The following is a 144,179-nucleotide window of genomic DNA, read 5'->3' on the forward strand; positions in this document are numbered from 1 at the left end:
CGTGTTCAGCTCTTCATGGTTTTTGGAGGAATTTGTATTTGAATCCCATTTTCCAAGGGACCCCCCCACTGTTGTCTGCTCTTTGAGAAAGAAGGGATGAGGTGGCAGAACAGGGGACATCAGGGAAGGTTGGCTGGCTGGAGAGCATCACAACCAGGTCCACAGAGCCATGTGGTTACAGTGACACTTCCTCTGTCCTGGTGTTGGATTCTGTAATTCCCATTTTTCCTATTCTGCACTTTCAGCACCTTCTGCTAATCCACCATTGGCTAAGGGCCACTGAAGTTTGCAAAGGACTCCTGAGTACCTTCAAATTGTGCATCCTGCACAGGAAGGAAAATGAACTCCCTGCTGTACTGGTGTTGGATAATAGAGCCCTGCTTGATTGTGACCTGATTGATCACAGTGATCTCTAACCTAGTGCAGCAGGCTGGGCTTTGGATATGCACTCATGGTAATTGTATAGGTGAATAAATTAAATTTATATATAAAAGATATATAATAGAGTGATTTAAAATTGTATTGTGAAGATGTATATGTAGACTTACAGTTTTCAACCTATTTTAGGTATTTGGGAATATTCCCATAAAATCATTTTGGTTGGAAAAGTACTCTATGGTCGTCCACTCCAAGTGCTGGTAGCCTTTGATTTGGCTTCCTAATGATTTGTCTCTGTTACTGGAGTTATCCAGAGGCTTTTTGCCATGAGCAGTTCAGGGCTGGGTGATGGTCCTGGCAGTGAACATCTGCTGGTGATGCAGGAGGGTGGCTGGGATTGTTCTTTCAGCCTTGATGAGGAGCAGTCTGGGCTGTTTAAGGATGAGTGAGGGTGGAATGACTTTCCACCGACTGGGAAGAACATCTCCAGAACAATGTTCTTGTCCAACATGCATTGGAATTGATGCCCACCATCAGCTGCAATGAAATGGCCTCTCATTAACACTAATTGCACTTGCCTCTTGCTTTCATCTTAGATAATGAACATAGTTAAGTAGTGGAATGCCTGCTCTCCCTTTTTCTGCTGTGACAGCTTTAGATTGTTGTGATTTATACTCTTCATATAGGTAGTAATATGATTATTCAGTTAATCTATTATTCATTTCACTCATGATCTATTCTTTTCACATTCTTATTCTGTGAGTCAATTTCTCTCTCTGCTATTTTAATAGAGTAGCATTTTAAATTGTGAGAACACTGCATTAAACATGTATAAGATTTAATCAAATTTAAAATGCTTTCTTCTAGCAGGATATGCCTAATAAGCATAAAACTAATAATGTTGAAAATGCTATGGCATATTAACATGGCACATTGTGGGTTGCATTTTTCAAATAAAGCTAAGCACTAATTAATGAATATCTAAACCACTTTCTAACTCCTTATCCTGAAGCTGTGTGATTGACATGGAAAAAGATCTTTTGACAGAGTAGCATTGTATACAAGCTGCCTTGAAGTTTACAAATATTTTTTCTTGCTGTCTAATGTGATATCTTTACAGTAACACAAAACCAGTGATATCTCACAATATTGATGTTATATGGACACTGAAATGCTTGGGAATCATTGATCTGCACTTGACTTGTGCTGGATGTATGTTTGTGACCCACTGGATGAAATGGATTTTATGTTTCCTCTCTGCATCTTTCTGCAGAGATCATGAGCCTGCATGGCACAGGCTGGTTGTTGCACTCTATGCTTGTAGTTTTAGAGACTTTTGTAAGAGTTTAATAATCTGGGCAATAATTATTTTTGCTTCAAATTTGTTTTACAGAAAAATAAAGTTTTGAGTTGAGTGTAGACTTGTTTGAAGCAAATCCAGTCTTCTATCTGCTTCTGCTGCCTAAGAACTGAGTAATTTTATTTTTTGTTAAATATTTTTGTTTCCTGTTTTGAAACCAGGCTTCCTCTTACAAGTTAGGTCAATGTACTCTTGTGAAAATAAAAAAACTCCCCGGATGCAAAATAATACATTTAGTATAAATTGGACAGATACTTATTCTAACTAAAATAGAATTATTTATTTGTTTCACTGTTTTCATGACCCTGTTTCATACTCAGGTTTTGCCCATGTGAGAGAAAACAGTAAACACCTGATCCCACAGAAAAACAGTGGTCAAACTTTGGGTTTATTTTGTCTGCACTGGCTCACTGTAACCTGTTTTTCTTTCTGGGCCAAGCACAGCAGAGGGCAGGGAGGCAGCAGAGCCTGTCCCACACCATGACACTGGATTTTGGCCAGGAGCCCCCACTGTGCAGATTTGGAACCCTCCTCTGCCATCTCTGCTGATTTCAACAGAGCCAGTGGAAACTCCTTTATGGGAAAACTCATACAGTTAAGCACATCTTTATTCTCTGCAGCTCCTGGATCTGCTTTGTGAATCTCCTGTTGGTTGTCACTGTCTCCAGTTTAATTGCAGGTTTTCAGCAGAGGCTGGCGTGCAGCAGGGCTCTCCCAGCAGGTGACAGCAGCACATATGGTGACACTGGCCAGTGCTGGCACTGCCACCTTCCCCCACATGCCACCAGGGTGAGGCTGGGGTGATGCAAGAGGAGGCTTGGACAGGCAGGTGATGGTCATGCAGACAGCTCACTGCAAGCTCTGCCTCCAATGATGGAGAGAAATGAATAATGCTGCAAGTTCCAGAATACAAACTCCAGAGCTATCAGGAGTGCTAAAAAAAAAAAAAAAAAAAAAAAAAAAAAATTCTGACAAAAAGAGGATATTGACATCAGAGGATGTCTGAGCATGGCTTGGATTCAGCAGTGTTTTTCCTTAAGCATGTTTAAGTTATTGTAAGGTCAGAGCTTTGCTGAAAATTTCTATTCTTTATTTGTGTTTTGCTAGTTGCTATGTACTGCAGCTGTAGTAAAGGATCTGTTGTGCTGGTGCTCCTTGTTGTGCTCCTTGAAAAAGGAAAAATGAGAGTATATTTGAGGAATGTATTAGGAGTGTACTTAAGCCTCCATTATCTCTGCCCTGGAACTTGCTCAAAGTAAACTTTTATGGGAAATTAACTGAGCTTTACAAAGCTATTATTTGAATGTATTTATGGTATTTCTTAAAATATTTATGGTATTTCTTAGAGGTAGAACTCCCCTCTGTAATTCTTTGTCCCAGGAGACAGAGAAACTGAGTTTGTGATGCTTCCTGGTATGCTGGAGGGATTGATGGGGAAACTGTGGCTGTTCTTGCAGACACACAAAGTTAAAAAAATCACCACTTTAAAATTGGGAAGGGATTTTTCCTGTGTATTCCCCAAATGCTGAAGGGTGCTGCAGATCCTAACGCTGCCCACCCCACTGTTTCTCTGACTCTGCAATCCCAGTGAATTTAGGGAAAAAAACCAGTGGGTAGATTATTCAACTTTCTGTGTCTGACGGCAAAATGGCATAACTTGATGTCTCTGCAGCACTGGAAACATGGTCAGCAGCAGATCTTCTCTGCCTTTGATCTTTGCACCATCCCCAAACCTCCCCAGAACCTCCCAGCAGTGATAAATGCTATTACAGCATTGCTTGTTTTCACAGGATGCTGCCCCATGGGTGACACCCTCCAGACAATAATAGAGTTGACTTTGGCACACAAAACTCTTCCTATTTGGGATCCTGGATGCCTGGGCACCAACTCATCTCAGGCTGACAATCAGTGTTAATGACTATTTGAGTAACTTAGGCCTTGGGTACACAAAGATGCAGCACTTTTGTTTTCATGTCTACTTCTCCTCACATCTATTCACTTTAACAGTGATGGTATTTCTGGCCTTCATTGTTTTGTTTCTGCTTCCAGCAAATAACAGAAGAGAAAGGTCTGTGACAATTTTAGGAAGCTTTATAGGAGGAGGTTATTGATGGCTGCTACTTCTTCCACGGGCACTTGGAGAAATCCTTGAAATGATGTTTGCTGGCATTGTGAAACGAATTATTACTATGGTAACAGCTGCTGAAATGTTACAGGAAAGTTTAGCTCTACTTTTCCTCTTTTTTGTTTGTGTGCTGACATGAAATCTTGTAGCTTTATTGCCAAGATGGTGGCATAATCGTTATGCAGCTCAAAAAAAGGGAAAGCAGCAAGCTTGTCAAAATCTTTGTATTCAGGATCTGAGCCACAGCAGAAATAAACACCCTTCTACCTAAATAAATTAGGAGTTAGGGAAGAAGGATCTATGTGCATTGACTGGAGGAATCTTGCTTTAAATACTAGTGATTTTTTAAAATTAAAGTATTATTTCATACGGGATTGATATCCCAGTTCTACAGTTATAACTGTGCTTGAGCTAAAAAATAAATTGCCTTTACAGTATAATTTTAATCCTTTTCCCAGCAGGGCCAAATCTGCTGTTTGGTCTGTGGGTAAGCAGCAGAGAAAGGGCTGAATGCTCTGCCTGCACACCCTGGTGTTGATTTGGCACAAAGTGTCCTTGCTGGACATAAATGGCCCTAAATTATCAGAGATGTAAATGTCTGCATGACCACACAAAGGGCAAGAAGGTGAGCTCTGGGTCTGAGTGTGGAAATCTCAGTTTAGTATCAGGGTAGACACTAAAGGACATGTGAAGTATTGAAGTTCAAAACAAAAGTTAATAAAAGTTGATTGCAGCCTTTCTTAAGCAGGAAGAAAGGTTTCCTTGTTCAGTTCTGGCATGTAAAAGGTGAGGACATTGAGGAGTCACCAGGGGTTGACAGTGGAGGTGCACACAAAGGAGTAAATGGGCTGTCACCAACATCCAGATGTGTTCATCATGGACAGACCCCAATCCTGGCAACTCATCCTGTTGTAGGGGTGAAAGGAACTTTGCCAAGCCAGTTCACTGATCTGCTGTGAACAGAGTCTGCACTTGTGTGCATCCTGAATGGAAATTCAGCACTGACTCAGCTATGAAAGCAGCTTGAGAAATATGGGGCTGTTTTTCCTTATGAGATTGGAGAAGCTTTGTAATGAAAAAATGTACCCACTGTGCTGGGTAGGATGCAAGCTCTGCACAGTGAATTTCACTGCTCCTGCTGAAAGAGAAGTGGAATCCAAATCAAGGGCAGGAGCTCTTTTTAGCACAGAGCTTTCTGGTGCTGGTGCTCATGACCAAAAGAAGATGCCAGTCTCTTAGGTTTTCTCCAGGACACTTGACTTATTGTATATTGTGTTGCAGGAAACAAATTCATGCATCTGAACAAGGTTAAATATCACAATCTCTGGGTTTTAAAACTCAAAGGTAAGGCCAGTCCCAGTGTTCCAGGTGATACCAACACAGGAGACAGTTCAACTTTGCTTTCCTTATTTTTTTTTACTAGTATTTTTGGATTAGAACAATGTCAGAAAGATGTTACTGAAGACACAACAATCTCATGAGAACTGAGGGCAGCTCTGACTGTAATCAGTGTGAGCACAGTCCTGCTGTTTAACCATGGGTGTGGGGAAAGCCCTGCAAAGGCACATGTTTAAGGACCCTAAAGCCAGGTTTGAGACAGAGACTTATCATGGCAATGGGGAGAAAAACTGGAGTCTGCTCCTGGAGTGTTTCTGGGAGTGTTTGAGCAAGCTGATGTACAATTGTGAGGCCCAGCCCTGGTTCAGTGGCCTGACCCTGATATATTTAAAAGTTATTGAGGTGGTTTATCATTTAACTTCTCTCTGAAATTCCAGCCAGATTTACTGTATATGCAAGTACCAGACAGGTAGAAGCCTTCATCTCGAGGAATGACTTCTGCTCTGTCCTTTCCAAAATCCCATCTTTAGTGTGCTTTTTGAAGTTAAACCTTTTCTGATGGTTAAGGTGATGGGCTTTGTCCTAAACCACAATCACTTAGAAATATTTGACTGTATATGACCCTAGCAAACTTTAGGAAATTACTGGCAGCTTTACTCCATTCTTAGGGGTCCTAGTCCTCCTGCAGCAGCTCAGCACTTCAAGTAATTTTGTTTCCTGTATCAAAGGCTGCTCAGAGCTGTCTGGCTACTGATAATTTAAGCAATGGATTGAGGAACTTTGTGCTTGGAAAATGAAAATCTACAAGTGGATCAAACAGTGGGAGGAAAAGTGGGTTTGTGTTTGCAAACACCCACTCAGCCCCAAAGCACTGACACCAGAGAAGTTTTTTGGCAAATCCTGAATCTTATCCTCTATAAATCTGTGGCAATTAGGAGTAACTCCAGTGAATTGAATGGGATTATTCATGTAAATAGAGATGAGATCATATTTATGCTTCTCTGCAACTAGTCTTAGCAGGGAGAGGTTCCTGAACACAGCTAAAAGATTCAGGTTTCAAAGCATTTTAACTATCCTTCCCATCACTCCTGCCCCTTTAAATCCAAAATAAAATATTGCATGGAGTGCTTTCATAAATAATTTACTTTCTGCCTGACACCAGTCAGGGAGGCATAAAGCTTTCTGTGTGTGCATGCTGCTTCCAGAGCTCTGCAGTAACTAGATCTGAATTTAAAACAAAAAAATCTGAAGACTTTTGTTTTTCTATGAGGATGGAAGAAGTTCAGGGACTTTGAAAGAGTCAATTCAGGCCCCACCACATCAAACACTGTCTGTTGTGGTTGAAAAAGCCCTGTTCATTCACCCTGACCCCCCCAGATGGAGGAGGGATGATGTGAGGAGAGCTGCCCTTGTGGTTGAGGGGCTGGGTGGAACTCCTGGGATTTTGGCTCAAGCTCTGCTCTGGTCTAGGTGATGCTGGCCAGACACAAGGCACTCCTGTGCTGAGATTTCCAGGCTGCTCCCAAACAAGCTGGGAAGCAGAATAGCTGCATTGATATGCTGTGCTCAGGAAAGATACCTGCTGCCCACTGGGGCTTGGCTAACACAACAGGTGTGTCTTGTTTTCCCAACTGGCCTTGAAAAATTGCTAAATTTCCACTTTTCAGAGGGAGTGTAATTACTGGGCAAGTTGTGGAGTTGAGAGGTGTTTTTTCAGAAGGCTTTTATGACCTTGGGCAAAGCACTTGGGCAGAAATTTAGTGAAGTATTAAAGCATTTCTGTCCTATTGAGGGCTTATCTTTGGTTCATTTCAGTGGGATTTAAGGTTCCACTTTCTACTCAAGTACCTAAATCTTTTTGTGATCCATAAAAATCTTAAAGTTTCCCTTTGGAAGAAAAAATTGGAATAATAAAATGTCTCATAGGAGTATTTGGAGAAGAAATTAAAGATTGTGAAAAAAAAAAAAGACTATGAGGCTATGTAGATGTGATAGAGAGAATGATCATGTATTCCCTAAAACAAATCCTGGAATAGATGCTTGGCATGAATGTTGTACAAGTGTTTCCATGCTGGCAAGAGCACCCAGCCCACAGTGCACAGAGCTCATTCTATAATTTACAGCAAACCTCTGGAAAAATATTTCTTTCACTTAAAAAACCCCAAAAAACTCTGCCTGTGGCATGGCATCTGGAACATGCTTAGCAAGCAGCAGGAGCTCTTTATAATTCATCAAAAAGGCCACACAGATAATGAGACAAGGTTCCTCTCTATAGCTAAATGTTTCTTCCCAGTGCTGCTCAAAACAGAGAGTGCCAGGGTGGTGGGTGTGGGGAGCTCCATCCCAGGATCTGGTGTGTGCCAGGCAGGAGCAGTGCCCAGAGCTGTCCTTGTGTCTGGGGGCACCATCTGTCCCCCCCACTCCAGGGATGCTCCAGCACAAAGCACCAAACCATAAACCTCTCCTGCCCAGCTCTGGCACAGCATTTGGGCTAAAGTGCCCAAGCTGAGGCTAAAGGAGCTTCAAAAAGCTGCCAGAGCTGTCCTGGGAGCTCTGCTGCCTCTGCCACCACCATGCTTTCAGCTGGGCTGGGGTGGGAGAGTTTTCTGGCTCCAGGCAGACCCAGAAAATATTGTTGGAAGAGAGGGCAAGCTGGGTTTGGGCTTGCTTTGTTTCTGGATGACACTATGGACAGGGCTGAGCTGAGCCTGTGGCTCTGGGGAAGGAAAATGTCTGTGGGAAATGATGCTTTCACTTGGCACCGTTTCCAGTGGGAATCAGCAAGGATTTCAAAGATGTTCCCCCTGATGTGCTAAAGCTTAGCTTAAAAAACAGAGAGATGAAAGGGCAGGCTCCTCTGGCACACGCTGAGATGTGACAGGAGAGCTGCTGCTGTAATGAGCTCTGTAAGGGGACTCAGAGGAGTCAGTGAGTAGGAATGGCTGTGTGCAGGGTGGTGCCAGCCCTGCCTGCTGCCCTCAGTCCCTGCTCTTGGTGTGGCTCTGTGATTCCACAGGCTTGGGGCACCTCTGAGGTGTCTGGGGACAGAGAGAGTGAGGATTGCTGTGCCATGTACGCTTGCTCTGCATTTTGGCCACTTTTCCTCACTGTGGTGGTTTGTTTTATTTCTTTGTCTTTAAATGTAAACTGCAGAGGCTTTGATAGTGTAACAGAAGAGGAAAGTGAGGCTCCTGTACTCTCTGAAAAGCTGTGAGGTTATTCCCTATAATGCAGTCATAGGGAATTGTCCATCATGTTGTGTGAATCTGGGAGGGCTGTGGGGCTCTGTAATTCTGCAAACTTTTAGAAGCACAATCTCTTTGTGGGGTTCTGTGTCTCTGTTTTCCCACCTGTATTGTGGCATTCTTGTGGGTGTAGTGTGTATTTATATCAAGGAATCCACGTGTTCCTTCTTCCTTTTCTCCTGTTCAGTTTAATGAATCTGTTAGAAATTAGTGAGAAAGGCAGGAAAATGCCCCCTCCCTCTGTCTGTGGGACACAATGTCAAATGGAAGAGAGCACTGAAGGAGGAAACAGAGGAGGGGATGGAAGTGCTTCCACCTGCTCTCCTCCCCTGCATAAGCTCTGCATCCAATTGCAAACTAAGAATGGGAGAAGCAACATTGGAGGATGTGTGTGAATGATTTGCTAACAGTTGCAAGCAGAGGTTTGCCTCTCTCCTCCCTCAGTTTGGAGCATGTCTTATGTCTCAGTAACACTGAGAGATGTGCACTCCTGCCTTGGGGTGATTAAAGGCTCTCAGTGGAATGGGACTACCTTCATCTCTGGGGTAAGCAGCCAAGCTGACTCTGCACACAGTGGGGATGTAGGAGTTATGGTGGCAATAACCTGTTGAGTCACTGCTTTTTATTGCACAATTATTTGTGTTCAGGTCTGATGCCTAAATAATGTGCAATACTGAAACCTTGCAAAAAAAAAAAAAAAAAAAAAAAAGGAAATTAATGCAGAGAGCATTGCTCCACAGGGCAAAATGTCCCTGCTGAATAAAATCTATAGCTATTTCCCTAAAGCTCTGGTTAATAAGGTTCAAAAAATGATGTCTGGACTCCTCAGGGGCTGACATCTGAGTGCAGTTCAGAGGAGCAGCCTGAAGTTCAGGCACTTCTCTGAAGCCTCTCTCATCCATTTGAATGTCATAGGATATTCAAAATTGGGCTGAAGGGCACATTTCTCAGGTACCCCCCTGGAGCACAGAAGTGCAAAGGCATGCAGAACTTAATGCCATTACAAGCCTGAAAACAGAAGTTTGTGGTGTATTGGTAATAGGCAGAAATTTAGGGTGGAGGAGCATCTTAATGACTGGTTCCAAACAATGGAAAATCTCACCTTTGAAGTATGGAGTGAGCAAGGCTTTGTAAGAACAAATGAGGGAGGGCTTTGCAACCTGTCCCTATTCACTCCTTGTTCATCTGGCTTATTACATATCCTGCCTAGTGTAAGATTGGTTATCATACCCCAGTCCAGTGTCAGCACCCTAACACAAAGACAAAACACACTCCCATGTGTGAACTTCTGAGGTTTCTCTAGGAGCTCAAATAGCACAGACACATCCTTTGGCACACAGACTGAGAAACAGGCAGGGCCCTTCTCCAGGGCACCAACCCCACACCCCTGGATGTGGTGCACACATGCCTGCAGGATGTGACCTGGTCACATACAGATCTAGGCTGTGGCTTTCCACAAGCCAAGGAGGCATGACAGGTTTCTATAACACATCCAGTTTCAGTAGAAACCTTCTATTCTGAAGAGAAATACTCCCCCCACTTTTTTTTTTTTTTTTTCAGAGCCTAGCAGCTCTGGATTTCCTCAGCACAAGAGCTGGCAGCCTGTCAAGGATAGCCTTTAAGTATGCACATATATTTTTGCAAATTGGACACTAAGTGTCTTAGCAGAAACATGGTACAAATGGGAGATGTTTCCATTCAAAAGCCAACATGCTGCTGATCCAGCTCCTTACTGTGTCTTGCCCTTGGGGAGTAGTACCTGGCTCACATGAGATGACAGATAAAGGAAAGGGGGGTGAAAGGGGGGGCTGGGACCATTACTTGTCTCATGTGCCTCTCAAGCTGCCATGTTCCTGCACTAGCTCTGCAGCTCACTGTTCAAAATACCAGCTTTATCCTCTTTCCCAGCCCTGGTTTACCTCCAGTCTTCTGTCCTTGGAGTCCTTTGACATCAGTGTGAGTTCTGAAAAATCTTTGTCTGGAACATTATCTAGACTATTTAGAAATTATGTGACTACAATTGGGTGACTATGTGTCAGATCTGTGAATGTTGTCTGGGGTTTTGGAAAAAAAAGTATATATGAAGGAGGAAGTGTATGAAAATCCTTGACTTGGGTTTAAACAATGATGACTAAGGATTGTCTGCACAGGAGTTTTCTGTGCAGTGAGGTAGGTTTAGAAGAGAAGTGCTTTACTTGGCTGCCACTTCCATCTGCAGTGTCTGGATCTATCCCTCCCACAGCTTTCTGAGATAGGAGCATAGCTGAGTTTTCCAGGGATGAGAGAGTGGCACCTGAGATGCTTTAATAGAGACCTTGCACAAAACGTACACAAAAACTAGAAAATTATATTCTTTCTTAGAGGGCTGTATTTTTTGTGGTATTGCTGAAAAATCTATGTTTGTTAGAATGTTAGAACAGAGACTGGGAGAGTTCATCTGCAGGGCTTGTGGAGTGGTCAGAGACAGGTGGAACTTATCATATGATCCACATATAAACACATATGTGTTTACTTTATGTCTGTAGAGCTTTGTATTCTAAGAGCATCTTTGCTGCTTGCTGTGAGTTACTGGCAGATCTGCAAAGCTTCCAAATACCTGACATTGTACTGCTAGCATGGTACTGACTGACATTTTTAATGACTTGCTGTGAAAGTCCAAAATGGACAAAGAACTGCAAAAGTGATTTCAAAATAAGTGAAATTCTGCAGTTCTGGGTTGTTTATTTCATATAAAACCATCTTGATAGGCAGAAAAGTAGAAGGACAACTTTCCAAAGCAGAGGTGGGGTTGTTCCTGGCAGGACCCCTCCTGCTTTCTTGGCTTTCAGGACTGCCCATGGCTTTACCTGCTCTCTATGCTTCTGAAAATGTCCATGCACTATTGACACAACTTTGTGATAAAAGGTAAAAATGCTTTATTATGTGCATTTTCCTCTCAATCCACTGAAACAATGCCCCCTTTTTGTGTTGTTTTCTTGTTAGATTGTCTATGGGACGTTCATCTGTGATATTAAATGCTGTGTTCAGGTATCAGAGAGAGGAGGGTAATGTCAACAGCAGCTATCAGTGCTTCAGCTTTCAGAATGTTTTGAGGGTTCTCAGGCAAACTGAATTCAAGGTGTTGGAATGTGAGAGCCCTTGTTTTGCTCCCTCCCCTCGTGGTCTGTCTGACTCTTTCAGAGCACAGAGCTCATCCTCCTTGAATCCACACAGTGCAGGAGAGGAGTTGTTTCAGAGCACCTTCGTGGATCCTTGATGCACTCTTGAAGGCTCTTTGATTGCAGTCTTATTTCCTCTCAGAGCTGATGTGATTCCCTCTGTGCCACAATGAAACTTAACAATCTTTCTTCCCTTTCAAGAGAAAGGAAGCAATTTAAAAGAAATATATAGCCAGATATATCCTCAGCATTTCTAGGCTAAAAAATATATCACATTTAAACTGTTGTGGCATTGGCTCTGCAGGCTTTCTCACATCTGAACAATGCAGTGTCGTGCTCCAAAACTTCATGACTTGTAAGATTCAGTGCTGAGTTGGTAACTTTTATGTTGTATTTTTTGAAATGTTGCAGTGTTGTATATGATTGAATTGAGAAAATACTTATTTCTCCTCTGATACTGAGCACTGATTAGTAGCCATGTCATATCTGAATTAGAAATATTTCAAATCGTGGCACTCACCAGCATATATAAAGTATATTAGATTATCTTAGAAGGTTTTTATGGCTCCATGTGAGTAATTTGACAGATGGTACAAAGGCACTCAGTTATAATGTTAAAGGAATGTAAAAAATTGTCTTGTTTAAAATAAGAAAGTAAATTCTCAGAAAATTCTACAACAGTTTCACAAGTGTGCTATGTGCTGCAGAGATAAAGGAGTGAATGTGAATCCTTAATGCCATGCCTGCCTTAGAAACTCCAGTAAAATCTCATGAAAGTAGTAATGTTGTCCCACATGTACACTGAGAAAACATTTGCATTCCGTGGTTCTGTATCTGTCTTGAAGATCAATGTGCATATGCAGGTATAGGCCATGTTCAGAGAGTACTGAGTTAGGGAAACATACCCAGCTGCTGTGAAATCAGGCTGAATTTGCACCACAAATTAGGTGGAAATTTTCCAGATTTGTATTTAAAACCAGCATACTCAAGAGCTTTGGAACTAAACAAGCCCCATCTGTTTTAAAAATTATACAGCACTATGAACCAGCCACAGTATACATTAAAACCTGAGATGTTGTGTAAGAAACAGAAATTTCTAGGGTAGAAAGAAGATTTCAAAAAAATGATTTTGTATGTCTCTTCTCAGAGCAGTTGATAAAATGCCCTCATTGTGTAGAACAGTTCTTCATGTTAATTGTGAGCTATTTCCAAGTGTGATTTTCTGATGCAAGTGTTCCATCACACCTTAGGCTTAGCTGTGTTAGTTGGTGGGTCCTGCTCAGGTAGGACAGGGCTCTCTCTGGCACCAGCCAAGCCCCTGTTGGTGTTGAATGGGAATTTCCAGTGATATGTGTATTTTCCACTGTCTGCCCATCACTTAACTGTTATTTTTAGGACATATTTGTGGACACAAGGAGGAAAGTGTGGTGAGGAGCAGTCAGCACAGATTGCCTGCCTGACCTGATTGCCTCCAGTGATGAACCAAGAGCATTTGTGGGTGGGTGAGGAACCTGCCTGTCATTAACCTTGACTTCAGCAAGGCTTTCATCAGTCTCCTAGAGCATCCTCTGTGTAGTGTGGGACATTACATTCTGGATAGACTGAGAAATTCAACAGATGGACAGAGAACTCATTGATCCCAGGCACTCTCATGGGCATGAAACAAGTGCAGTACTCCAGCATCTGTCTTGGGACCTGTCCTGTTTGTGACCTTTACCAGTGACCTGGAGAAGGAGGTGTAACATGCTTTTGTCAAGTTTTCCACTTTCCAGGTGCTATCTGTCTGTAGTTTGAGGGCAGGCCAACCATTCAGAGGGATCCTGACAGGCAGAAAGGCCAGCAGGAGCCCTACAAAATTCAATAAAGATCAATACAAACCCTTCATCTGGGAAGAAAAAGTCCTGTAACAGTAAAGGTTTCAAAAGGCAGAGCCAGACTCTTCACTGAAATTGGTGGAAGGAACAGAGACAGCAGACATAAAGTGCACAAGAGAGATTCATAGTGAGTGTAAGGAGAACTGTTTTCCCCAGGATGATGCTCAAGCAGTAGAGCAGGCTGCCAGGAGGGCTGTGAAGTTTTCCTTCTTGGAAGCTTCTAGGACCTGGACAAAGCTCTGAGCCACCTGGTCTGACCTCAGGCTGGCACTGCTTTGAACAGCAGGTTGCACATGGAGATTTCCTGGGCTGCTCTCCAACCTGAATTACCCTCTGTGATCCTCTAAGTGTTGAACATTTGGGATTGAATATTTTTTTGGTCTTGCTGGTGATGTAAACCAGAGCTGACCACAGGTGAGTCAGACCTACTTATATTAGCCTGGGATTTGGTATTTCAAGTCTCCCAAAGAGTCTGGGACATAACAGGAGATGCAGCTCTGTAAAATGACAAATCTGCTGTACATTTATTGACTGAGTCTCAGCTCTGTTTTCTTTCAAGTATCACTGCTGGCTCAAACACTAGAATGTGTCACTGTAATAAACAGCAGAATAGTGGCCACTCATCTGGGGTTTGCAGGGGGACATCTGTGTGTTCATTTTATCCAGGATATGCTATTGCCTGAATTACTGATAGTAGATTTGCTGTTCTAGCAAGAGAGGGAAGAAAGCAGAAAAGTTGACTCAAAGCTCCTGTAAACGATTAGTAGCAAGTAGAGCAGGGTGTGAACTGAGAGCACATCAGCTCACACCCTGGATTCCTCTGTGTGAAGCAGCTGACTTCACCCAGAAGGTGCCTGGACAGGTGCCCCTCTGCAGGTTCAGCTGAGCAGACAGAAGATGCTACAGGTGCAGGTGTTCCTCAGTGCCAGAGGCTGCTGCCCCTTGCATGGAGGAGCAGCTACCTGCAAAACAAGAGCTGAGGAACAGCTGAGCTGTGAATTCACCCCCCTGTTGCTGTACATTGGCTTTGTGCTTCCAGAGGATGATTATCAGGTTGCTGTGTCACTGCCAGTGATCCATGGCACCCACCCACCTTTGCTGAACACTCCATGTGATGTTGTACACAGGCCTTGATTATCCTTGTCTTCCTCACTGACTCTCAAGGGTATGAATGTCTTACAGAAGAACAGATGTTACCCAGAAAATTCCAAAGTTGCAGAATTGTCTCATACTTATAATGCTTTTAGCTTCACTTTGATATTTCCCTGAAGGAATGCAATGCCTTCTTACATCTCTTTCTGGACAGAAAGTCCCTTTGTAATGTACTTATACTGCAGAATTTTGTTTCTTCTTCTTTTTTTTTTTTTAAATCTTGGTTTGGGAGTTGTTTCACCTTACATGACAGCCAGTCCCTAGGAATTATTTCATTTTCCAAAATATATGTATCTGTGTTCTGTCTGTGGTGTGAAAACAAGCAGAATGCTGGCTGTTAATAACAACTGTATATCCACTGCTATTGCCCCATGACTCTCCCCAAAGTCACTGGCATTTCATCATCTTGTAGTAACTCCCAATGAGCAGCATGCAAGGGGTGAATTCCTGATTTTTAGTGTCCTCATTGCCCCTTCTGTCCTGAAGAGTTCCACACTCCAGAGGACAGTTTCAGTCCACCTGAACTGTGACCACCTCTTCAGTGGGCATGGCAAGTATTGAACAGGGTCCATTTGGATCAAAAATAAGCTGTAAAGGTAGAATCTCTTGATGATTATTTGTGGCAGACACTTGCCTGTCCTGCAATGACATATGAGAACAGCTCCTTAAATCACAGGACTGTCAGGAGCTGCAAACATCTGTGGATGTGGGATCTGTAATCTCTCCTCTCAGACCTTGACGTTGCTGCTTAATCTCTTCTATTTGTGACTACAGTTTTTTGGTTGTTTTTTAATAGGAGACACATAAAATCCACTGCAGGAAGAAATCACTGCACATTTCTCATTTGAATGGCAGAAGATATTGCAGGAGGGCATGTATATGTCTGGATGTGTGTATCTATAGACACATACATATATATAAGTAAATAAAACCACAGGGAGCTCTCATGCAAACATTACCACATACTGTGAAGCTAAATGGAGGCCCCAGATATGGAGGCATGGGAAGGAGGTGTTGAGTTTTCAGGTGGCACAATAATGAAAAGTTGATGTGCTTTGGTGTCCTGGTGGTGACACCCAGGAGAGGCCAACACATGCCTCAAGGACAACACACCCAGAGAGGTGCAATCCCTCCCTGTTAAAGTGCTCGTTGTTCTGGAACCAAGGACTTCCTTTGCTGATCAAAGAGCTGCCTTTGATTAATCAGTTTTGAAATGAATGAATTTCTAAGTTCTTATTTTTCGCTTTTCTTAGGGGAAATATTTCAAAAGCCTTTTGATCTTCGGTGATAGGCATTTAGTAAAAGGCAGGTATGCTTTTACAAAAGGAACCCTGGAAGTCTTGTTGTAAAGGGCAACGTGTATCAGAAAACATTTAGAACATGTTCAGCAGGTTGACTGGCTTCAGCAGGTCCCTGCATACTCACAGAGCTGCTCTTGTGCTCATTCTTTAACAGGATCAACGGTTTTAAAAGGTAAAATCAGGCTGCTGGTCTGTGGAAAAAAAGGGCAAAATCTACTGCAAAGGTCAGAAAATATTAATGTGGCATCTAACACTAACAGGCAGCACAAATCTCTACAAATAGGCATCCTGCTGGTAACCAATTGAAATGTAGGAGGTAGTTAATGTCTTTCAATTGTGTCATTTGATCCCCAGGGAGACATTTAATGGATGGTATTTCCCTACTGAGACTCCTGTCTTCTCTCTGTACTTCATTAGTAATAGTTCAGGGTCTTCATGTTAATAAAAAATGTATGTACTGCTTACCTGATTTTTCACATTTCATACACTGTATTAGGAAAATTGATGTTGTTCCTACAGAATTAAATAGAATACTTTACCTTTAATTACAGGGTGTCTTCCTGTCTGCAAGCAGGTTTCGCCCACTACTTATTAACAAGCCAAAGAGAAGAAAAGAACAGGGCAGAAAAGATAACAATACCTGAATAAAATGATGTCTATTTGGAAAACAATTTGCTGTGAAAGTTTCCCCCCTCCTCATCCAAGCTGTGTGGTCTGGATTGGCCTTAGGGATCCTTCAGATTGCAGGTCCTGTCTGAGGTATTTATGAGAAATGGATGCCTCACTTCTGCTGTGGAGGTGGACCTGTGATATGAAACACTCATTTACTGAGTATGAATAATTTTAGCCATAAGTGGAGTCTTGCAATTGTTTGACAGGGTAGTAGAGCATTAATATCTTGCTGCCATTAAAGGGATAAAAAAATCACTCAAAGAACTGAAAATTCCACAAGAAGAGCTACCTGGAGTAATTTCAGATTCAAAACTCCAGCTGTTTCCCTCCATGTGCTTCCTGGTGGCTCAGGGATGCTGTACTGACCCATCTCTCTTCCCTAGAGTCAGGGACTGGCACTCATTTTCTGATACCATCTTGGGTGACTGCTGTCATGTTTTTCACAATGTTTTAACTCAAACTTACTTTCTGGAAATCTTTATGAACTCCCCAATAAGCAGATAATTCGGTAAGGAAAATACCTTACTTTAATGGTCTGATTAAATAAAAAATACCAGTCTAACATGCAAATATAGAGCCCCCCAGGAACTGTTCTGTGTTGATGGGGTCCAGTTCAGAAGTGCAGCTCTCTCTGTATTTGTGGCTACAGTGTCCTGCGTGGGGCACTTGCCTGGGATGGCAGAGAACAGGTCACACTGCCTGTCATAAACCACTCACCTGTGACCCACAAAAATACTCTGGATCTGTTTCAAGTAAATCCATTGATGGTGGAAAAAAATCTGATAGTGGCTAAAAAGTGTTTTTTTGCATGAGACAGGTGCAGGAGCTCAGTGCACATGTTCAGTGTGGCTGTGAGCACTGGGCTCTGGTGGGGAAGCAAGGACACTCACCTTTGCATCAGGCACCTTCCACCACCCCAAGGAGCTGCTCCTCTTGTCTTTGCACTTACCCACGGCTTTGAGTGCTCTGCTGGAGCAGAATCAAGTGACCAGTTTCAATATTGACTTGTTTTCGTAAAGTTGAGCATGTTGTGTTTTGTTGCATAGCTTGTGGTGGTGAGAAAAATCCATTAAACTTGAAGTTAATTAGTATGGGAAGACTGTAATTTATCGAGATTGCCTGAATGGAAGGGCATTGCTATTTAATTAGCAAGTGCATTTGGATTTGTAGATTATTTTTTCCTTTTTGATTTTATTCAAAATATTGTAAGTGCTTTGCATATAATGAAAGAAGAATAGATTAAGGACAGGCAACTGAAAAGTCATTAATAACCTATGGCATAATATTATTTTTTTTTTTGCTATGAAGTGCGTGCTTTTGATCAGATAAGAGAACTTTTATTGCTGCGGTCTATTCTCATTTTGTGTCTTAATTATGTCTGAAAAGATTCCTTAAATGACAAAGTCCTAATTTATATTACCACAAAGGACCAATCTTATAGAGTTATTAAACCAGAACGTGCCTGTTTGTTGTTCCTTCTGCTTCCCTGTTTCTGAGACCTTCCACTGGAGTCACGGGCACCTTCAGGTGATTTCCATAAATGTTTATACTCTGCTGTGGTTTATTCTTTGCTTTCCTTAATTAAGCCATTGTAGATTGAAACTTTGCTGACATCATGACTTCTTCAAATTAAAAAGTCATGGAACAAGGGGAAATGGCCTCAGGTAGCACCAAAGAAGGGTTTGATAGGATATAAGGGAATATTATTTCACCTAAATGCTGTCAAGCCCTGGAACAGGGTGCCCAGGAAGGCAATGGAATCCTCATCCCTGGAGGGCTTTACAGCACAGTGATGACCCCGAGTGTGATCTCAGCGTGATTTACCAAAATATGATTATTGACCTAATACTGATACTCAATTGGGATGGACAAAAGGCTCTCTAACAATTTAAAGTTACAAAGTGTGTGTTTATTCAGTGTGAGGTAATCCTCTAATACACACTGCAAAAGCACAGGTGATCACAGAGTTTATTTATTGGCAAAGAATTCAAACAAATACATATTCATAATAACAGTCCCTCCCATCCCCTGCTTCCTATGGTAATTAGCTTGAATAGCTATTAAGCATTGATTGACTTCTTAAATTAAGTCTGGGGTCGTTTTCATGGAGAGGGGTCTTAAAATCAGGAAGTAAGGTGAGTGTTGCTCACCCTAAACTCTTGACCTTTTCTATCAATGACAATACAAATTATTTCTGGGGATAGTCCAGTTTTCCAAAGAATGGGTTTCTGGTTGTATTGCCTATATTCCTTTGGATCTGCTCACTAGTTTTGTCTTTTCTCATTGCAAGCGCAGCTGAGCAAACATGAAACGACAGTCAATCAATTATTTAAGTTTCAGATAACTACTCCCTTCTAACTTCTAACTTTTCATCATTTTCAGAAAGAAATTTCAGAAATTTTTTAAGATTAGCGTTTTAAGTGCTGCACGGGGCATCACTGCACCCTCGCCGCTCTTTTTCGGAACGGCGGCCGCCCCTCAGTCTGTCCCTTAGTGCATCCCTCAGACCATCCCTCAGTCTGTCCCTTAATCCATCCCTCAGACTGTCCGTCAGTCTGTCCCTTAATCCATCCCTCAGACTGTCCCTTAATCCATCCCTCAGACCATCCCTCAGTCTGTCCGTCAGTCTGTCCCTTAATCCATCCCTCAGACTGTCCCTTAGTCCATCCCTCAGTCTGTCCGTCAGTCTGTCCCTTAGTCCATCCCTCAGTCTGTCCCTTAGTGCATCCCTCAGACCATCCCTCAGTCTGTCCGTCAGTCTGTCCCTTAATCCATCCCTCAGACTGTTCCTTATTCCATCCCTCAGACCATCCCTCAGTCTGTCCGGCAGTCTGTCCCTTAGTCCATCCCTCAGTCTGTCCCTTAATCCATCCCTCAGCCTGTCCCTTAGTCCATCCCTCAACCTGTCATGTCCCTCAGCCCGTCCCTCAGTCTGTCCTATCCCTCAGTCCGTCCCTCAGCCCGTACCTCGTCCTGTCCTGTCCCGTCCCGTTTTGTCCTGTCCTGTCCCTCAGCCTGTGCTGTCCCTCAGCCCGTCCCTCAGTCTGTCCTGTCCTGTCCCTCAGCCCGTTCTGTCCCTCAGCCCGTCCCTCAGTCTGTCCCGTCCCTCAGCCCGTTCCCGCCCGTTCCCGCCGCCGCCATGGCTCTGAGGCGCTGAGGCGATCCCCGCTCGGCGGGCGGCCCCTGGCGGGGATCCGTGCTCGGCCTGTGCGCGGCCTGTGCGCGGATCCGCCGGGAGCAAACCCCTCACAGCGCTTTGCAACCCTCCGGGCCGGATAAACAATCCCCGACAGCGCCCTTAGTGCCACTGCCGCTGCTCTGTGTTCCTGCTCCAGGGGGGTGTCTGTGTCAGGCGACATTTTCCGGCCTTCACACAAGATGCTGATACAAAACTTCTTGTATTTTTAGCAAACAAAGAGCTTAATGCTCACTGATTCCAAATTACACAATTCGTTCATTAATTAGTATTCTGTCCTCTCTTGGTTATGGATTTCTCACTATTCTTGCTAATTTATAGTTTTAGTCTTAGTAACTTTTTTCCTTCAACAGGGATTTTCCAATACTGAGTCTTTGTTATCTTCTTCTTTACTAGTCCATAAATGCTTCACTTCTTGTATCCAGTTTCAGCAATACATTATTATCTCCCAGGCTCTTTGAAACATATCAAAGCTAGCTTAGCAAAACTTTAGGTTTCTATAGTTTTCCCTCAAAACCTGCTCATGCTAAGAGTATACCCAGCTCTGAAAGAAGTTTTTGGAACTTCTTTGCTCCCTGCTTTAGTGGCTGCAATTTAAAAATCCACATTTGTAGAGCATAGTGTGCTGTCAAAGCTGAGATCTGCAGGATCTGAACAATTTTTTGACAGCTGCAGGATGGCATTTCAGTTTCCACGGAAACTGGCACAAAAATCAAGGTGAAGTGTTGGCTGATTATCTAATAATAAAGCTGAGCATTTAAATATGAAGTTCTTCACCTTTGTTTTGCTGAGAAAACTTCTGCTCCTACAGCACCCAGCAAATGCAATAGTGGCCTGGTGTCTTCAAAGTGTGGTCACAGCTTGGGCTGTGTAATCTCCTTCCCAGAGATGAAAGACAAAATTCAGCCTTCACCCATTCAGCCACAGAGATTTACCCTCTGCTTTTAAGATAAAAGGTTGATTTGTCCCCACAGTTACTGCACAAACCAACACCATTGTTTGTATGACAAATTACAGAGTAACAGAAGTTCTTTTGCTTTACTGTGTGTTTTTTCTACTGTGCATTTCCACAACCTTTCTGTGCTCAAATGCATTTCCTTTTAAAAAGTTCTTATTGCATACAATTTTTATCTACCCACACTCTTGCTTATCACCTGAATTTAATGGCTCTTTGGCTTTGCATTCACTGGACTGTTGTTTTGAGTCAGTGAGTTTGATGGTTTTGCTGAACATTCCTTTTTGCAGGTCATTGATTTCTAAGGTTAACAAAATGAATCCTCCTACTGATCCTTGCTACGTCCCACTAATCTCATTGCTATATCCTGAACTGCTCAATTACCTTTTGTCTTCAATTTCAGATGCATTTATCAAACCCACAGATCAGTCTTTTGTGCAGGAAACAGTTTCATATTGGATTCAAGAACATATTCATTTGAATATTTCTCATACTTATATTTCAATTTGCTAAGGCTGTTTAAATTTTCTTGCTTAATTTGCTTCTTGACATACCCTTTTAAGTGTACTTTCTCCATTGCTTTATTTTCCCCCAGAGATGTCTTTCTTTCTAACCTTTATTATTTTTTGCTCTTGAAGAAGTGTCTTCCAGTATTTGATACTGTTGTTTGATAGTGTTGCCTTTCTATTTTGCAGCACTTTATCTTTTCTACCTTCCTGAATCATTTGATTCCTTTGCCATCCTTTCTTCACTCTAGGCAGAGAGTAAGAATATTCAATATTCTTCTGAAAGATATTTGCTCTCTTTTTCTCAACAGGAAATTGGGGATTTTCTTAGGCCTGTATCTCTGACTCCATGTCCCATTTTTTGACAGGGGTTGAGAACTACTTTGCCAGGTTTGGCATGATCAGTTGTATCTTGGCTTGAACATATGGAGGAGAACACAAATACAAAAATCCAAAGCAGCAAAATTTATGGCCTAATGCCCCATGGCACCCTTTGGTATACATTCAAAAGGAGGCCAAGCATAAGTCTTACTCTGTTTCCCAAAAGATGCCAGTTTCAGGTGTCTATAACTGAGTCTGCTCTCACAGATATTGTCTTTGCTAGCAGCACAATATGGAGAAGAAAAGCCTTTTTACACATTCATTAACATGACAATGTGTTGTCTTTAAGTGCATTGCAACTGCAAGGGCCACATATCTTTCACAAATGCAATGAAAGAAGCCCAAACTAAATTCTGGCTGCAGAAACCCCTGTGCAGTCTATCCTGGGACTCTGAGCTGCATTTTGCATATCAGAGATCTCTTCTTCCCACTGCCCAAGGACCATGTAGCCATTGACAAACCCCACTGACATCCCAGAACAAGTCACTGCCTTTGGCAGTGGCTCAGAGGGCTGGGATCTCAGGAATAAACAATAAAACTGAAGTTCTCAGGCACAGTAGCTTCTTTGCTAAAGAGAGGTACATTCTTAGCAGTAACTGAATATGGCTGGAGATAAGAGTTTGATACCAGAGCACAGAGAAAGAATGCAAAGAACAACACTCTTAATCAACAGGCTTGCTTAGAAATACCATTTCTCTTTGGAATTAAAGCTGAAAGAAGTTCTCTTTGGATGGGACATTTTGACAAACACTTGGGTTTCTAGGATTTGTTATCTTACATGATCCTATTCTATTTCAAATGTATCAGGTTAATTAAAGGTCATGTAATTTCTTTTACAGGAGAACTGAAGCTCTGGGAAGCAAAGAAGTTGAACATGTGAGATGAGTACCCCAAAAACCTCATGGTAAATCCCCTCACATTCAGACAATTATCTTAGAAGTGTTTTAGAAACTGTGAAAAACCCCAATCTCACAATACCCATATGCTTTCAGCAGAGTTGGGGAGGGTGTGTCACATTTTAAAAAAGAAGTTGACACAAAGGCACTTCTGTTTAAAACCTCCAGGGCTGATGGGCAAAGCCTGGCTGAGCAGGAAGCTGATAGTAGATGATAGTCTGCAATAGGAATGAAGATTATACAACCTTGAACATTGATTAGGAATTTCAATTAAATATGTTTTGCTGAGCAGCTTTGAGCTACTGTTTGTTGCATTTTTGGAAGAGGACCTTTGATGGCTAATTGGGGAGCAATATGGGATAAAAAAGAAGCATGAATAGCCTGGGAAAAAAGCTACTTATACTGATTAGAATGCTGCTCTGTTTTAGAAAGTGGTGGATATGTGGAGGTTTCTGCAGGACCTGCTAACAGGTGAGTATGTCATCACTACTGGAGCTTGACAGAAGTCCTTTGGCTTAAAAGTCCTTTTAAGACAGGAAAAAGCACAACATAACTAGGTAATCTGGCTCATTGGAAACACCTCCTCTGTTTTCAACCTGGACACATCAGTTTCTTGATAGAAAAAAAAACATTCAACAGTATTTTGGGTGACTTCCATTTCCAGTAATATTGTTGTACATAGCAAAAGAGGTATGTTTGTCTTAGGCATTTTCTTCTTTGAAACAAACAACAGAAGGAACAGAGAAATTACAAGAGGTAGTGAATTTAGCAATCCTGCACATAAAACAATCTTTCATAAGAATAAAATGCTGCATTTACAGCTGCAAATGTACATACATGTATAAGTTAAAAATACAAAGCTACTTTTACTGTGTTTCTTGTTTTTTTTTAAGTTCAGAGAATGAAGTACTCAAGTGCTGGACTTAAAGTGGTGAACCTCATTGTATTGGCAAAACCAAACCATTCATGCAGCACCAGGCTTTTGACTTAGGCTAACTGAGAAAGTTAGACAGTCAGTGCAACCAAAGTGCAAATGTGTTCTTCACAGTGTGTACATTTTGACTGGCTTGTAAAGTGAATGTAGAAGTTCATGACCTTCCCAAGCAGCTTCTTTTGATGGTTGAAGAAAACATGATCTGCAACACACTGGGCCACAGCCAGGCTTGGAATGGTTAGACCGGTGCTCATCAGACAGTGGAGAAAAGTCAAAGTCAGCTACCTGGAAAAGGAACATCAAAAAGATCATTTTTAGTTCAGTTCCCACTGGCTCAAGTTCAGCAAGAACACACTGGGCTACAAATGGCACTTGGTCCTCAACCATTTTCACTCAGCCACTAACTTCAAATAGACTTCTGATTTATAGCTGCTGTGCACATGGCTGATAGGCAGTGTCTCTAGAGGTGTATCATTTATATTGTGGCACAGTGGAGAGGGTATTAGGTACTTTCCAAAGTACCAGGAAAGCTACTTTTGATTTAAGAACTCATGATTGTTGCAAAAGCCTTTTGTAGCAAGTGAAAGTATATTAGAGATGGAAGGGAGCTGGAGAGATGGAGGCCACATACAAGGGGTAGGTAACAATTTAGGGCTGATTTAGGTTACATTCCCCTCCATTTTTATTATCCTGTATCCTCTTGTACTGTCTCCTTTCTACTTAGAGGTAGATCCTCTGAAATGGATACTTCAATGCAAGCATCTGCTTGGGAATATTAACAAACTGCCAAATATTATTCTGGCAATTTAGAGTTCTCTGCAACAATCCAGAACATGGCTGTTTCTTCATTTGCCTACACTGCTTGGGTTTTTTGGTGGAACAGATCACATGTACCAGGGAAATTCTCCCTCCTGCTCTGTTTGTCTGGGGATTAAAGAGCCTTTTCTATCAGATACCTTTCATGGCTGAACTATCCCAGCTCAAACTAAGAGTAACTGAATACCTCCACGAGATCTTTTTGTGTGTTACTTCGAAAAGTTGTGTACAGCACCAGTACCAGCATCACTGAAACCAGAGCAGTGCAGAGCAGGACAAAGAAAGCTGGGTGGATTCCTAGGAAAAAGCACAAGGACACATTCCTGGAGTGACACAATGCTCCAGAAAAAGGCAACAGTGAGAAGGTAACAATGAAGAAATGCTTAGAAGTATTTTTAGGAAAAAGAAGGGATGTGTGTAAGAAGGAATAAACTTTTCATCCCTGCTCACTCCAGGTTTTTCTGAAATCCTAGGAGTGGGAGAGGGGTTTGTAAGGGTCTTTCCCTTTATGCCCTCTTTTCTCTTGAAGAGCCTAAAAGCCTCCACCCAGTGACATCTGCTAGCTCCTGACTCCCCAGGGTGTTTGTGGTACCCCAAGAGGACAGGAAGGACTCTCATCTCCACAGCAGCCAAGAGCCTCCAGCACAGAGGATCCAGCCCTGAGTGCACACCAGTGCCTTCTGGGGTGCTGCCCTGTCTGCACACAGCTGGCTCACATGGTGTGACCAGTCTGTGTCACAGCTGGTTGTGCCCTGTCCTCTTCACTTGGCCACCTAACCACTCTCCCAGATGCTTTAGGGACCCAAGAGTGTGACCATGCATGGGGGAGCCAGCTGGGGTCACCAGCAGGAGGGACAGAGAGTTGTAATCAAATGGAGGCCTAGAAAATTCTACCCTCAAAAATCCATAACTAAACTAAGCAAAAAGAATTGAGACAGCTTAATTAAGGTAGTGTTACTGATGCATATGTTTTCCTAGTTATCCTCACTAACTCCAAAAGCTGGACTATTAAAGTGAAAAATATTTCATTTAAGTAATACAGCCTTCCCAATGTACTTATTAGCTTCAAGACACTCTTGGGACTAAGGGTTCAGCAGAACACAAGAAGCCCAGAGCAATTACAGCAAGCACATTATAAATCCTCACTTCCCTTTTATTCCTCTCCTTTTAGGGATCTACACCACACTCTTGAAAGCTCATCTGCAGGCTGGTTAATCCACGTTTGTCCCTGTTTGGGCCTCTCCACGGTGCTCAGAGTCCCTGCCCTCACCTGCTGGCCTCACTTTGATGCCGTGGTATGTCTGCAGCATGGTCACGCCCTTCTCCACCCTGACGCTGAGGCAGTACTGCCCCGCGTCCCTGAAGGTGTGGCTGAGGTTGTAGCAGGAGCCGCTGATCTCCACCAGATGGCATTTGTCACCTTCTAGTGGAATGCACTCGGGTTTTATAATCCAGCATAATGCCAGTGGTGGGCTGGAAAGACAAGAGCAAAAAGGCAAGATTAAAAAAGGTGCTTTTTATAAGAGGATTCTACTTTTCTGTAGAGATGCAGGGTCTTTCAGACTCTTAGAGCTCATGGCATTTCAAGTCAGGAAAATGCAGTATTCAACAGTATTTTCTGTGAGGGGGCAGGTGGTTTTGGCTTTTAAAGATAATCGTTCTGTGGGGTTCAACTGACTTTTTAGGAATCACTGGGGTAAACACTTAAAGAGACAATTTTGGGGAAAATAAGTTGTGTTTGCCACTTACGTGCCATTGATATGAAGAGATAAATTCAAGTTTTCCATTACATGAGTCTCTCTGGAGCCCACTATGTTGATACTTTTAACAGCATCTGAGAAGAGATGAAAAGCCAGCATGTCACCCTCCATGCAGAAACGTGAGTCTCTCTGGTATCCCAGTGAAGGTTTGCTTCCACAGACTTGCAGATTTGAGTTTCATCAGTAGCACAAATAATACTATTTGTCTCACACCCCAAAAGGAAACCTTCCACTAGAGATGTTATAAGTTTCCTGACTTTTTGTCTGTCTGCATTTTAGTATGTATAATCAACTTTATTAGTTCTTTACATTTTAAATTCTGTGTTATTTACTCTTGAAGCTGATCAAACCAATAAGACATTCCTGATGCTTGATTTTACTAATTTATTGTTCAGGGATAGCTGGTGTAAACTAAACAAACAATTCCACCATAAGCTACCATAAGTGTTTGAATTGTATGAGAGGCTTTTAAAAAAGACAGCAAAATTGTAAGATTAAAAAGAAACGAAAGATTTTGTATTTTTCCCCCGTGTTTCTGCCCTAGAAGAGCACGAAGTCAATTCTGCAATGGAAACACTTCTGGGAATGACTTGCCCAATGTGAAACAATGTTGAAGCTGTGTTACCATGTCAAAGCTAGATTGTATCTGTACTTACCGGGTTGTGGCTGCACATACAGGGTTAGCTCTGCTTTGGAGGCTCAAGCACTTCCCACTTACCCAGGAGCTCCAGAGCTGTGGTAAAATCACCAGTTTTCTGCATGGTTTCTCTTTCGTGTATGACACTTCCAGTTTGCTCCCATTCAGCCACAGCCTTCAGATGCACTGTGCTGTTCCCCTTGGAGGAGCAGTTGCAGTACACAAAGGGTTCCTTGGTAATCTGGTACACCCTGGGTCCAACAGGAAAAGATGGAGAATCAAAATTGCCTTTTATCAAGTGCCTGTGTATTTCTGGTTTAAAAAAAAATACAAGCTCAAATATATTTTCTTTACAGACAATGTTCCAGTGGCTGTGATTTTAATTCTTCTTTATGTCCATATAAATGAGGATTTATGTCTGGGGTATTTCCTATAGAACTACAATTAGTACAAGATCCAGAGTAAATCTCTCAATTTTTAATTAATCAAGCTAAAGATAATGCTAAAAAGAATTGACAAAATTGAATAGGAATACTCAGTGAATTATGAAAATAACTTTTATAGCAGGTAGACTGCTAGCTAATAGTCTGATTTAATTGGGTTTTTTCTGAATCAGAGCAGCTGAATCAGAGCCATCTTGAATATTCATTAAAGCAAACAAAGTAACCACACCTACCCATCTCCAAAATCCCAGTTGTAGACAAATGATGCTGACTTAAAGTAATGACTTGGGTCATGAAGAGAGAAAGAAATTCGGGTCACTGTGTCCGTGGAGGAACTAGAACCATGTGTGGTAACTCTGCTGTCTTCTATCTGAGCAATGGTGAGATTCCCTGTGATAAATTCTGCAGAATGAAAAGGAGGAAGAAGAATGCCAACATATGTGACAGAAGAATGACAGCATGCTTCCACAGCACACTCTGTGCATCAAAACTTTCTTTCAGATGTGCTGGGTAAGAATTTCTGTGTCCCAGTCCAATTGGGCAAGTGTATTTTGTATCTATTACTCAGTCTTGTCATGTGTGAGAATGAGGCAGTGAAATTCAAATATTTATTTAGTGTTATACAATGGGTCATGATAAAATATCATGATAATATCATCATAAAATAGAACTAAGACAAATAATCCTGGACTGATTGAGTGCAATATAAACTTTTGCTATTGATTTGAAAATAGCTGGTATTAATTTCAAGCATCTAGATTCTGAAGCAGGCACTTAGCAACATTTGGAAATGCAGCCATGACCTCACATCCAATTTCAGCACACTCAGACAGAGCTTTAAAAGAAAAGGTAATGTTCTGCCATGCTGATGGCCTAAGATTTGCTGTGTCATGCAACAGGCAGAAACAGCAGATGGTCACTGCTGATGGTCATCCTAACTTCAGGTCTAGAAGTGCTGGGAGGCTGAAGAAGCAGCATTGCTCTAGGAGTCTGGGCACCACTGACCCATGCTGATGTGTGAGCTGCAGCTGCTGAAGCATCTGGTTTCTAGTTCAGTTTCTCTAAGTGACAGAGGCAGGAAAATACAGTCAACATCACACTTTCTTCCTGGATGTAGAGAGACTAGAGCATGGTAACAATTGCACCATGCCACTCAAATTACCTTCAGCCACAGGGCTGCAAGTCAAACTCTGTTGTCAGGAGCCATATTTACACTGGCTTTCTTCCTGATGCTGGTGAGGGCATGCACACTGAGTTCCTGGAGAGCTGCAGGTTTTAAAGGCATTTTACCCATTTTACCTGTAATCTGAAGCACGGTGATGTTTCTTGCAATCGGCCGACACAACCAACAGTTTTTGTGAGTCACCCAGACAGACACAGAGAAAGTGCCAGGAAATTCACCAGTCACATTAATTACAGAATTCAACTGCTGCTCGGATTTCTCTATCAGAATCAGAGGAGCATAAACCCAGTTGAAGTGATACAAGTTTGATGTGACATTTGTGTTCTTCATTCTTAGCCAGGCCTGAACAGTAGCTTGAGCTCCCGTTGTGATGGGACCATTGTTGGTTATTTCCAGACTATACAATTCTGTGGAAATCAGAGGGAAAGGAGTAAACCAAACCTTGTTGTATGACATTTTAAATTTCATTTATTTATTTATACATTTTAACTAGTCAGCTCTAGTTCTAAGACTCACAATGACACTCATCCCAGCAAAGATTTTGCCACCATAAATTTTTATTGTTTAAATAACAGAAACTGCTGCATGTGTATATGAGTTCAATAAATAGCAGTAAATAATATGTCAGACTGAGTCCTAGAAAATTCATAGTAGAAGACAGCTTCAGTCTAGAACATCACAAAAGCTTTGATGAGGTTTCACACCCAGAGCTGTGTGCTGGCTGTAGCTTCATAGCACTAATGATCTAACAGGATCACTTGACTTCCAGCTACTGGAAGAGGCTCAGCTCTAATCTCTGCCCTAAAAAATGTAAACTTTCAAACTCAGGTGAAATTTCATTCACCAGACTCCTTTACCAGCTCTCTTGAAAAGTTTCTCTAACTTTCCTCATAAGTAAATATAAAAAAACTCAGTTAAAGCATTTTCTGTGCTACAGTCAATCTTAAATTTCCTTTTCCAGGGGAGGACCAAAAATCCCAAGGTAAATGAAAATTGTACAATGCTCTAGTGACAGATCAGTTGCTGTCCAGAGGGACCTGGACAAGCTCAAAATGTGACCCCATGGGAACCTCATGGGGTTGAACAAGGCTGAGTGCAAGGTGCTGCATCTGGATTGGGGCAACCTGTGATATTCAGTACAGGCTGGGGGATGAAGGGATAGAGAAGGATGCAGGGGTACTGCTGGATGAAATTCTGGACTTGAGCCAACAATGTGCACCAAGAAGGATATGAGGCTGAGATAAAGATCAGCCAGCAGGCTGAGGGAGGTGATGTTTCACAATGAGGGTGGTGAAACACTGGTGGTGCGTGCCCAGTATAAACATTCAAGGTCAGGTTGCACTGGGGTCTGAGCTAAAGAAGATCCAGCTAAAATTGGATCTTCAGATCCAGTTGAAGATGTCCCTGCTCGTGGCAGGGGTTTTAACTTGATGACCTTTAAAGGTCCCTTCCAACCCAACCCGTGATTCCACAAAATATCAAGGCATATTTAGAGATGCAGGACCTGTGATACTGAACCAGCTCTGCTGCTCAGAATGACTCACCATTATCTTCTCTGCCATGTTGAACCAAATTGCTTACTTCAGTTCTTGCAAACACTGCAACAGGCAGTGTTGAGTTTTGTGGATACACTAAATTTTCCAAAAAAATAGCAGTGCAGCAGCATTAAAAGATGTGCATGTGTTAAACAACAAAATCAACTCTCAAGCCCCAAAACAACAGGAAATGCAAAATAGCCATGAATTGGGACAGAGCTGGGAACAGGATCTGGTTGCTTGCCTCTAACACAGAGCATGCTCCCTTCCCTGTGTCTGAGCTCTGCCTGGCTCTCTCTCTTCAGCAATGCTGGGCAGAGCAAAAGAGCTGGAGGTTCTAATGCAGGTGTATTTCCTTATCCTCTCTCTCAGCAGCCACCAGACTGACACAGGGACCTGAATCTTTGACCTTTAGAAACTGCATTTCTCACTCATCCATGACCTCTAATACGAAGGGAGCACTGCTGGCTTTTCTGCACCCATCAGCTTGGGATGGGATGAAAGAGACAGAGTTTGTGCCTGCATTATATTTTACAGGTTAAGGTGCTGAACAGTTCTGAAGGCAGAAGAACTGAACTGTAACACTACTGTTCTCATTCCACAGCACAAGAAACGACCCTGAGTTCAGTTTTCTGTGTTCAAAGAGAAATGCTTGTGATTTGATGAAACTTGGCAGAGGGAGGTTTCATGTCTCTAGAAGATTCAGGCTACGCTCCACTTGGTTTCAGCAGAATTCAGGAAAAAATAGCCGACTGCCTCATGCTTATCTAGCACTTCTCCTTGGAGGTTATCAGTGCTTTACAAAGCAGGGCCAAACCGGCCCAACAGCTGCAGCAGCTGGAGCTCCAGTGGCTAACTCAAGGTCACCCAGGGAGTGACCGGCACAGCAAGACTCTCCATCCAGTTCAGGGATTTCTCCTGCCTGTCCGACCTCTCTGCAGAGCGGAGCTCTGTCAGTGTCACAGAGAGGGACAGCAGCTGCCCCGGTGCCGTGTGACCCGCGGCGCGGGGTCAGCGGAGGAAGCAGAAGCGCAGCTTTTGGCTTGGAAGTGCAAAGCAGAACCGCGGCTGCCCGGGATGCCCCACCTTCACTGCAGGCACCACGATCAGCGCCTGAAAATAAACTCTGAGCCGCTTCCATCCCTCGTCACAACTATCAGGCTCGGGCAGGAAACCATCCCCACCCGTGATTCAGCTCACTCCTGAGCTCTGAGCCCTCTCCCCCGCGCCCCTCGCCCGCTCCCCGGCGGCGATGCCAGCACAGACCGGCGGCCCCTTCCTTACCTGCGGCCGGGGAGCGACCGTGGCAGAGCTGCAGCAGCAGCAGCAGCAGCAGCAGCGTGCAGCACAGCATGCTGAGCGCGGCGGGGCCGGCGCCGGCAGCGGGAGCGGGTCCGGCCGCGCTGCGGTTGCTGTGTCCGCGCCCCGGGGCCGCTCCCCCGCCTCTCCCGGGGGCAGTTCCTGCGGGGCCGCGCTGCCAGCGCCACCGGGCTGCAGAGCTGCCGCCGGCTGCAACAAATAGTCAATAAAAAACACAAACGCCTCGCGTCTGCCCCGGAGCGTTTGGGAAGGGGTTTGCGCTGCGCTTTGGTTGCGGCAAGCCCGTGTGAAGGGTTCGTGTCCCCGCCGGGGCAGCTCGGCTGCTGTTACCGGTCCCGCAGCGCTCCGAACGGCCTGTAACGGGTGCGCTGCTGCTGAGAAGCGACAGCAGAAGCGCCGGAATGTGGCTTTCTGGTGTCTTTTTTTTGTCGCTTTATTTTGCTTTTACCTATTTCTTTTTGTATATTGCGATTTTAATTCGTTCACTTTTATATCTTTTATTTTCTTGAACTCAACATCCGAAGCGCTTTCTCGCTCCCGCCCGCCGTTCTGTTTCTTGTGGCGGATCAGTCTCCCAGGGCGCTTGGCTGCCGGCGGGCCGGGCTGGGCCCTGCGCTGGCGGGAGGCACCGGCCGCTGCCCCGGTAACTCCTGGCCCGCTGTCACCGGGGCCCGCCTCAGGCGGCTCTCAGGGGCGGGCCGGGGTGGCAGGGCCGGGAAAGGAGCGGGCGGTGCCGCGGAGCTGCGCCCGCCTCCGCCCGGGGAGAGGCGCGGGAGGCGGCACCGGGAGGAGGCGGCACCGCCAGGAGGCGGCCGGAACTGGGCTCGGGCGCTTCCGTCGCGCCCATGCGCTGCCGGCGGCCTCCGGGAGCAACAAAGGAGGGAGCCGGGGGGCCGCGGGCGGGCGGTTCCGGGGGTGAGGAGCGCGGCGGCGCCGCCCGCTGCGGCCCGGGCCTGCGGGAGGCGGGGGCGGGCGGGCGGGAGCGGCCGGAGCCCCGCCGGGGGCCTGGGGCCGAGCGCGGCACCGGGAGGGCTGAGGGACGGGGGGGAAGCGGCGCTGCGGCCGCTCACGGTGCCCGTGTTCGCAGGGCGGAGATGGGCTCGGCGTGATGGCGCCCTGGCGGCGGGCGGAGAGCCGGGCGAGCAGCGCTGCGGCGGGGAAGGTGAGGGGCGCGGGGCGCGGGCCGGGAGCGAAACTGACGAGAAACCGCAGCGAGGAGGGAGGTGGCCGCTCTCCCAAGGGGGGATGCGGTTCTGGGCTGCCTGTGTTGGCAGGAGCGCTGCTGGCGGCCCCGGCGTCGCTGTGAGTTTGGGGTGTGGCGGGGCGGAGGGCAGGTGACAGGTGACAGGTGACATCCCTGAGCCCGAGCCTGCTGCTGCCAGGGGGACCGGGCAGAACTCGTGAGTGTTTGTGCTGTGAAACGCTCAATAAGTTATATCTGTTAGCACAGTCCTGTCGCGGTGAGTGCTGTACATGCTTGGTGTTGTATTTGTGAGCCTGAGCAAGTTACAGTTGTGGTTTTTGGAAAAGGTGGTCGTCTTCAGTGTGTTGGAAGAATGGGTGTAGGTGATGGGATAGCTGCTGTTAACAAGCCATGCAAACTAAAATACTTCTGTATTCTTTTGTAGGTGTGTTGATGCTGATTTTCTGTACTGAAAGCTGATCTTTCCTCCTCCAAGATGGCATTTGTTTCAGCACAAGGGCCTACGGTGGTGGACCAAACCACTTTGATGAAAAAATACCTTCAGTTTGTGGCTGCTCTTACAGATGTCAATACACGTAAGAGACTTTTCTTATTGAAAATTGAAGATCTTCAGTAGTTTGTTTCACAAGTGTTGCAGCCTTGTTCTGACATTTAATAAATGTGAGATCTGTCGAATTCACTTTGAAATTTGTTAGAGTTTTGATTTTTGAAGAAGCAAAATGATGAGAAACACTTGCATGAGCCAAAGTGAGTAAGGTGTGTGTGTGTGTGTGTGCAGTTGTGTGGTGGCTGTTTGAGAGAGCTGTGTGTCTTATAATTGGGCAGTGATAGCTAAACTGATAAGATCTGATTGCTTCTTTGATCAATGAGCCTGGTGTTTTGCTTTATCACCTAGTTTTACACTCACTTTTTTTTTTTTTGCTTGAATTTCCATTTTCAGCTGATGAAACCAAATTGAAAATGATGCAAGAAGTCAGTGAGAATTTTGAGGTAAATGAAAAAATAACGACCCCAAGCAACAAAACCCAACAAAAACCCTCTAACTTTCTGCAATAGCAGCCTTTCTTGTCCTTAGTGCATATTAATTGAATTCTGATATTATGCAGTTAAAAAATTAATAGTAGCATCCTGTGACTTGTGAGCTATATCACTACAAGTCATTGATTTTAGGTTTGTATTTAGGAATTAACCAGGCAGTTGAAGAATTGCAATTAGAGAGCTTTAATTGCCAAATCTTTATTCGTTAAGCATTTAAATAAAAGTGAAGTAAGGGATTTTTTCTTCTATTTTTTGAATGCTATTAAATGGCTGTATTTAAAGCTTTCTTTTATGTAGTTCAAATGTGTATTGTGCCCTTGTGAAACAGAGGCCCTTCTGATTGCTCTGAGTATTCCATGGTAGGAGAGAGGAGCTGTCAGATGCAGAATCTGACATCAGGAGTGGAGATGTCTCCAGTGACATCTTCTGCATGGTGGTGGAGTGATGGATCATCATTTTAGATGAGCAGCAGAGAAAATGTGAAGCACAAGTTAACCCATTCTTGTGTTAGCAGAAATTACACTTTAATTTAATACCTAGTTGTTAGTTGTGCCTGTTCTGAAGTTACAGAAAATTAAAAATCATTCCTGTGGTGTTTTTTATCTGCTTAAGCTATTTCTGAAAAAATTTTTTCTGACTAAAAGAATAGTTTTAACTGCCTAGTCTGGTGATCTGTTTAGAATCTGAAGACTTGGTTGATTTTCTTTGCTCTTCCCATCAGTAGGGAAGAACTTGTTCAGGATTTGTTTTGCTAATGTTCCCTTGGAATTTATTTGGTTCTTTGTGTGTGTCAGCAGACCCTTAGTCATGGAATCTATTCAAAATTCACTGAAAACATTTAATAGTGATTTTGAATGTAACTGAGTATAATCTCAGTATAATCTCTGTGATGTCTGTTTTATAACTGCCCATTTTTTGTTCTTGATTAGAATGTGACATCATCCCCTCAATATTCTACCTTCCTGGAGCACATCATCCCTCGCTTTCTCACCTTTCTACAGGATGGGGAAGTTCAGTTTCTGCAGGAGAAGCCAGCACAGGTAAGCTGTGTTGAGCATGTCCTGCCTTTTTGCTGTGAAATCCTTGGTTAACCTGATGAACTGATTTAAGAATTGTTAAAAATAGATCTGTCATTTGGGGTGGAAGTGAAGAAGTCCTGTTTCTAAATTAATTACTTATAAACTTTGCTAATCTGGGCTTCTGTGAAACAGGAGGAAAAGTAGGTGCAACAGATTTGGCTTTCTTACTGAAATGCTACACATTGCCACAAATTACTGACTTTACTGGAGGTTGGGAATGAAAGGCAAAAGTTGAATCTTTGTCATGAAATACTTAAAATTGCATTCCTTAAAAAAAGTCTAATTTTTCAACTGTAAATTTCTTAAATTTGCCTCATTCACATAGGTGAGTAGTAGGAAGGATTATGTCTTTGTATACAAGACTCTGTCTATATGAAATAAAATGGATTTTTTTTTCAGAATTATTAAACTAAAAAAGATGCTGCAACCAATTGTTGGGTTTTGTAGGCTTTTCAAAAAGTTCTGTCACATCACTATTTTATTTTTTTTTTTTAACAGCAACTCCGAAAGCTTGTGCTTGAAATAATTCACAGAATACCAACAAATGAACATCTTCGTCTTCATACCAAAAACATCCTGTCTGTGATGTTCAGATTTCTAGAGGTATTTTTTACTTCCTCTTTGAAATTTTCAGAAATATTTTCCTCTACTTTCTCCATCTGCAGAATTTGCTGGGGGCAGGATTTTCAATAGCTGTGCTGCTGGAGCAGAAATGGCAGGACATTCTATTTAAGCTTCACCCATGCCCTCTCTTACAAGTTTTCTCCATGTTCTCTTCTGCCCTTTGGAGAAACTTGGATTGTACAAGTGCAGGGGACTGTTCTCATGCTGGGCAAGATTTTCTGGCAGATTTTTTTATTCTTAGGAGTTTGTTTTCTGTCTTGGAATTCACAACACTGTTGTTTGAAGCTCACATGGGGGTCTGTGTTTGAGGGGCAATGGGAACAGATCTGATGGTACAGAGTGGTTGAAATGTCTGGGTTTTATTCCTCCAGGGGTGGATTTAATTTCAGCTGTACTCTTGGACTGCAGGGTATCTAAGGAAAGGCATCTTGCTCACTCAAATCTATGCTAATGGGGCATTTTAGATTGTTGGGAAAAGTATAATTGTACAGAGTTTGGATGTACACACTGAGTAGTTGAAGAATTTAGTGAAAAGTAGGCTCACTAAAATGTTTCTTTTTTTTTTTTTTCTAGACAGAGAATGAAGAAAATGTACTGATTTGCTTAAGGATAATTATTGAATTGCATAAGCAGTTCCGACCAGCAATCACTCAAGAAGTGAGTCATAACTCTTGTTACATGGTATAAAACTTGCTGCTCTTTAGATTTGCTATTTTGTTCAAGTGGGCTGATTGCTTTGTTTTGCTCTTGTTTTTTTATGTTGCCTGACCTGTTGTGGTAACTATATGTTTATTTTTTTCCTTTTTTTTTTTTTAACCTTAAACTAATTTTTAGAAGAGGATTGCATAATACTAGCACCCCTAGGGAAAAAAAACCCAAACTGTTTAAGTTTAGTTGTACTTGGTTTAAATATTTATGGACAATATGATCAATCTAAGGAATAAAATTCCCACACAAAGGAAGAGAATTGATGCCTTTTTAACCTGTAAAGGAAAATCCTGAAAAAGGAGTTTACTTTGACTTCTCCTGCCTCTCCTCTTCTCTCCTGTGACTCATCAAGGGGAATTTGGAAGTTTGCATTGTTATCCTCTTGCCTTTTGCCTTGATTTTCTCTTGGGAAGACTTAGTTGTTCCATAGTAATTATACCTAACAATATTGTATTGGAACTATGTAGAGGTGATAGGTAGATCAGATTCTAAGTGAAATTTGAATTAATACTGACAGAGCAAGAGGAGGTAGGAGAACACTTTCAAATTATTTTCAGTTATCATGAAAATGTTATCTGGTGAGTAGAGATTTTATGTATTTGTACTGTTAATACAGAGACTCCAAGACTGTGGTTTTAAAATTATTTTTTAAAAATGTCTTTATGGCAACTGATTTCTTCCTTCCTAGATTCATCATTTTTTGGACTTTGTGAAACAGATTTACAAGGAACTTCCAAAAGTAGTGGTAAGCTTTTTATTTCTTAAATTGCCTTTGCTGTACTCAGAAAACAAGTTTTTTTCCTTAATTTTACCTCTAAAAGATGCTGACATAATTGTTTTGCATCTCGTGCATTCAATACAGAGGAAATGCAGTTTGAATGAATCTATTTATCAAAACTATGTCTAAAAATGGTGACATACACGTTATGATGTGGAAAACCTTCTGTTTCAGGCACTCTGTTACTGGTAGGAGAGCATGGAGGTGAGGTGTGGTTCTGAAGCAGGGTGAGGTTGGCTGCAGTTGTTTCCATGTAGCCAAATGTGTCTGTTTTTAAGGGAAAGGTGACAGTCTAATCTTCCCTCCCTGATACAGAGTAACCTCCTGGGATGCTTTCCTTTTTCAGAAGAGCCTCCTTGGCTGGGGGGTTGCAGGAAGGGTTGCAGGGGGTGTGTGTGTGGCCCAGGCAGAGCTGCAATGCAAACATCACCTGCAGAGAGCAGAACTCTGCTCTGGGGGGAGTTACATGGAGGAGTTCTGAGCAGATGGATGTTCTTTTGGCTATTACTGACACAATGATATTTTCCTCTTGCTCTTTGCTCGCAGAATCGGTACTTTGAGAACCCTCAGGTGATTCCAGAGAACACTGTTCCCACCCCTGAGATGGTTGGCATGATTACAACCATCGTGGTGAAGGTGAACCCTGAGCGGGAGGACAGCGAAACGAGGACAGTGAGTGTCCTGGGGACTGTCTGTGCACAGCAACACACATCATGAGGCCAGGCAAAAAAACCAGACTTCTTTTTTCCTTGTTTTTCTTATCTAAACTTTTCTGTAGAAGCTGATTGAAGCTTCCCAGATATTTTGTATGCAGCTGTAATTACAGAGTTTTTATTTGATGTAATACCCAATGCTTTTGTGTGTTTTAAATGTTATAATTGTTAAATATAGTGCTACTAAAATCAGCAATTTCTGTGTTTTACATACTCTTTTGAATTAATAATTAGACTGTTTATAAAGCATGCATTATTTCTTTCAGCATTCAATAATTCCCAGAGGATCTCTGTCACTGAAGGTCTTGGCTGAGCTGCCTATTATTGTTGTTCTCATGTATCAGGTTAGTACACTTCAGTATTTTGCATGTAAATACTTCCTTACTGAATGGCTCATGTAACTTTTCTTGGCTAATATATTAGTAAAAATGAATGTGATATACTTTTGAAATTGAAATATCATCTAAAAATGACCTGGTGGGATGTCTTAGTTTTTTTCTTATAAGCTCTCCAGTAATTTGACTGCAAGTGTGACTTGTAAATTTCTATAATAATACTCTTTTTTTTTTCAGCTCTACAAACTGAACATTCATAATGTAGTAGCTGAATTTGTGCCCTTGATTATGAACACTATTATAATACAGGTTTCTGCTCAAGCAAGGTAAGAGCATTTAACAGTATTTTGATGATACTTGAGATAAACTTGTCATTTAATATTGCTCAAAATATTTTTGTCTTCTATGTAGTGATTTTTGATTCTAGTTTACTGCTTTTAATCTCAAAAGTAGCAACAATTATTTGACTAAAATTTTTAAGTATTTGATGTAATTTGGAACTTCACTGAATTTTCTGAGTGAAGGCACTAAAGGGGAGAAACAAAATTGTAATCACTGCTTGTTTTAATTTCAGACAACATAAACTCTATAACAAAGAGTTGTATGCTGATTTTATTGCTGCTCAGATTAAAACATTGTCCTTCTTGGCTTACATCATCAGAATTTACCAGGTAGGATGAATTTTTATTACTTTGGTACTTAATGCATCAAGTTTCTAGTTGCTTTATGGCAGGCAAGTGACCTGCATGGCTGCAGTACATCAGGGGTTGGAGGCAGGAGCATTTGTGTAGAATATCTGAAGGTGGAGCTGTACTTGGTTATCCTTTCAAAAATATCCTCATATGAATACAAATTTAAATATCTCCCTCCCTGGGCATTTGTGGAATTACTATGGTATTTTTGTTTTAGGATTAGATTTTGGGAGAGACACTTGTGAATTTTAGTTCACAAATGTAACACAAACCTTCGGAATAAAATGTTGTAGTAGTTGTGCTCATATTATTATAATTTTTTTTTGTAGGAGTTGGTGGCTAAATATTCTCAGCAAATGGTGAAAGGAATGTTGCAGCTGCTGTCCAACTGCCCAGCTGAAACAGCACACCTCAGGAAGGAGCTGCTGATTGCTGCTAAGCACATCCTGACAACAGACCTGAGGAGCCGTACGTAGCACTTTTTGTAAATGTACCTGTAAACTGCTATTTCTGCTTTTTCTGTCAATTTAAGAGGTATTTTACTGACTTACATTGGATATCACAGGATGCCAGGCCAAATAGAATTGTTGTGTGCAGGTTACCCAACCTGTTGTTTCAAGTAATTCATTAGTTATATACAAAAAGTTGTTCAAACTTGTAAATAACCTGAGCATTTTTTTCTCTTTGCAAATATAATTGGCTTTGATTGGGTATTGCAATATTACTCAAGGGGAAAGTGTCAGTGGAGCAGTCAGTCACAAGAAATTGTTTGAAAATTTCCTTGTAGATGGCACTGCCTTTCAAAACTTCAGGAATCAATTTGGGGATAAAATCACTTTCTAACTTTTGGTTTAAATACCTAAATTAAGTAGTTCAGTGCTTAACTATTAAGCATTATTTTGATTTTTTCCTTTGCCAATTGTTGTGTATGGCTTTTTCATTTTTCTTTTTTAATTCTAGAGTTTATTCCATGCATGGACAAGCTCTTTGATGAATCTATACTGATTGGCTCTGGATACACTGCCCGGGAGACTCTGAGGTATGAGACAGTTGACAGTAATGATCTGAGTGCCTGCCAGGGCTGCTTACTTTGAAAATTATTAATATTCACAGCAGCTTCTCTATAGTGTCCTAAATCTTTGCTTCAGATAATATTACTAGCAGCTTCTGCTGCTTAGTGGTGGCTTTTGTTTAACACTTTGATGGCACAGTATGGTAATATGAGTGTAGGACAAAATAAAAAAATGGGTATGAAGATGATTTCAGGTTTTTGAATTGTGGAAGACCACCAAAACAGAGAAACCAACACATTATCTCCCCAATATTTCATGAAACACTCTATATCTTATGTCCAGTGTGAAATCTGAATGAGATTTAGACTGTTTTGTCAATGAATACTTTAAAACTTACTTGTTTGCATTTGAAAAAGTAAATGGAGAGCATACTTAACTTTATGAATCTTCAGTGGTCTAAATTTTAGGTGAGTTTGCAGACCAAATTAGTATCTGAATTAGGAGAATGCATTCCTTTTGTTAAAGTATCAAGTGTATCTTATTGACAGCATGTATTAGATTTAGAAGATCTGCTCTGCTAGATTCTTTACCTGGTATTAAATGAAATTACTTTAACATTTATCAGTTTTCATAACTGCTTTTGAAATCACGAATCATTTATGATTCATTATGAAACAGATTACCAGCACTGCTCAAAATATGGCTAACATGCATGTTAACTGCATGTAGATAAAAATATATGGAGGGATGTTCTGCAGTGAAGAAAGATCAGAGAGGCAATACCAGAGTTGTGGGATAGATTAGTTAAAATTCCCTTGTGAACTCTGAATTTGCATATGAAAGTAGAAAATTTACACTGAGAAATCTGGGGAGTATCTCCAGGCAATAATTATTTGTTTACATAACAACATTTTTAGTTGTGCTCACTGTGTTCTTCTCATTCCTTGCTTTGCTTTAGACCCCTTGCATACAGCACTCTGGCAGACCTGGTGCATCACGTGCGGCAGCATTTGCCTCTCAATGACCTCTCCCTGGCTGTCCAGCTCTTTGCCAAGAACATTGATGATGAATCCTTGCCAAGCAGTATCCAGACCATGTCTTGCAAGCTCCTGCTAAATTTGGTAGACTGCATCCGGTCTAAAAGTGAACAGGAAAATGGAAATGGGAGAGACATCCTTATGAGAATGCTGGAGGTATTGATTTGTTTAAAGCATTTGATAATTGCTTGGATATCCTGTTTTGTAGTATGCTGTCAATCACATCTTACCTTCTCCTTTCTTCAGATATGAGAATATGTACTGTATTTCACTTTAGTGCTTCAGAGAAGGGCTCTTTAAAATGCTCTGCAGCTGGGATAATATCTCAAGTGTAGTGGAGATGCTTTAGTTCAGCTTCATTTAGTGGCCAGTTTCAAAGCAGCAAATTGAATGTCTGTTTTGAGTAGCTTAGGTTTTTCAAAATTATTTTATTCTAAATTTTAGTTACAATCTTTTCTTTCTTGAGTAAGAGTGTGCAAGAATTGTATTTTTAATGCCTTCTGGTTATGGGTGCTTTTTGTTGTTGGTTTTTTTAAAGCCTTGAAAGAGAATCTTCACACAGGTCCTTGACATGGTACAGTACAATCTGGACAATTAGAAATATCTGCTCTTTGAAGACCTAATGATCTTTTTTAAGGATGTTTATATGGAGATGGTTTTTATATTTTTGAAAATCAGGGATGCACTAGTTGTTTGAAGAAGGCAAACTAGTTTATTGATACACCTAAAAATGTTTGCTGTCATTTGAATGACTTCAAAAATAGCTGTAAGTTTGATTGCTCTCAGTATGCTGATTTGAAATATTAGTACTATTAAATTTAGGATGATTTTTGAAGAAGAAACTTATTTTCTTTCTCTTTTCCCCCCCTCCCTGCTCTTTGATCTCCTTTAGGTGTTTGTTCTGAAATTCCACACCATAGCACGCTACCAGCTCTCTGTCATTTTTAAGAAGTGCAAGCCCCAGTCTGAGCTTGGGGCAGCCGAAGCTGCTTTACCTGGAGTGCCCACAGCAGCAAATGCAGCCCCTGTTCCTGTCCCATCTCCTGCCCCAGCCACTCCTGTGGCCCCTGCACCAGTACCTGTGTTTGAGAAACAAGGGGAGAAGGAAAAAGAAGACAAGCAGACGTTTCAGGTCACGGATTGCCGCAGCTTAGTGAAAACTTTGGTCTGCGGGGTCAAGACCATCACGTGGGGCATCACCTCATGCAAAGCTCCTGGTGGTAAAACTGCACTTTTAATTGCATTTATCTCTCATAATTCTACAGAAAAAAGCCTCTCTAGGATGAAAGCAAATGGTATTTTTAATGCTTAGCTCTCTTGTTATTCTTTCAGAAGCACAATTCATTCCTAATAAGCAGTTGCAACCGAAGGAGACTCAAATCTATATAAAACTGGTAAAATATGCAATGCAAGCATTAGATATTTATCAGGTATGTAACCTGTACTTCTATTTATACAGTTACTGTATGCTTGATCTTTTAATAAGGATTTGTTTGTCAGCTAAAACACAGATTACATTTATTTTCACTAACTCTTTAATTGGGGCCACAGCTATTGAGAAATGCTCAATATGAAAAATTAATTTCAAAAGTGAATTTTAATGTACTTACTATTTGCAAGCAACAGATTATTTTTCAACAGCTGTTTTTGTCTGTTCATGCAGGCAGGTCAGGCTGGAGATAATTGTCTTTCATATGATCAGTTAAATCTTTCCTTGAAAGATAGTTTAGCTAACAGTTGAGGCATTCACATATCTGTGTTTATCTTCTGTAGATACAAAGTACTAATGAAATATAAATATGTTTGATTGGGTATTAAGTAATTTACAAATACACTGATATCTTCTACTGTTATCCTTCTCCATTTGTTACTTCCTAGTTTTAAAATCTGTTCTGAAAATGCTCAATTTTAGTATTTTTGTCATGGTTGGCTCTTGTGCCCAACTTCTAGTTGTGTGTGGCTTGCATGTAAAACCCAAAAAATCTCTGTTACTTTCAAAAGCAATTTTAACAATAATGGGGAGTAAGCTACTCAAATTCTGTAACCAGTGTGTGTTTTCTCAATTGCTATTTCTCAATTGCACATTTTTTCAATTTGTAGGTGCAAATAGCAGGAAATGGACAGACATATGTCCGAGTAGCAAACTGTCAGACAGTCAGGATGAAAGAGGAAAAGGAAGTTCTGGAGCATTTTGCTGGTGTGTTCACAATGATGAACCCTTTGACTTTTAAAGAAATCTTTCAAACTACTGTTCCTTACATGGTGGAGAGGATCTCTAAGAACTATGCTCTTCAGGTATGTTCTTGTTTACTTTTTAAATTGGTAATGAACAGCATGGGGGAAACAGCTTATGCCTTGAAGTACATATGACTGACATGGAATTATCAATAATGATATTGAAATTAGCATGTGAGATTTGAAAGAGTCTATATAAAGAATAGTCTATGAGAATAATTCAAAGATGGATTTTTAAAAACACCTTACCTAAGTGATGCAATGCAAACATCAACACTTAATTTAGAAGATATGAATGGACTTAATTCTTGAAAAGTACTGAACATTATGGATTTGTTTTGTTCAGGTTGTTGTGCTAATGTTCTACTGTTTACAGAATTCAAATCCTATAATATCCATTTAAAATTTAACCTAACACTTCAACATTAAGCTGCATACTGTTTTCCTCTGAGGACAAACAGAATCACTTGGGCAGCAGCGGAGATGGGGAAAGAAATTTGTCTTTGTTTTTTTTTATGGATAATGCATTTATCCTTTTGTTCTTTTTATTACAGCAGTAATAAGTTCTTTGTGGTTTCCTTTTATAGATTGTTGCCAATTCTTTCTTGGCAAACCCTACTACCTCTGCTCTCTTTGCAACCATTTTGGTGGAGTATCTTCTGGACCGTCTGCCAGAAATGGGCTCTAATGTGGAACTCTCCAATCTGTATCTCAAGCTGTTCAAGTTAGTCTTTGGCTCAGTTTCACTATTTGCAGCTGAAAATGAACAAATGCTGAAGGTAAAGGTCATTTGTGTTAAAAATAAGTCTGCTTTTAAAACAACACTCTTTAAGAGTTTTGCACAGTCTAATATTTGAGAGTCATTTAATGTTTGAAGCACCATTTGTGACACATCTCCCTTTTTTTCCAAATTTCAAGTACATTGTCTTGTTTATAAGAGGTGATTTCTGTGAATGTTTTCTTCATATTTGAAACTATGAAGTGATGTACTAATTCTGAGTATAAATGGCTGATAATGACTGTGTTCTGTGATTGCCATAAGCCCATGTAACTTCATGGTCAGGACATGCATAAATTCTTGCATATTTTCTCCCTTTGTTTCTGTATCAACTTAAGACTTTTGCTTGGATTGAAATCACTTTTTTGTGTGTTGGTGAATCTTGGTCACTCATGTCATATTTAGTGGCATGTGCCTTTTGAGTTATATTTTTTCTATGCTCTTGGAAAGTCTGGGTTTGAGGAATGCTATTTTTTTCTACTGACAGCATATTGTGTATTCCAAGGATCTATTTATGTTGATGAGATCATCTCATTATTCAGTGAATTTAGAAATGCTGAGCTTGTAGCAAGAGTGCACTTTCCTTATAAAAGCAGCAGCTGCCTGTATCTAGAAAAGACATTAAGAATTTAATGGAACACTAATTGTTCTCTCATCATTTCTCTTCAATTTTTCTTCCTTGTACTTTGTACCAAACAAAATTTCTGATACAGGTAACTGTGTAGAACAGAGGGGGGATTACCAATTTCCCAGAATCTTTGAAAACTAACAGTAATATGAAGCAATATTCACATAATCTTGCTTTAATTCTTGCAGTTTGTCATCAGAATCAAAGTTCATTTGGATTTTATAAGATGGAGATGAAGCTTAAAGAGTGTCATTTACTACCTTCACAGTTTCATGCTTCTGTTACTTTTTTTTTTTTCTGTAATATAATATCCAGACATGTTACTGTTTGTCTCTGGTTTAAAATGAATCTTGGAAGGTGTTTTTGCAAGATGTCTTCTGCTTTAGAAAGGCTACCAGTTCCACTGCCTTTCCAACTTGAGAGAGTTCTTTTTCAAAATAAAATTTTAACATTCCCAAAAATGAAGAACTAGCGATGCAATTAGATCAGGGATAAATTAATATTGTTAAGTGTCCTCTCTTGTCATTCTGACACCTCTGATTTCTGCTCCATCTTCCCAGGTACTTGAGAGGAAATATTTTTTTCATTGTGTCAGATTTGCAGAATCTCATGCTAAACTCTTGTACAGTACGACGATGGTAAAATTAATCTTCGAGCTTTATTTTCTTTATAGCCACATTTGCACAAGATTGTGAACAGCTCTATGGAACTTGCACAGACTGCCAAAGAGCCCTATAACTATTTCCTGCTGCTCAGAGCACTGTTCAGATCTATTGGAGGAGGCAGTCATGATCTGTTATACCAAGAATTCTTGCCGCTGTTACCAAACTTACTGCAAGGTAGAAAAATACCTTCTTTCCCCACCCCAGCTTCTGACTTTTTATGTGAATAGTAGTAATAAAGTTATGTTATGTAGTTAAAAACCTCTCAAAACTAAAGCCCTACCCCTAATAAGTAGCTTCTGATTTTGAGTTAGTGATTGATTTAAATACCTTGAATGTGCTTGTTTTCATTTACTATCAGCTGCTTCAGGCTCCATAGTTTTGGCTGCTTCACAATTTCTGCTGCTTGTTTTTCTTCTTTTCATTATGGAGCTGTTGTGGTTTTATGTTTGTTTCTTCTACTTGTTTGGTTTTTTTTAATTTTTTTTGCAGTGGGTAACTTTTTTGGCACGAAGCATTTGAGGGATGAGTGAGTAGGTGAAGTAACTTTGCCAGGCTGTTGCTGCTTTTGTGGGGAGAGCACAACAGTGAAGCCCTGGCTGTTCTGCAGTTGAGGGCATGTGTGTGCACCTGCAAGGGCATGATAAATAGAAATTCAAGTAGTGCCAGACTGCAGAAAGAACTGGAAATAACAATCAGTTTGATTAATTGGGTATTTATGCTTGCAAGAACTGTGTTCCAGGAATACTGAGGGTGAGCAAGGAAATGTGGAGAGCTACTTAAACCTAAAGACAAACTAATCAGAAGAATTGCAGGACTGTAGACTGGTTCAGATCTACAGCTGTGGGGACATTTTTATTGTAGCTAGCAAATATATGTGTTATCAATAAATCATTATGTACAACTCAGGTCAGTAGATTTACGGAATATATGAAATTTTTATGGGCAGAAGAATCAGTTGGGCAATGTGCTTAGTCTGTATGGGGCAATTAATGTACTTGAGTTCACTGAATGTTTCTTTCCAGGATTCAAAATACTTTAAAAACAGTTCTGTTTGTGTTTATTTTTTATTGTTACAAGGCTGAGGTTTGAGTCAAATTATCTTTTTCTCTTTTTTATCGGCTGTATTTAAATGTTGCCATATTGAGTCTAATATTAGACTTTAAAATATGCATAGATGCTTTTTCTTCAATATGTATGTACATAAAAAAGCATTCATTGCACAACATCCTTAGATGTAAGTTAGAATAATTAATGATGTTAATATTTTGTAAATCCAAAAACGTCAGGTTTTTCTGAATTTAGGAAACAGCAATTTTTAACATTAAACTGTAGACTTCTTCCTGTGAGTATATAACTTATCCATAATTTTCAGGACTTAATATGTTACAAAGTGGCCTTCACAAGCAGCACATGAAAGATTTGTTTGTGGAGCTGTGCCTCACTGTGCCTGTTCGTCTGAGCTCACTGCTGCCCTACCTGCCAATGCTGATGGACCCCCTGGTGTCAGCTCTCAATGGCTCCCAGACCCTGGTTAGCCAAGGCTTGAGAACTCTGGAATTGTGTGTGGATAACCTGCAGCCAGACTTTCTGTATGATCACATTCAGCCAGTTCGAGCTGAGCTCATGCAGGTGTGTTGTTTTCTGTTAGACCACAAGAGGTCATTGATTTGCTGAATATTATTAGAAATTGGTGTGAAGCTTTGGTTAAAAAAATTTGAAAAATCTGTCACAAAACCCTGCCAGTCTGATATGAGTGTAGGATAGTTGGTGTTGTGCTGTTAAGCTGAAAACTCTGAAAATTAAGGAAATTAATGAATAGTTTCTCCTATATACTTTGTTAAATTGTTATATTCTATCCACTTGATTTGCTTTTATATTTCACAACTAGCTCTGAGCTTAATTCAGTTCAGCCTTAACTGGCCTGCTTTTTTAATTAGCAACGTTTATTATTCACCATAAACATGAAACTGCATCCAGGATAGCAATGACAGCAGCCTAAATGTAAAACTGCATTGTTACAAAACACTGCTGAGAACTGAGACTGCTTATATTCACCCTTGATAAGGAACTTATGCAGGGTCCCAAATGCAAGAATAAAGTGTTTTCCTTGCCTTTTTTTTGCATTACAACTTGACAATGTTGAGGTAAGGCTGCTGCATGTCCCTTTCAACCCCAGGCTCTGTGGCGAACCCTGCGCAATCCTGCCGACAGCATCTCCCACGTGGCCTATCGTGTGCTTGGGAAGTTTGGGGGCAGTAACAGGAAAATGTTGAAGGAATCCCAGAAACTGCAATATGTGGTCACAGAAATCCAAGGGCCCAGTATTACAATTGAGTTTTCAGACTGTAAAGCATCCATTCAGCTCCCAATGGAAAAGGTAAGGGCTTAAGTTACATTCAGTGCTGAAAAAACAGCTTTAAAAATATGTCTGGAAGTTCTTTCTTGATTTATTCTATAAATTGTGTAAGATTTCACCCCCAAAATAATAGATTTAAGCATGCTGTACTGCTCTTAAGAAATGATAGGATAGGGAGCTAAACTGGCCCAGATAAATGTTTTCACAGAATGGGAAAAGTTGGAACTTCTGGTGCATTGCTTAGGTTAGGAGCAGGAATCTCACCTAAAAGTCTCTATTTGTTTTTTGAAATGTGTCAAAAATTTGCTGTAGAAATTCTTCAGTGGTGATTATTTTTCATGACTCTAGTGATTTGGTTTTGTTTGTTGTCTCTAGAAACACTTTATACTGTACTGGCTTTCATCTGGCAGTCATGGTGTATCACAAGTGCTTAGTTCTCACTAATTACAGCAATCTAATCTCTGAGAGTGAAGCTGGATTCTGAGATAATTTGGTCTGTAGAGTTTTAATACTTACCTTTTCAATTAGACTTTCATAAGTAGATATGATCTGAATGTAGTAAGCAATTTTCTTCACAGGCAGCTGGCTCTCTGGCTCCATCCAGCCAGCAGGCTTAAAAATAGCTTGGAAAAGTGATTCTTAAAATGCAGATGTACTGAAGCTGATGAACTGAAATGCATATCAAACTGTAGTTGCTGACATTTACCTGTCCTGTTAGGTTTAATTCAAACTAAGTTTTCCAAAGGATTTTGGCATCTAACATTGATATGGAGCAATCTTCAGCTACTTGGTGTTGACCAAGAAAGTATTATCTGCTCAACACTTTGTATTTATGAAAAGGAAATGTTAAAGTACAGGGAAAAAAGTAGTGAAATTGAAAACAAGAAATTCTTGTTTTCTTTTAGTGCCCTGGTAGACTTTTGTGGTCTTTCCAAAGTTAATTTTTCTTTTCATTGAGATGCAGTGATAAAAACTTGGGATGACAATTGGTTAAGTAAGTAGAGAAACCAAGGAAGGAAAATGCCTACTTTGTAGCAGGGGCTTTTTCTCCATAAACTTATTAAGCATGGATGGTTAGATTTTACTTGCAATTGGTAATTCCTTTTTTCATGCATTCCAGAACAAATTTTACTATTTTTACATGTTTTTTTTTTTTTACTTAATGCCCATCTTTTTTTATCTATTTTTGTTTGAGATAAGGATAGAAATTAGACAGCTTTTATGTATTTTTATGTCTGTGTGTTTATATATATAAACACAAAATAGAAATTCCCCAAAGAGACATATTCTTCTTAATCTTCTTATCTTAAAAAATTGATTGGAATTATTCTCAAATGTATTAAATCTTCTTGAAAAGGAGGAGTGCTATTTCCATTAAATAACTGGTGTTTAGAAGTTGCTTAGAGGGACATTTCATCACGCATGGAAAGGTAACATTTATATATGGCTGTAAATGCATTGTATACATACAGTGTAAGGGATTAGACACAGCAATTACTGCTGAAGGAAGACAAGGAAAGTTTCTTTTCAGGGGAGAGACACAGTGAAGATTTACCTCATTCATAACTCAAAATGGGAACTTAGCACCTACAAGAGCACAGAAAACATCGCCGTGTTCTCAAACCACGCTCCATGCCCTCTGTGCATTCCTTAACTCCAAACTCTGCATACTCCAAAAGTTACTTTTAATAGATATTAATGATACCATTCCCTTGATTAATGACTTAGTGGTGAATGCCAAGGGGTGTCTGAGTTCTCTTTCTGCTCTAGGCAATCGAGACAGCCCTGGACTGCCTGAAGAGCGCCAACACGGAGCCCTATTACCGCAGGCAGGCCTGGGAGGTCATCAAGTGCTTCCTGGTGGCCATGATGAGCCTGGATGATAACAAACATGCATTATACCAGCTCCTGGCACATCCCAAGTATGACAGTTCTTTCAATTTAAATGTGTGTGTAGAATTTATGGGGTCTTTGGAGCAGCCTAGTTTAGAGGCGATGATTAGTTGGTGAAATTCATGGGGTTTTTGCCTGCTGGTGAATAGGAATTTTGTTAACATGGTTTTTAATGCCAATGACATGGTAATGTTTCATAGTTTAATTTTCTTCCCTGAATTACAGTCTGGTGTATAATCTATTAGATATGATCAATATGATTAATTTTAGTTTGGTGTATTTGAATAATTAGAATATTCTGGTGCTAATTGTATTTTAAAGATTAATTTGGATTGTGACATTTTGTATGTGCATCTAAGCTTTCACTAAAGTGAAAGAGAAATTTGGTTTCATTTAGTGACTAAGCTGCAGCATAGTCACACACAACCTTTGTCCTAGTGTGGGAGCCTTTTATTGAAGCTTTTCTTACATGTTTTGCAATTTTAGTCGTTGATATTTCACGAGTTTATTGCTTTTAGACAACTTTACCATCTTAGCCCAAAAAGTGTGGGCTGACTTTGACTCTTGCAATGTAGTAAGTGTAGCTAAAAAGCATAGTAGCTTTCACAGTTTGGGCTTGTTAGACTTGACATAAATATAGCTTTGCAATGAATAAGTTTTGTTGGGCAGTGATTTGATAAATAATGTTTCAATCGTTCAAGATTAAAATCAAATGTCATTTTAAAAAAGGGAAAAATGTCAAAATATTGAAAATTACATTCTGTAATTGAGTTGCAGTGCAATGCCTGTATACCTATTATTGTATATACGTGGCTTCTTCTGAACCACTGGCTTTAAATGTTCCTGATGAAATTGAGCTATCCATCATGCTGGAGACCAGTGGCTGACAAAATTAATATGGGCTGAGTGAACTGGTCTAGCTCTATCTAAATGCAGGGAAAACAGGAGGTGGAGAAGGAGTTAGACATGGAGAACAAACTGTGAGTGCAGTAGCTGGCAGTGGCTGTGACTGAGCTGGGGGTGCTGCTGTGTTGTTGAAACACTAATCTTAGAACATTAGGATTTTAGTTACTTTGCTGAAAATAATTAAAAGTTAGAAGTTAGAAGGGAGTAGTTATCTGAAACCTAAATCATTGATTGTCTGTCATTTCATGTTTGCTCAGCTGCACTTACAAAGGGAAAAGACAAAACTAGTGAGTAGACCCAAAGGAATATAGACAATGCAACCAGAACCCATTCTTTGGAAAACTATCTCCAGAAATAATTTGTACTGTCAGTGATAGAAAAGGTCAAGACTTTAGGGTGAGGAAGACTCACCTTCCTCCTTTTAAGATCCCTCCCCATGAAAATGACCCCAGACATAATTTAAGAAGTCAATCAATGCTTAATAGCTATTCAAGCTAATTACCATAGGAAGTAGGGGATGAGAGGGGCTGTTATTATGAATATGTATTTGTTTGAATCCTTTGCCAATAAATAAACTCTGTGATCACCTGTGATTTTGCAGTGCGTATTAGAGGATTACCTCACTCTGAATAAACACAAACTTTAAATTGCCAGAGAGCCTTTTCCCCACCCCAGCTGCTTATCAACAGTCATATTTAGGTGAATCACTGTGTTGCAGCTTCACAGAGAAGTCCATCCCCAGCGTGATCATCTCTCACCGCTACAAGGCTCAGGACACGCCGGCGCGCCGCACCTTCGAGCAGGCGCTGACCGGCGCCTTCATGTCGGCCGTCATCAAGGACCTGCGGCCCAGCGCCCTGCCCTTCGTGGCCAGCCTCATCCGCCACTACACCATGGTGGCCGTGGCTCAGCAGTGTGGTGAGGGCAGGGGGGAGCTTTGGGGGAGTTCTTACTGCTGTCAAAGTCACCATGTTGCTCTTGCTTCTGGGTGATCGTAGTGGATTGTTGTTTGACGGCTGAAATTCAGTTCTTGAAAAAGCCGTGGAAATCATCGCCTAGTGATGCTCTGTAATGTTGCAGCCCATGAAATAACTGCAGCGTGGAACAGCTTACATAGTTCTAGTGTTTGTGTAATTTAATGCTCACAGTACTATTTGCAGATGGGTCGTTTCCAGTTGTGGTTTTGAAGGACTTTTAGAGGAACTGCAGTGTCTTATATTCATGAAGAAAACTTTTTTTGTTTGGGCTGTATGACAAGAACTTTGGTAAAAGGCATATTATAAGCATATCACTCTTCATTGTCACATTAATGTAACTGGGATTTTTATGACTCTTCATTTTAATTAAATCTTCATGCAGTGCGTAGTCTAGTGGATAGAAGAAAATATTCAAGTAGATGTAATCTTTCATCCTTCTAGGAGTGAAGGATGCCTTACAATCCATTTATATGCAAATAAGCACATGGCTTACTGGTTTTGCCATCAGCTAGTCCGAGGAGTAGTAAAATCTAATTAAAAGACTATTAATATTGAAATAGCCATTGTTTTATCTTTATTTCCCCTCCCCCCCGTTACAAATTCCAGGTCCTTTCTTGCTGCAGTGCTATCAGGTTGGGAGCCAGCCTAGCACAGCCATGTTTCACAGTGAAGAAAATGGCTCAAAAGGCATGGATCCCTTGGTGCTTATTGATGCCATAGCAATCTGCATGGCCTATGAGGAGAAGGAGCTCTGCAAAATAGGAGAAGTGGCCCTAGCAGTGATATTTGATGTTGCAAGCATCATCTTGGGTTCAAAGGAAAGGGTAAGATTTTTAAAGATGTATTGAAATGATTGACTTTCAGCCAGTGAAATTTTACTTCTAAAATTTTGGAAGGCACCAGTAAGCTGAGAAAAGGAAACTGATCCATTTCTTCTTTTCCAGGCTTGTCAGCTTCCCTTGTTTTCATACATTGTGGAACGTTTATGTGCTTGCTGTTATGAGCAGGCTTGGTATGCTAAACTAGGAGGTGTTGTGTCCATTAAATTTCTTATGGAACGGCTGCCACTGATTTGGGTCCTCCAGAACCAACAGACTTTCCTGAAAGCACTTCTCTTTGTTATGATGGACCTAACTGGAGAGGTATGTAATTAATGAATTTTATCAAATAGTGTTGGGAAAATTTCTGGCCTTAAATTCACACAGATTGAACTCCTAGTAATCTGAATTTTTGCTGAACTTCAGAATGCGTTTTACCTGCAGGAGTTAGTAGTGAATTCTAGTCATTTTAACTCAAACCAAGATCTGAAGTTAGGAATGAAGTCAGATTTTTCCACCTAACTTTGCTGAAGTTTTTGAGTTTACACTTGCTGCTTTCAGAATAGAAATGTACAGGCCACATGTAGATCACAAAAGAGCACAGATTCACTGTCACTTACCACAGGATCACTAAGATTAGTAGGAAATCAAAATCATGGGATTCATCAAAATCAAATTCTAAATTCATGAGTAATGCCTAGATGTGTGATCTTTGTTCTATACTTAGCTGATAAAAATGATCTCTGATTCCTCAGGTTTCCAATGGAGCAGTTGCTATGGCAAAGACCACATTAGAACAGCTCTTGATTAGATGTGCAACTCCTTTAAAAGATGAAGAAAAAACAGAAGAAATCCTTGCAGCACAGGAAAAATCTTTCCATCATGTCACACATGACCTCGTTCGAGAAGTGACCTCTCCAAACTCCACTGTGAGAAAACAAGCCATGCATTCTTTGCAGGTGCTTGCACAGGTCACTGGCAAAAGTGTCACAGTCATCATGGAGCCACATAAAGAGGTAAGCAGAAATATTTACTGAACCAGAGCTTAAAGTTGTGTTCCAGTTTGGATTTGCAGGAATGCTTTTCTTGGTATGTTTTTCTATGCTGGTGAATTAAGTTCAGAGTTTGATAGCATATGTTTGTCATTTGCTAAGTTTTGTTGTTCAAATATATACAATGGTTGGAACACTGTAGAGATTCATACAGGCTCTGCTCTGCCTGACTCTTAGCCAGTATTTATAGTGTCATCAGGTTGATTTCCTTCCTTAAATTATGGGCTGCTCATCCTGCCAACAATCAGACATAGGCTAGGCCATATAGACACTACATTTTGATACTCAGTTTTGTTATTTTCTGAATATGTGGCATTATTGCTATGCCTTTTCCTATCCAGAAAGAGACTGAAGTTCAAAACTGATTAAAGTAACTTTTGGCTAGATACTCCTTAAAGCTGATATTGTTTAGTCTTTTGGAAGATAATTGAATGCACATAAGTCTTAAGGGCCATGACAACATTCCAGATTATACTGAGAAGCTTCCAAATTGGTATCTGACTTTGCTAAAGCTGTTTAATGTTAAGTGAGAAGTTAGTGTAATGGAAAAAAGTTACAGAAACTTTTTTGGTTTTGTGATGTTTTAGCAGCTTAAAATATACTTGTTTCTTGACTGTCTGAAATGCTTGTCTGAATTTTTTGTTGTTCATGATGTTGTGTGAAGCTATTAAATGTTGTAGATCTGTTCACAGAGAATATGTATTAATTACAGCTACTACACTGCTTTGCAAACTGACTGTGAATCAAAGTAATTCAGAGAATTACTTTTCCTCTTGCCTAATTATTTCTCAAGACACATGTGGAGCCACAATGGAAAATGGGTACAAAGCTACAGCCACGACTAATGGTGTCTTCTTGGTGACTGTGTCTGTGGGGTCATTTCAACAGCTGTTAATTCAGTAATCTAAATTTCATCATGTAGGTTCTCCAGGACATGGTTCCTCCTAAGAAACATTTGCTTAGGCACCAGCCTGCCAATGCCCAGATTGGCCTGATGGAGGGAAATACATTTTGCACAACCCTGCAGCCCCGACTGTTTACAATGGATCTGAATGTTGTAGAACACAAGGTTTTCTACACAGAGGTACTTTTTATTTTATCTTCTCATCTTTGAATGAAGATGTTTCTGCATGATGGCATTAGTACTTTCATTGTTAGAAATGCATGTTTTTCTTAGTGTATTTTAAATTTTCACTGAAATGAACAATTCCACTTCTGAAACATCAAGTGAAGTCTGCAGCAAAGGCAGAAGATCCTCTTGTTTTGAGTTAAGACAAAAACAAAATGCTGTAGATGCAAAGCTTTCTATAAAGATGAGAGTGAGATATTGCTACTCACATTTGAAACATCACTATTAAAAAGATTGTTTATTTTTTTCCTAGTTACTGAATTTATGTGAGGCTGAAGATGCTGCCCTAATGAAACTACCTTGCTACAAAAGTCTTCCATCACTTGTACCTCTAAGAATTGCAGCCTTAAGTAAGTAAAACCTCCTAAACAAGACTTGATGCAGTGAAGTGTCCTTGTGAGCAATGGGCAGTCTGCTTCCTGAGATCAGCAGAAACATGAGCACTGGAAGACTGATGACTGCTCTCCTGAGGTTACAGTTTAATGGAGAGAATAATGGGAAAGTATTCCTGCCTTTCTAATGACTAGAATTCAGTTTTCTGAAAGGAACCCAAAATATTTTAGGATTAATTATGTTATAAAGCATTAGGAAAACTATAGAATGTTAATATAATTCTCATTCTTTTGCTATTTTATGATGCCTGTTGATTTTGGCAATGCATACAGTGCTTTAGCTGTCTGCAATTTGAGATGACATAAAAAGAAGCTATAAGAGAAGCAGTGTAGAATTAGGGTTTATTTTCTCCTCTCCTTTGAAATTGAGTTAACAAAGAGAACAAATTTACTTTGATATTTGCAGATGCTCTAGCTGCCTGCAATTACTTGCCTCAGTCAAGAGAGAAAATCATTGCTGCACTTTTCAAGGCACTGAATTCAACAAATAACGAGCTGCAGGAGGCAGGAGAAGCATGCATGAGAAAGGTGACTGTATAAAAACATTCCTTTTGAGGCCATTGTTCTCTCTGCTTTATTTCCTTGGTACAAGACTTTGTGGGAAAGTTCTCTACAGGAAATATTGTTGCTCTGTTCAGTTTTTGTTAGTGATGCTGATAAGTTTGTGTCAGATGTGTTTGTGATTTTTGCAAATGTGCAGGCTTGGCTTTATTGTCAAAGCTCTTCCCATGTTTTGCCTATGTTTCTAAAAGAAGTGGTGGAGATGCCATAGATGGTTTTGGAAAAATAAAGCAGGACAGTAGAGTTAGACTCTGCATCACAGTGGGGTGGTTACCTTAAGGAACAGGACTCTGGCTGTCCTGTTTGAGGTCAGAATCAGTGTCTTTGCCTGACACTGCCCTGTCTGTCCTGTGGATGCCACATTATCATGGATAAAGGCTGTGCCTAATTCTGATTCAGCAAGATTTTAATTCCACTCTTCTAAATGAAAAAAAAAGCAGCTAATGAAATTACTTACAGCCTCTTTGTCATGCTGTGTAGATGGGCTGGCATGGAACAGAGAATTTAACTGCAGTAATACTGGTGGTTTGCATTTCTTTGTGCCATTGACTGGCCAGAGGTTGTGTGTCTTTTCATGTCACTGTGGTCCTGAAAGGGAATGTACTTCTTATTTTTGGCTTGTTAACAACACAGTTGGGTTGAGAGGTTGCAAATAAGGGTTCTTGTGACCTATACATCAGATTTGTCTGATGTTTTTTTTTTTCCCTGTGATAAACTGATGCCCACAGGATATTTGGTTATGACAGGAAATATTCACTCTGGCTGCTTTCAGCCAGGCTCTTTTGACCTTTTCTGTTGCTCAGGATGCATTCAGATTATAACACAGAAATTTGCTCTATTTCCTTCAGGCAGATTCACAGGCAGTTCTTAATATTGGGTCTAAGTAGTTTGCTCATAGCTGTGTGTTTAATTTATAGCAGTTTTTCAGTCTGTCTGTAATTACAATCTCCTACTTGATTATTTTATGGAATGTCCTTCTGTGTGTCAGAAATACCTCAGTGCTTCCCAAATCCATCTTGTCACTGTGTGTATTTCCAGCACTAGATGTTGTTTGAACTGTTACATTTTGAAAGAGCAAAATAAAATAAGAAAAATCAAGTCAGCTAAATCTATTTAAAAAATAAATACTTGCACAAAAGTCATGTCCCTCTCCACCTGTATCTTAATTGTGCACTGTCTTGCAGTTTTTGGAAGGAGCTACCATAGAAGTTGATCAGATTCATACCCACATGAGACCACTGCTGATGATGCTGGGGGACTATCGGAGTCTGACCCTCAACGTTGTCAATCGTCTGACATCAGTCACCAGACTTTTCCCAAACTCTTTCAATGATAAATTCTGTGATCAGATGATGGTAAGCCCATCCAAGTGTTTATTTTAGCTCTTCCAGAAGAAATTTTCTTTTAGCTACTATTTCTCTGGTGAAGAATTAATGAAGTTCAGTAGTGGCTCAGTGTATCTGGAAGTAAAAGATTTTTGTTTTTGTGTATTTTGTTTATTAAAAACCCTCAATTTCTTTAAACATTTGGATTAAATTTGTAAAGGGATTTGTAACCACAAGATTTTAGTTTTTAGTGAAGACTTAACTAGTTATGCCAAGGTTTGGTTGGACAAATTTATCCTTAAGCAAGGTGCCAGCAGCACCTTTAACAGTTTTACTTCCCAGTGCACTAAATCTGTTTTGGTGCTTTCTTGATTTATAAATCAATTTATAAATCAAGGAGGTATTGCTCTGTTTATTTGCAGTGTTTAAACTGAATATGTGAATTCTTTATCCCCTTGACATGAATATTTAAGTATTTAAATGCATACACATCAGGCAAGTCATCAAAGCTATCAGACTTAAGTTTTTTATATATATATGTACTTATAATCCCTGTTTCTTGAAGAAGAAAGAGAAGACTTCTAGCAACAGTAAACTTTTCAACTTGAGGGAGTGAAAATAACTGATAATTCTTCTCTTTGTTTCCTTCAAAGAATTATTTCTGCCTCTATATTGTCTCTTGTAGCATATGCTAAAATGGAAGAGTCTAATTAGAAGAATAATACTAATTATCCTTTCTTTATAGCAACACCTGCGTAAATGGATGGAAGTTGTAGTTATTACACACAAAGGTGGACAAAGGAGTGATGGAAATGTAAGTTAATGAATGCTTTTATGTGAGAAGAGAAGAAAGAAGTGGTATTAGTGTTTTGGAATTAAAGGGCTCATTCAGTTGTAAATGCTGCAATAACTGATTACACACTGATGCTTTGTTATGAGCTGACTTGTTGAATTGAATATAGAATATTGAATATTTGTTAGATGTCTTAGTAAGAGGAGCTTCTTATCTGCTGACAATGGTTACTTTAAAAGCTGTTTTAGGTTAGTGTGGGAGCAGCTCAAGCATTTGTATTTTTTTTCTCCCTCAGGATTTTCTGCTTAGAAATCTTTCTTCACTGGAATGGCTGATGAGCTCAGCAGCATAATCCCCCTTTTATCATTAATATGTTTGATGTTCATAACATAGCCTTTTGAAAATTATACATAATGATAACATAATCCCAGTTAATTTAAAACTTAATTTATTAAAACCAAGTTCAATATTTACTAGTTGGGATCACATTAAAATGTGAAATGAATGGTCTTAGTGTTGAGCCATGGGAAGCTGCTCAGTTGTGTTATAAATGGCAAACTGCAGAGTAATGGCAGTACTGTGTGCTCAGCAATACTGATGGGAATTCCTGCTTCAGTGCAGTGTCCTCTATGTTACCCAAAATCCCATTTTTTACTAAATGCCTTTATTAAGTGTTGAAATTTATGATTGTACCCAAGAAAGAAATTATTTTTCAAATCAGAATAAAATTACATTGGCTTTTTATTTCCCTCAAAACATGGAAATGTGAATTATCTTCTGTTTGTGGCAGAGCTGTTTGATCACATTGCTGTTAAGGATACTGAGCATTTTGTACATGCTCAGGAAGAGGAGGATTTTTAGTTTCTGTGAAGGCCTAAGTGGTTTCAAAAGTTTTTTATCTATTCTCAGCCCTGCACTTCAGTCCATGAGAGGAGGTTGTGGGGTCTGTCTGGGCAGATCAGGTTAAAACTGTTTAAATTCAGTTGAGAAAATGCAATGCACTTGATAAAATCATTTTGGAAGCTGCACACTGGAACTTAGTTTTAGAGAGATAGTGAGGGTGGATTTGTTGTTTTGTTTTTTCCTTTCCCTTTTCTTACTGAAGGAAATCTACACTCTAGCTAACTGAAATACAGTCTCTATTTAAATCACACAATGAAAAAAAATGCAAATTATTTTGGACTGGTGGAGAATTTAATATCTCTTGGGAGAACAGAGCTGACTTTATAGTAACCAGCTGTTTGTGAGCTAGGCTGAGTCTCTTTCTCATGTGTAATCTGGGGGTGTGGCGTCACCCCAGGACATTGGTGTATAGGAGAAATGGTTTAGGGGGGAAGCTCTGGCTGTTTATTGCATGACTCACTTGGTGTAGGGCAGTGAGCACTCTAACTCCCACATCAGCAGAATCATTAGAGTGTTTAGCTCTTACCTGTAACACACACTCTACTGCAAGGAAAATAAAATTTAAAGCATTATATTACCAGAGGGGATAGGGCTCACTTCCACAAGTGCAGTTTTTTTCATGCAGCACAGTAGATGCTGTGTGTATGTTAACCCTTTGCATTTGGCTGCTGACTATGCCAATACAGAGTGGGAAAAAAAGAAGTAAGATGTGTTATACTGTTTTTATACATTATATTTTTGTTTCTTTTTCCAGGAAATGAAGATTTGTTCAGCAATTATAAATTTATTCCATCTGATCCCAGCTGCTCCACAGACTCTGGTTAAACCTCTCCTGGAAGTTGTTATGAAAACAGAACGAGCAATGTTAATTGAGGTAAAAGAGGAAGTTAACATGGCTGAAATTTTTGCTTTATAGTCTTCTTAAACATTAGTATATGATAATTATAGTATTTCAAATATGGTGTGAGAACATGTGATGTAATAAATATGGTCATCAAGCCTTTGGGAGGTATTAACATTTGTCTTACACCCTTAGAAGTGAAGTTCTGAAAGTGTCAATGAATGCTCATCATGCAAGTTCTGAACATTTTGTATCTGCATAAATGCCAAGTCAAATGTATTTTTCTGAGTGGTAGTAAATTAGTAGGAAACACTCTATGCTCTGCATTTTTAATTTAAGGTTTATGAATTTTTCAGGCTGGCAGTCCATTCAGGGAACCACTGATAAAGTTTTTGACACGTCATCCCTCCCAGACTGTGGAGCTGTTCATGATGGAAGCCACTTTAAATGATCCTCAGTGGAGCAGAATGTTTATGGTAAGCTGTGTGGGTAGAGGAGCAGGAAAAAGCCCTCAATTTGACAAATCTGATGAACAAAAATGCTTAGTTTTTTGCATCTTTTTTTCCTGTATGACCTTGTAGTCCTTAATCATGATCTTACTCTTGGCTGCAGGGTTCCTCTTCCTGGTTTTGTATTTCTTTGTCCTGAAGGGTTGATTTTATACCTTTCCAGATCATGTAAGGCTATTACTGAAGTGTAGATGTTATTTTTATATACATGAAATACAACCTCTGCCAACTTTAGTGTGGAATATAAAAACTACAGGATGATATAGTTGCCTGGTATTTCAGCTTTTAAAGGTTATTAAAATTATTTCTTCCCCTTTTGCAGAGTTTCTTGAAACATAAAGATGCCAAACCTCTGCGGGATGTGCTGGCAGCTAATCCCAACAGATTTATCACCCTGCTGCTGCCCGTGGGTGCCCAGGCAGCTGTGAGACCTGGCTCCCCCAGCACCACCACAATGCGTCTGGACCTCCAGTTCCAGGCTATCAAGGTGTTCATTTACCCTTGTTTATCTCTGCACTGGGTAGTTGAAACCTCTTCAGCTACATCCAGGCTTTGTGTGTGTGTTTGTGTGCTTATTACAGCTGATAGAAAACAACTTGTGAAAATGTGGAGTGTTTGTAGTCACAGCTGCTCTGGGAAGGGAAATGAGACTCAAATTAACTATGCTTTTTTTGTCAAGTATGACAAAAGAAACATAAATTTATTTTTCTTAATCTAAACTATTTTGTATGTCACTCTTTTGTTTTGCTGTTGAATATTTTAGAACCCTTAATTGACCATAAGCAAGTGCTTGTATATCATTGTTTGTCCTGACAGATCTCTTGTGTCTTGACTGGGCATTTGTCTTGTTTTGCTTTCGACAGATCATAAGTATTATTGTTAAGAATGATGAATGTTGGTTAGCAAATCAACACTCCTTGGTGAATCAGCTGAAACGTGTATGGGTGAGTGAAGCTTTTCAGGAGAGACACAGGAAGGAGAATATGGCTGCAACAAACTGGAAAGAGCCCAAGCTGTTGGCCTATTGCTTACTGAATTACTGCAAGTACGTAAAAATTTTATTTCTGAGACCCTGCATGTATTTTTTTAAATTTTAATTTGGAAAATACTGTGAAGGTATATAGAGTACTAAAAATGGTTTGCAGTTATTGAAGGGAAAGTGTGATATATTTCATAATACTGCCATTGGCTCTAAAACCATGCCTGTGGTGCTGACTGCTCTTGCTTTTCTCCTCCTTTAAAAGATTAGTTTCATCAGCACAGTAGTTAGTGCATTTTTTTTTTTCACAGAAGCTTTGTATTTTCTGTGTTTTCACAGAAGGAATTATGGTGATATAGAGCTACTCTTCCAGTTGCTTCGTGCTTTTACTGGCCGTTTTCTCTGCAATATGACTTTTTTAAAGGAATATATGGAAGAAGAGATCCCCAAAAACTACAGCATTCCCCAAAAACGGGCTTTGTTCTTCCGCTTCGTCGACTTGAATGACCCCAACTTTGGAGATGAGCTCAAAGCCAAGGTAACTAAAGCAATTAAACCAAAGAAGCCTGGTATTTAGGTTTAATTTTCTTCTTGGGAACTAGGGCAACAAAACTCCCTTACTTAAATGTCAATGAGTTTGATAATTGGCAGAGTCATTTAGGTGAAAATATCATACCTGAAGAAGAGCGATAATAAACAGAGACAGCAATTCATCTTGTGTTCAGTGCTGACTGCTTTAGCTTACACTTTCTAAGAATCTATGCCCTTGGAAGGAAGAAAGAGGAGGGGGAAAAATTGGTGTGTGTCTTTTTCTTGGGGTTTTATTTCTAGTTTCCTTTTGTAACTCAGTGAATGTGTCCAACAGGCAAGTTTGCATGTGGGAGTACTCGAATGTTGGCTGCCATTAGAAGAATATCATAGTACAGTAAAACTTGCTTTGTTTATGTTCTGTAGGTGTTGCAACACATCCTGAATCCTGCTTTCTTGTACAGTTTTGAAAAAGGAGAAGGTGAACAGCTGTTGGGCCCTCCAAACCCAGAAGGAGATAATCCAGAAAGTATCACTAGTGTTTTTATAACAAAGGTAACATTCTCTGTTTACATTGAAGTTATTTGAAGATTAAAACAAAAAGTTGTTCCTCTCATTTGACTTCTCATCCTGATTTGAATTAGTTTTTCTGTTCTGAGTATTATGGGTTGTTATTTCAAATTGCTTCATCATCAGTCATCAGTGGAATGGGGCTACAATTTTCAGTTTATGCTGTTTTCAGAACATGTTTTTCAGAATGTGTCTTAAGAAATGGGCTTTACTTGGCTATAATTCCAGTCTTTTTTATAAGGAAAGCTTTCCATAACCCAATATCAGGGTGTTTCTAATTCACTGCTATTTCATTGAGCCCAGTTATAAAATGAATGTTGTTGAAGATGAGGGTTGGGGTTTTTATTTATTGCTTTACATAGGTTAGCAGTTTGGGAGTTCCCAGATGTGCTCATTATTTAGGTACACACTTCAGGAGGTTGTTTTGTGGGTACTAAACTGAGTCAAGAAAGTAATTACAAGTTCTTAGTCTTCTTAAGAAACAAAAATGCTCAAATTGCAAAATGCAAAAATGCTCAAAAAGAAAAAATTCGTGACTTTGTCTTTAAAATAACAAAATGTATCATAATACTAAAAGTAGGTTTATTTTTTTTTTTTTAATCTCCTCTTTGATCACGCCTGCAACTAGGTACTTGATCCAGAGAAGCAGGCTGACATGCTGGATTCTCTGAGGATCTATCTGCTGCAGTTTGCCACTCTGCTGGTGGAGCATGCCCCCCACCACATCCACGACAACAACAAGAACAGGAACAGCAAACTGCGGCGCCTGATGACCTTTGCCTGGCCCTGCCTCCTGTCCAAGGCCTGTGTGGACCCAGCCTGCAAGTACAGTGGCCACTTGCTCTTGGCACACATCATTGCCAAGTTTGCCATTCACAAGAAGATTGTTCTGCAGGTATTGACCATGGGCTTGTGTTGGAGTGCTTTCTTTTATTTTAAGGTGCACGGTGGTTTTGAATGCTGAGTGTAGTTCAAACACCACAAATAAATGCAGCAGGTAAAATGTTTAATACAGATTTACTTGGGAATAGGAGAGTATAGAAAGAAGTACTACTTACCCTTCCTGTTTTCATTTGTTTTCACACAAGTAGAACTTTTGGTTGAATTAACAAAATTGAGAATGTTTCTTCATTTAAGAGGCAGACACTTCAGTTGAGGCATAATGTGGGGACCAAGGGAAAACTTCAAATTGGACAGTGGAGGGGGAGGAAGAAAAGAGAATGTAAAGGGCACAGAAGTATATGCTCTATGCTTCTGCTGCTGATGTATCATGATATTTTTAGCAAGTTATGGGCCTTTAGAGAAAAACTGTGTTTTTTAGAAAGCATATGTTGTTGTTCCCCGTTCTTTAGAGATGCTTTGTTTTTGTTAATACAGTATTACTTTTTTTGTCAAAACAGTATTGCTGTTGATGAGAAATTGTGCTGTTCAGGTTTTTCACAGCCTCCTCAAAGCCCATGCAATGGAGGCCCGGGCTATTGTCAGGCAGGCCATGGCTATCCTGACTCCAGCTGTGCCTGCTCGAATGGAGGATGGACACCAGATGCTCACTCACTGGACACGAAAAATCATTGTGGAAGAGGGTCATACAGTGCCACAGCTAGTTCATATTTTGCACTTGATAGTACAGCATTTCAAGGTACTTGTGCTGTTATTCTGGTACTCACTGTATCTTCTGTATCAGGGAAGTAAACAGGTTGATTAGGAAAACAGCATAATCTGATTTATATGGCTTAGCTTCAAAATGCACCATTTGTGTGTGAAGGTATTTTTCTATAACTGAATGCAACTGTTTAATAGCAAGTAATTTATTAAGCTCTATCATGATTGAAGTTAGAACTCCAAAGGTCAGGTTAGAATCTGCAAGATAAATTCATTGCATATGCATTAGCAATGTTCTTCAACAGGTCTGTGAAGGTTCTCTAAGAGTTCTTTGAAATGGTGCAGAACCATATTCTTTGCCATACTCCACTAATCCTTGTTTGTTTGACTTTATATATTCTGTGGGATTAACTAGATCACTTTTATCTCCAGCCAATGTATGTTGGGAAGCATTAAACAAATGGGGGAATGGTGCAGAATGTCAACACAGCAACATTTTTGAAAGCACATATTAAAATGCAATCCAAAGTGACAGTTAATACACATTTTTCAGGAACTGATGCATCAACAATTTTTGAAAGAATATTGAGTGTGTACAAATGTCAGTTGAAGCTCTTTAAAATGCTTGGAAAAAAATTGTATAATTGTTCTTGAGAAAAACTGTGAATCTTAAAAAGTGCATATTCATTTGAGTGTGTGAAATCAGTGATCACTACTGAAAGTTGTAACCAAAATACTATTTTCAATGTGCCTGTTAACTTTCCATATTGCAAAATTTGGAGTGGTACAGGTTAGCAAACTTTGGGATTGATGACTATTTTATGATTTTGCTTTATTTCACCATTGTAGGTTTTGTGTAGAATATTATTGGTTAATGACTAACATTTCTGTGAAACCATTTTTTCAGGTTTATTATCCTGTGAGACATCACTTGGTTCAGCATATGGTTAGTGCTATGCAGAGACTGGGCTTCACTCCCAGTGTTACAATAGAGCAAAGAAAATTAGCTGTGGATCTTGCTGAAGTTGTTATTAAATGGGAACTGCAAAGAATCAAAGACCAGCAGGTAGGAAATCAAAATAAATGGGTAAAGATTGAACTGTTCCACAGTTTTATGTACTTTTTTTAACATGCACATTGCTGATATTTCAGCCAGATTCAGATATGGACTCAAGTGCAGGTGGAGAAGGAGCAAGTTCTGCCTCATCTACTGTTAAAAGAGGATTGTCTGTGGATTCTGGCCAAGAAGTGAAACGATTCAGGACAGCAACTGGAGCAATAAGTGCTGTAAGAGAAAATCAGGATTTGTTCAGAGACTCCAAGTAGCGTTAATTGTTTTTTTCCACATGACTCAAAACTCCCAAAAATGGAAGTTTTTAGCTTTAGCAAGTATTTAAAATCTGTTCGTTTCCTCCTTGCTGATGAGTTTTGTGTTTTGTGCTGTGCAGGTGTTTGGACGGAGCCAGTCCTTGCCAGGAGCTGATGCCCTCCTTGCCAAGCCCATTGACAAGCAGCACACAGACACTGTTGTGAATTTCCTCATTAGAATTGCTTGCCAGGTACTGTGGTTGTTCTGATATGCAGATACCAGTGTGGAATAGCAGCCAAACCCATAACCCCTTCTTTTCACACAGGTCCTTTTAGGCTTGGGTTATTCTAATGTTTTTATACTTCATTTTCATGAATAATTTACATATTTGGGTGATACTGCAGGTATGCTTGTTCTGTTGCCTAGGTTAAATGATAAGAATACTTTATTCCAAAATATTTTCAGAGTTTTATAGGGAATAACTCTATCTAGGGGTAATAATTGTAGTTTTATTTTCAAATCCTATACATAAAATTACTTTCCTGCAGCATGTAGAACTAAAGCTTTTCACCAAATTTGGAGGGAATTATCTTTTCTAGGATGGGGAAAATTATCTGGGTGTACCTCCAAGCTGATAAATTTTATGACTTTTGCTCCTGAAGTAGACTCAGCAGGTAAGTAGCATGGGATTTTATATCCCACAGTCCACTGCACAAAGTAGATGTGCTCTTAAGTATAAAGATGAATTGAGTAAAGAGCTGCACATGTTTATGGATACCTTGCAAACAGTAAAGATTAACCATCTTGAGTACATTCAGGGTTGTAGTAATAAAAGATGGGATTAAACTTTTTAAAATACACCTTTGATGGGGTGATTTGGGTTAATTAGCAAGCAATTTAGACACCAGTTCTGATGTTTACTATTAGCTGTGAGCTTTTTATGCATTAAATGCTCTGTGACTATACTGATTAAAGTACTTAAGCTCATCCATTTCCGAAATAAGAAATTATATGCTTGCATGGAATATGTAATAAATTAATGACTAGGTTCCAAAAGGGTGTCATTTTATTAACTCTGATGAATTGCTAGGTAAATGACAACTCCAACACTGCTGGATCCCCTGGGGAGTTGCTGTCTCGTCGCTGTGTCAACCTTCTGAAAACAGCTTTGAGGCCAGACATGTGGCCCAAGTCAGAGCTGAAGTTGCAGTGGTTTGATAAGCTGCTCATGACTGTGGTAGGTAGCATGATTGAATATCTATATCTGGGTATAGATGTTTTTACAGTGCTAATCTTTTATTTGTAGTGAAATAAAGTTGTTGTTAAATGTGTGAATTGCATCAGTGGTTATAATTTGTAGAGCTGCAGTATTTACTGTTTGGTGTGGTTTTTTTTTTTCTTTTTGGGATTTTTTTTTTCTTAATAGGTTTTAACAGATTTTACCTGAATTTAGTAATTTATGTAATTCTTGTTTACCCCTACTCACTGCCTCTTAGGAACAACCCAATCAGGCCAACTTTGCCAACATTTGCACTGGCTTAGAGGTCTTAAGTTTCCTGTTGACTGTGCTGCAGCCCCCTGCAATCCTGAGCAGCTTCAAGCCCCTCCAAAGAGGGGTGGCAGCCTGTATGACCTGTGGGAACACCAAGGTTCTCAGAGCTGTCCATAGTTTGCTGTCTCGATTGATGGGAATTTTCCCCACTGAACCAAGTGAGTGATGTTTTCTCCCTCCTGTTTTTATCCTTTGTTGCTGCATAACTTAAGTGGTTGAGGGTGGGATGAAGGCACTCTTTTGGGATGTGTTAATATTCAGTTTTATGACTGCTGCATTTAATGGTCCATTTTAGCTTGCACTTTCAACCTCTGATTAAAGGAAAAGCTGAAATAAGTAATTGTGTGGAATACATCATTATCCATTGACATAAAAATGTAATAACCTGTGGCTGTCATAACTTTAGTTCAAGAAATTCATGCTATAAATTTAATGTATTTTTACAATTAGAATTTTTCAGCTTCAGAAGTGCAATTTTTTAGTTATTAAGCTTTGCTGTTTTACTGAAACTAGGAAGGGAGATAAAGTGTAAAAAAGGAAGGCAATAGGTAATATTCTGTGTCTTAATAGAAGCTAATTTAGATAATCTTTTCTTGGAAAAAAGTAAATCAGTAATGTAAGACTGCTTGTCAAATTGAGTTACTCAGAAGAAGTGGTACACTATTATTAAGGACATACTGGTATAATAAAGAGGTTTATATAAATGAGGGATCTGCCTGTGTCACCTTAGATTTTTGACAATATAAAACTCCAGTGATGTTTTAGTGACTCTACATCCAGTGTAACTGTTCTGTGGGTGATATTTCCAAAACTTAAACACTTTCTAAACCCTGCAGGTACCTCAAGTGTGGCTTCCAAGTATGAAGAGCTGGAGTGCCTTTATGCTGCAGTTGGCAAGGTTATTTATGAAGGACTGACTAATTATGAGAAGGCCACCAATGCCAACCCTTCCCAGCTCTTTGGTATGTGTCCCATGTCCCTGGCAGCTCTGTGGCAATGCCCCTCAGTCAGTGATGTCTTTGTCAGGAGTTTCCTTTCCCATAAGGAAATTGGAATCTGATCTGAGGCAGAGCAAGCTGTGGGAAGCATTTTAAGCTAACTTGAGAGATGAGCTTGAGATGTCATAATCTGTGAAGAGAGGGAATGGAGGGGGTTCTTTGTGTTCTGTCTGCTCACTGATGTGACTTGGGAGCAGTTTTGGAGGTTGGGGAGCTGTAGATCTGCCAGGTGGAAGTCTTTTGTATTCAAAGTGCATAGGAAAAAGGTGCAGTGTTGATATTAGCCAAAAATAAAGTAATTTACTGGCAGCTTTTAAGGAAAAGAACCCAAATCCTGCAGGTCCTCTGAGATACAACAGAATATTTCAAGGAATTTGTGTAGAGTCTTATGTGTTCCTGCCTTTCTTTTTAATTTTTAAGTGTCATTTATTAGCTGATTTAGATAACATATTAAGATTTATGTATTCATAGATCTTAAACTCTCAGTAATCAAAAAATTACAAAAATACCGTTTTATCAAAATCTGAGTTTTTAGTATAGACCATTCTGAGGAGCTGAAATGTTTTTCTTTTCTTATTTTTTTTTTGTACTTACTGAACTGCTAGGCAACTCAGCTGCATGATAGAATGACAGAGATATATTGGAATAATAGAGTTTGGCCTAGAACTGGTTGTGTTGGTAATACAGACCTGAAATTGTACAATGTTGGAAAACCTGCTGATTTAAATGGCAAATGTCCTTCACTGCTCTATTCTGTGAGCTGTGTGGATGGTTGTAATTTCACCTTGGGAATTGCCTATTTGTCAGATGTCAGGACGTGCTTTACATCAAACTAACCATGAAGGATGTTTCTTACATTTTGTCCAGAGCTCCCTTAAGAGCAGCACCACAATCAACCTGTCAGGAGGTGCATTTTATATAATTTTCTGGCTCAGAGGCTGAGCTTTGGGGACCAAATTCTGTGCCCATGGGATCAGAAAAAGAAATCAGAACTTTGGCAGGAGCCACTGAATGACCAGAGTATTCTTCTGTATATTTGCTGTGTGCATATGTTGAATTAGAAAGTTGCAGTAGTTTTTTTTCTTTTTTCTTTTTTTCAGTAGGTATAATTTCGTAGGATGTGGTTTATTTTATTTATTTATTTATTATTTTTTTTAAGGTGTGAAATAGTCAACTCAAGTGAACTGATTTATAAAACTTAATAAAGTTTCTAGATTAGAAAACCAAAGTTATGATCTCTTAATTACCAAATCCAAGCCTACTCATTTAAAAGTTTTTCAACTTTTTGCTGCTAAAACAAATGTGCAACATCAGGAGTAGTTACATTTTTTTAAGGTCTTGGGGAAGTATTTGCTCTCAGTCCCTTTCTTCCTGTCCTCCCTTTTTCCTCTTGCTGTTCATCACACGCTTATATATAAAACTTCAAAATATTTTGATTAGTACAAAACTAACCTTTTAGACTTAGTCTAAGGACTAAAGTTGAGGCTGAAATTTTTCTCCAAATCTCTCCAAGTTTCTTATGTTTGTAACCTGGGTAGTCCCATCCTTTCATGGCATCTGTACCTTACTCAGCTCATACCCAAGAGAAGTCTTAATTCCTGAATCCTTGTTTTTTATCTCCAGGGACTCTGATGATTCTGAAATCTGCATGCAGCAACAACCCCAGTTACATTGACAGGCTGATCTCAGTTTTCATGAGATCCCTGCAGAAGATGGTCAGGGAACACCTGAACCCACAGGCAACAGCAGGAACAGCAGAAGCAAATACAGGTATTACCTTATACAATCTTGTTCATGACAAGTGTTGTAAAGTATTAAAAAATCTTCATCTTAAAGGGATTCAAATGACTTTGTGGGGTTTGTGTGCTTTATTACTTGTTGAAAAATACTTCAGCCTTAGTGAGTAGTGTTAATGGAGTATTGAGAGCTAAAAATGCACTTAGAAGCTCCATGTACCTGCTGGAATTAATATATGTATTTCAGTATTAGCCCAACCTTTTCAGTGAAGGATTAGTAAAACATTGTTGGGCTGCAGCATAAAAGAAGCACTGAGATTCTTCAAGGCTTTAGTGTTGAAGGGAGAGGGGCTGATTTTTTTTGATGGCTCTGTGCTTTGACTTTTTTTTTACTCTTTCCTATTTTATAATATTGGAACAACTGTGTTTGAATTAACTTGTTGGAGCTGATGCTTTAGCTTTTAATCTTAAAATAGCATCTTTTTCAGTCAGTATAATTCTGGCTGTTGTCAAATGAATTAGGTCATGAGTCATTGGAAAAAATCAGATAATTTAGCAGAAGAAAATTCAGGTCTAGTAAAGGGCCCTGTAATGTACTAATGAATAAGCTACTGAAGTAAACACTTTGAAGGAATTACTGCTGTTAGATTTCCAGCCTATAATTTAATTAGGTAAATGAGAACCTTGTAAATTTTATTAACTCTGAGAAACAATTGGAAAATTATTAAACTTCATAGATAAGCAAGTCAGGAAATTAGCTGAACAGAATTAGAGAATTACCTGCATCACAGACAATTTCTTTCACAAAGTTAATTATAGTTTTTCAGGGGTCTTTAATACCTTCTACTAAAGACTTGCAGAAAGGGAAAAAAACCAGGCTTGCCTTTAGCATTTGGAATGGATTTGGTTTTGAAAGGAGTCATGGAATGGTTTGAGGTAGAAGAAACCTTAAAGATCATCTAATTCCAACCCCTTGCCATGGGCAGGGACACCTTCCACTAAACAGTTGCTAAAGCCCATCCAACCTGACCTTGGGTTCTACCTAAGCTGTGTAGGAATGTAAAATAACAATTCTGAGCACATTCTGGGGATATATTCCCAGGCAATAGATGATGGTGCTGATATTTTTAAAATTTCAGCATCTTATCTGGAGAATTTTTTTCCTAGGTGTTTCATAGGTGTATGCACAACTCTAATCCTTGTTTTGCATCCATAGCAGGTACAAGTGAACTGGTAATGCTGAGTCTGGATCTTGTGAAAACTCGCTTGGCTGTGATGAGCATGGAAATGAGGAAAAATTTCATCCAAGCTATTCTAACATCTCTCATTGAAAAATCCACTGATGCCAAAATTCTTCGTGCAGTGGTAAAAATAGTGGAGGAGTGGGTGAAAAACAATTCCCCAATGGCAGCTAATCAGGTAAATTGAGTAGATGAAGTCATTAGTGCTCTCAAATACTAAATTACTATGATTAGTCACTATAATTCATCAATTTTGACAATGAGGTTTGTAATGATCTGTTATATATGTTTAGATGCCCTTGATGATGCTTAGACTATTTTCATTCAATAGCTGCAGCCATAGATACCCTGCATTTTATAGGCTTATATTTGGTGTTTGATCTCAAATGCTGGAGAACTTCCTTTAAAGTAAAAATTTTAAAATATACTTCACATTAACCTGGATAGAAAGACTCTTCAGGAGGAAGATGACTAATGCTGGTGTAAATTGTCACTCTGCAACATTTTGTGGCCTCCTCAATCTGCCATATTTTTAAGAGTTGAGCTCTTTACAATAGGATCTACACTTTTATAATACCCATCAGAATTTTTTAATCCCTGAACAACTTAAACTTATTTTTAGTCCCAATTTTAAATTCTCCAGCATATATTAGAAGGATAAATGCTGGAGTTATTTTTCTTTTTGGGAACTATGACCTACCAAGCACTTTTCCAGTACTTTAGAAGGGAAGGAGTCATGTAAAGGATGGTTGAGTTGTGGTTTGAATGTGCTAGTTCTCTGCATGTTTTGAGATGAATTGACAAAATTAATCATGTTTTCTTTTCCCACAGACACCTACTCTCAGGGAGAAGTCCATTTTACTGGTGAAAATGATGACTTACATTGAAAAACGTTTTCCAGAAGACCTTGAATTAAATGCTCAGTTCTTAGACCTTGTTAACTATGTCTATAGGTAATTAGAGCAATTAATCATTTGTTGCAGTTTATTGGTTCATATTTTGTACCATATATGAACTTTATAACATGTCATCAATCTTTTTAGGTCTGAATTAAGGGATATTGTTTTTTGTTTTTTTCTTAAATGCAAAATCAATTCACTTTACTGAGACCACAGTGCATATTTATGGAAGGCAATTTGAAAATAGAGGTTCCTTAGTAAGGATTTTACTTATGGCACTGATAAAATACCTCCATCCCAACTTCTTTCTTTCCCAAGATACCAGAGCATCCACGTAGCTGTGACTGTATTCTCAACACTGTGGTTGCAGCTAAGATCTATCTTTTCACTCTCATAAGATATAAATATTCTTTTTCCTTGAAACTTTACTGTAAATTAGACTTTCAAGAGAGTTACTTTGCTATGTAGACTTGCAGATGCTGAATCACAATGAAATAATTAAAACAGTCACCTTATCAACAGATGCCAGGTATTTAATGGTGTGCTGCTGCTTCACATTATTTTGCAGTCACTTTGCTGCTGTACTCTGCTGGTTCACTGTGCAAAACTTTCATGTGCACACGGTGCTCAGAAAGTTTTATCAATCAATACCAGTTGGCATTTCAAACACCATACAGATGTGGCTCAGTGTTTCACAGTTATGATAAGATTTAATCCTGAAAGAGTATTTCTGATAGTTCAACAAGCAGCAGTATTTTCTTTGCTGCACCTGGATGTTCGCCACGTGGATTTTTACAGAATGTCACCTCCTTGAGTTTTTAGTGTGTTACACAAAACCTGGGAGTCTTCTCTTTCTAATGGCTCTGCTGTTTCATCCCAATCCATTTCAGGGATGAGAATCTTTCTGGGAGTGAGCTCACAGCTAAACTGGAGCCAGCATTTCTCTCTGGTCTGCGCTGTGCCCAGCCTCTGATCCGAGCCAAATTCTTCGAGGTCTTTGACAATTCCATGAAACGTCGCGTTTACGAGCGCTTGCTTTATGTCACCTGTTCCCAAAACTGGGAAGCAATGGGAAATCACTTCTGGATAAAGCAGTGCATCGAGGTAGGGAAGCTACTTGTATCAGAAATGCAATTAAAAATTAGTTTTATTCCTTGTTTTTTTCCTTGTTGGGTGTTAAAAGCATTATGTGCTGTGTGTTTTGTATCGAAGCTGAAAATACAAAGTTTGCTGCCTCAGCTCCTGTGGTGCTTAAAAATACATACAGTGGCTAAACAGTGAAATGCTGATGCTTGGGAAGTGGCTTCAATATAAATGTTTGAAATCTGTTTTCTCTGCCAAAAAGCTTAATGACCAGGTTAATACTAAAGGAAAACAGAAGATTTCAAGAAAACTGGATAAGCTGGAATGTCTTCTCTAACAGTATGCCAGCTGTTAGGTGGGATTGCATTGAAATGAAATTGCATCTTTGCTTGGTGTATTTATAATAAAATGTGGCAAAACCTTTAATTTTAACAATCTTCATATTAAAGGATTAATTTAAATTGAATGTGAACATTCTTTTGAGGGTACAAGAGTCTGTATTTATTAGCAGATTGAGGGCACTTAATACATTTGTTAAAAGTACAAAATACAGCCTTTAGGCCTGGGATAAAAGGCCTTAACCTTACTGTTGCAACTTTGTTTTTAAATATTAAACCATTATTTGAAGCACCAGTAAAATGCTTGTTTAAAAAACTGTTGCTTTTGCATGTGGCAGCTGCTGTTGGCAGTGTGTGAGAGGAACACCACGATTGGCACGAGCTGCCAGGGGGCCATGCTGCCCTCCATCACCAATGTCATCAACCTTGCTGACAGCCACGACAGAGCTGCCTTTGCCATGGTCACACACGTCAAGCAGGAGCCTCGGGAGAGGGAGAACAGTGAATCCAAAGAGGAGGTAACTGACAGGAAACACTGTGGGAAAAGCAACTCTGATGGAGTTGAGCTCTTCTTCCTCACCAGATAACTCTGTGTGATGAAGATGATGTCTGCAGGTTGTGCATGTCTCTTGTGGTTTGAGCATGTGTGGGTCTCTCAGAACTCCATTTATTTAGCCTTTACTTCAGCACTCTAGGCAATAAGATCTGAACCTGAAGAAGCAACATGAAATAAATTGATCAGGAGGGTGTTTTCTACTGTGGAAAAGAAGCAAAAGTACATAGAAGATGCCTGTTTTTATTTACTGAGTTGTTTACTCCTGTGTAGGATGTTGAAATAGACATTGAATTGGCTCCAGGAGATCAGACCAGCACTCCCAAAACAAAGGAACTTTCAGAGAAGGACATTGGCAACCAGCTGCACATGCTGACCAACAGGCATGACAAATTCCTGGACTCCCTTCGGGAAGTGAAGGTGGGTGCAGGTGGTTGGTGACAAACCACTTGAGAATCCTAAAACCTTCAAACTGATCTGAGGTGGTTTTTCCTTTTTCTATCTCACACTTTTAATGTTTTAGCTGAATTTTTTTAATGTAGACATCTCTTATAATCTGTAGTTTCTTATTTGCCTGTGGTAAAAAGTTCTTAAGCCTTCACTTCATTGTTAGTTATTACTGTGTCCCTTTCCTACAAAATTAAATATCATCCTCCTTCACTGAAAGTATGTTTTAACAACTCAGTTCAGAAACTACTGATGATAAACACAGGGTGTAGGATCAAAACTGTGTATCAGCATGTTATGATCAAATAATTTCTAAGAAAATAATTTAGCTGAAAGCTCTGTTTAAATAGCTCCACACTAGGAACAGCTCTATCCAATTAACCTGATTCAACATCTTCCTTTTTTCCTTCTTACTTTTTTGATGGTTACAGTAATGAATCAAAGTCTTGATCAACATGAAAATAGGATTTTTTTTTTTTTGTTGCAAGTCTGTATTGCTAAAGGAAACTTTCTTTTTTTTTTTTAAAAGACATTAGCATTACTAGTGAAACAATGGTATAACTGAACTGTTTTGCTCCAGGATTAATTGTATTTTCCTGTTTCTGTACATCTGACTGTTTCCAGACAGGAGCATTGCTGAGTGCCTTTGTTCAGTTGTGTCATATTTCTACACCTTTGGCAGAGAAGACTTGGATACAGCTATTTTCACGACTCTGGAAAATCTTGTCTGACAGACAGCAACATGTGAGAACCTCTCCCTCTCCCCTATTTGCAGATTTCTCTTTGTAAATGACTGCTGTTCCAGGAAAATGTATTTGTGTGCTGACTTTATTCATTAGCTTTGAGATATTTGCCATTCTCAGACTGTTGAATGCTGTATACCTGTATTGATACATCTATTGAAAGAAATAGGGCCTTTCTTTTACAGAGGGAAATGTACTTACAGGATGTACTAAATAGATTTTAAATCTGATTTCTCTAATTGAGGAATCTGAATAGGCAGCTAATGTTTTGTTTTTATTTCTAGGCTCTAGCAGGAGAAATAAGCCCTTTCTTGTGCAGTGGAAGCCATCAGGTGCAGAGGGATTGCCAGCCAAGTGCCCTGAACTGCTTTGTGGAAGCAATGTCACAGTGTGTTCCTCCCATTCCCATCAGACCTTGTGTCCTGAAATACTTGGGTAAAACTCACAACCTCTGGTTTCGTTCTACCCTCATGCTGGAGCATCAAGCCTTTGAAAAAGGACTGAGTCTGCAGATTAAGCCTAAACAGACAACAGAATTTTATGAGCAGGAAAGCATAACTCCTCCTCAACAGGTAGTGTTATATTTATTGAAATGCCTTATGAAATATGAAGAGAGAAACCTAACACTGATCAGTCCTCTACTAAACCATGTCCCCAAGTGTCACATTTTACATTTATTTTAAATACCTCCAAGGGCAGTGACTCTAGCATTGCCCTGGGCAGCCTGTTCCAGTTTTCAGTGAAGACATTTTTCATAATATCAAATCTAAACCTCCCCTGGTGCAACTTGAAGCTGTTTCCTCTTGTCCTATTGTATTATTGACTTGTTGAGAAATTTTGTTTGCTGTGATTTGATCTGTTGTGTTAGGGAAGACAGGCAAGAGTCAGTGTACAAGTCTTAGGGTTTTTGTCATGCAGTACATGGTTGTAACTAATTTCTTGCCTTGCAGAGTTTTAGAGAGAGTTTTAATAAGTTCTATAAGCACTTCTGTATTTCCATGTCTCTCTCAGCTTGCCTCAGTATAGAACATGGGGTTTGATAGTTTCTGTACTTTGACTGTGGAGAAATAATGTGTTCTTAACCTTGCAGGAAATCCTGGATTCCCTTGCTGAGCTCTACTCTTTGTTACAAGAAGAGGATATGTGGGCTGGGCTGTGGCAGAAACGTTGCAAATTCCCAGAGACAGCAACAGCCATTGCCTATGAACAGCATGGCTTTTTTGAACAGGTACAGTCTTGAATTTAGAAATTATCTGAGTAGTTCTACTGTCAGGGTGAATATGCTGGTCAGGAGGAAAAACCTTTGAATACTAATTATTAACTAAAGTCTTCTAAAATGGAAAGTGCCATGGCTTCCCTCTTGCCTATGGTAGTAATTTGAGACCTTGTAATACTGAGGTAAGGTGAAATTTTTGTGCACACCCATCAGATTTGCATGACATTTGTCAAGCTCCCAAATAACAGCTATATTCAGGAATGAATTTAACACACTTGACTTTTTTCCAAGACTGTGAAGGTTTTGTTATCACTTGTTTTTAAAAAGCAAAGAGTATTGAGTTATTGTGTATATAGCAGATGGAAACATGGAATTTTTGAATTCTCTTTAGGCACAAGAAACTTATGAAAAAGCAATGGAGAAGGCTAAAAAAGAGCATGAAAGGAGCAATGCTTCCCCTTCCATCTTCCCTGAGTACCAGCTCTGGGAGGACCACTGGATTCGGTGAGGATTGAAAGCTGATGTAGAACAAGAATTTTACCCTGCAATAGAAGCAAAATACCCTGCTCTTGGTTTAAAGCATTACTTATGAGAATAAACTTATCTCAGGACTTAGCTCAGATGCAGGGAAAACTTAAGGCAATTAAAAAAAAGGCTGTTTTGTATTCCCTTAACAGAGCCTCAGAAGTGATATGCCTGAATTGCTGTAAAAATGTAATTTGCTATTGGTGGAAACAGACTGGAGCTAAAATTTGTTTTTCCTATTTAAAATGGTTGTTCTGGGAAAGACACAAAATGCAACTCTTCCCTGTTCACAGATTTTTCTAATATAACTGATAATAAATAAATTTAAAAAAAGTTTTCCCATCTGGATAAAACTTCTGCAGTGCTTGCAAAGCTGTTTGTAGACAAACAAATATGCAGATAATATTGATATACAACATTTATTGCCACTTTTATTGAAGTTTTTGGGTTTTTTTTGTTGCAAAATTGACACTGTATTTGATTTTCTTAGTTGCTCAAAGGAACTGAACCAGTGGGAGCCCTTAACAGAATATGGCCAGTCCAAAGGTCACATAAACCCTTACCTAGTGCTGAAGTGTGCATGGAGGGTTTCAAACTGGATTGCTATGAAGGAAGCTCTGGTGCAGGTGAGTGAAGGGAAATTTTTTAAAGTGTTGTATATGGTGTCACTTATCTAAAGAAGATGGAAAACACGTTTGTTTGTTTGTTTGTTTGTTTTTTGTGTTTTTTTTTTTTTTAAGGATATATATTCTCTTTTCATGGTAAGTAGAGTTGTTCAACTGTGATGAGTTAATATGGAAACATTAATCAGATGTAAAACTAAAATCTGAAAGGTGAGAGTATTGCATTACATCACAGGTGGAAAGGAGCTTGCAGATCTTTCTTGCATTATTGTATATGGTGGGACAATACTGGAATTACTGTGCCAAAGATGCCAGAATTTGCAATAAAGGATTGAAGTACATATTGAAAATACAATGTGAAGCCAAATCTCTATAGCAAACTGCACATGCAACAAAAACTGTCTTATGGGTGCTATTTACATTTTAATTAATTTCTCTTGCTCCTCTAACACTTAGTATTTTGTGTCCTATTTAATTATGCAACTTCAGAGACTGAGTATAGAAATATTTGAGAAATCTTTAAGGCCTAAAGTAAGAACTATATTGTACAGTATATTATAAGCCTTGGGCTTGAAGAGAGTGAAATAGATCATATCTGACAGCTTCTGGTTTTGGACAATTGCAAGTTGAGTGGAAGTGACAAGCCTGAGTAAGTGCTGATGTGCTTTAGCTGCAGTTGTATTAAATGAGGTATTTTCAGTAATGAGACATTTACTTTATGACTGAGGAGAAGATGCTGCTGAAGCCATAAATGGAGCCTTTGTGACTCTACTCAGGTTCTTGTAAAAGTGTCAGCACAAGTTTGCATAAATATTGGGATCTGAAAGAATAATTGATTCTATGCTGCTGTACTCACTACACCAATTTTATTGATATCCTTTAATGTGGCTGTTTTTTGTCAAGTTCCCATGGTTGATGCACAAGAGAGGCCAGAGATGATGGCAAATATCTCTCAGCTTTTGTAAATCTTTGTGAAAGATTTTTAATAATCTACCCATTAAAGTTGAGCTATTAAAACAGCAAGTAGCCTTTGATAGGACCCAAGACTCATTTCCATTTGCTCACACTGCCATTGTGTTTAATGATCCAGTAGATAACATAATAAAGAAGGAGATTATTTTCACTGTCTAAGTGTAAGGATGCTACCTGGCACTTTTTTCTTTGCTGGCTCAGGCGTAAAAGTCAGTTGAGGATAACAGGAATAACAATTGTAATGGTCACCATGCAGTTTATCAACAGGAGGATAATGCAGGGGGATTTCTGTGCTGCACATCAAACCATAAAGGGCTTGATATAAAGTGGAAGGAAAAGAGGCAAAAAAATTGTAAATTAAAGGCCTGCAGTGTCAGCTGGTGAGCACTGACTCAGTGCAAGCTTGCTGTAAAATGCTCACAGAATTGAGGTGCTGCACAATTTAAGTCCTTTGCTGGGTTTGCCATATTTCTACTGCTCCAGAATTCTGAGGAAATGGTTTAAAATTATTTTATAAATTATTTTAGCACTATGACCTGACTTTACATGTGCTCAGAAATCACTTTACATGAATGAGAAGGTTGGTCATTTTCATGTTTATTTTTATAAACTTAGCAATGCCCTGGAGCAGGCAGGGAGTATAGTGCTGCAATATGTGGGACAGGTAGGGACAGGATCCTTTTAGGTGAGAAATTGCCATTACACATTCTGGAGGCCCTGAAGCATTTCAGATATAGTGTGTGTTATGTGCTGAGAAGTATCTTCTGGCTTTGTACAGGGTGAATTGTTTGCTGTGAGGTTCCTGCTCCTGTGGCACAGCTGCTTTGGGCTGGCTCAGCTCTTTGAGCTGCATTACAGTTGTCAGTGGAAAAATACCCCAGCAGCAGCTTGGGCACGGGCACTCCTGTGCTGAATTGGCAATTTCTGTGCTAGTCTGCCAGCAACTTTAGGAGAGCTGAAACTCCTCTAGTGACATAAATACTTAATCTGATCTTTTTAAAAAACGAGATTATTTTCAAAACATCAAAGCTGTTTGTTTACTAACAAGCAGAAACAATCTTCACCAGATATTTTTCCTATTCCATACCCAGGTGGAACTGAGTTGTCCAAAAGAGATGGCCTGGAAAGTGAACATGTACAGGGGTTACCTGGCCATCTGCCACCCCGAGGAGCAGCAGCTGAACTTCATCGAGCGCCTGGTGGAGATGGCGAGCAGCCTGGCCATCCGCGAGTGGCGGCGCCTGCCCCACGTCGTGTCCCACGTCCACACACCCCTGCTCCAGGTAACCACAGAGATCTGTCCTCCAGCTGTGCTCCAGCTGCAAGTGTGGAATATTTTAGTGTATATTCTAGATTTGTGTGGTGCTGGTAGTTTTTTGCATCGTGGTATTTCTTAGTTCGAAGTCGCGGATTGTGCGTTTCTGTTTTTTCGAACTACTTGTTGCTTGTCAGGAAGAGCTTGTAAGAGGTTGAACCCACCTCTAGAAATAATTTTGTGAAGCACTTGGCACAATATTCTGATTATATGGAATATGTGGTTTAACTATTATATGAAATGAATTACATGGTGAAAAATGAATGGTTGTGTCCTTTGCAACTTTCACACGCATTTTACCGTAACATAAATGGATTTCTGTTTCCTTTTGAAATGTATAAAATAGCAACACCCTGTTGTATTCCCTTGGATGTAATTAATATTTTAATAATTTAATTAATAATTATTTAAATAATTAATTTTGCAACTGTAAGAGAAGAATTTTTGGGAGTAGCTGTTTTATTGACAGGTATAATCAAACGGAAGTAAGTGCCTAAATCCATCTTTAAAAAATTTGATTTGGCCTTGAGTTATTTTCAGAAGATTCTTGAAAATGAACCTTGTCTCCTCTGACCTGTGTGGAGCCAGTGTGGAAGTTGGGCTGGGGCAGGATCATGCTGAGCTTGACTTGTGTGGGATTTAGGCAAAACATTCCATTCATTTGGCATTTAAGTTTTGTCCCTGTTTAGATACCTTATAAATATATTCCTGACAAAGCTCTTGTTCCTCTGGAGGGAGCCTTTCATCTCCAGGGGAGAAATTGTGGAATATCTCAGTTTTCCTAGCAGGGATCATTTCTTGATGGGCCATTGCTCAGGGATCTGTGGCTGAGTCCTGCCTGTGGAAGTGTGAGGACTTTGCTTTGAGTTCTCTTTGATTCAGAGGCCTCTGTGATTCTGTTGAAGATCAGGATTTTCACTCTCTGTGTGTGATTCACAATCAATCTACACAATACAAGGAGGGACCTCTATGAAATGATTGCTCCTGTGGGTAGAGCTCACACAGCAGCACATACCTTTGAATTTTTATTATATAAATTGGTGCATCAGATAAAGTGAATGAATATGGAAATTTTCTTCATATTCAGAAGTTATCAAGAAAATAGGTACAATTTGTGAGCTCACACAATACTATTGGATTCTTTCTCAATGAATTTAATTCCTTCCTGCTTAGTGTTCAGCCCTATTTCAAATTGCCCCCCCTGCTCAAGAATGGCAGCATCTGCAGCAGGAAAAGATTAATATTACTAAATAAGGTATTTAAGTGCTTTCAGATATCAATTAAAACAAGCTTTTAAAACAATCTAATATGTATATATCCCTCATGAAGAAATGATGAATTAGCCAGTGACTGACAGAGGTACAAATGCAGTCTTGAATTTGTACTGCAGTAATTACTTTTTTTAATATCAGATAGTATGTGATTAAATACCCATGAGAAAATTAAATTTATGTGATGAATGGGTGTAGGATGAAGGTTAAGCTACTGTGAGAGCTGATACTGAGATGATTGTAGAAAAATATTACTTTAATTTATTTTGTTTCAAGATATTTCACTCAATAAATTTGGACTGCCTTTCTTTTCTTGAATAGTTATCTCATTTGGTTGATTAACAATGAATACAACTGTTATCTGCCAAGTGGTAGCTTAGAGAATACTACACTGGCTTTATTGTACTACAGGTAATTAAATTCCATTAAAGTTTGTGGGCCTTTTCTTCAGGTGGTTGAAGTTTTAACAAACTGTCTGCTGCCTTTAGTGGGTTCAAGACTGCTGCCATCATATGTTTGTTCCTTATTCATATTGTTTGTGTTTTCTAGGCAGCACAGCAAATAATTGAACTTCAGGAAGCAGCCCAAATAAATGCAGGGCTGCAACCAACTAATCTGGGGAGGAACAACAGCTTACATGATATGAAGACTGTTGTCAAGACTTGGAGGAACAGGTTACCTATTGTGTCAGATGATTTATCCCACTGGAGCAGCATTTTCATGTGGAGGCAGCATCATTACCAGGGTAAGTCTGCCTGGTCCAGCATGCACTCACCATAGAATCTTGTTCTAACCCAATACCAAGAGGTATAGGGAATGTTTTAACCCTTCCCCCTGTCCCTATCCTGTTGGCAGAAAGCCAAATTCCCCTCCCTGACCCTTTCCTAGAAAAGACCATTATCTGAGATCCTCTTCCTCTTTTGCCCTGGTACCATCATGGAATAAACCACGAACTCTAAGAAAAGCAAAGGATCCTCTTTTGATCCTTTGTCCCACCCTATGCAGTGCCTAGCTCCTTCTTAGAGACTAACACAGTGAGTAGCTAGGAAGGAGTTATGGCATTACTGCAGAATCTTCCAGACAACCCTTAAATTCTCGGTGCCTTCATCTTGCCAAGTTTTAATTTTTATTCAATTCTCATTAAAGTGTTTGATTCTCTAAGTCACCCCTTTTTATATACCTTGCTGTATAGGTTCTTGCTACAAAGTGTAACTTCTTCCTATTGTATCCATAAGAAGGAGCTAGGTCTAGCATGTGAGACAAGCACGAGGTTCAAAAGAGTGGCTCCTTGCCTTTCTTTATTTCATGGTGGTAGCAGGGCAAAAGAGAGAGAGGATCTCAGGTCTTGGATTTTTCTAGGAAAGGGTCAGGGAGGGGATTTCTGGCTGTCTGCCAATCAGATAGGGACAGGAGGGAACAGCTAAGACATTCCTTATACCTCTGGTATCGAATTACTGTAGAAGATGTTAAAGTATAAGTATATATATAAGTATATATATAAGTATATATATAAGCATATATATAAGTACATCCCTGGGATGCCATCCCATGAAACAAAGAAATTCCCTCAAACAAAACCCCCCCTCCCTTATCAAAAACCCCGTTATCTCTTAGGATTTCTATTGGCTCTTAAAGTTACAAGTTAATTGGTTCTTTTCTTACTTAGAGTTTTAAGATAATTGGTTAGTTTGTAAGTTGTAGTTTTTATTGGTTAGGCATTCAATCCTCTGGAAACCTATATAAAGTGTTTTGTTATCTGATATAATTAGACCTTTGTTAGCATCCCCTTCGAGGACAATAAAGTTATCCTTGGAACTTTGCAGCACCATCTCAAGACTTTGTTCTTCTTTGCAAGAACTTAAAATAATCTAAAAACATGGGGGAGGCACACTTTCTTCTCTTTACATCCCAACTACAATTAAGCCTGTGAACATATCAATACCCAATTCACTTTCCATCAAAGTAATTGCATATGTGAGTAATTGCATTGCTAGTGAGTAGCTCAGGACTCTGCATCCAGGGTTCAGAAGTACCTGGACTCAAGGGGCTGGAAAACACCCAACCCTACAAACAGCTCCAGATTACAACAGGCTCTGCTTCAACCACCAACACCTCCCATTTCCTCCCCAGCCATCGTCACCGCCTACGAGAACAGCTCCCAGCACGACCCCAGCTCCAACAACGCCATGCTGGGCGTGCACGCCTCGGCCTCGGCCATCATCCAGTACGGCAAGATCGCGCGCAAGCAGGGGCTGGTCAACGTGGCCCTGGACATCCTGAGCCGCATCCACACCATCCCCACCGTGCCCATCGTCGACTGCTTCCAGAAAATACGGCAGCAGGTCAAGTGCTACCTGCAGCTGGCTGGAGTCATGGGCAAAAATGAGTGCATGCAGGTAGGGCGGTGTCTGGGTTTCTCTCAGAGGTACTGGCAAGGAAGCAGCTGGAGATGACCTTGTGTTGTTTCAGGGTTGTTTATTTATCTTATCTTATCTTATCTTATCTTACCTGGCACAGGTCTGCTCTGCAGGGCGACCATTGCAGGAGAACCCCTGGGGGGGCTGTGCCAAAGCTTTTATACTCAAAACTACACATTCAATATTTGCAAATTCTCCCCGGTGCCATGGCAATCTCTTTACAATGTCCAGTTCTTTCCCCATCCAATCTGTGGCTCCCAACAACTTCAACATGGAGGACATGAAGAAGAAGCTCAACACACCCGGGTTCCTCCATCTGGACCACATAGCTCTTAATATAAACAATCCAAAAACCTACTTATACTACCTTCTAATATTCTAATTTACACTCTACTTGTCATCATTTTCTGTGTTTCTTCCCTCAGAGTTGGCAAATTCTCCCAAGGAGCCAAATCCAGCCCCAGCAGCTCCTGGGCACCACTCAGGGGTCTCAGAGGGATCTGCCAGGGGGTTTTTGCATCCCCAGAGGAGCCAGGGAGGTACCCTGGACTCCCACATCCCAGCTGTGTTGCTGAAGCTGCTGTTGGAACTCTTATCATGTATGTGGGAGTGCAGGGTGTTCCCCTGGCTTCCCTGGAGCCTTGAGAACCACCCTGGCCAACCTCTCAGAGACTCTGGAATGAGACCCAGAAGTCTCAGGGGCTGGATTTGTGCTCCTGGGAAAATCTACCAACATTGAGGGAAGAAATACAAGCCATGAAAAAAAGTAGAGTATAAATTAGACTGTTAGAATGTAGAAAAAATAGATTTTTATAAATGTTTATGATAGAGGGTTTTAGCTATGATGGAGGATTTGGAGCATGGTATGCTTCTTCCTCCTCCTTCTTCTTCTTGCCATCCATGTTGGAGTGTCACCTTGGCATCCTTTGATTGGATGGGGACAAAGCAGTTATAAAGTTGTAGTGTATGGGAAAATAATTGTAAATATCTAGTATGTAATTCAGAGTATAAAAGATAAGACCTGCCTCTGCCAGGCAGATTCCACCTTGGATGTCTGGCTGGACAGATTGCTGTTAGCTGGACAAAGAACTTAAGAGATAAGAAACAAAAAACAACCTTGAAACCTCTGAGAACAGCCTCCTGCAGTTTCTCCTCAGAACCATTGGAAAAATCTGAATCCCAGAGCACCTTTGTGTCCTCCTGAGGTGATCTCAAGCCTAAGGAGACACCACAGGCTGTGACAATCTAAACAAGCTGCCTGTATCCAGAACAGGGGCTCAATTGCCTGGGCTGTGCTTTGCTCTGCAGGGAGTGTTGTTCTGAGTAATGCTGTTGGTCTAAAGCAGTTAATGTCCTCTGTGAATAGATTAAAAATTAGCTGACCCAGAAGGAAAGTTGGGAGTAGGTTTTTTGAAATCTTACAAGATCAATAAATGGGACTTTGAAAATGGCATTATTTGTAATGGGAGAAAACAACACTGCTGCAAGACTAATTGAAGCTCTGAGTGTCTGACTCATGAGTGGTGGATGCTGTCAAACTGAAGTAAAATTGTATGTGTTGCAAAGGAAAAAATGTGATTTTAGGCAAAACCCACTGGCATGTGGTTGACCAGCAAATGAACCTTGTCATATAACAATATAAATAATATTCTAATATAAACAAGGTGGAAAAATAGGGTTTATCTGTAGTATTTGGTTTGCATAGGCCAGTGAAAATTGTCAATCTGTATTTTTTAAAATGAAAATGAAATACTAGAAAGTCATGCTATTTAAATTTCAAGAAAATAATTTGGCTGTTATTTTATAGCACTTTCATTTAACAAAGCCTTCCCTTTTAAAAGACTTTTCTCACTAAGGTTTATTTAACAGGGTCTTGAAGTTATTGAATCAACCAATCTGAAGTACTTCACCAAGGAGATGACTGCAGAGTTTTATGCATTAAAGGGAATGTTCTTGGCACAGATTAACAAGTGAGTATGCTGGCTGCAGGAGGCACTAACACACACCTGGAAAAAAAAAATGCAGCCAAAGTATTCAACACAGTATTTGAGCAGAAAAGCTGTTCCATATCTTTATACCAGCTTAAAATTTCTCCCTGCTGTGTAAGAAAGTAAAAGTATGTGAGAGTTCCTTTGCAGTTTGGAGATGTAATGATTAGTCCTATATTGAAACCTTGGAGGAAGGAAGCAGCAATGGTTTTGCTTTGCACTGACAGGCATTTTACTATTTTGAGGAAGATCTCTCTTTAATTCAATAAATAAATATTTAATCAGTCAAATTTTGTTTGGTGGTGCCAAAAAGAGCCCTTCAGATTTCAAGAGCTCTTAGTGGGCATGGGATTTCATGGCAATTTTGCTATATGTTACATATGGGTGGAATAATTCCTTTACCACTGCATTGTGGCCACTTATGGAGTGAAATCCATCAGTACACTGCAAGCTCACATAGCAGTTGAAGTCAGGAAATGATGAATATCTTCTTCTGTGGATACAAGAGAGAATTTTAAATAGGCAAAATGCAATTACTTTGATGGAAAGTGCATTGGGTTTTTATATGGTCACAGGCTTAATTGTTGCTGTGATGTAAAGAGAAAAAAGTGTGCCTCCCCCATGTTTTTAGATTATTTTAAATTCTTGCAGAGAATTAATCTGTCTGTTCCTTCAGATTAAAATGGATAAAGGTTTCTGTTTAAAAACATGGTCCTGATGTACTTAGAGTTTCTTAATCTTACCAAAAACCACAAAAGCATTTTTTTAGCACTGCAGTTGAGGTCAGGAATTTGGGAAGGTTTCAGTTAGGAGCAGTGGCAGTGTTGAACCTGAAAATAGGACTGCTGATTGATTACCTGTGTGTCAGTGAAACTGAAGTTAAAGGTCACCTCTGCTCCTGCATCCTCCTCTGCTGCCCATTGGCTGGACAAGGTGATAGAAACCATTAAAAAAAACCAAAAAACACCTCAGGTGTCAAGAGTGATGGATTGTGGAGTGGGAGAAAGGAAAATGGACAGAGAAGTCCCTTTTTTATAAAGGAGCAGTAGTGATACAAAGTCATCCATCAGGCTGCTGCTGGGCTGGTTCACTTCAAACCTTCATCCAAGGTGCAGGAAAAGGTGTTTTTCTTTTTAGAGTTATCCTCAGTAATGTTCATTTTAATTTAGTATTATAATCCTCCAAGCTAATATTGTGTTATGTTAAAAATACATTACAGGTAATTTTAAAAAATAAGTCAAATTAGCATCATGTTACTTTCACATGGTTTATTTCAATGCTTATTCTGTAAGGGAGAAGTGAAGCTCTTTCTCTTAATAATGAGTCTTGAAATACTTTAAGTCTCTTCATTTTGGTAATGCTTATTATGTGAGTTTTCTCATCCTTTATTTTTATGCCTAACATAGATTCAAGGGCTGTATGCATATTGGGATGAATCATGCCAAATGTTGGACTTGTGACACTTGAGGAAACATGGAGAAATCTCAGAAGTAACAAACAAATAATCTTTGGGTTACCCAGAACTGTGTGATTACCTTCAAATTCTTTCATTTTTTCCTGTTGAAAAAAGAAACTTTTGCAGCTGTGGTGATGAGTGAATCTGACTGTTTGGAGAAAATGTTGAATGTAAAATTTTTCATGACTTCTCTGGAAAAGGAACTAAGTAAGATGCACTCCTCTAAAAGATAACTTAAATAACATCTTCCCAATGTTGCTTTACTCCTTTTTTTGCTCAGTGGAGCAGCTTGTTTAAATGATTTTGCCTCCACTCCCCTTGTGTTATCTCTTCTTTCTCCCAGTTTTTTTGGGTTTCCACTGGAGTGCACTGGAAGATTTTTTTTGTTTGTTTATTTATTTTTTTTTAAGGAGGGAGTATGTGGAGATTTTTAACACTTATGAAACTGTTTTCATTATGAAGCATTTACTTTTGTAGATGCTGAACTTTTGACAGAACAGTTGTAAAGGACCTTACTGGAAAACTTAATGCAAAACTATCACTGAGCATTAGGAAACTAATTGCTTGCCCTATCAGAAATCTGCCTCACACTAACAAACATTCCCTAAATTATACAAAACTCATGTTCTTCCACAGATCTGAAGAAGCAAACAAAGCTTTTTCTGCAGCTGTGCAGATGCATGATGTGCTGGTGAAAGCCTGGGCCATGTGGGGGGATTACCTGGAGAATATTTTTGTGAAGGAGAGGCAGCTGCACCTGGGGGTTTCTGCCATCACCTGCTACCTGCACGCCTGTCGCCACCAGAACGAGAGCAAGTCCAGGAAATATTTAGCCAAGGTAAACTCTGGCTGGTTAAAAAAGAATCACAGCTCCACCCCCTTGGGAAGGGCTGGGCTGGTGTTCAGTGCTCACATTTTTTGTAATTAGAGAAAGGGTTCCTGAGGGAAAGCTTTAGTTTAGATGGAAGGGCTGTGTGTGGTTGCTCAAAGCTCATCTTGGGGTTTTTTACATCAGTGGGGTTTCATTTAGCTCTGGAACCTTTCTGTAGGAGGAAGAGGATAAATCACATCCAGCATTTCTACTACATAGTGTGATAAAATACTTGCTCAAAGTCATCCTTTGGTCCTTTAAAAAGTAACATAGTTTGTGGTCTGTTTATCATTACTATGGATAAATGATATTGCCTTTTATTCCAGATATGCTTTTTCTGTACAGTTTTACTCTGAAATTCAGCAAAATTTTGGCCAAAAAAAGCTTTTTGTAATATATGTTTCTGAGTTTGAGGATATTTAATCTCTCTGATAAAGAAAATTTAAAAAATTGTACCAGACCAGGGAAGACAAATTGTTTTGATCATGAAACAAACAGAAAATATTGTTTGAGATTAAAGGTGGCCTCAGTAGCCCTCTGAAGTTTTTATTCTCCCTGTCTGGTTGCATAATAGTTAATGATTTTTAGTCAATGCTCAATATATCTACATTTAAATTAAACTAGGGATGGACAGTTAAAATAATGAAGAATATCCAAAGAAATAATCAAGTTCTTGCATCAAGGTTCATTTATCTGAGTTGTGTATTTTAGGTTCTAGAAAATTGTCTAAATTTATATCCACATCCCCAGCCAAAGAACCAGTGAATTTCTGGAATGCAGTTATGTTCATTTGCTCTTTTCTGTCTTGTTTCATAGTAAGAAATACACTTACATTTATTTTTTTGATCCTTTAAATATTTCTGAGGGAAAAAAATAGCATTGGCCAGGCATAAAGAATGTAAATCCTTGTCTCTGAGGCAGCTTTAACACTTCCAAGGACTCCACAATCATATAAATAAAATATCTCTGCTTTTGTAATGATTGATGTGTCTTAAATTTAAGCACTGAGAGATCCTCTTGAAATTCTCTTGTAGGTTCTTTGGCTGCTGAGTTTTGATGATGATAAGAACACCTTGGCAGATGCAGTGGACAAATATTGTATTGGTGTGCCACCCATCCAGTGGCTGGCCTGGATCCCACAGCTGCTGACCTGCCTGGTTGGCTCTGAGGGCAAACTCCTCCTCAACCTCATCAGTCAGGTACAGGAGATCATCTCTAATTCTTGATTGTCTGTAATCTTTGTTAAAAAAATGGTAATTCTTGCCTTTAAGCAGGATATTTTAAATTTCAAAGTGAGTTTTGCTTACTGAGATTGAATCCAGTGGAATTGTATCTCTGTTTGCATGAGGCATTATAGCTCTCCCTTTGGAATTCTATTTCATATGTTTTTGTGAATGAGGTAGAACACATAAGTACCTAGTTTAAAATGCTTGTAACATTGGAGTAAAGAATAGTTAGATTTAGTAGCTAAAGGGCAAACTCTGTCTGGAAGTGTTTTGGTGTTTGTTCATTCATTTCAAGACATTGTAGACACTTCTTTTATTTGTTGACATCTGTATAAAATTTGTAGAAGTGAATGTTTACTCAGAAGTCATACACTAGTTGGAGCTTAGACTTGTAAATATCACTCCTGTTTGTCTTGCCTTTAAACTTCAGGTACATTGAAAAAGTATGACATCAAAAAATACCATGTGTTCTATGTTACTGTTTTAAAACTCCACATTTTCTCTTCAAATAACTTTGAGTTATAGCATGAAGCATGTGTGTGTCAGGTTAGTGATCTGTCATAAATATCAAATTACTGAATGCTTCAATCCCATTGCAACATTTCCACCACTTACCACATCCATTTGGATGGAGAAAGGATCTATGATTTAGAAAAATTGTGGCTGAAGAAGCCTTAAATGATGTCTTAAGATGTGCTCTATTGCAGGTACAGACACATGGTTTCTTTCCTTTAATAGATACTGAGATTTACAGATTTAAATGGGATGCTGAATGTCAACATCTCTTTAGGGTTGTTTTTTTTTTAATGGAAGCCATAAAATCCTGTTTTTATTTTTGGGTGCAGTTGGTATCCCTTTACATTAAGTGCCACAATTAGGTGGAGTAAAGTTACTCTCTAATGGGCTCTCTTTTCAAGTATTGTGGGGCTTGCTGGGAGTTGTGGCCTAATTTAAAGACTAACTGCTGTCATTATGTCTGTTTTTCTTCCATTATGCACATGAGTAAGATCTTTGAGCTGGCCCAGCTGGGGCTCTGACATTATGCTGCTTTCAGGTTTATTAGGCAATATGATCTGGAAGCCCTAATTAAGTAATGTCTCAACAATGTGTGCAGGGAGCTACCAATTCATCCTCCTTGGCTTTCTGTTACTGAAAGAATCTTTAATTTCCATAAGCTGTTATTTAACACAAAGAGCTGATTATTCCCGAATTGGATTCATTTACAAGGAAATCTGTGTTGATGTGATCTGCAGTCAGTATTCCTTAACTGAGAAGTGTGTATCTCCAAATAGGTGGGAAGAGTTTATCCCCAGGCAGTTTATTTCCCTATCAGGACCCTCTATTTGACCTTGAAGATAGAACAGCGAGAGCGCTACAAGAGCGGTGAGTTTGCTCCTCATGGGATTGTTTCAGCTCTTTCTAATCTCCCTTAATTGTTGAGTTTCACTGGATTTTGCAGAGAAAACAGATTCTCTAGAAAACATGCCAATTAGCAAGGCACAGGAAGAAAACTCTTGCTAAGCTTTGCTTGCATTGATTTGTTTCTGTGAAGTTAAACCTGCAGATCGCTTGAGCTGTCTTGAATTTTCTTGTCTTAAACCAAGAGTTTAATCTCTTTCCCTCTCATATCACCTAAATTATTGAGAATCACATGTTTATCTTGATTAAATTTGTGGAGAAGTAGAAAATTCTTGGTTTATAAATACAGGAGGATGTCACAGATTTCTAAGATCTAGACTATTTTTCACTGGAAGCATGAACCTTGCATCATTTAGTTTGTTTTCAAAGGAGCCACACTTGTAAAAATAATATCTCCATAATCACTTCTTCTGGTGAATTTTCATGTAAAATGTGCATCTCAGTTTATACCAGATAAAAGCAATGTTGGCTTTGAGAAATGTTTGGGAGATGGGGAGAGCATTCAGCAACTTGCACAAGAACTCTTCTCCCAAGAACAAACCACATCTGGAATAGTTATGTCAAATGATTCCATGGAATTCAGCTGCTCTTTTGTCCCATATAATTTCCTGGGAATCCTGGGAGAGCTACTTGAAGAACTCTTATTTCAGTTCTGTGTTCTTTCTCACAAAGTACATTATTTATTTAGTTGCCCTTTCCATTTGGGATTTAGTTCACTAAATTTCTATATAAAAATTGAAAGGGCACTAATTTGTTTATTAATGTTTTGTTTTTGTTTGGGTACTCTTTTGCAGAAGGAGATGCCCACATACCCCAATAATTTATTCTTTTCCAGCAACAGCAACATATTTCCCTGTAGTTTCTGCCAAAAAACACTGCTGAGTGGGTGTGTGTGAGTTAGTGGGGGTCATCTGATGAAGCAAAACTCTGCTTAATCACTGTCAGATGGAGTTGTCATGTTAGAGATGTTTGGTGCTAAAAGATACCAGACTATGACAGTTTGTCTGTTGTTGGCATCAATGTATTTATTCTTTAGTTATGTGTGAAAGGTCTCCTCACCAGAGAAAGGAAAAAACTGCCCATAATTCAAATAATTTGATCCTGTATGAAGCAATGTCTGTTGCTTCAAGAGCACAGGTTGGTAATGTAGAAGCTACACCTTCTATGTGGTTTTGAGGAGTGTTTATTTTTTGCTTTAATGTTGGGAAGGCTGTACCACTAAATAGCATTTGATGCAGAGTTTTCTCTCTAAAAAACCCCAGTTTTCTTTCAAGAAAAATTTTTCTGAACTTCACTAAGGAATACATAATTAATACTTAATGTAAATCTCGAGCCAATTCTTGGAACAATTTATTTGATTTCAGACACATATCAAGTTCATGAAAGGTAATACTTTTTCATGTTCACTTTCCAGATTCAGGGCAGCAGCAGCCAAGTTCAGTTGGAAATCAGTCCCACTCAGCCTCAGACCCTGGGCCCATCAGAGCCACTGCCCCAATGTGGAGATGCAGCAGGATCATGCACATGCAGAGGGAATTGCACCCAACCCTTCTGTCCTCTCTGGAAGGCATTGTGGATCAGATGGTCTGGTTCAGGGAGAATTGGCATGAGGAGGTATTTGGCTTCAATGTATGGATTGTCTAAGGGGGAAAGCTCACTGCAAAATATTTACCCAGAATTAATTTAAAACATCCAAGTGTAACTGTTTGTTTTGATTAGTAAACTGATGTTTGTAGAACTGACTGCTCTGATTGGGGTTTAAGGATCTTGGTTATTTCTGGAAGCAGAGCAGGGTTTTTGCAGAACTGTTAATGCCATGAATACTTCTAGCATTTAAGCTGTTGCTCATACTAACTGAAAATGTATATTCTTATACCAAGTTTCAGAGATATCAATTTTCTTTTGATCTTGTGGTCTGTGACAGGTGGTGATTATCACCTAAAATTTGCATTGCAACTGAGAGCAGATGGACCTGCCACTCTGCTGTTACTTGCCTCTCAAAGTGTTGAACTATTTTGTTCTGTCTGCCTAGCATAGTGTTTATTTGAAGATTTCCTCACTTTTTCATATATCTTAAAATATGAAATCTAAAAGTTACCTGCTGTTGAAAGAGCAAGTTGTCCTGTGTGAAGCAGCATTTGCCCTGCTCAGTTTGTTTGTTTGTTTGCAGTGCTAATGAAATTCAGTGCTGCCATTCTGATTGCCCCTCTGATGCACTTTAAGAGTAGAATTTTATGCAGATGTTGATGGGAGCATAATTTTACTATATAAAATGCAGTGTGGGAATGAATATTTGGTGTCAAATCAGAAAGGCTGATCTTCCTGACTGTTTTTTCTGCTTTTATTCTTAGGTTCTCAGACAACTGCAGCAGGGCTTGGCAAAGTGCTACTCTGTTGCCTTTGAGAAAAGTGGAGCAGTTTCAGATGCCAAAATCACTCCTCATACACTGAATTTTGTCAAGAAATTAGTCAGCACCTTTGGAGTAGGTCTTGAGAATGTCTCTAATGTGTCCACCATGTTCTCTAGTGCAGCCTCAGAGTCACTAGCCAGGAGAGCACAGGCAACAGCTCAAGATCCTGTGTTCCAGAAGTTAAAAGGACAATTTACAACAGGTAAATGTTTATTTTTTTTTAATGTTGCTTTTAATCTCAAGAGAATTTCCCCCCATAGTTCAGCTATGAGGGCATTCTACTTTTTTATTCCAATATCTTTCCTGAGAGAAAATTTAGAAAAGAGCATCTTTCTGTCATTCAGCAAACCTGAAAGAGTTTTGTTCCTGTCTTTTGTGGAAAACAGACATCAACCTAGAGAATAGATATATTGTTGTAATTTTATTGTTGAAAACTGTGGTTTGATTACATTTGAGATAAATTAGATTACTTCAGTGTAATATTTTTGCAATTTGCACAGACCTGCTGGCTGTATGTGAGGGGCAGTAATGATCTCTGTCTCTTTGTGATGGCAGAATTTAGTGAAACTTTCACCCCAGAACTCCAAACTGATGATTTTATATGAAGTTTTTAAAAACAGCCTACTTCTGATGACTAAGATTACTTTAGTGTTTTGGGTAACAAGATTATAAAAATTCTATTACCCAAATTTACATCACTGCTAAATTGAATCAATAACTTTAATCAGATCTAATAAAAAAAGATACTTCAGGGAAGTAGCTTTTTTGCTTCATTCATTTTCTCTTAACCAGTGGTTCCATATTGGAGTATCTGATCTTGATTTAAAATTCTAAAAAAAAGCTTGTTTACAAGCTTGATTTGTTTGGTGAAATGTGTTAAGGCCTCTTATGTGACAGAAAGTGACACTGATTGGCATCAGTGTTTTGGATTGCCAGAATTTTGAGTTTTGCATAAATTCCTTGGCTTTGCTTTAAACATAAGTGAGAGTGTTTGACAAGTAGACTTGGGGTGTTTATTCAAGTATTTTGCTGATAATATTGTGAAAATAAGGGAACTGATGGGAATCTTGTGAGTTGTAGAAGTGACCTACATATTTTGCAGTGCACAATGTCCTTTCTGAGGCACAGCAGTTGCATGATAGCAGATAATGAAAGTCCTGAACCATATGATTCAATTTTTACTGGATGAAGTGTACTAGGGAGGGAAATGGAAGTAGACACACTTTGTGTGTCTTTAATGGGACTGTAAAGGGGGAAAAATCATTGGATAATGATCAATGGGATGAAATTTCACCAGTCCAAATGCTGAATTCTGTACCTAAAACAGAATAATAATGGCAGGTAAAAGTGTCAATGGGGAGAGGAGAGGCTGAGACCAGCCCTGGGTCTGGGGATGGCTGTGGTCAATCCCTTCCAGCTGAAATGCTCTACATTAAATAAAAGTTTGGACTTGATTTTAATTTTTAATAATGGTTTAGAGTCTGTACATTGCAACAGTAATATAGCCACTTACTGGTTGCTGTAAGTGTTGTTGATATGCTCAGTTTTGGTTGGATTTGAGTTATTTTTGGTCTCTCACAGTAGCTCCTACTTCTTTTCCTGTGAGATAACAGAGCTCTGGGGTTTCCAAGGTGTAAAGGAAAAGTAAATACAGTGCCAGACTAAAGTCTGCAATATCTAAAGTAATATTTCAAAACATTTCTAGAGAACCATTTAGGAAGTTTAGTTACAATTCAGTTGCAACTTTTAGTTAAGAAGTGGAGTTCCAGTATTTTTAATGCTGTTTTTATTTTTGCACATCTTTGTGATATATAAATGGTTGTTAAGATTTTCAAGACTTTCTCTCTTAAAGAATTATATGGAAAAACATATAAACCAAAGTATGACATAGGCCTGGTCATAAAAATCATGTAAAGTCATCAAATGCAAAGTGTTTGCATTTAGGAAACTTCAGTTGAATACCAGTAATTACTTTTTTTGGACAATTTTGTATTTTATTTTTCAAGTTCCATGAAATCTGGATGTCTGCAGGATGCACGTAATTATTTTGCTTAGTGCTGGATTAGATTTTATTTTAATCTGTTACCTTCAGTTCAAATGTACAAATTAAATGTGGGAAACCCGAAGAAATTAAATCAATCAGCATACTTAATAATTTCTGTCATTTGATTCATTATGCAGGAGATGAAAATAAGTTTTTTATTGATTTTTCAATAACAGTGAAATGTATGTAAATAAGTGAATAGGATTGTGATTCCTGTTCTGAAGATAGCAAGGGCTGTTTTAACATTATGAGAAACCAATTGTAGAATGTGCCTGATGTCTCCTCCTGTCACACCACAATGTTCACATTTGTTTTTCCAGTTGCATTTGGATGATGGACAGATAATTACAGTGGTTGCCTTTCATTTCAGAAGTATCCAAGCTAAGGAGTGTCTTGGAGTAAATTTTTTGTCAATTATTCCAGATTAAAGTTGACAGCTATGGTTTATAGACACTTGGATTTGGTTGCATAATCATTCCCATCAAGATCAGAATTGTATTTTTATTCCTGTTTGGAGCCACTGGAGACTCTCACACCATTTCTTATATTCTAAATCTTTGTCTGCAGCAGTCTGGACTGTTGGAGCTGTGATAGGTCATCTTTATCCATCCTAATGTTATATTATAAAAACAAATTTTGCTTTGAATTTTTTTTCTAAAACTTCAAATGCATAGTTCTTTGACCATCTGCTCTTTGTTCTTTCCTTTTCTGCTAAACCTTTTGACATCAAAGAACAGAAAATGCTGAAAAATGCTCCCTTTGAGAGCTCTCTCAGCAGTGAAAGCAGCAGAAAACCTGCCTCAATTGTCCTTTTGTGGGCAGATGATAGTTTAGATTTGGATCAGCTTCTTTCTGCAACCATCTCTCCACTCAAGCTGAATACAAGTGGAAAGTTCCAAAATACCCCCTTGAAGGGCACAGTAATTTCCTCAAGACTTTGTCACCCAGCACAAAGAATCCTTCACTGTGGTGGCTCTGCAGTCAGGAGGAAGCTCTTGAAACCCAAGTGTGGCTCTGAACTGCCAGGAGAGGGCAGGGGAAAGAGCTCTCTGTTCATTTGCAGCTTTTTTTAAGGATTTTTTTTTTTCCCACTTTGCTCAAGAGTGAACATAGTGTACTTTGGTAACTCTTTCTTTGCTTCCCTAGTAATTTTTAGGTAACAGGATGTTATCCAGGAAATCCAGATAAAGAGATGGATAATATTGGACCTTGGTGTCTTGTCTATGCAGTCTTGGTTTTTCTGGAGCTCAGTGATAAACCAGAAATCCTGCTCCATATTTCTGCTTTCCTCTCACTGAGATTTTCCATCTTTATTATTTTTTTTCCAAAAGTTCTTATGATATTGGAAAGAAGTTTTGGGAAGTAGAGTGTATAAATGTTTGAATAATAACTTGAAAAACAAGACAGCACTTCAATTTTGGAGAAAGCTTGGATCTTCTTATGGGCATAAAGGATTGTCCAGCTCTGTGCAGCTAAACTTACAACTCAGTCCTCAGAGAATGGATGTCTTGGATTTTTAGCTGGAGATCCTTGAGCTGTGAACCTTTAATGGAATCACTCTCTTCACATGATCAGAATAATCTTAAAAAAAATCTTCAAATGATCTGTTTCTTGCTCTAAAAGCATTAATGGCATGTTGTGTTTGCCCAGAGCTATTTTCTTCCTACTGTAGCAGAAGGGTTTTTATGTGCAGTTCTGGAGTCTTAGTTTGGAGCCTTTGTTTGCTTAAAGCCACGTTAATGTTGTGTAGGTCAAGGGGACTGGAGGGCACAGAGGGTTTGATACTCTAATTTTGCTGCCTTGAGTAAGATTTTTGGTGTTTCTTCCTGAGGAGTGATGGTACAGCCTTCAATCAAAGTGTGTTAAGAACCATCAGGGTTTTTTTTTCTGTCTGTCTCACTGGGAAGAAGTTTGTGCCCCATTTCTCCTTCCATGGAGAGTGGCAAGAAACTTCAGCAGCACTGAGAAGAGAGAGCAGACTGCTTCCACTGCAGTCTGTGCCATGGCCTTCAGTGAAAAACTCCATTAAGGATGAGGGGAAAACTTCCCATCCTTTTTAGGAGTAAGTGATAAAAGCAGTGAGGAGCTTAGACCAGTGTGTGTTAGCTGGAGAAAGGTGTTTTCCAGTACTAAGTATTGAAGAAATGGATTTTCTCTTGAAACAAGACCACTGTTTGTATAGATTTAGTTGTCTGCAAAGCAGAGAGACTTTGTACACAAATAATGTTTGGTCTTGTATTTCCCTTTCTTCCAGCTGAAGTGATTTTTCTTCTCAGATGGGCTCTGTGTGACACGAGCAGAAAAACTAATTGAACTCTCTGTTTTTCCCATCTGCCCCTGGGAAACAAAAGAACAACAAAAATCCTAAAACAGGCATTCAACAAACTAGAGCTGCTCTTGTGGTGAACTGAGTGACTTTTTTTTGTGAGGAAAATATATTTGATGCATGCTTTTACCTCTTGGCTGATTCACATTAGCACAAAAACTAGTTGCAGTTTGAGGGTACTTTCCTGCTCTTCAGAGATTCAGGAGACAAATGATGCAATAATTTTGTCATTTTGATGAAATGATTTACTCCCACTGCTCACTAGAGGGTAGACTTGGGATTTTAATAAGAGTGTTTTACAGTGATATAGCAATAGAAGCACTGCCCACAGCGGGCAGAAAAAGAAAAGGGAATATTACATCCATAAATATGAAACTGTATTTTTCATTATAGACTTTTTTCTTACAGAACTGGAAAGGATTTTGTATGAGCTGGTTTTTTTGCTCTGTTTTAGGCTGGTAAACTTAGGTCTTTCACTGAAAGCTTTTAGCATATCATTTTATTGTGGATACACAGTGCAATGTGTTGGGTTATGCATCCTCTGATATTTATTTAAGCAACAGAACAGCAAAATGAAAGCAATCCAAGGTGCATTGTTTTCTTTGGCATTAGAATCCTGGATTAAAGAAAAAAACTTAGAAGGGTGTATGTATTGAGTGACAAGACCTCTGCTGATTAAATGAATGTTTTATATTGTTTGTAGGAGCAAGTCTTTTGGACAATCAGAGTTTTGAGTGATTTAATTGTGGTTGAAAAAAACTTTTATATGCAGTAATTGCTGTGTGCACATACTTAATTCACTCTTGGCACACTTGCAGGCAGATGCTTGTAGCATATTTATGTGGTCAGATTTTCTGAGCAGCACTCATGTTTGTTTTTTGGTATTTTTGTCAACTTAGGAAAATATTGAGTGTACATAATGTTGAAATGAAGGTTCTGCAAGAAAATTTAAAATAATTTTTAAGACTTAATTTTTCAGTTGTATTGCATAATACTGAAGATTCTATTCTGCTGTAAATCTCAGAATTACTGAATTGTCATTCTCTGGGTTTTTTTTTTAGTTGCTTTTTCACTTGAGGCATGTTAACTTATAAATGGCATCTTCTAGGGAGCGGAGATGAGTTTAAAAATTCAAGTCTGTTGGTTAACTTGCACAGTTTGGGATGCCATAATGAGGCTTACAGAGAGTAGTCTGTCTTCTTATGCAAGTGCATTTAATCTTTCATTGTTGTGGCACTGAAGTGCTCAGTCATCGTTTCATGTATGTGGTTTATTCATTTTCCTTCTTTTGGGAAATTCAAAGACATTTATTTATTTATTTATTTATTTATTTATTTATTCATTATTTGCTTTGTCTGAAACTGTAGTGGGAGCAATGTTGGGAAGATGGTGTTGTTGTGGCCCAGAAAATGCTCAGTATTGCAGTGATTTCTGTTACAGAATTATTAGAAACAGTGCTATAAAGTAAGCCTACTTTTCTTTTTCACTAAGTGGTGTGATCTAATAATTTGGAGTTTTACTGCTTTTTTTCTATGCAGTATGTCTGGTTGCAGTATATAGAGAATTGAAGGCAATAATAGCATTTAAATTTTTCATTATATGCTTTTCAATGATTGTAAATCAGGAAAATCTGAGGAAGTTTGTTATGTAATAAAACCAGAATATTTTAGGGTTGTGTACAGAAAAGAGGGAGCAGCTTCTGACAGGTTTAATTTATTGTTATGTGTTTGATTGTTTTTCTTTTTTTTTTTAGATTTTGACTTCAGTGTGCCAGGATCAATGAAACTCCACAACCTTATCTCCAAACTAAAGAAATGGATCAAAATTCTGGAGGCCAAAACTAAACAGCTTCCAAAATTCTTCCTCATAGAGGAAAAGTGTCGTTTCCTAAGTAACTTCTCAGCTCAAACTGCAGAAGTGGAGATCCCTGGAGAATTCCTTATGCCAAAGCCAACTCATTACTACATCAAGATAGCAAGGTAACCTAAAAATTCCTTTTGGTAATAATTCTGAAAACAGAGAAGAAAATTAAAGCCTTATCCATCTGTCCATGCATGCATGCATCCACTCTGCAAAAGCAGATGGATATTTTATATATGTCTATTAGATAAATAGTCAAACTGATATAAGACCTTTTTAATTTATCCTCCTTGAAGAATTTAACGTTCGATCACTCAACACCCGCACCGTTCGGGCGCGTTCGGTTTTTAAGTCGAGATTTGTCCTTTTATCGCGATCCTTGGAGATCCTACTGCTGAGAAGAACCAGCAAGGATCTCACCAAAGTGCTCGTGGCAGGTTCATGCCCAGGGTGGAGATCGTGCAGAAGCACAACACGGCGGCTCGGCGGCTGTACATCCGCGGGCACAACGGCAAAATCTACCCGTACCTGGTGATGAACGACGCCTGCCTGACCGAGTCGCGGCGCGAGGAGCGCGTGCTGCAGCTGCTGCGCCTGCTCAACCCCTGCCTGGAGAAGAGGAAGGAGACCACCAAGAGGCATCTGTTCTTCACAGGTACCAACAGCACAGAGAGATGTGTGGGTTTTAAGCCCGCGTTTGGAGGTTTTTTTGGATATTCAGGAGGTAAATTCGTATCTGGCTTGTGTGGAGCTGTGGCACCGCTCTGGAGGGGTTGATTGCTCATGTGCATTGCTTAAGGTGTTAAATGCACTTGTGAATATTTAAGGTGGAGATGCCCACTGGGATGTTGGTGGGAAATGGGCACGCATACTTCAGAATAAACATTTAGAGACAGCTGAAGAGGGACAGAACAAAACCTCTTCTCCCCAAGTTGTGATATATGAATACTGAATTCCTTTTACATCCTCCACATAATGCAGAAGAATTTTTTTTTCTTTTTTCTGCTGAATTTCATCTGTATTATATTATTTCCTAAAAGTAGAGAAAAATATGAACATAATGAGTGCTCAATTTTTTTTTTTGAAAATATTTCGGTTAACATATAATAAAACCCTGCTGTAATTCTTTTTCACTTGAGCTTGTAAAGTAGTTACGATCACAGCATTAAAGATGTTGGTGGGGCTTTGGTTGATACCAGGCTGTGTTTTGAGGTTGGCTCTGTCCCCGCAGTGCCCCGGGTGGTGGCGGTGTCCCCGCAGATGCGGCTGGTGGAGGACAACCCCTCGTCCCTGTCTCTGGTGGAGATCTACAAGCAGCGCTGCGCCAAGAAGGGCATCGAGCACGACAACCCCATCTCGCGCTACTACGACCGGCTGGCCACGGTGCAGGCGCGGGGCACGCAGGCCAGCCACCAGGTACTGCCCTGCCAGGGCTGCTCAGCCAGCCCCCTGGGGGGCTCCAGGCAGGGCTGCTGCACCTGAGGGCTCCTGTAGCTGTTTGTGGGGTTGGGTGCTCTCCAACCCTGGGGTCTGCAGCCCTGAGTCCAGATATCTCTGAACTCCGGGTACAAATTCTCAGCTACTCACCAGCAAAGAGTAAAGGCTTGAGATGGTGCTGCAAAGTTCCAAGGATAACTTTATTGTCCTCAAAGGGAAATGCTAACAATGGTCCAATTATATCAGATAACAGAGACTTTATATAGGTTTCCAGAGGATTGGGTTTCTAACCAATAAAAACTACAACTTACAAACTAACCAATGATCTTAAAACTCTAAGTAAGAAAAGAACCAATTAACTTGTAACTTTAAGAGCCAATAGAAATCCTAAGAGATAACGGGGTTTTCAGTAAGGGAGGGGGGGGTTTTGTTTGATGGAATTTTTGATTCATGGGATGGCATCCCACGGGTATGCTTTAGGAGGGGTAACATCTACAGGGTTCCTCCCTTCAAGGCTGGTCTGCACCTGAGGGATTCCATCCAGGGCTGTCCAGCACCCTGGGGGTCCTGGGCAATTCCATCCAGGACATTCTGCAGCATCCTGAGTGTCCTGGGCAATTCCACCCTTCAGGTTCCCAGCACCCTGAGTAATTCCATCCATGGCTTTCCCAGCACCCTGCCTTACCCTTGCAAATTCCCCTTCAGTGCTTCTTCAGAATTTAGGAAGTTCATTATGTACTAAATAACAGAATATTTTGGAATTTAGAAAAGAGATAGCAGATTCTGACAGGTTTAAGTTATTGTTATGTATAAAGCTAGGACTTTGCTAGAGGGTTTTGTATAGAAAATAGAAATATTCAGCAGAGCCTTTCTTTTAAAGGCAGTTCAGCTTAGCAGGGGTGTGTGTGTTTGGTAGATGTCATTAGATGTTAGATAGGTGCATGGGTGGAGGTTGGATTTTTTGCATTTATTTTAATTTTGTGTAATGAGAACTCTCTTTAAGGTTTTAGATGATCTTGGAAAGATTTTATAAAAAAAAGCTGTATTTGTATTGCTGGAAGTTGTTTTGGTAAATGCAACTGAAAACAGACACGGTGCTGATTGATATATTTTTTTTTTAATTTTATTTTTATTTCCTCCTCTCTTGTATAGTGCTTTAAAAATAATTAATTGACAACATGGGAAGCAGCATTCCTAATTTACATAAGCAGCTACAGCATGGTGTGTGAGGCAGGCTTCCCATGGTCTTCTAATGCTTCTCTTAAAATTGCCAATGGATCCATTCATCTAAGCCAGACTGAAGCAGTTGGATAATCTCACCTAATAAATGAAATCCTCAGAAAGAACAAAGCTCCCTCTCCCTGTAACCTCCACCAAACAACCAGTTGTGATATATAAAGTGGTTTTATGGTTTTTTTTTTTCTTAGCTTTAGTGCAAATTCATACATAAAATGCCAGTCCCATTCCAAATATAGCTATTAGAAATTACACAGTTAATATGTATTACACACGTAGTTAAACAGTTGTCTCAGACTTTCTTTGTTACAAAATAAAAATGGATGTGCTGTGTAGCATTTGTTTCTATTTTCAGAATTCTTACATGTGAAACTTTTAACAACCATTTAATTGAAGTCAACATGACTCCCATGCTTTCTGCTGTAACAGAGCAGATCCTAATTTTACTTCTTTATCTACCTAATTAGGCCAGTATATGCTATAGTAATGAAATATTTTGGTAGATTTTTATTTTTTTTTTCCAACTTTTCCTAGAAGCAATTAACAGCAGATTGCTAGTTACTTTAGCTCAATTTTCCTGTTGCTAAGGAGTGCATTAAAAATGCCTTTTGCCAAGTGACCCTTTTCCTGTGCAGGTTCTCAGAGACATCCTGAAGGAGGTGCAGAGTAACATGGTGCCTCGCAGCATGCTCAAGGAGTGGGCTCTGCACACCTTCCCCAATGCCACTGACTACTGGACCTTCAGGAAGATGTTCACCATCCAGCTAGCCCTCATTGGCTTTGCAGAATTCATCTTCCATTTGAACAGGCTCAACCCTGAGATGCTGCAGATTGCCCAGGTGTGCTTCAGTTTGTTCAGCCTCTCGTCTTGGATCAGATGGATGTTTGCACTCTGCTTTTGAAATGAGTCAAAGTGCAGCTGAGATAATTAGCTGTGCCTTTCAGTTGGCTTTTTATTTGGGATTGCATATCCTGTTGGGGGTGCTTTAACCTGCATTCCCCTGGACATCAACTCTGCCTTCTGTGGTGATAGTTTAGAACTTTGTGAAATTGTTCTAAGATATTGAAACTCCTCATGTAAATGATAAGTCTCTCTTTTTTGACATCTTTCAAATATATTGCTTTCAAAGTACCTTTGTATTAAATCTTAATTAAATGAATTAGGTGTAAGAATTAAAATTAAATCAATTAGGTATAAGAAAAATAAAATTTAGAACTTCCTTTCTTAAAGGGTTATACCCCCTTTCTTTTTTTCTTTTGAGCATATCCATCAAGCTACACCTCCTATTACTCATGATTTTTCTGTTTTAACCCAAAATTTAAAATGAGGTTAGCCACCTTAAAAAGAGCAAAGGTGGTATTTAATAACATCTCAAAGGCATTTTAATGCATGGAAAGCTGTAGTCTGTACAGCAATTAGGATTTTTGATCTCTTTGTGAAGTGTTCAGCTGTTTACCCACAGTGAACCTTAGACACTGAATGTTGTTCCAGAAGTCCATTTGCAGTGATTCTGTACTGGTCAGCATCCAGAGGAATCTATTCCTTATGTTTGGTATTACATGTGTTAAGGAGTTTGTCCACAACATTTTGAGAGAACTACTTATCTTTGTGCATGCCATTATTTATAACTTCATTGCTCAAAAGTGATTTGGCTAAACGAGCGAAAAGCTATCGAAGCAGCGCTGGACTTCAGCATTAACACAAACAAAAACCTTTGTTCCATGAAGGAAAATCAGTTCATTTAATTCCTTTGTGCATCTCTGTGTTAAACCCAGGACACTGGCAAGCTCAACGTGGCTTATTTTCGCTTTGACATCAACGATGCCACGGGGGATTTGGACGCCAATCGCCCGGTGCCGTTCCGGCTCACCCCCAACATCTCCGAGTTCCTCACCACCATCGGGGTCTCAGGGCCCCTCACTGCATCCATGATTGCAGTGGCTCGTTGCTTTGCACAGCCAAACTTCAAGGTTTGTGTTCCTTCTGCAAGGTAATAGGTGTTTGACAAGTTATAAACTAACCAGCCCTTGTTTGGTGAAGGTAGGGACGGAATGATGGTGCGTATTTGGTTTAAAATTTTACCCTGAGGTCATCACAGAGGTCAGCTGAAATACTGGAAATGTTTGGAAATGCTTTTTTTTGTTAGGCATAAATGTTTTATTTGACTCAGGCTAGATGCATAAAAGTTTGCTTTATAAGCTTCAGATTGTTGAGAGTTGGCAGATTAATACCAGTAACTCAACTCAGAGATGAGAAAAGGTAGGAAAGTATTTGTTGCAGGCATTTCTTTTTCATCCAAGGATGAAACTGCCTATATATGCCTATATACGTGTATATACTACACAGAACTGCCTATATATGTGTATATATATTAGATACATGTGTAAGAATGTTGCAGTGAGTGTTCTTTGCCTGTATACCAGAAAATAATATTCCCTGAGAGTGTAATGACGCAAAACACCCTCCAGCTTTTCCAATCTTTGCCCAAGACTTCTGTGTGTGTGTGTCTGTGGTAAAAGCCATGAGTTTAGTGGAGTAATTTAAAACTAGGATGTACAGAAGTGTATCAGTATCTCAATATATGTTACTAATTTCTGTAGGAGTCATTGTGTTGTACTTTTAATAAAAAGTTTTCATTACAAAAGAAACACCTGGAGAAGATAAAATAAAGATGTGTGGAAGTAACACTCACCTTGAAAAGTCTGAAATGGCAACATGGCACCAAAAGTGTCAAAATGCTGTTGACCAAAATCCAATTCCAATTCTGTAATCTGATAGACCCTGATTGTTCTTTGGATTAAGTGCAATAATCTGATTCTTCTTCTTCATATAGGTTGATGGCATCCTAAAAACTGTGCTGAGGGATGAAATCATTGCGTGGCACAAAAAAACCCAAGAGGACACCTCCTCTCCCCTGTCAGCAGCTGGGCAGCCTGAGAACATGGACAGCCAGCAGCTGGTGTCCCTGGTTCAGAAAGCTGTCACTGCCATCATGACTCGCCTGCACAACCTGGCTCAGTTTGAGGGAGGGGAGAGCAAAGTCAACACTCTGGTGGCAGCTGCAAACAGCCTGGACAACCTCTGCAGGATGGACCCTGCCTGGCACCCCTGGCTCTGACTCAAAACTTCCAGTAGTTTGTTGTTTCTGTTGGTTTGGGGTTTTTTTTTTTAATTGTTTTTATTTCTTCCTGTTGTTTGTGGTGTGAGCCATATTTTGTGTTTAAGAAAATGTGAAAAAAGCTTTCCCAGATGATGGCTTACCTGTCACACTGCATTTTGTCAGTTTTCATTCTAGCTGTGTTTACAGTAGTATGGTGTTTTTTACTGTTTTTAATTTCATGAGGAGACATTTCCTCCTGTTCAAGCAGTTGATATGCAACAGCAGCTTTCGCAAATAGATTAAAATGAAGAGAGAAAAATAATATACAGAAAAGAAATCTAATTTTATGATGAAGACTATGAAACTAGCATTGTTAGATTTAGGGTATGCCATTCCTAATAACCTGCAGTATATAAATTTTTATACGATAGTAATTACTAAAAAAAAAGAAAAATGCAGTAATCCCATTTACTGAGTTTTACTCTGAAATTTTACTTAATCATTCTCTCTTCATAATGCCAAATTGAAGGCACAGATAAATGCTCTTAACTTTTAAGTTTGCTTCAAATTTACACAAGCAACGTTGCTTTGTACAGACAGTTTTGTACCAAATGTTATAGAGGTGAGATTTTGTTAGGCACTGAGAAAATGATGATCAAACTGTGCTGACTTTTTGTGGAGCACAAGCTATGTACAGTAAAAGTGTAAACCATTTAGAGTATTTGGTTTAGTCGTGGACAGTGTTTGGGGGGAAGTTTATAAAAAAGGATGGAAAAAGTCATCCTTTGATACCTGTATTTGTCTGTAATAGAGAAAAAATGAACTCTTATCAAGTTCTCTTTACTGTTTAGAATTACAGTAGCTTCTTTAGAATCAATCTGTTCCTTTGTAATTTAAGAAAAAGAGCAGTTTAATGTTTCACTCGTCTTTCTGTTGTGTTAGCATTTTTATAAAACTTCAGTGTTGAGAATGTTAAATTTGTACAGAGTGATTTTTTTCAAAATAAATCTTTTATAAAACTCTCTGTGGTATTCATTTTATTGATAATGTTTTTAATCTTAGCCTATCCTAATGAATCATACATTCCTTCCCATGCTTGGTGCTCCTTTTGTATCAAAGAGAATTTTGCTCTATGGAACTGTGTACAAGGGGAAGCTCAAATAAATGAGTGCTAAGGACTATATAAGGATTTGGAAAATAACTTTTTTTTTTTTTTTTTTTTTTGCCAGATACTTACTTCCTTATCAAAATCATGTTGGCAAGAATAATCTTTTTATACAACATAGCACTTCCTGCATGTGTCACAACACACTCAGTCATTCACAACTGAGCTCAGTGCTTTCAGGGCTTGAAGGGAATTGTTGCCTTCCCTTTATTGAAGAATGTAATGTTTGCAGCTGTGAAATACAGCACACACTGCACAGAGGAGCTGCAGGATCATTTCTTAATCATTTGCACGTCTTGGATATGTCTGAGAGATGACAGCATTCCCTGACAGGAAGTCATCAGATAATTCAGCTGCTTTTCTGTCCATGATAGAAATCTTAATGGGAAAATGTGAATGTGAGTTAAGAGACAAACTTGGTTGTCTTTAGATTTGTGACATCTCTCTTGCTTGTGGCATTATCTCAAATATACTCCTAAAAGAAGACTTGGGGTGTGAGGGAGCAGAGAGTTATTTTAATGAGCTCCCTGATGGTGTTAATGTGCAAATGTTAATACCTGGTTCTCTTCTTTCATGAGCCTGTACCTCAATTTGTGGGAAGGTTTACACAGTCTTAACACAGTTTTACCACCAGCTCCAGGAGATAAATCTGAAAGCTTTTAGTTATACATGAGCATTCTTCAGAGCCTGGGGGATATCTGACATCTCTTGTATCAGCAGCAGCTGTCCATTAGCAGGAAAGTGCTTTGACAAAATACAGGGTATGAAGTTCCTGATTATCTTCATGTGACATCTATCTTAGCTGCATTTAATTTTTTATGATTGTAGATAAGGGTTCCCTCTGTCTTGTTAGAGATCCATGCTCAGAATGCATCTTGCTGAGCAGATACTTGAAAGTGAACTACATTAATTGTCAATTCACTCTAAGTATTCCCTTCAAGGTCTCTTCCCTCAGATTAGATACTGCACAAAAAAAGCCCTTGTTATTACTCTGTAAAGTCAAACACTTGAGAATTCAGAGAGGTCAAATTTTCTCTGAAATTGTGTGTTATGAACATTATGCCATTCTGAAAATTCCTCCTGGTGTGTTTGTTTTTTAACCCCTATGGAGTTAAGGACAGATCTACTTGGGGGTAACTAGTGATAAGTCCTTGACACCAAAGTTGTGCCGCCCATAATTCTGTATAAAATAGAGATAAACACGTTGGGAGACTGGGAGCTGTACCTGTGTTGGTGGGAATTGGGCACTCTGGGAGGTCACTCAAGGCACACAAATACTAATAACTAAGAAGAAAATTTGGCATGAAGAACTGGATAAAAATGTAAGCTGTGGATATTATATGGAGAAAAAATAGTTGTCATGTTTCTCAAATTACAGGTTTTTGTCTCCTGACTTTTATAATCATGCTTGACTCTGTCTTTATTAGACAATGCTGCTGCAATTTAACTTTTTATTATTACAGTCTGCTCTCAAAGCAGATTATCAGAATTTGTTTGCTTAAGTGCATTGTACTCTGAAACAAAAGCCTTTAACAGCTGTTGGGTGTTTGAACCCACCCTCTGAAATGGTGTGCCACTTTCCTCTCCTGTAATTGGGCTGTCCATGAATTGTCAGATGCAGGGAGAGTGAGCAAGGGATTAGTTATTACTGGGAGATGATGACTCAAAGCATTTCAGGGGCAGACAATGAAAGCTCTGTTTCATAATGGCAGTGGAATAAAGTTGCTTTTAAGGCTCCTATCTGTTTCAAATATGATGTATGAAATGTTCCTTTGTGGTTTAGAAGCCTATTCAGAGAGAAGATTTCACACTCACAGGAGCTTTTAATCAGCTCACTGTGGGTGCATTTCACATTTAAGAGGTTCAAGAGAGCACATGTGAAACAACTGGTGTTTTGTGTGGGGTTTATCTTCATCATCATCCCTGGGCTGTGTTGGGTCTCACTGTTCCTGTGTGCATGAGCTGTGAGCCAAAGGGCAGTGTCACCTCACCTGGAACCTCCTAAACCAGGGCTCAAGGTGCTGAAATGCAGAAAAAAAAAAAAAGGAAATCTGTGAAATTGTTAACTTGGGCTTTCATCTCTTGACTGTGGCCTTTTCATCTTTAGCTGAACATTGCCTCTCCCTGAGAGGTCCAAGCTTGGGTTGCACTCCCCCTCTGCCTTCAAACCTCTCCCTCTCCTGTTATAATCCAATGCTTTACTCTCAGAAATTTTTTTTTATTCCTTCCAATTCCCCCCAGAACACACCACAGAGGACTGCAGCATCCTGGCACTGCATCCCTCCTGTGCCACAAGGGACCTGCTGGGTGTCCCCTGCCAGCCCTGGGGACAGAAATCCTGGGGAGGAGAAGGGAGGGAGGGCAGGGAGGGCTGATGGCACCATGATGTGCCCAGGGCAGTGACCAGGTGGAACTCATTGCAAATCCAGGGAATTTTAGGCAAGGAAGCAGGAGAGGGGCAGAGATGAAGCTGAGCCTGGTGAAACACAAAGAGGCTGCCCAAAGATTTGTTTGTTTCCCCTCAAGAATGGAGTTTCAAGTTAATTGCCAACAAATCAGGTGGAATCCCCCAGCCCAGATTGTTCTGCTGAGCACGGTGAGCAGCCTGCAAGTGTTTTCAGCTGGGTGGGTCTGGCACAGCCAGGCTCAGAACACCATCAGGAAAACTCTGTAAGGTATATTTTGGTGTTACAAAATGCTTTATTTGCTTGTTTGTTGGGGATGTTTTTGTCCTTTGGTGATGCTTTTCCCTCTGACTCCACTGGAGCACTCTGTGTGGTTAATACACTCTTGGAAAATCCTTCTTGAGTGAGCTGTAAAACCCATGCTGACCTTGTGCAGCCTGGAGGATCATTGCAGCAGCTTGCAAGAAATGAGGTGGCAAAGCTGGCAGTGTCTGCACTTCCAAGGGACAAGCACCAACTGCTGTGGCACTTCTCCTCTGCCCCACTTTGGCAGTGTGCTCTGGGCAGAAGCAGCTCATTTCCTGCTGTGGTCAGCAGCACAAACCTCATTAGTACTTTGTATGAACTTATTTTGCCATTTCATCCACAGTGCTTGGATTTCTTGGCAGAAAACACTTGACTGTCACAGAAATCAGCTGTCAGAGCAAGGCCTTGGTAAAATCCCATTTCCAACCCACCTGGTTCTTGTGCTGAGCATGCTGTAGGTGTTTGGTATATTTGGTATATTGCTAGCTTTGGTTTGTTAAATTCATCTGCTCCACACCCCAATACCAGGCTTCACTTGCTGCCTGCAGCCTGATTTTACTTTTTTTGGGAAAAAATAATTGTCCAGGTTTTAAAGGATTGTACCTTTATCAATCAGGCATTGCTTACCCTCGGTCCAGCCCCTGAGAACTGTTCAGTACCAGCTATATTAAAGCAGCTTGCTCATTCTGAGAGCTGGGAAAGGACAGACCTTTGCTGGCTCTTTGTTTCTCTTGATACTAACCCATTAATTACTGTCTCTCTCCACTCCTTGCTGCTGTTTGGGAGAAAGTGGCATTAAAGAACCTTTTCTGCTTATTCAGCAAGAGTTCTCATCAGTAGCAATTCATAAACCACTTCAGAGTAGGTCAGTATTGCTTTGCTAACCCTTGAAGCAATACTAAGTGGCACAAAACTTTTAAATGGGGTCTGGTGGTATCACTGAAATGTTGTTTCTTTGTGTAATAGCTGCTCCTTTCTGTACCATATAAAATAGTGATTATCAAGGAAAGAAAGATGTCATATTAAAATTCTGTAAATTAACTGCATGCATTATTATAAAATCTGGTTTTTAAGCTCTCATGCAGTACACTGTGCTATAATTTATCTTTCAGTTTGGGCATGTGAAGGAACTACTTCCCATTTTTGTGAGGTTCAGTGGAGGAGTGGGGATTGAGACTTCAGGGTTCCTTGTCTAACTCTGTGTGGTGAAAAGTCTCTGGTATGAAGTAAATCTGTGGGGGAAAAAGATTAGATATTTTTTGATATTTGTGTGTGTGTGTGTTATAAAAACATAGTGGCTTTGTAGTCTGAGTGAAAAGAAGTTAAAACAAATTTCTTGCCTTGCCTCTCTAGGTACTGCAGTCTGGGTGGTCCAAACTCAATTTTGTTGGGATTAAACGAATTTAAAGAAAATTTTCTGGGACAGTGTCCAAAATTCTGTGATCTCCCATAGCCCCTTTGGCCTCTTCTCCCTCCCACTCTATATTCTGGCAGACACAAAATGCAAGGACATGCAGAGGCACACAGGAGATGGCACAGGGACAATAACACTGAGGCAGGGCAGGGAATTTGCCCTGCAGGCTGTGTCTGCTTCCCAGATGTGGAGCTGGATGCACTCTGTGTGAGATGTGCTGCCCTTGCTCTACCCTTTGAGATTTCTGGAGAGAAAAGAGTCTTTTTTTTTTTTTTTTTACTGTGGCCTGTAAACTCTTGGTGAAAGTGTTGGGATTCTTTTGTATCCTGGAAATGGATCAAAATTTATGGAACAGAGACACTGAGGAACTGGATAGTGGGGACCCTTCCTCTGACCATCTACTACCTGTTTTTGATCTGGTGATTTGGGGAGAAGAAAAACTCAAAATTCCTGAGCCTTTCACAGTCTTGCAAAAAAATAAATATTAGCTTGAGGTGAAAGTATTAGTCTTGCTTGTCTCTGCTTTGGCTGTTTCACTGAGCTGGTGTGTTGTGAATGAGGTAACTATTGAAAATGCCAAAATGCTTGTTTTATTCCTCCTGTGACAGATGTGATGCTGTAGAGCTGTGGGATGGCTCAGCTCAGGTAGGAATTCTTGTTCAGCTCTCAAACAGGCTGTCAGTCATGCAGGGGAAGATAACTAGCTCAGTTTAGCTTTCATTCACATGTAGTTTTTAGGCAAAATGTGTGCTATGGGATTCATCTGCTCTTTTCTGTGACCTGAATGGAGGCATTTTGCTGTAGTAATAGTTACATACATGGGTGCTCATAAGGAGAACTCAGCTTTGGTAACTGTGCTTTTAACACTATGTTTTGTGATTTTATTTATTTTTTTTATTTTTTGAAATAAGTTCTTAGACTTACACAAAAATTATTCTTTAGGGGGACTGATGTGATATCGATGCAACTCAGTGTCTAAACCTCCACTTCTTAACAGGAGGTTTTATTTTAGAAAACATTTTGTAAGTTTTTAGGCTGTTTCTGAATAGGCTGTGGGTATTGGGTAGGCTATGCTTGTGTAGCTCTTGGTATTTATTGCAGCATGATAAGCAATGCTTGAGGAGAGGATTTTCACCAATTTTTAGTCCTGTCTTTGTAAAATATCAGAGCCATAGATTTCAGGGGTTTTGTTAAGAGCAACATACACAGAATTAATGGCACAATCCCTCATTCCAGATTCCAACAAGACAAAACACTGATGTATTTCCTTTGCAATGAAAAATACTGCCTTTAGCTTTTAAATGTTGTTAAGTTAAAGAACAGCCTTGAGTTTTCTAAAGAACAGAGTACCTTTGTCAGATCACAATCTTAAAAACCTCACTATTATTTACACAGACCCAAATGCAGATGCAGAATTGGGACTGTCCACTGTCTGCAGTTCATTCTTGGGGGAATGCATGGTTTGAAATTTAGTTTACAGTTCCTACATCTGAGGATGTGAAAGCAGCTCTGACATCTGCCATGGCACAGGCTGGCAAATGCCAAGATCTGTTTTCTATTTCTCATTGACTCATTTTGTCACCTTGGTTGAGTTATTTCACCCCTTTCTCCTTCTCATTTCCCTGCTGCTCTTTTACATTTTTCTTAAAGGAAAAGCTTGAACAGAGCTTGGCACAATGAGAGGCCAAAGCAGGATTGTGTTTGTAAATGTCCCTGCTGTGTAAATAATATGTTGTTCTTCAATTATGATTTGTTTCATCTCTCAGGAGCTGGGTGTCCACAGAAAAGAATTTTTACCTTTGGCAGAATTGTTCCCATTTAATTTATGAGTGTTTGGCACTTTTGAGGTATTCTACTTTTCCTGGAGTGGGAGAAAGCACAAACACATAGGTTAATTACCTTAGCTGCAAAATTTTCTTTTCTGTATTTGCAAATTTGGTGAACAATTATATTCCTATTTTGCCTGAATCAATGGCAAGAACTGCACACTTAGAGTTGTGTGATTCACCTCTCTGTGTGCTTTTAATGTTATTCAGAAGTAGCAGGGATAAATGCTCTCAGTTGAAGCAGTAGATTACAGAACATGAATCAGTGATAAAAATGTGCAAATGGACCTGACATCAGTGGTGTAGCTGAAATATTTTTTCATGATTGCTCTTAGGGATTTGCAGTATCTGTCCCCACCATCTTTAATAGGTGGCTGTTCATGAATCAAATAATACAATTTCAGTCAAGAAGCAACCTGCCAGTGGGAGGAAGTGTATGAACATAAATTACATCATTATTATTCAGCTTGCTTCTATGCATTTAATCACAAAACAGCAGAAGCCTGAAGATACAAAATAAACCTTAAAGGCATCATAATCTTAAACAACAGTAGCAACACACCAACATGTGCCCTGTAAATAGAAAAAGATTAGTAAAAGAGTGATACTTCTAATTTATTTTCCTCTTTGGTGATCATTAGGCAATAACATTAAATCAGTTTACCAAATTTGCTTTCCAAGTCAACAAAGCTGCAGAGAACTGGAAACCTACTGGGATATGTGGATGGTACCTCCTCTTATTAGAGGAAAAGAAAAAAGAGGGGATTTTATCTATATTTTCTTAGGGCCACCTCCCTTTTTGATAGATATAACCCAGTGCAGTGATGGCAGCCTGAATTTGCAGAGACAGACCTGAGGGGAAAAGTGTTAATAAATAAAATAAAATTAATTGAGCACAGCCAGAGCCCTGTGCTGGGTGCAGGATGGGTTTGGGGGCCAGCAGAGCTACAGGAGTTACCTGCACCCAAAAAACGACCCAGGGATCTTATTTTTGTTCCTTTAATTCTGTGTACATCACAAACAAACAAGCTGTAATGGGAAAAAGCATTTTATCAATATCCTGTGTCAATGATATGGAGATCAAGGGCAGCAACAGCACAAAATGTTGGGACAGAGTATTCCTATGCAATTTAATCCTTTAATCCATGCAGTAAATAAATGTTTTTGATCTGAAACACAATCACTTTGATTACAGCAGCAGAGGGGGATATTTTTTATTCTGCTGTGTTATGTGGGCAAGATAAGAAAAAGACTGATAGAGGTTTGTCAGAGTAAGCCCTATAAATGTACTATAAATGTACTTCCTGCTATTTAGACAAATTAATCTGTGGGGAAGGGCACTGTTATTAGCAGAACAGACCAAGGCTCAGTTTCTTCTCAAGGATAAGTGTTCTCCCAGAAGAGTTTTGTTTTCAGAAATTTTGCTTCCAGTAAACAATATAATTGTGGTTCTTTTTTAACTATCTTCAAATGAAAATAATTTTGATTTTTTAAAAAAATTCAATGCATTTCATGATGACAATTTTGTTTTCAAAGTTTAAAAATAGTAAAAATCAATTTTTTTTTTTTTATTTTAGTTTAACCAGACACATAGTCAATTACAACTTTTTTGATGGGATGCTGTTGGGATGTTCTCAATTTAAAAGGATTCAATTTCATGTCAAATTAATACCAAACCTTATGCTTATTTTTTAAATAATAAAAAAATAGAACATACTGTACTAGTATTGACTTATATTTTCAGCTCACCTGCAGCTGGTATTTAAAGGAACTTTTTGCTTTGGGGCTAAGAAACTAAAATAAATGTGACCCTTCTACAGTGATGGGGAAGCAGATCACTGCAATTAGTGAGTTACATTGAGAGTATAAATTTACGTGAGGTTAAAAAAAAAGATATTTTTTTTTTGGACAGAGATGCATTTAACAAAGAATTTTAAAAGTTTCACCCAGAAAATGATGAATCTGCCCAGCCTGAGTGCAGCACTAAGCAGAGGAAGCAGCATTCACTCAGTCACATTGCCACACTCCATGGAGATATTTGTGTATAAAAATGAAAGAAATGGGGGTTTCAGCCGCTTTTATTAGTGACAGTGGCACAGCTCAGAAATCTTAAGTTAATTTTTGATTTGCTCTAGTCCATTTTATTAGAATGGCCACTGGCCCCCTTAAAACAAATTTTGCTGTCCAATGCCTCTGCCTGATTTCTCTCTCAGTTTTGCATCCCAAACCTCTTGCCCTTTTCCAAAATTAGGAAAATAACATCCCTAATCACATCTTGGTGGCTATTGGAGGTTCATTTAAATTATAACTTGTTTGTAATATCCTTTTACTCGAAATCTTATGGAGCATATTATTCCTATTTATTTTTCTTAAAACAAAATAGTGGATCCAATTTATTTTTAAGACAATAATTATTATATTTCAATATTTGAATTACCAATCCCTTGTGATATCTCAAATAGATATGTTTATGTGTAGAGCTTAAACTTTTCATGAAAGAACTGTAATTTTCTTTATCTACATTCTGCCCACTACAATGGGACTTTTATTCATCTGAGCTGTCCCTAAATAAATAGTTAAGTGATGAGGCATTTTCCTCACAAATCCAGAGGGGCTTTTTAGTACTTTTTTTTTTAGTTTTAATGTAATATTTTAAGTCTGATTTTCCATCCTATGAGCTATAAATCATACCTGTTTACAGATATGCATGGAATTCTGTGGGCTAATGATTGGAAAGTGCTACCACAGGAAAACAATGGTGTTGCACAATAGTTGACTCCCCCAGGAAATTGCAGAATTATCTCAGTGCTCAGGAGGTTTAAAACTGTCAGTGCTTGGTAAAGATGAGTAATAGCAATCCTAGGTGTTCTCAGCCTTGAGTTTGAAAATTGTTTTCAACTCTCAATGCAAATGTCCCTTTCAAGGTGAAAAATGTCACACCAGAAAGGCTGAAAAGTTTCCAGGCAATTACACTGGTGAATAAGTGTGTATGGATTCTTGATAACTTCAAAATAAGCTCTTTTAAAATAAATAATAATAGTGAAAAAGACAAGAGGCCCTTGTAATTTATATATGGGCTGACTGGAGAAAATGAAGCATTGAGTAAATCTCTAAGGCTGTTTACTGATTGCTGAAGTCCAGAAATGATTTTTTCAGTTCTGCATTAAGGTTGCCTCTGCAGCTCCACAAAGTCTGTCAGGTTTTGTGCCATGACATGGTCAAGTCTCAGTCACTGACCTTCAAAGCCCCAGATTTCATTTTAAATTGCAAACCAATATTAATGGGCAGTATCCCAAACACAGTTTATCTCTTGTTAATTTGACAGAATATATAAGCAGCAAATGTGGTTCCACTTTTTTCTCACCTGCATTTCTCTGTGCTGTAGAGAACAGGGAGTCTTTCACAATAATTTTTTTCATAGTCATATTATGTCAAGAATCTGGCTACCTGTTCAACAGATGTAAAAACCTCCTTTTGTCATTTCCTGGCAAATTTAGGTGGTTTAAAGGCAGAGACAAAGAAAGAGTGTTGTGACTGCTGTAATTGCAACTGAAGGTTAAGATTTCAGAGGACAGGGAGGAATTTGTTCAATGTATGTTGTGATTCTCATAATTTTCTGTTGGCATGTGATGGTTGCTTGATGGGCACCCAAATACAACATATTCATGTTTGACACAGCTGAGATTTAATAGCTGTGTTGTCCCTCTCTAGAAAACAAGAATCCTTGTATGTCTGGAAACCAACATGTTTCCTTGGAACTATTATTTGTAGGCACTTTGAAAAACAGCTTTTTAATCCCTGTTTAGCAAATTCTCTCATGCAAAGCAGAATTTTTATTACTTAAACAATTATTATTATTTAATGTGAATTTGAATTTTAAATAATCCATTTCCAAAGGAATGTCTGCACTTGATGGCAATCCTTTCTCTCATCATTGTCCTTTAGGGGAATAGTACAAAATGTGCCTGGAGAAACCTGGAGGCCCTCTTAGTAAACTGCATCCTGTCTACAAAGAAAGGGGGGATATTTAGATGCTTTACAAATGGCAGAAAAAAAAAATCTGTTGTCATTTGTAGTCTAAATGGAAAGAACTAATTTTTCTTTTAACATTCATGAAACATTATAGGTAAAACAGCTGAAAATGCCCATTTAAAACAACTTTTCTTAAGGCAAAAGGGAGCAAAGATGGATTAAAGGCACTTTGCTTCCAGGTAAAGGAAGTACATAAGTGGATAACTGGAAGAAAGAATTATGTACTACAGACAACTTTCAAAGATGGGAGGCTCTACAACTATTTTTATCTAGTGCTTTATGGCTGTAATCTGGAAAATTGCTCACACAAGAATAACATGGAAGCAATTCCATTGCTTTCAGTGAGTTAGGAACAAATGGGGCAGCCATATGTGAACATGTTTTCCAGCTTAGAGCCATCAGACTCTCCTTTGTGCCTGTTTAAAGCATCCAGTGAAGTCAGAGGGAATTTGGGCCAGTTGGAGGTTTCATCTGGAGCTCATTTGGAGCAGAGTCACAGCAGAGCTTGGGTTTCCCTTCAGTATGTAACTCACCAAAAAAAAAAAAGAAAAATCAGGCATCCTTTCAGGTGATCAGGACAAAACACATTGTGATTGCTGCTCAGGAGGGAATCCTCCTGAGGTGGTTTGAAACAGTGGGTGAAATGTGGCCAGTGGCTAAATTATTTGTAGTACAGTTGAAAAGGTAACTGTAATTGAAATATAAAAGGTGACTGAAAATGGCAACTGTGATTTCAGTTACAACTCTTACCTTTAAGGATCAATGGTTTGTATGAAACTGCAAGCTGTGTCCCTTATAGCCTATCAACAGAATAATATTTGTTGTTTTCCCATAAGTGTCAAAGTATTTCTCATAAGTTTCAAAGTATTTTTCCCAAAGGAATAATTTTCCATGATCTGTTCATGCACACTTGGAAAGCAGCACCTATCATGAAAACATCATTTCTTACCCACCAATTATGTAGAGTCACTGAGTTGGAAGCCCACTGTACACTCCTACCATGAGCAGATCAACACCAGGCATCTCTGAAGCACTGCACTGATATGGACCTATTCAGATTATCAGATCCAGCTAGGTGTAACCATTTTATTATAATTGACCTGGGTTTGTTTCTGCATGTTTCCCTCATTAAAATGTATAGCACCTGGGCTAATGGATTTTGTTTCTATCAAGATATAATGAGGACTGGCATATCTGCATATTCTCTGAGTGCACCAAGAGCAGAGACAAATACTCCATTTTATTACCATCTGACAGAGACATAATGATTGCTGAGAAACTCATTACCATCATATTATGCAATGATTTAACTGGAAAACCTTGCTGTGCTGCAGCCAGGCAGTGCTGGAGCTCCTGGAAATGCCTGGTTTTGTGTTTGAGTAGCATGAACTGAGCTGATTCCCTCCACCCCGTGTGCTGCACACAATCTATTTGCTTTGCAGATTCCTGACTGGCTTTGAGTGCATTTCATTACTGTGTAATTAAGGAATATCACTGAAAAGGTGAGAAAAGCACACATGATGAAAATACAGGTAGTGGAGGAAGCTGGGACAGGAGGGAAAACTAAATATTCTTCCTTGTCCCTCATTTGCACTCCCCATAACTCTGTGGTTTATGGGTTTTACAGGTTTTTAGGTGAAGCACCCTGACTCCTCTTTTGAGGCAGGTGAGATATTTCCAGCAGCTCTTGGTCAACTTTCCTGCAGCTTTGCAGATACAGACAGGTACTTAGTGATAAAAGCTTTTCAGCTGCAATTTGTGTCTTCCTTCCCTCTCCAACTTCCCTCTTCCAAGTGGTGCTGCTGAGCTGATTTCTTCAGAGCTCAGTTTGGTGCACAAGAGCGTGACAGAAAATGTCAGTGAGCAGAGTTTATCATTTGAGCACAAAACCCCTCAGTAATGCAGAATAACATGGTTCAGCTGGCAAATGCTGGCTGCAGTCACTCTGCTCTCTTGCTAGCCAGGGGAGGGGGGGGAACTGATAATTTGTCTCTCTCACCTGAGATAGGAGGGCCTTAAGTGTTCTAAATATCTATATAATAGTCAAGAAGGTTCAAGTTCTCACCCCCTTCCAGCCTGTTTGACGAATTCACCTCAAGGTTTAGAATTTCACTGTATGTGAAGGGGTTGGAGCAATGTTCCCATTTCTCCTCCTAGTGTGTGGAATTCACAATGTTGAAATATATTAAAGGGCTCATTCTTTCATATATGTGTCAATAGAGAAATGCACAATTTTAATGGGGTGATGTTTTGGTGCTTTGTAAACTTTTTCAAGTTCAAAAATTGTGTTAACATTTCAAATTTCAAACACTGAGCAGCCCTAATGAAATGTCAGGCTGGACACATTTTTGGGATGGTTTGGGAGTGTCATTTTATATCATTGGACAGCTACTTCAGCAATCTGGAGACCTTTGAAAATGATTTGTTCTTTTAAGTAAGTTCAGTTACTAAAGAAACAATGTGTTCAGACCACATAGATGTGATTTATTTGGTGAGAAGAAGAGCAATCTAGAAATCTAACTTTAGCCATTTGATTTGAGTACTGTAATTTGATTTCAGTCAATGGATAGAGATTAGTCCCTTTATGCAGAAAGAAAAATCCCAGTGATGATTAACAAACCTGTTTCCATCTAATCAGCAATGAGAACTTTGCAATAAAAAAGTCCAGAAAGGCTAAACTCAATCCTGAGCTTGTTTACCTGTGTTTTAGTATTTAGAAAGGAGAAGAATGGGTAACTTTCTTCTGTTTATGGACAGTGGTGAGCAGATTAACAGGTCCAAATGCCTGCTGATAAAGGTAATGTGAAATTGATAAAATAAGATGCATACCTGAAAATAAATGGGAAGCTTTCTCCATCTTCAGTGTTTGATCATGTAAGCAATTTAGCTGTGTTGCATGATAGAATTGTAAACACAGGATTTCACCTGGGAGAATTGCTGTGGGTTTATAGAGCAGGTCTCCCAGGTGGAAAATGAACCATATGGTGCAAATGCCAAACCCAGGGAAAGAGTAAACCTTGCATAGACCTAACAGATTCACTCTTAATTAACATCAGATGGTGCCTACCATTAATCAGGATACCCAGGCAGTCTATTTATAGTAACCTTGATCTTGGGTGTGAAATTGTTGTATGAGCAAATTTCTCCAATCTCCTGAAATCAGTGGAGTTTCAGTGATGTGGAAGAATGTTCAACATGATCCTTTGTGCTGGGGGAATTCTTGTGAGTGGAGATGGGAAAGGCTTTTTAGTCTGTTCTAAAAGCCTCATTTGCTCTTGAAAACTTTAAAGATTATTTTAGAAAAATAGTGATATGCATAAACCAAAGAGATCTAAAAGTCCTCATTGGTCTACAGATGCCATCAGTCCTCAACTGCTAAGTTTTATTTTCTAACATATTTAAGTCAGCCCCAACTGGCTCCTCTTCAAAGTAACCCAAAATCATCCAGCAATATTATGTCAGTCCCACAAAAGCTGGGACTCTTCTCACCCAGTGAGTACCACCAGGCTGAGATTTCCTTATCACTGATATAAGCAAAGAAATATTTCTTTTGTAATGCAGCTTATGAAAAACACACTCCTCTGGAAGGGTCTGTAGATAATAGTTACTGGCCAGCTTTGGCACTGAGGCTGTGGGAAGATTTTATTTTTTTTCCACAGCATTTTTTCTTCCCTGTAGCTTTATCTGCTTTTTGGAAAAGACAATGACTCAATCCATGTCTTATATACAGGAGTATGGAGTATGTAAGAAAGTGCCATTACAATTTTTGAGTACTGAGAAGGAAAACACAGTTGTACACAGAATTATTTCCAACAAATTGGAGAATTTCTTCCACAATATACAAATTTGGAGCTCAAATGTTTCCCTACCTTGCATTATTCTTGCACGCAGAATCCCAAGAGGACTGTATTGACTAGAAGGAAATTAGGTCACTGCACAGTGAGGCATTGAGCTCATTACTGATGTTATAAAGGATTGTTTTCCTTAGGTAAGTACAAGGGTGTTGATAGCTAAAATATACCATGTGTTTGTTTTGGGTAAACATTTTGCTGTAATTCAATTTATGAGAGGGATCTTTCTCTTAAAAGCATTGGACATGTCTGCATACTAATAAGAGATTATGTTCTTTAGCTCTCCATACTGGAGAGCCTGAAAACAGGTAGTTTAAGTCCAGGAGAAGTATTTTTTACAGTGTAATTATGAAATAAGAAAGCACCTGAAATGACAACCAGGGTGCTGACTTTGGAAACCTCCTTTCTTTGGTTACAGGAGCTATGTTCATTCTTGTGTTTCTTGGTTTAGAGGATTAGCGTGTTTTAATGTGAAACATAAACCATATGATAGAAAAAAACAGTGAGAATACCTATAGTTGTGCAAACTTCAGAAGGATGAGAATTGCTGTTTCCCCAGGACACTTTGTGTCTACAAAAGGAGTCTGTTGATTTTGTTGGGAGTTTTTTGTGGATTTATTATTTATTTTTAAAATTTTTCCTCCATGAATTATAAAAAAGCAGGAAGTTACTCTGTAGGGAACAATATTTGGTGGGGCAATGGGATATGGAAGAAGCCAATTTGTGGTTATCCTGTAAGAATAAATTCTGAGGGAAATCCTTTTACATCTGCAAGCATTCAATCCTCATTCCAGAGTTTGGTAAGTGATTCTTTCCACTGCTATACACAGTTTAACTGTTTAACATGAATTCTTACCTCAGAGGCAGTGTTTGCACAGCTCAGGGAAGCCCTGACACCAGGCCTTTTACTCCAGATCAGTATTAGGAAAATTTTCTTCACTGAAAGGGTGTCAGGCATTGAAATGGGATGTGGACACTGCTGAAGGCTCAAGGAAAAATCCAACATGGGTTTTTCCCAGGCTGTTGGCTCTCTCAGCTCCAGCTCAGATCTTTCCTAGGCTGGGGACTTTTCTCAGAGATAAACAAGAGAAGAAAGAATGAATAACACAGATTAACACCTGCTGTTGATCACAGAGCTCTGCCTGTGCTATGTGATTTTTGCATAAAACATGTTTCCAAAGAGGTGTTGCCTTTTTGGACCAATGAGCCTATTCTATTCTATTCTATTCTATTCTATTCTATTCTATTCTATTCTATTCTATTCTATTCTATTCTATTCTATTCTATTCTATTCTATTCTATTCTATTCTATTCTATTCTATTCTATTCTATTCTATTCTATTCTATTCTATTCTATTCTATTCTATTCTATTCTATTCTATTCTATTCTATTCTATTCTATTCTATTCTATTCCATTCTATTCCATTCTATTCCATTCTATTCCATTCTATTCCATTCTATTCCATTCCATTCCATTCCATTCCATTCCATTCCATTCCATTCCATTCCATTCCATTCCATTCCATTCCATTCCATTCCATTCCATTCCATTCCATTCCATTCCATTCCATTCCATTCCATTCCATTCCATTCCATTCCATTCCATTCTATTCTATTTCTATTCCTATGGCATGATCTACTCTATATAAGTGTGGTGGCCTCTCAATAAACCACTTCTTGCTGCCTTGAAGAAGTCCTGTGTGTGTTGCCATATTCACCATTCCTAGTCTGACAGTGACAATGGGATGCCCAGGGAAATGGTGGAATCACTTCCCATCCCTGGAAGGATTTGAGAGGTGGATGTGGCACCTGGGGGCATGGTGATGCTGGGTTAATAGTTGGACTCAAAGATCTTGGAGGTGTTTTCCAGCCTGAGTGATTCCACAAGGCTGCAGGTGCCTGTGGTGGTGTCCCAGCTGTGAGTGGTGTCCTGCACAGTGTCCCTGAGGGCACAGGACAGGACACAGACCCTGTGCTGTGACCTCCTTCTTCAGAGACACTCTGGAACAGAACAGCTTCTCTTTATTTCCTGAGTTTTCATTGTATTTTAATTTAGGAGAGTTGCAGTCTGCTCTGGAGGTCTGTTTTATAAGTCAGTCAGAAAGTGTACTTGTGAATCTGGTAAAGCAAAGGCCTGTGCTTGCTGTGAAATATGAGCCTGATTCACAGCCCTCTTGTGCTCTTGGAAGTATTTCCATTGATTGCAGCAGGCTTGGATCTATTCTTATTTCTGTGAAAATTCTGAAATAAATGAAGCTGCTTTAGGTCATTGGGAATGAAGGATGGCAGCTGTAGGTAGAGTGTTATTACCCTGGTGCCAATAATCTCCAACTGTATTAAAGCTGTTACAAGGTATCCATGGGAAATAGTTCTTTTTGTGTGGCACAGATGATTTCTGAGTTCCATATGAATTTTTTTTTTTCTTTTCACGCCTGGTTTGTCCTGGTTTCTCTGAGGCTCCTGACTTTTTGTTCTTTTTTCCCTTAATTGATGTACTGGTTGCCTAGAGAGCCAGTGGCTCATTAGACATCCTGCTGGATTCCAAATTTGGCTCCTCACCTGGAGTCATGGGTTGACTCTGGCTGGACACCAGTTGTCCAATAAAGCTGGTCTGTCACTCCTCTCCTCAGGTGAACAGGGGAGAGAAAATATTTTAAAAAAGGCTTGTGGATCTAGATAAGGAGAGGGAGGGATCACTCAACAGTTGCTGTCAGGGGCACAACACTCTTGGGGAAATAAGTGCAATTACAAAGATTTCAGGAGTCACATGATTTAAAAAAGCTCATTCTCTTCTGCATTTGCTCTCCCTTCTCTTTGTATTGATGAGGGCCAAGCTGAATAATGATATTCTCTTTTCTTTAATCATAGAAAGTGGCACAGCAGGTAATGGTGCTGGTGATGCTGTCTGTGCCTTGGCCCTGAAACACTAAACTCAGCCCAAAAGGACAGTGGGGACTGGTCAGTGCTGGACCTCCTCAATCTTCATCTTCTCTGTTGGGACAGGTGTCACTTAATGCCAGGAGCAGTGAATGGCTTTGGTGATGTGGAGACTTCTAAATGAGGAACATGAACAAAACTGCTGGCTCAGAGACATTCAAGAGTGTCCATTGTCATTGTTGCTCTCTAGGATTTGGGGCAGAGGAATTCTCTGCCTTGACTAGAATTCTTGTTGTTTTGATCATCGAAATCTGGCTTTGGATTTGGGAGGAAGAAGGAAGATGGTGTCAGGGCACCTCAGTCAGGACAGAACATGCTTCTGCTGACCTGAGGATGCTGAAACACCATCCAGGGCTGGGATCCTGCCAGCTGCAGGAGTGTGGGGTACAGGGACAGCCTGGGGCACTGTCCCACCAGCTGGGACTGCAAAGGCACCTTGGTTTGTCTGGTTCTGCTTCCTGCAGGGCTCAGCCTGTGATGCCACTCGCTCATTCTCATGCAGGGCCACCTTTACTCAGCCTCACCAGTAACATCACTGCAACTCAGCTTTAATTGGCCAATTTTTTAAAAGCTGCCACAGTCTTTAGGCTCCTAATGACTCCTAAAACATGAAATGAATTCCTAGTCACTGAGGCCAAAACAAAAATAAAAAAGAGCTCAGTGCTTTTTCTGCTGTGTTTTTCTTGCCTTTTCATGGGTGAGTTATTATAAAGGAAGCTATGCATCCCTGGAGACATTCATTATTGTAATGATAACTGGAAAGGGCTTCCTGTTGAGGAAATAATAAGTGTATCCTGGTTTGAATGAACTCCAAGAGAGAAAACTCTGTCCTTCTGCCTGCCCCAGCATGATGCTCCTCCACAGGGGCCCTGATGGTTCCTACATGGAGCACAGGGGAGAAGCTGCTGCTCACAGCACCCATCTCTGGCTGTGCTTGGGACTCCACATGGGAGCCCCAAGGGAGGTTATTGAGCTGGGGAATAGATTTACCTCCCTCCAGGTCCCATCTGCTGCCACCTCCTGTGCAGGAGCCCTGCCAGTGACAGGGTGGGTGCCACAGTGATGGGGAGGCACCATGAGATGCCAAGGGAGAACTCTGGGAGCCTGAGAAGCAGCAATTCTAGAACAGCAGCATTTTAGAGGGAAACCTTAGTGGATTCCTCTTCTTTTCCTGAGCTCCACAGCCTCGAGCAGCCTGGCCCTCATTCCTCTAAAACCTGTAAATGGTAGAGAAGGCAGGAAGGATAACCATGGGCAAACAGTTTGGATGAAATCATCTTTTCTATGCACATCTGCTTCTGAGGACCTTCTGGACAGTTTGGGTCATTTACTGAGGAGTGTTTGCCCAGGGCTGCATTGGGGCATTTAGATTTTCTTTTAAGTGAGCTGGGGAAATGTATCAGTTCCAGCAGGGAGAGCAGAGAACCATGCAGAGTGTATGGCTGATTGGAAAAAAAAATTAAAATAATTAAAGGAAATCACTGACCTTGGATTAAATGTTGTTGTCAGCTTCTCAGAGCATGGAGCTTTGCATAGCTGTGGGGTGATTATGCAGATCAAATGCACAACCAACCAGAAAATAGGAATTCTGTTTTGTAAAAAGCTAGAATTGTGCAACAGTACCACAACAGCATCTCTGCACCCAGGGTGGCTGGGGCAGGGCTCCTTCAGTCTGTATCAATAAGCTACACACACAGAGACCAATCAAAATTCTCACTCGTTCAAAATCCTTTCATTCTAGATAAAAAATTTCATGGTTAATCATTATCATCTTGTTCCCTTGCTAGGTAATTAGTATTGCATTGTTGCTTTGTGCCTTTCCCTATGTTCCCTTCATGTTAGAGAAGTTTAATTGACATTAAAAGAAGAGGAAATTAAAGGGATTTTAATCAGTTGGTCTGTCCTATCTGTTTTAAAAAGAAAAGCTGGAGTAATAGAAAAATAGGCTGGTGTCTATGCTCTCTTATCATCCATTTTGCTGTTCATTACTGAATTGATGAGAATGTCTGCTTTGCATATTTAATCATAGAACTGCTTAAAATATGACTGGGGTTTCTTCCTGTTAGTCTTTCTCTAGGCAACATTAGGGGTGTAAACAGGCTTTTGCCTATTATCTCAATTTTTTTCAGTTTTCACTCAGAAACCAACGCTGTGAGGTGAAAAATGGGCACTTACTCTAGTTTTCTCAGAAGATTGTTTGATATCTAGAGTAAGATTTCATCTCATAAAGAGCTGAGTAAGAAAATAATGTTATCTACAAGAAGTTTTCAAATCTATAGTTTAACATAAGAGTTTGCTTGAAGGTGTTTACTTAGAGATTTTCTGAATCAGGACTTTGGTGCATTAAGCTTGCAGAATTTATAAATGCCCAATGTCTGGGTTATAAAATGGTTGGTTAACTTATCCTGAAGGCAGCAAGATAGCAGTACAGGTCATAAAAAAGAATATCTGGACTATATTAAATATTCAAATCCTGAGACATTTTGAAAACACTCAAAATAATAAAACTTTTCTAGAATTATACTCAACCAATAAAATAAGTTTAACATGTTTTAGTTACCTGGATGAAAAGTGAAAATTTTGGTCTCATTTTTCTTAAGCAGGGATGTTGAAGAACTATTATTGTTTGTCAGTTTTTCCTATAGTGAAAAGCAAATATGAATTTTAAATATAGTGTTTATTAAGCTCTCTTCTGAAAATTGCAACAATGAAGAGAAATCAGAGAACATTCTTTAAAGAGCCTTGGAGAAATTTTCTAGAAGAATAGGAGCTCTACAATTCATGGTGTGCTGCTCAGAGGTGAACTCAAATATGGCATTTAATACAAAACCAATTGTTGGGGACACTGGAATAAGCAGGAGGGCTCCCCCTGATTTCACTGTGCTTGGAGCCAGGCAGTGAAAATGAAATCCTGGCAATTCTCCAGGGCAGGCTGATGCCAAAACTCCCTTAAGGGCAGGATTCTGTACCAGGCTTTGTTAAGCTTCATTCCCACCCAACTTTTATCCCCAAAATGAAGGAGAGCAGGAGATGCCTGTGTTGGGTCCCTGCTGCTGATGTGCAGGTGGGAAGCAGCTGGATGCCACAGCTGGATGCCACAGCTGGATGCCACAGCTGGATGCCACAGCTGGGTGTGGCTTTGGCCCCTGGCTGGGGTGGGAAATGGCCCCAGGGGCTTTGCTGCCATTTTTGGGAGGGGAGCCCCTCCTGAGCAGGTGCTTACACACCTGTGTGGAACCTGCAGAGGGACACATTGGTGGGGACAGGTTGTGGAAATGAGGGATATGGAGAGGGGGGTGCTTTGCTCCCCTCTTACAGCCTGTGCTCATTCACCCACATCTCCCCATCACAGAGCTGGCAGAGGTTTTCTGAACCCCAAAGAGCAGTGTTCCTATTTCAGAATGATTCCCTTTCTATTCCTATATGATAGCAAGTTGAACAAATTGTTTCTAAACCTCCAGACCATCCCTAGGGTTCTTTGGATCTCTGAGCTAAGATTTTCTGGGTCTCAGAGGTTCATGCAACCCCAAACTCCAGGGAACCTTCTGTCTGTGGTGAATGTAAAAGAGAGAAGAGTTCAACTTCTGTAAAAGCACCAAAATGGAAACTTTGCATAGTATCCATTCTGATTTTTTGTCTGCAGACAAATTTTGGAGATCATTGAGAACTGACAAAATATAAGCAGCAGGTTTTTTTCTTTTGTAATTTTGAGACTTGCTGTCTAAATATGATGCTTGAATTGTTCTGATTCCACTGAAATGAACACAGACTTCTTTGCTTTGATTTTAATAAACAATGGATTGGCTCCTCTGCCTACATGTTAGTAATTATGAGAGTAATTGTGTGTGACTGTAATTACTCCTGTGCTTAATTTTCATCCTGGTTAAAGGCAGAAGGAAGTTATCAAATAAAAAATGGAAGTGGTTTGTTCCCAGATATGGACTCATGTTCTTGCATTAAAAAAGTTGTCTGACAGACTAGATGAAATGCAGATCTCTTCTGGGAGGTCTTTAGCTATTGTGTGCCTTAAAGAAAATGTATTTGCAATGAAATATATGTTCCTCTCAGATTTTTTTTTGGGTGTCTTTTGGAGAAGGTGTCTTTGTCTGTTTGAGAGACATCACCTCCAGGAAAATCACAAACCCTTGGGAACATGTTACAAGAAAATCTGTAAATGAAAGAACACAAGGACAGGTGCAATGTGGTTCTCCTGGGTGTGAGATGACTTTCTCTGTAACACTGGTCATTTCCTTACTGAAAGAAAACATGTTCTGAAACTTCCTTTTCTGAAGCCCTTAATTGGGATGTCCTTAGACTGATTTAATTCCTGGATGTCCTTGTAAATAACTGCCTAGAAAGCATGGTGGAAATTTAAAAATGCTTTATTTTTCTTATGATAACACTGCTACAGTAATGATGATATTGTCTGGGCTGCCATGAGACCAACTTTATAGATCTGGAGAAGCAGAGTGCCAGCAGCACAGGGTAGTTACAGGTTAAAAACCCCCTTCATTTGAAATTCAATGAGGCCAGCCTAGAATACAGATTCATTCCTGAAGCTCTTTCCTTGTCTTTTGAGTGACTGCAGACACCACCATTAGCAAGGACAAAGAGACAGCTGTGCTGCTTTTCAGCAAGTGGGCAAATAAAACAACTTGGAAAGGAGATCTGAGGAAAAAGGAGACTCAAACCCAAGCCCTTTGATTAATCAGCCATCTCCATCCAGCAGTAGTCCCTGTAACAATTCCTGTATTGAGTTATTTCCTAGCAATGGAGGACATTAACACATCTCCAGCTTTCTCTTTCCCTGCCTTGTTTCTGAGCTCCATAAGCAGAAAGCTTTGCCACAAATTGACAAAAGTCCCAATGGTTTCACAGCAATCAGCAGCTTCCTGCAGCCTTTGCAAGGTGTTCTGATGAATCCTGGAATGATGAGCAATTCCCTCTGCACTGATGGTCACTGCCTGAGTGTTCTGGGAAAATCAGGAATATCTCTTGTTGGACCTCTGCTGGGATTTCCCTGTGCAGAGCCTTGCTCCCTGAAGCTCTCTTTCATTTATTCTGGGACAGCAGCCTTATAATAAAGTCCCAGCATGCCTAATTATTTTAATGAATTAGACCTGCAGGAAGCCATGATCAGGGATGCTCTGTGCCACTGGGATGCTCTGTGCCACGAGGGGGAGGCAGATGCTGCTGCATCATCCCCAGGATGCTCTCAGGAGATGGAGGTGAGGGCTGGGCAGAGCCCTGACACTGTGATGAGCTGCTGGGACCTCACTCTCCTCTGCAAGTCACACTCACCATGGACTCTGTCACTGCACAGGTGACAACCTGCCCTCCAAAACTCCACTGGCAGCTGGCCAGGCTCACTGAGAGGAGCCCACAGCACTGGGCTCCTGTCTCTGCCCAGTGTGGTCTGTAAAGGATAAAAGTTCCTTTCTCATCTTGTCCCCACACTCTCTTGCTGGACAATACCTGTATTGTTGCATTATGTGCTACTCTGCTCTTCCTCAGTGCCCAAAAGAAGCATTTTGCAATCCTTCTGTTTCAGGTACTGCAGGTAATTTTTTCAGCTGTCCCCATATGGGAACTTGCCCTGGGAACTTGCTCAAGCAGTTTTGCTGTGCTTGCTTAGAGAACTGTGACCTTTCTTCAGAAATTCAAGTGTTGCCCTTGGTTTTCAGCAAAGATGAGCACATATTTACAACTTCACATAATCATATTTTATGATAACCTGGTGCTAATGTGAACAAATTGAACATAAGAATCTAATTGTGTGCTTCCTGTTGAATAATGCAAGCAAGTAACAGTCATTAGCCTTGTACTGTCTGAGAATGCAAGGCTCTTCCCTTGCTGGAAAGCACATAAACAGAAAACAAAGGAGCAAAATCTCACAAGGTTGTCATTGTTCCTTTCTCTCAAATCAGCAGCAGTGTCTCAGTGAATCAGATTCCCAGCACTGAGCACTCCCTGGTGTCTGGATGCTAAAATGAAGGGTGTAAAACGTGTTGGACCAGCTATCAAGCCATTCTGGCTGCTTTGAAAGCAGTGGTTGCACTGAATGCCCATCTGGTTCTGAAATGCTGACCTTGGTCTGGCACTCTGTACAGCCTGGGAGCCCCAGGGCTCTGCTAATGTGCCAAAGTGGAAGGACAGGAGAGAAATGAAAAAATTCATGTTGAGTCTGAAGGACAGAAGGAATGAAAAGTAGCAAATGGACCAGCACTCTTGGCAGCACCAGCTGTTCCCAGGTAACCACTTTTAAAGCATTCTGCAGTGCCAGGGCTCAGACACCTCCAGGTTCACTCACAGATTCAAGTTCAGAACTTGTGTGGGGTTTTGATTTTCAAACCTCACATCAGTAGGGAATCTTCCTCCTGGAAAGGGTAGGAAGAAAAAGAGGAATTTTGTTTGAAGCAGAGTGCAAGGCAAAAGAATCTGCAGACCTAGCTCATTAATGAAATTTGGAAGTGGGCTGCAATGTTTTGACAAGGCTGTCAAAACTATTGTTTTCAAATGACTGACCCAAGTTGTTGTCACTCAGTGTTTCTGCAAATCCAGGCTTTAGCATGGGGTTATTCATCAATGTGGAGAACTGAAATGTAATTGTAAAACAAGAGAAACATACAAAATGGAGTGAAATAACAGATCAAAGGTTTCTTGATTTGTGCCTCAGCCTTTCTGTCCCACTGGTGTTCAGGGGGCAAGGGAAAACAGCAGAGGGGATCTTCCCCCAAATATAATCTTCCAGCAAGAGAGAATTTTCCTCTTTAGCAGGCAGAAGCCTGGGAGAGGGATTAAAAGAGTCCTGAAGGTTATCCTTATCCCCAGTGGATCATGTACTTAGTGCTGGCACTGGGAAGAGTGGCAGGATTTAATTAATGGTGTTTCCTTTGTCAGTCCCGTGGCAGTCACTCACACAGTCCCACTTACAAACAGTTCTTACTCCAGATATTCACCCTGGTGGGATTCAGAGTTGCCCTGTGGTGGATTCAGTCAGCATCATGTACCTGTGCTACAGCAGAGCCTGGTGCTCCATGATGAGACAAGGCAGCAATGCACAGCCCTGGGGAGAAAAAGCCACAAAGGAGGATGGAGTGAAGCCACACAAGCTAAAAGTTCAGAGAGTGACTTTATATCTTTTGATTTGCACTGGGAGCACCAGCTGCCAATGCACAGCAGAGGCAGCTCTGGCTCACTATTGCTGTTGCTGGCAATCTCAGTATTTGCAATCACCATTGGGCTAATTGTTATGAGCAGTGCCACTCTCTTCACACATCTGATGTGTGCTGATTGTAGCTGTGTAACAGAACAGTTTGTAACCTTCTGCTTCTCGTCTGTGTGAAAGGGATGTTTCTTTTCACTCTTGTGACAATTGAGAAATGAAAAGCTGTTTCAGCTGGGGCTGTGGATGATCTGAGTCTTGTGCCTGCCCTCTTCTGTCACAAGCTCCTTTATTCCCCTGGGGGAGCTGTGCAGGTGAGGGTTTGCTTACTGAACAACATGGGCTATTGTGCCTTCACCTTGCAGGGGAGAATTCCTGACTATTCAGAATGTAGGTATAATTTTCCAGGCTCTGAAAGGGCAAAGCATTTCTCCTGAAGTCAATTCAATGTGGTTTGAGGTGAGTATGGGCACAGCAGGAGTGTCAGTCCCAGGCTGGCCCCTGGTGGAAGCACTGCAGTCACAAGTGATGTGCTGAGGTCCAGCCTTAAGAAGGAACATTCCTGGCTAATTTATAAACTTGGTTTTGCAAATGAGTCTCTGTGATATGAACACATGAAAGATGAAAGCAGCATCAGTTTGGTTGCTTTTTCCTTGAGCTGAAGGTTGATGATTTGCTGTTCAGTGTTATGCAGGGTATGAGTGGTTTGGAAGAATTTTTACCATTTCCTTTTCCCTCACACTCCTTCTAGACCTGCATAAATCCTGAATTCAAGTCTGTTTGGCACTGCCAAGTGCATTTCTGAGGTGTAAGTTAGGTGGGCTATGCTTGGGATTCTGGCTGACATACCACTACTGTCTTTCTCTCTTGTGAGTTACTGCCTGGCTCTGCTGGTTTTTCTTCCTGATTTTGGTCAAATGCTTATATCCAATAAAATTTGTGAGTATTATGAAGACAACCAGCATTATGAACTCTCCTTATGTCTGTAGACTGTCTAAAAAATGCTCAATAAGGTTTTTCTTAATGCAAAACCAAGTATTTCAGTGTTTCCAGGGCTGCATTTCTATCTGTGTTATGTGCAGGTTGCAAGGTGAGGGAGGATTTTCCTCTGGGGCTGTTCCATGCTGTGCTTACCTTTCCCACTCTCTGGTATAAATGGTTTTTTTGGATAGACTTGTATCTTCTCTGAAAAGCCAACTCCCTCTTTTGGCAATTTATCTCTTTCTTTTTTTTTTTTTTTTTTTCCTTCTTTCTTTTTTTTTTTTCTTTTCTCCTAACCTGTGCAAGAACAATTTTGCCTTGCTCAATGTCAGATCCTTGAAGAGCAACATTTTAACTATGGTTATTTGAGGATTTTAAAGCAACAATTCTGAGCATATTTAAAAAGAATATTATTTTCCTACCAGGAGAAGGAAGCAATATCTGTATTTTTTTTGTCAGATTGCTGAACTCCCTGCATTCCAGGTTGAGTCTGCTTGTGCCCTTGATTTTTAAATTTTTGAGATCACATCTTCTTGATAAACCCTGGGGTTTAGCTCATTTGCTGAGGCTTTCAGGGAGAAAAGGCCAATGCTCTGATGCCTGTGAAGGTTGCAAAGTCCATCCTCTCAACCAAATGTGACCTCCAGATGACAAACAGAATGTGTGTAACCAAACAAAACAAAAAGTACTGCCAAAGAGCACACTAGGAGATTCAGCAGTTGTATGAAAGGAAAAAATTGTGGCAGAGAATGGATCTAATGGACAACACCATGACCTGTTTTCTGGGAAATGGCCTGAAATGGCAAAGCAACAAGGTTTTCTAATTTTCAGGAGCAGGGAAAAGGCTTTCAGCTCACTGCTTGTAGCACTCTGTGTTGTGGCTTGGCTTTGTACTGAAATACCAATAATTTAATGTTCAGCTGAGAGTAAATGTCTCTGGAAGCAGGAGGTGAGAATGGCAGCTGCAGTCTGGAAGGGTTGGTGCTTTAGGCCTGATGTTTGTTTGATTTCTGGATATAATGAAAATGGTCTTGATACATCAATAACCAATAACTTCTTGAGCTTCTTAAATAAAGAGGATGAGTGGATGTGCTGCAGAGTGACATCTTGTGCATGCACAGCTTTTCTCTGCAAGGTTTTGCCCCTTGTCATTCTCATCACTGCTGACTGGAGCACTGTCATTGTTCTGGAAGATGAAGAACTTTTTTTATCCACATTATTCCTGCTAATGCTACTCAATTTTTTCAAACAGATCAGTGTATTGACTTACTAGCTGTAGTCAGGAGAAAGCAGGACCAGTCCTGTGAACACCAGAGGATAAATCTGCCAGGCAGAGAAGCAGGGATTTGTGATACAGAGAAGTCAATACAAGACTGTTGTCCTGAAGTCCATAATCCATTTAAGCTCTTGTCTCCAAACACATTAGTATGTACATTTTCCTGTAGAATAACCGACATTTACCCTGAGACATGTCCCTGCCTTGAAGGGTAGGGACAGATGAGCAGTGCATATTTCCAATATGACAAACATACTTAGGAAGTATCTATTAATTATTCCATAAAATTTTTACATTGACCCTTTTCTTTTTTTTTCATAATCTCAAGGTATTGAAGAAATTCTGTCTGCATTCCAAATCCATATGAACAAAGGGACTATTCCTTTATGGAAACATGGCATTTCACGAGCAAATTTTCTTGAAAAGATCTTATTTTGTAAATCCTATAAGGGATTCAAACCTACCACACTCTTAGTATATCATCTAGGGGGAGGGACTGTTTCTTTCTCTTGGTTTGGTTTTCTTTGTTTGTTTCTTTTCCTGTGTCACAGCTTTGCCACCAGTAGCTTTTGGTATATTGTCCTTGTGTTATATTCCCATTTCTCCCTTTCTGTTCACCAAAAATGGAGACTGCAGCTAAAAAATCCACTCACTTCTCCCAAAATGCTTCCAGCTGAGAGACAAATCAGGCCTGCATCATTTTTATTTGGTAGCTGCCAATGTCATTTGTCTCTGAGGTACTTTTTGCAAACTGTGGCCATGATTTTCAGACATGCCATGAACTCCATGGAAATACATCTTAGCCTAATTATGGTGTTTGTGAGGAACAGGCTGATCAACTGAGCTCCAGCTCATTTCCAAAGATAGATCTGCAATGATGTATGCACATAATGTGGTGGTTTTTGGTGTGGTCAGGGGAGATGACAGTGGAGCAGGGAGGAAGGAAGTGGCATGAGGATCTACAGCTGCTGCTGGTTTGTACCCAGCACTGACCAAAGGAAATGGGGAAGGATGTTGACTCCTTGGCCCCACTTTACTTAACCAGGCATGTTTTGACCTGTGGTTTTTATCAGATGCAGTTCTCTGCACAGGCACAGCTCTTTCAGTTGATGTAGCACAGGCACAAATGCTGAGCAAGGTTTGTTTTCAATCTCTCAAGCATGTTTCCTTCTGGAGGTTGATTTTCTTTATATGTCATATGCTCCATGTCCTGCACAGTGATTTATTTTGCATGTGGAATAGCACTACTCAAATTTTTTAAATTTGTTTTGTGTGACAGTGGAAGGGTAAGAATAGTGACTGGTCATGTGTTTGATAAGGAATCCTACTCTGGGATTTGGCATTCCCTGGTATAGCAGAGCCTCCTTTTCTCCTCACTTGAGGACCAAGTGGAGGGTCTTGCATGGGTGACCTTTTCATCTGCAGGGAAGAAAAAATAAATTCCCTGAGAATTTTATCAGATTAATCTGCTAAGGAGAACTTTATAACATTGAGAAGTCAACTGGATTAAAGGATCAAGATTGCTTTCTGAAATTTCAGTGCTGAGAGCTCTTTTCTGACTGTAAATAACCTATTGCAGGCTTATCACAAAGGAATATACCACATAATGGATGGTAGTGAAAATCCAGCCATCAAATTATTAACTAAATTAATAACCTCCAGCAAAACCCAACTTGATACCTGATTTCAATGGGTTATAACTAAGAGGAAATGCTTCATAATTCAAATTGGTCTTACAGTGTGTTCTTTAATTAAATTACCTTTCTGTGGAAGTGATGGAATGTATGTCTTCATACACAGTGGTAATTTATTGAGGTAGAGTCAAGGTCTTTTCTGGAAATGTTGACACCAGAGTGAGTCAACTTCCCAGAAAAACACCAATGACCTACATAGCTTTGAGTTCTGTATTTACAGTGGGCATCTTAAAGGCAAGATTGGCATATTTATATAAAGGGAAACTTTATTCTCAGTGTCTCTTCTTACATTATTGGTGTTTCTAGTCTGTTCCACGCCTGAGGATGGGTGAGAACTCTTTGCAAAATTCTTCTGCCCATATTTGTCTTGTGAAGTTTAATGAGTATTTTTTCACGTGGCTGTGCTGATGGAGTGAGCTCAGGGTTCTCACAGTGTCAGGGTGAAGTCCTGAGGGTGGCTGTGAAATGCTGCAGCCCTGGTGCCAGAAATGGTCTTTGGAAAAGGAGAACAAACACAGTAATTGTGCCATTTCCCTTACCCAAGGAAAAGTGAAGCCAGCTTATTCAGGGGTAAGAGCTTCTCTACTGGAACCTCTGTGTCAGAACAAAATTCCAGTCTGAAAAAAAAGCAGAAATATCAATTCTTCCTGCAATTTGAAAATGAGAAAAAAATGTCAGATTAGTTCCACCACTTCTTATGAGGACAGTATCAGAATGATTATTCAAATGAAATAGTTTTAATTGAAATACTTATTTAAACTCACTTTGGAATTGTGATTTAGGTTGTGGTGTTGAACTTCTATGCTTAAATATTGATTTCTGAATCTACAGTGAGATATACTGAAATGAATCACATTTTCAGCATTGGAGATGCTTTGATAGCCTTGCACAACAAAAAGAAAGTAAAAAATGAATAGTTTTGATTTGGCATTCAGCTCTTTTATCTCAGACAAAGCCCCTTTCTTTATAAATAGAATATGAGGACTGTAGAAAGCTTCATTCTAAACCAGTGTCCTTGAATCCAGACGAGATGGATTGCTTGACCCTGAGGTTATTTAGGTGTCAGGTGTGCAGGAGTGATTCTTCCTTTCCATTTTGTGGGAAGTGTCTCTAACCTGGCTGGGCTCTGACCCCTCTGGATCCAGGTGCCTGTGGGTGGAAACAGCAGCTCTGAGCTCTCTGCCCCCTCAGCTCTGGGGGGCTGTGGAGTGATGCCACTGACCATGCAGGAAAACACTGCTGTGCTCATTGTGCCACTCCAGCTGTGGACAACTTTTAACAAATCAGTGGTTTTACATTGCTAAATTCTAGTGGTGTTAAGTGGAAAAGTGGGTGCTCAAGTGGAAATGGCTCTTTCCCCACCTACATATTTTTATTTCCCTTTCTTCCTGATTATTTCACCTAATAACTTCCATTGACCTTTGAAGGACTTGGTACTACAGTTTCCTTTCCTCCTTAAAAAAAAAATAAAAATCTTCCTATGGTTTTGAACAAATGGTAGCCAAGACAGCTTGGACCATTAGAGTGATCACCTGTTGTCTTTTATCACTGGTAATTTTTCTCTAGCCAAGCTGCCTATTGTTATTTGTCCCTTTCTTGTTCCCAGAGCTACAAATATAATCAGTGAATTGGAAAGTTTTCAGGGGTGGTGGCTGTAATGAGTAGCAACATCCTGCTTGCTTCAGGTCCAAATTTAGCCTATGTGGAGAATCTTCCTGGTTTTGGCAGACTCAGACTCATTTTGTGAATGCAAGGGGATTAAGGGTAAATGGAGTCATTATACTGAAAGCTTTTCTGCTGTTTCTCTTCAGAAAACATACCTGCAAGCCACAGCTTCACTGTGTCATAGCTGGGATCCTGATTACACCAAATTTAATTTTCTTTTTTGACTGCAGACACAGAAAGGTGGTACCTGTGTACAGATTGTTGCTCTACTCTGATGTGTTGCTTTAGGGATTGTATTTAAGGCATTACTAAAATCCCCCTTCCTCCCAGTCAGGATTCTAAGACAAACCTGTGTGAATTCAGACTTTACAGAAAACACCTTTTGTCTCACCTGTAACTGCATTTTATTTTTGCTGTGGATGGAAGTTGGTATTTAAAGCCCCAGTTCTGCTGTGTGTTTTCTTTAGAAATCTCTATATTCCACGTGCCAAACTACAATTTATGTTGAATTATAACACTTTTAGCATCCAATTTCTACCCTAATGACCTTGTGGGGCTGTTCATGTCCTGCAAAGTCCTAGAAAACATCATGAGGCAAAACAGCTAGAGAATGATATACATGGTGGCTGATTTCAATACAATCATGTCCTCCTTTTATTTTTATTTCTTAAAGATAATAATGCCCTAAGCAGGAAATAGTGAATCTTCTTTGCCTACTGAACTTGTTCCTCCATGTCTATGAGCATAAATCAGCAATTATCAGTGGCAATTTCTTGAGAAGTGAAGGGCTTGGGGCATGTATACAAAATTACAAACCTGATGCAAATAAACCTCAGGGTGGTTCCTAAAGAGCCAGGGATGCTCCTCTCACAGTGAGATTACTGCCAGGCCATGGTCTGTCCACATCACTGTGTTCATTCAGACTTGCTATTCTCTTTGTTCATGCTGTGGTGTTTGAAAAAATCCAAGCCCAAAAACTTGACTGGATCTTTTTTTGTGTCTGTAAGAATGTTTTTGAGAAATGCAGTAATTCCAAGGATGTGGAATCTGCCATGGTTATGACCTCAAGGAGGAAGAACACTTGAGTTTGGACTTGTGCCTTCACACATCTGCATTTCAGGAGAATTAAATATGTGTTCCAGGCAGAAGGAGAAGCAGTAACTTCCCAGCCAGCTAAATGCTTGTTTGGCCCATTCCCCATCTTCATTAGAGCTGCACTTGCAGCCTGAATCCAACCCATGGTAGCAGCCAGCCAGCACTTGGCATGAAATCTTTTCAAACAACCTGCTTCATAAATAAGTTGGTGTTTGGTTGAACCAGAAAGTTTCCCTTTGTGGTTTTCCTCCATCTCCTTGTTCTCCTTCTCTTTGGTCTCCTTGAGTCGTGTTCTTATTTGGCTGTTCTGCTTCCAGCTGAAATGGAATAGGGTTACTGCTTGGAAGTATTTACTGACTAAATTTCAAGTAGTTCCACCCTAGGAACCAGGGGAATGTCTGCAGAGAGTGATTAAAATTTGGGGTTGCACAGCAGCAGTGCAACACTCTGCAATATTTAGAGTGAGCTGAGAGTGAGTTCTGGGATTAAGGATTTCTGAGTGGGTTCCTGAGTCAAGCACCTAAATTAGTGACCTGCCTCTCAAGACAAATGAGCTCCTGGCAGATTCCATTGTTATAATTTCCCTTTCTCTCAGTTTGCCTGTCACATGAAGGAGATGATTCAGCTCACTGTTGGGATAAGGCAGGGCTTGATTTGTTTGTGTTTTTAACAGTGAAATGATAATCTAAAATAAAAGCACTGACATGAAACTGAGGGGACCTGGATTTCATTTCTGACTGTACCACAGAGGACATGTCAACCTGGGCAGCTCATTTAATCTCTCTGTGCCATGGTTTTCTAATTGTAAAATAGGGCAAATCCTAATTTTTTACACAACTTCTTCCCTTCTAGCTCCAGTTTGGATCATTAGACCTCTCTAAGCCAAAGGACATTTCTCACTCTGGGTATGTTCAGTCCAAGACTGTGATACCTAAATATAATTGTGCTGCCAGCAGGATAAAGAGCAAACTATTCCACAGAATCTCAAGGACTTGGGACTCACTTTGCTGCTGTTCCAGTTTGCAGAAGTTTTTTTCATATTTCCTGAAGTATTCACTACAGTTCACTCAGGCTTTTTCAGGCTTATTAGAATGTGTTTGAGAAGCAGAAAAGATGAGCATGCTCCAGTACTGGGTACTGTATTAAAATCCTCCATTTTCCCCATTAGACAGAAAGATTTTCATGTCTATTCTGCAACAAGCTCTCAACACTGCTCTAAAACACCTGTAATTTTTTTGCTATTATTTCTTTCTTCAAGATTTTCTTAAGTTTGGAGCATTTCATTTAATCAAATAAGACATGTGCTTACAGATGACCTTGTTAAGTATTTTTAATTAAAAAAGCTTTTATTTTTTTCCCCCCTAGGGAATGACTTTGTGACTTATTTCCAACTGAGTGTTCTTATTTTCCTAGACAGTTTTTTATTTACAGACACCACATAAGTGATTTGCTTTGCTTTGACATTTTCCAGCTAGCTAAAAGAAAGCCACCTTTTGCTATTTTTTCAGTGGGGGCCTTGCTATCAGGGGACTCCTTTCTCTGCCTGTTTGTGGTTTATGGTGATTCTTTGTTTAGTCAGAATATTTTTGCCAAGCCAGGAAAAAGAATCACTTATTGACCTGACTTTTATTGCTGCTCTGAGGCAAACATCACCCATAAATTGAACATCCTCTTTTATCTGAATGAAATGCTGTAAATCCTATTAAACATTTTACCATTTCTCTCTCTTGCAAGAATGTTGGAGTGTCATCCAACCCAGAGGAATAGTTTCATTTTTGTTATTAAATAATCTGGCCCTGTTCTTTATCAATCTCTATTTTAAATGAGTTTGGCTAAATTAAATGACTCTTTATTGTGGCTGGCAAGACAGAATGGTTTAGTGCTCTGGCCTTTTATCTCTGGAGACCTGAAGGCCATGCTTTTGGTCCAGATAAGGCTGCTTTGCACCTCTGAAGCAATATAAAATGACATTCAGCAGCCTCAGAGGACTGTCAGCAGAACCCTTTACAGCTTGAGAGCCCTTCACAGAGACTTTTAAGAAAGTTCCTTTCCAATCATTGCATTGTGCTGCTATAGTGCACAAAGATGATTGGAAAGCTCTCATACTCAAGAGCAAATCCTTGTGCTGATTTCCTGCTGCAGGTCCCAGACAATCAATTTGTTTGGATTTATCTGAGTCTGGTGGGTCTGGCCAGGCCCCAGGGCCATGCTGCATTTTGCTCTGAGTCTGATGTCACCAGATCTGCAGTCTTGGCTGATGGCTGCAAGTCCATCCTGGCAGGACTGTCCTTGCTTTTTATTACTTTGCCCTACTCTAAATCTCCAGGAACTCATTTTACCTAGAGGGTAATACATTTATTCACACATCTGGGGCCCAGTTCAGCATTCTCAGGTGGTGCTGAGGGCTCTGCACATCATCACATGCCAAACCAGAGATGGGATTTGCAGGGTCTATGGTTCTGTTGGAACATTGCAGCAGAGTGTTGTACACAGCTCTGCCCAAATTCCTGTAAAACTGGAGTGGTTGTGAGAAGAGCTGCATTGCTCAGCCCCACACGGTCTGTGTGCTGCTGTCTTCTAGAAAACCTTGGACTTCAGCAATTATTTTAACAGTCTCCTGAGGTTTAATGAAAAGGCAGTGACTTTCAGGATTTTTATTTCTGTAGGTTCCAATGAGGAAGTTATTTTGGTAATGAAGAAGTAGAAAAGCTTTAAGGAGTAGTTGCAGAATGAAAGGGAATTGGCTGGCAAGAAAAATAAACCTTCAAGAGTCTGAGGGAGATCTATCTGTGGTTGGCAGGGATGCATAAAGTGACTTTGGCTGCTGTAGTCAGGAAAGTGAATCTGCATTTGATTGATTCATCTGATTCTGAGAACCCCCTCAAACCCACAGCTTTGCTGCTTCCTTGGGCATCTGGCTTTACTGCAATGCTTGTGGGAGCCTTGGTGAAGTTCAGGAGTTCTGGGAATTGGATTTTACCAGCCTTGCTGTTACTCTGAAAAAATACTACAGTTTTCCTGTCCCTCCAATAACACCTGCAGGAGTTACTCACACAGGAGGAGCAGAACTGCCATTGCAGTAGTTATAGAAGTGCAGTGTGAGGAGAAAACTGAATTTACATCATGCTGATACAGAGAATGGAGGAATCTCCGTCTTTCCAAATCTGGACTTTTAGAGAAGTTCAGATCTTTTGCCTTCTTTCCTTTAACTTGCTGTTGGTGTCATTCTCTGCTGGGCTCTGAGCTCAGCTGAGCTAATCTGAGCTAGCACTGTGTGCTCCTCAGCTATAGAACCAAAGCTTTAGTGGCCAATCTCTGATTTGAATAAAAAAAAAATCAAACAGAAAATAAGAAAAAAATAAGAGAAAAGGAAAACAAAAGAACTTGCTGTTACAGAATAGCCTCAATGAACTTTCTATCTGTCATCATAATAACTTCTATTGCATTATGTTTGAAATTTCATTATGCTCTACTCTGGCACTGATTCACCTAGACAGTGAGAGAGTATTAGGACCAGCTTATCAAATAGTTGCAGTAATAAAATATTTCCTGCCTTTCTGTGAAGAGCTTTATAGAATTAGGGAAAAGGAAGAGGTACAGCTGATGAGGGTTTCATGATGCCTCATAGCCCAAGTGCTTTTTGTGTGTTTTTCTATTTCACAGCTTGTATTGGATTTCACAGATAAAAGACTAATCTTGTTGCTTTTTTGGCATAATTTGTTTTGTCTGCTTCATGCAACTAGGTGATTTAAATGGTCCACAAGTGAGAGATACCTTGGGGAAAAAAACTTAGTTTTCTGCTTCATATTATTCAGACTCTAAAGCTCAAAGTAATTGAATCTCTACTCAGAAATGAAGATTGAGTATTTTTGTTTTAAATTTAAGTGTCTATATAAACATGATGCCTCAGGGCTTTGCTGATTTATAATGTATGTGGTTTGAAGGGTGCCTTGGTGGCTTCAGCAGAACCCTTTTCATTTTATTAGTCTTTGGGAACAAAATATGCTGCACATAATTCTTCTCTTTCCTGCACTATAATACAGCTAATGCTCTTTTCTGTCATGATCCTGTATAATGCTATTAGCTAAGCAGCTGCTCTGTACCTCAGACACTAAAAACACCTCCCAGTATTGGTTCCTCCATGCACTAATGATAATCTCCATGCAGTTTTCCCCCTCTTTTTGTGTTTTTCTCCTTTCCCCTGCTGCCTCTCAGCCAGGTGTCTCCTGATGGCCCCAGTGCCAGATGAGCTGCTGATTCCAGAGCTTACTGCTGTCCCAGCTCTGCTCCTTGGGAGCCTCTCAGGGTCTGTGCACAGCAGGATGCCTGTCCCTGCTCCTGGGGCTGTCAGGGGACAGGTCACCTCCCCAGGGTGTGCTTCAGCTGCAGGTTCAGTGAGGGATCCCCATCATTAAATGGGACAGAGCCAGTGCTCAGGAGATGACTCCCATGGGAGAATGGCTGAGGCAGCAGCATGGTTTGATATTTCCAGCCAGCTGTGTTATCCCTCAATCTGTGCCTGATGTTTCCAGGCACAACCAGTTGAAAATATATTCCTTTAAGTTAAAAACCAGGTGGGAGAGAGCACAGGACAGTCCTGTGGCACCAAAGTGGGCACTGCCTCCTGAATGAGCTGCCCACTTCAGCTCTCATTTGAGACCCAGAATAAGGCTGGAAAGTTGCAGCACTGGCAATTTTAATATGAGAGCCATCTCAGTGTGACTCTGATCACTTTTCATGAGCCTGTATTTCTCTGTGAGAACCAGTTTCACTTCATGGACTGCCAGTGGTCAGAGCTTTGCAAGGCAGTCCAGAGCTGAAATTTGGAATGGCCACAATCTCATAAATGCAGCAATTTATGTGCTGTAATCTGAAGGTGAGACCATATTGATGCTTGAAGGACTCTGTTCTCCTCAGGGAGCAGCAGTAAATGTGTTTAGTTTGGCTTTTTGGTGACAGTGTATTCTGTTGATGTGCAGTGAACTGAGGAGTTAGACTGGGATAAGTGCTCTCAGTATTGGTTTCTATTTGGGAGTTTATTCTTGTCAGTCAGGCAAGGAGAGTGGAGAGAATCTACAGCTTGGTATAAATCCCTCAATTTCTGCAGAAATGCAGCCTGTGTGAATTGAGTTGCTTCTTTTAAATTTTATTTAGTTTTTAAGTTTTTACTTGCTTAATGGCCATTGATATATGAGCTGACCTCCTTTTGTGTGCAGGAGGCAACAGCCCTTCTGCACTGTAAAGGCTTCATATGTTTTAAAAACCTGTGGGCTCTGTAGAAGAATGTTCATTCTGCACAGAACTGACAGGAAAATTGGCTTTAAAATTGTTCAAATTATTTGAGAGTGTTGCTCCTTGCTTGTACTTAGATACCAGTGTAATAGGTCCCTTAGAAAAAACTGAGACAGTGAGACTTGGCTTTAGACAAAGTGGGACTAACACTTCTACTGGCATTTTTTAACCTGGAGTGAGAATGTTTATGCTTAAAGGAGTTATAAATTTGTGTGTCTGCTGGTAAAATATTACCCAGATCTGTCTTCAAGCTCTGTGTAAAAGTGCACAGGAATACACACAGAAGAGAACTGGTATTTTTGTCTTTTTTTTTCTGGAACAAAGTAGTTGCGCTCCACAGCCTGTTGTGTGTGTGTGATGTGTGTTTTTCACCAAAGGAATATTGTGAATTCTGATGGTGCAAGGTGTAATCTGCTTTATTCCTGTTGATGCTGACACATGCAAGCACAGGCTGTGTGGGGCAGGGAATGCACTCAGCTTTTCCTGCTCAAAAGGGATGTTAGCATTGGAAAGATGAACTCTGTAAATCACTTTTTTAAACTCTGTCCATGTCCCACACATTCCACAGGCCACTGGCCATGAATTATCCCACACTGTTCTGCCTATTCTTATCCTTGGGCTTTCCTCTTCACATTTATACAATTACATGTTACCTAAATACACTGAACACCTCAGGAAGAAAGTTTATTTTTTATTTTTACTACTGTTCAATTTCCTGGTGTGCTGCTGGTTTCCTCAAGAGCCACAGAGTAACAGCTGGGACACAAAATGTACTTCCAACAGATCAATAGGGGTATGTGTGCCTTTAGTTCCTAAGAAAACAAACATTTAATTTAGCTTTTCTTAGAGCAGCCTCTTTTCCACTGAGAACAAACATAATCTGTCAAACTAGGAATATTCTTCTCATGCCCAACTAAAAAAACCAAATTAATTTATTGTATTTCTTGCTCTGAATACTTCTGGGAGGCATTTGGACTGTCATTCTACCAACTTCATAGGTGAAAAGAAAAAGAAAGAAAGGAAATTCTGTCAATTAAAGAAAAATTAGTATGATTAAAATATATGAGGTTAATGAATAATTTTAAAAATCCACTTTTACATTATTTATTTCGTTTTTTTTACTTTGCTTTGGGTTCCAGTCCCAGTTTTGAGTTTCAGGAAGGTACATCCCCCATCCAACCACAGCTATTGCAGAGAGGGGAAATTGGTTACCAAAATTAGGATACAAATGCTGGATTTTCCCATTTTGATGTACTGGTCTGTGGGGCAGACTCACAGAAAGACAGATTGTATTTTCTACTGAATCCTGGATATGAGTAACCTCTCTACTCTTTTTTCCCCAAGAATTTTGGTTTCTTTCTGGTGGAAGACAGACTGTGTGGCAAAAAGAATGAGTGACATCCTCAGAATGCCAAAATTGGTGAATTGATGGGATTTTCCCATAATCACTGTGGCAGAACAGGGAGTTGCTTTGGATCTTGTGAGTTCCAGTATTTGGTGGCTTTTTCTGAAGGTATTGCTTTTTAAACCTCTTTCCCCCCCTCCCTTTTTTTCTTGTTATTCTTTCTTGACAAATTTTCTTTGGTAGTTTGGCAGCATCCCAGATATATTCTGATAGACATCAGAGAACTGAATAAAAATTAAATTAATACAATGACAAAAGCAGTCAACCATTTCAGTGACAATCAGAAAAGGTGTAGGGTAAAAAAACCAACCAAACAAAAACCCTCAAACTGCTTCTAGAATAAAACCATTACTATTCATGAGCCATTACTGAACTTTTCATTCTCATATCTGATTTATTTATTTTTTAATAGCTTTGAAGAAGGAAGAAAATAAGATCAAAACTGCAAGGTAAAATGACAAGTGTTTGGTTCATTATTGGTTCCAGCTAATAAATATGAATATTGCTGTGAGTCTCTTTCAAACTGTGGGTATAACAACTGAAATTTCATCCAAGCTAAATGAGGGAGCAGTTAAAAACATCTTTATTTAGTGAGGGATGAAAGAATAGAGGCAGAAGCACAGAATGGTAAAACACAGAGAAGTTAGTCTGGTTGGATTCAAGCACTTGCTTGGATTAGTAGAGCATGGTGAGAGATTGCAGTGCTGGATATGAGCAGCATGTTTTTAAGAGAAGAAAGCAGGACCAGAAAAAAACTGAGGAGATGATCAGAACCACTGGGAACATCTCTTTGAGGAGCAAGATGATAGATACTCTTCTTGCAGGAAAATAAGGTGTTATTTCTTCCTTACTTAAAAGAAAAGAAAGAGGAATAAAAAGAAGGTAAGATTACATGGAAAAAAAATAGGTCTCATCTCCATCTTATCTCTATCTTATCTCCATGTTATCTCCATCACCTGTTTCTTTTTAGGATGTGGGTGACAGGTTTGGCTCAGTGCTCAGGTGATGAGTCCATATTTTGGGCTGAGTCTCAGCTGATACAAGTGGGCACAGCTGTCTGCTCTTGACCCCTTGTAAGGACAAGATGTGCAGAAGAAAGTGGGAAAGGTGATTGAGTTCTCAGTTTAGGGCAAATTAGATGTCATTTGACACAGGATGGTTTCCAATTCTGACATATTTTACTGTCAAAAAGTGATGCAAGGATGGAAATAGAACTGCTGGAAAGAACTAAACTTCATCCCTCTTCTGACCAAACTGCAGAAAACAGGATAATTATAGGTGTGTGGGGGATGAGGAACCTTCTGAACTTTGCCATTTTCCCTGTAAACACTGAGCCCAGAGACTCATCCAAGTTCTGTCAAGTAAACAGTGGGAGTCCCTTGCTGTGGCCTAATGAGAGAGGATGGTGTTCAGTGGGTTTTTTGCTTGTTTGTGGTTTTTTTTTTCCTTAAAATATTTTTCCTTCAGGATTCCATGTCAGTGTGTGTTAAAATACACGCATTAAAATTGCACCTGTGTGTCAAAAATTTCCTCCTATAATGTCAGGCTCATAGCTAATCATATCTCACCTCTAAGAAGGGTTTGGGTTTCCTCATCTTTTCTTTTTCAGCCTAAAGAGAGCCACCATTCTGCTTTTGCAAAGCTTCATGTATAATAAATATGACATGCTGATTATAAATGTATAGTGCCAGCACAGTACATTTCACTCAGACATGGTAAATAAAACAATAGGAAATTACCTAGGCAGTGATTTACTGACAGATTTTTGTTTGGTGGTTGCTGTTTCAGTGACTATAAACTCCAGACCCACAGTAACTTTCTGCCATTATCATCCCACATTCTGCAGTTATTTTGCTTGTTTTATGGTGTCAGTGTTTTTCCTGCTCAACTGCACACCAGCTAATTTAACTTAGATAAATGAGCTGAAATCAAAACATAGTGTGACTGTGGCCCTAATGGAGTTCTTTTTATTAAAAAAAGGGGAAAACAGGAAGTTCTAAACCCATGCAGAATATTTGCAGGGTATCAATTAGCTCTGGGTGGCAGAGACACCCTTGGATAAGGTGCTGTGCACATCATCCATCTCTTTTGTCACTTCTCACTCAGCATGTGCCATATGGGAACATTCAGCAGAGATTTGTGTGGAGGTAAACATCATCTTTTTGCAGCAGCTCACCCATGGAGCAAGGTCTGACAGGCAGCACTGCTTGGATTTTTCTGTAGAGTTGTA

General features: G+C 39.8%; 2 protein-coding genes across 3 annotated transcripts; one reads left to right on the plus strand and one right to left on the minus strand.

Moving 5' to 3' along the window:
• Positions 1 to 23,379: 23,379 nt before the first annotated feature.
• Positions 23,380 to 31,365, minus strand: TMEM130 (transmembrane protein 130). The gene is made up of 8 exons (XM_079320402.1): positions 31,130 to 31,365; positions 28,427 to 28,717; positions 27,361 to 27,529; positions 26,766 to 26,935; positions 26,037 to 26,121; positions 25,558 to 25,760; positions 24,475 to 24,584; positions 23,380 to 23,756 (listed from the first exon to the last, which is right to left on the minus strand). Exons 1-8 carry the CDS (start codon positions 31,197 to 31,199, stop codon positions 23,580 to 23,582), a joined length of 1,275 nt encoding a protein of 424 aa, XP_079176528.1. The 5' UTR covers positions 31,200 to 31,365; the 3' UTR covers positions 23,380 to 23,579.
• A 517-nt stretch (positions 31,366 to 31,882) lies between these two features.
• Positions 31,883 to 104,463, plus strand: TRRAP (transformation/transcription domain associated protein). Of its 2 annotated transcripts, none has more exons than XM_079321209.1 (71): positions 31,883 to 32,080; positions 32,794 to 32,944; positions 33,310 to 33,359; positions 34,337 to 34,447; positions 34,985 to 35,089; positions 35,684 to 35,767; positions 36,507 to 36,563; positions 37,143 to 37,268; positions 37,576 to 37,653; positions 37,882 to 37,970; positions 38,219 to 38,315; positions 38,666 to 38,804; positions 39,297 to 39,375; positions 40,308 to 40,542; positions 41,279 to 41,606; positions 41,719 to 41,816; positions 42,487 to 42,681; positions 43,209 to 43,400; positions 44,701 to 44,866; positions 46,065 to 46,321; positions 46,869 to 47,069; positions 48,819 to 48,970; positions 50,566 to 50,765; positions 51,431 to 51,648; positions 51,769 to 51,966; positions 52,398 to 52,658; positions 53,617 to 53,778; positions 54,077 to 54,173; positions 54,622 to 54,743; positions 55,961 to 56,131; positions 56,847 to 56,915; positions 58,552 to 58,671; positions 58,995 to 59,114; positions 59,470 to 59,634; positions 60,011 to 60,192; positions 60,466 to 60,664; positions 61,081 to 61,209; positions 61,853 to 62,119; positions 62,657 to 62,863; positions 63,734 to 63,892; positions 63,979 to 64,113; positions 64,275 to 64,385; positions 65,226 to 65,372; positions 65,632 to 65,845; positions 66,524 to 66,649; positions 68,309 to 68,455; positions 69,638 to 69,840; positions 70,494 to 70,615; positions 71,452 to 71,665; positions 72,321 to 72,500; positions 72,809 to 72,955; positions 73,607 to 73,726; positions 74,010 to 74,297; positions 74,816 to 74,953; positions 75,333 to 75,445; positions 75,957 to 76,092; positions 78,153 to 78,344; positions 80,197 to 80,392; positions 81,778 to 82,043; positions 83,934 to 84,034; positions 86,145 to 86,346; positions 87,414 to 87,578; positions 88,898 to 88,988; positions 90,439 to 90,638; positions 91,376 to 91,637; positions 97,559 to 97,784; positions 98,103 to 98,320; positions 98,897 to 99,081; positions 100,974 to 101,177; positions 102,115 to 102,309; positions 103,173 to 104,463. In XM_079321209.1, the coding sequence occupies exons 2-71, from the start codon at positions 32,845 to 32,847 to the stop codon at positions 103,455 to 103,457; spliced, it is 11,514 nt and encodes a 3,837-aa protein (XP_079177335.1). In that variant the 5' UTR covers positions 31,883 to 32,080; positions 32,794 to 32,844; the 3' UTR covers positions 103,458 to 104,463. The 2 variants fall into 2 exon arrangements, with proteins under 2 accessions (XP_079177335.1, XP_079177334.1); XM_079321208.1 differs by lacking the exon at positions 31,883 to 32,080 and adding an exon at positions 32,202 to 32,327.
• Positions 104,464 to 144,179: the final 39,716 nt, after the last annotated feature.

Source organism: Erithacus rubecula, assembly GCF_903797595.1.
Source record: "Erithacus rubecula genome assembly, chromosome: 17".
Taxonomy (NCBI): domain Eukaryota; kingdom Metazoa; phylum Chordata; class Aves; order Passeriformes; family Muscicapidae; genus Erithacus; species Erithacus rubecula.

Coding starts and splice junctions, on each gene's coding strand:
- TMEM130 (XM_079320402.1), bottom strand. CDS start 31,199: ATGCTGTGCTGCACGCTGCTGCTGCTGCTGCTGCTGCTGCAGCTCTGC. Junction 28,718..31,129: donor CGGTCGCTCCCCGGCCGCAG/GTAAGGAAGGGG, acceptor TGATTTCCACAG/AATTGTATAGTCTGGAAATA. Junction 25,761..26,036: donor TCTCTTCATATCAATGGCAC/GTAAGTGGCAAA, acceptor TTGTCTTTCCAG/CCCACCACTGGCATTATGCT.
- TRRAP (XM_079321209.1), top strand. CDS start 32,845: ATGGCATTTGTTTCAGCACAAGGGCCTACGGTGGTGGACCAAACCACT. Junction 56,132..56,846: donor AATTCTGTGATCAGATGATG/GTAAGCCCATCC, acceptor CTTTCTTTATAG/CAACACCTGCGTAAATGGAT. Junction 60,665..61,080: donor GAGATGAGCTCAAAGCCAAG/GTAACTAAAGCA, acceptor TATGTTCTGTAG/GTGTTGCAACACATCCTGAA.